General features: G+C 53.3%; 2 protein-coding genes and 1 long non-coding RNA gene across 3 annotated transcripts; 2 read left to right on the top strand and 1 right to left on the bottom strand.

Moving 5' to 3' along the window:
- Positions 1 to 17,884: 17,884 nt before the first annotated feature.
- On the top strand, positions 17,885 to 24,533 carry AMZ1 (archaelysin family metallopeptidase 1). The gene is made up of 7 exons (XM_031471324.2): positions 17,885 to 18,033; positions 18,430 to 18,870; positions 19,160 to 19,327; positions 20,711 to 20,839; positions 21,036 to 21,205; positions 21,610 to 21,786; positions 23,606 to 24,533. Exons 2-7 carry the CDS (start codon positions 18,567 to 18,569, stop codon positions 24,146 to 24,148), a joined length of 1,491 nt encoding a protein of 496 aa, XP_031327184.2. The 5' UTR covers positions 17,885 to 18,033; positions 18,430 to 18,566; the 3' UTR covers positions 24,149 to 24,533.
- A 6,923-nt stretch (positions 24,534 to 31,456) lies between these two features.
- On the bottom strand, positions 31,457 to 111,673 carry GNA12 (G protein subunit alpha 12). The gene is made up of 4 exons (XM_031471325.2): positions 111,347 to 111,673; positions 71,896 to 72,111; positions 38,665 to 38,715; positions 31,457 to 37,096 (listed from the first exon to the last, which is right to left on the bottom strand). The coding sequence occupies exons 1-4, from the start codon at positions 111,656 to 111,658 to the stop codon at positions 36,527 to 36,529; spliced, it is 1,149 nt and encodes a 382-aa protein (XP_031327185.2). The 5' UTR covers positions 111,659 to 111,673; the 3' UTR covers positions 31,457 to 36,526.
- On the top strand, positions 59,989 to 60,987 carry LOC135319251 (uncharacterized). Its single transcript, XR_010377736.1, has 3 exons — positions 59,989 to 60,001; positions 60,444 to 60,488; positions 60,896 to 60,987. It is a non-coding gene; the product is annotated as an uncharacterized LOC135319251 (long non-coding RNA).
- Positions 111,674 to 130,876: the final 19,203 nt, after the last annotated feature.

Raw genomic sequence — 130,876 nt, 5'->3', positions numbered from 1 at the left:
AGGGGAGTTGGGCTGCAGGCTGGCCCTCAAGGGACCAAACAGATGCTGCACCAGTGCCAGCCCTGCCGTTTCCAGGCCACGTCACCCTGCATGCCCCAGGGCCTTTTGGAACCTGTTTCCTCTTCTGTAAAGTGGAGATTTTACTGTTTGCCTCCCAGAAGTAAGAGTCTCCGTGTTCTAAAGCACCCGGTCAGCCAGAGAATCTCAAGAGAAACCCTAAAATATTTTGAAGTGAATGAAAATGAAACTACAGCTGATCAAAAGCCGTGCGTTGCAGCAGAAGCAGTGCTCAGGCAGACGCTTATAGCTGTGAGGGCAGGTATGAGGCAAGGAGGGACACCTGAAATCCGTCATCTGAGCTTCCGCCTTAGGAAACCGGACGAGAGGAAGTTAAGCCCAAAGCAAGCAAAGAGGAGAAATAATAAAAGAGCAGGCGTCAGAGAGCTGAGGGCGGAATCGGTGGAGGGACTCGCGTAAACAAAGCCTGGTTCTCTGAAGAGAACAGTGGGGCCAGCAAGCCTCTAGCCAGGCTCAGAGAGGAAGAGAAGACGGCGAGAGGCGGCGGCGCCGCGGGACCCCACGGTAAGTGGGAGGATGGCAGAGGACCACTGAGCAGCCCTGAGCCCGCGGCTTAGGCAGCTCATCTGCCAAACTGACGTGGGGGGAAGCAGGCGATCTGAGCAGACGGAATCAGTCATTAATAGCCTTTCAGAACAGCACTGGGCCCAGGGGGTTTCACTGGTGAACTCTATGAAACGTTTAAGGAAGAGCTTATACCAGTTCTGTACAGTCTTTCAGAAGACAGAAGCAGAGGGAATGCTCCCGACTCAGCCTGTGAGGACCAGGCAGCGCCAAGCACAAGTCTGTGAAACCGCCAGCGGCAGTAAGGGCAGGGGCGGTGGGTGCGTCCGGGCGGCCCTCTGGGCGCTTCAGGAGCGGGTCCTCCAGAGTACAGAGAACAGCTCACTCGTCCCTCCCGCCGGCGCCACGCATCATAGAGTTCATGGAAGAATCTCTAATACCAAAGCCAGACAGACACTCCAGGAGAACTAGGGACCAACATCTCTCATGATCAAACATGGAAAAGTCCTTAACAAACTTTAGCAAGTTGAATCCAACAATGTGTAAGAAGAACTACACACTAAGATCAAGGAGGGCTATCTCAGGTATGCGAGGCGGGTTCGGCATTTCAAAGTCTCAGTGCGGCGCGTCCCATCAGCAGGGTATCGGGGCCCACGTGATTGTATCGGTAGATGCAGGAAAGGCTTTTGGCAAAACCTGTCATCCCCAGTTTTCAGGTCTGGCCGAGAGGTGCAGGTCCCACAGCCCCTGGAAGACCCACGCCCTTTCCTGCGTCAGAGGAACCTGGACGGCAGGAGGGCACGCCAGCCGGAGTTTCAGGTGCTCCTTGTCCGCTGCGCCCTGGCTGTCAGTGATGGCTGCGGCGCCCCGCTTGGATGCCCTGCAGGATCCCTGTGCTCTCCGCCCCCCACAACTGCACACTTTGCTCAGCCGCCGCAGCCTTTGCCCGCGTGTGGAGCTGTGCCCTGGCGCAAGGGCGGCTGGAGCGGGCGCGGGAAAGAACCCAGAGCCCCAGGCGGTCTTCACCTCTTTCTCCGCCTTGTTTCAGGAGCGAGCAAGCATGTGCCCGCTCTTCACAAGTGGAGTCTGGGTTTCCTACAGCCCCGCCATCAGTCCCACTGGTTTGCCTACCAGCCAAGGTGTCGGACCCCAGGGCTGGGACGCCCAACGTATAGCTTGAACTGCTCACTCCCCAGCGAGGATCTCTGAGGCCGGGTAACCCCCTCCTCTTCTGTTTCCTCTCCTAGGGGCCCAGGTCCTGACCTGACGGCCCCTCCTCCCTTCCTGCCCGAGTCCGTGGCTCTTCGGCACCGCCGTGGTGGTGCAGGAGTCTCCCTGCCAGCCTCCAGTTCTCAGTGGGCGTTGCTCCTCACGCAGGTGTGTTTTGATGTGTTTGTGGCAGGAGGTGAGCTCTGCCTCCTACTCTGCCACCTCAGTCTTTTCCTGCAGGTTTCCAGTGTGAGGTGGGCTGGCTCTTCCATGATTCTCCCCGTGTGGGCAGGACTGGCCCTGACTTCTGCCCCCTTACCCCACGAGGTCACCGAACAGGTACTGGCACATGATCTCGGGACAGAAGGGCACTGACCGGTCAGAACGGTGCGCAGCTGTCCACAGCACGGTTGCCACGCAGATCTTCCCAGTGAAAGCAGGACACTATCTGGGCCAACCATCTCACCGCAAACAGTGGGAGATGCTGGGGGAAATACTTCAAACCTTCTGTGTAGGAACGCTAAGGTGCTGCCGAGAGATTGGGGCAAGTTGGATCATGCAGACACAAGCCCCTGCCAGGCTCTCAGCTCAGGGAGGGAGGGGTCCTGCCCATCATATGCCCCACTGGGCGGTAACACAGGTCCACAGTCCTCAGTGAAGAGGGGCTGAACACTCACACCAGTAATGTCCTAATATGTACAGTTACCCAGGAAGTAAAGTGTTTCCAAACAGGTGTCCAAGAGGGAAAAAAGCAAAGCTCTAATCCAGCCAGGTTCTGCGGCCATGCTCACCTGCTCCTGTATGTCACAGGTCTTGGGCAGGCCACCCAGCCTCTCCCACCCATAGGCTGGGACTCGTAAAGCCACCCTCTTGGTGCTGTGGGCTCCCAGAAGGCAGACGTGGTCATCTCTATTCCTAGGTTCCAGCACAGGGCTGGCACACAGCAGGTCTGTGTGCAGCCCACCTGCTCTGGCCCAGTCCTCAGCATCCTAGGGGAGCTCATAGGGCACCCTGCATGTGCTGATTGCTTGAGGTTTGGTGGCTGCTGGCCAGGGCCCTTGAAAGAGAGTGTATCTGTTAGCTACTGCTGTGTAACAATCTTAGGCCAGTAAGTTGAAACAACAGCATTTTATTATTTCTGAAGGGTCTGGGGGCCAACCAGGCAGGCCTGTGCTCTGCTCGCTCTCATGCATCTGTGATGGGTTGCCTAGCGGATAGCTGGCCCAGGGTAGGCTCTCATGTGTTCTCTCAACTTCCAGCAGACCAGCCCAGACTGGTTCTCATGCCACCGCAGGAGCCCACATGAAAGCAAGCAGAGGCATGTCATCACAGTGTCACTCTGTCACCTTTTCTTGGCCAAAGCAAGTCACAGGGCAGGCTCAGATTCAAGTATAAGAAATAGGCTTCCCCACCTGACAGCAGTTGTGGCAAAAGGCACGATGGTTCAGGGAGGGGTGGAGAATCAGGGTTGCTTTTGCAATTGACCCTCCACGGAGGAGGAGCCCGGCATCCTTGCTGTACATGGGCAGAAGGTGGCGGCTAGGCCGTGGTGCCCAGGGAGCCACTGACATGCCTGGGACGGGCTTTCAGCAGGATGATGGCACAGTTGTCCAGCCTCAGGACACAACCAGGAGTTCTTGTGAGCTGGGCCTACGCCTCAGGCAGCTTTGCAGCCAGCACATGAGGTTTGTTGAATGACTGAGTGACCTACATCCTACAGCATGTAGCCCAGAGGAAGCCCTGGAGCCGCCTCAGGGGCAAGCCAAGTGCAGGGTTGGGGAGTGTCTGTTTATGGGCACACCCACCCCTGCCTGCCTGGGAACCCGAGGACACAGAGGCCTTGGGTCTCGTCCCCTCTGTGGAGGCCGTCTTCCCTGCACTCAGCTGCTCCTGTCAGAGCCAAGATGTGTCGCCATGGAAACTGCTTGGCAAACACGCTGTCAGGCAGAGGCGGCAAACAGCAGCTCGGGCGCCTGTTGTAGTGAGGGTGGCGGGGACGGCGTGAGCAGGCACTCCCGGTTGCGTGCGTGTGACCGTGTAGGGCGTGGATGACTGGGGCAGTGTGTGAGGAGGGGCACGTGTGTGGTGTGCTGGGAGTGAGTGGAAGCATGCATGCGTGTGCATGTGTGTGCATGGAAGCAAGTGTGTCCGTGTGGGTGTGCTCGGAGAGCCACGCACGGCAGGGACGCCGGGTGTGTGCAGGGATGTGCGGGCCGCGCTGTGATGCCAGGCAGCGCGCCCACCTGGGCTGAGCGCTTGCTGTGGACCAGGCGAGGCACCAGGCGCTAACGGGAGCTAACCCCAGCCTGCAGCTACGGGCCGAGGACAGCCACCGGCCAGGTAGTTTTGTGTCGATGGAAGCGTGTGACGGGAGGGCTTCTGGGAAGAGGCAGCTGTGGGGCCTGAAACCCAAGTGTGGAGCGGGAGGTCCTCCCTGCGAAGGCACAGGGGAAGGATGCTTCACGTGGGGCCTGGCTGGCCGGCAGAGGCCAGGAGGTGAGGCTGGGCAGGAGAGGAGCAGGGCTGCAGCAGATCTGGAGGGCAGCCAAGGGGTGGCGGCCTGAGCTCTGGTGCCACCCCCATGAGGCTGGGGCTTCCTCTAATTTTGGAAACCTAGGTGGGGTTACAGGGTGCCAGGAGAGGAGGGGTGCCTTCTAGGCAGAGGGGCCCCAGAGGGACAAAGGGGGCAGTGTCTGGATCAAAGCGAGGGTGGCTGGCAGCTGGAGAGGGTGGGGTGTGGCGGGCAGGTGGCCAGGGCCTCGGGAGCTCCGGGGAAAGGCTAGGCTTCATCCTAAGAGCAAGAAGAGTCCTTGAAAGGCTTCTGTGGCCACGTGGCTTCATCTGGCTGTGGGTGTGTGGCTTGGACAGGGCCGTGGGAGGTCAGAGCCGTCACCAGGTGAGGTGGGTGGCCTGGCCTGGGGCTTGGGGCGTCTAGGGACAACTCGGAGGTAGAGCGGACGCAGCTCGGCCATTTCAGGCTGATGCTGGCTCCACCCGGACCCTCCCCCATTGCCTTCCTGGACCACCCCACCCTCACCCCTTCCTGTGCCTGCTTCAGAAGCTTCTGGACCATGGGTTCTGAGCCACAGAACTGGGGCTCCCTCAGGCCAGGCTCAGTGTGGCCAGGGGCCCCGTCTCCTCACAGGCCTTCCCAGGGCAGCCCACCACCTGGGGGGGCTCTGGTCCCCCTGGACCCTGGGCCTCCCTGGGTCTCCCCTGCAGGGCAGGAGGGGGAGGTCCTCTCTGGGGGTGAGGACGTCCCAAATCCCAGTGGTGTGGCCTCAGGTTGGCACTCCCGGCCAAATCACCACATCCTGATGTTTGAGACCCCTGTGTCACCAAACCGAGCTGGGCGACTTGTGCTGGGCAGGGTGCCTGGGGTCAGAAACCTCCCATGATGCCCTCGTCCTGCTGGTCCTGTCGGCCCTTGCAATCGCCCGGGTGAGGGCGGGATGGCCACATCCTACAGTTGAGGAAATGAAGGGGCCTGTGGGGAAGGCAGCTTGTCTGTCTGAATCACCGCTGTCAGAGCTGAGCAGGATGCAGGCTTGGCCCCAACCCCCCAACGCCAGCCTGCTCTGGGCCCCGGGGATGGAGGCACTGTTGTTGCTAGGACCAGATGCAGGGGCTGTGGGTGCCCGGAGCCCAGATGGGCGACGTCAGGTCCAAGGGGAATGTTGTCAGGCGCCCAGAGTCCAGACTGACCTTGCTGGGGACAGATGTCCCCGAGCAGCACGCATGTGGTCCAGGAGAGGTCTCTGAGGCCCCGCCCCGTCTCTCTGTTTCTGTTCAGGACACAGCATGTGGATCCCCTCTGGTCCCCTGACCACACAGACCACGACGAGAAGAGAATGAGGTGAGGGAGGGAGGCAGCGAGGGGGAGACCGGGAGCAAGGCGCCCAGGAGGCGGAGAAAGGCAGATGTGGGGGGTCAGTCCCCTGAAAGCTGAGGCCCCCACCCCACCCTCGGCTGAGCCTGTGGGAGCCTGGCGGGGGGGGGGGAGGGAGGGACCTGAACTGCTGTCAGGGGGGGCGGGGCCCTCGGGTGTGCGTCGGGGGCTACCTGAGCCGAGCCCACTCCTCAGCGCGCCGGCCTGGCTGCGCTCTGGACGAACACGGGTTTGCAGACCTGGCACCCAGAGTGAACCCTCATCAGAGGGCGGCCGAACCCTCAGAGGCTGGAGCCCCTGCCTGGCTCTGCCCCTGCCTGGCTCTGCCCCCAACACCCCCAGGAGGGCCCTCCTTGTGCGGGGGCGGGGCTGCAGGCCACGCCCACCTGCCCGCCCCTAATGCTAGGAGCTTGTTCTCCCCAGGCCTCAGAAATCTCCGCTGGCCCTGGACAGGGGGTGGGGGCTGGAGCTCCGGGGGGGGGGGTCCCTGGGCGCCCATCGTGGGCTGGCACAGGGTGGGCACTCAGGAAACGGTCTCTTTAGGATGGCTGCTGGGCAGCTCCCCAGGAGGCCTGGGGAAACCGAGGCAGGAGCAGGGAGCCCGTGGCCTGGAGGAGGCCTTGACTCCACATCCCTGCCCGATTTGAGCAGACCCCGAGTCCTCCCCACGTCCCTCCACCTGGGCCCTGGCTCAGCCCCCATCGCCTCCCACCTGACATCACCTGTGCCCCCTCCCGACCCCTCCCCCAAGCCACTACTCCCAGGTGACCTCGTGAAAGGCGTAGAAGCTGCTGCTTGGGCCGACAGGCTCCCCTGTCCTTGTCCAGGCCCTTGACCCCTGCCCCCAGGTGGCCCTTGCACTCTTCACTCCAGGCTCACCGACGACTTCCGTTCCCCAGAGGCCCCGCCCACCCTGGCGTCCAGGCCTTGGCTCACGCTGTCCCTTCTGGCAGGCAGGACCCCTGACACTGCCCAGAGACCCGGGCTCAGCTTCTCCTGCCCACCTCACGTGGCACGAGCTCTGCGAAGCCGTGCTCTCTGTCCCTGCCATGTCCTTGCCCTTGTCTGCTGCCAGCGGACAGAAGGGACACGCCTGTCCCCTCGCACAGCACCTGGCACACGGCGGGGCTCTGAGCTTCTGCTGGGCTTGTGGTTGCTGTGTCCAAGGACCCACTGAGTGCTGAGAACATTCTGGGTGTTCTGATCCTTAAAACAACTGTATGAAGCATTCTCTTATTTTCAGCGTGTGAGTTTCCGAGGCTGCTGTAACAAATGACCACAGACGTGGGGCTGGGGGGTGGGGGCTTAAAACAACAGAAATCTATTCTCTCACTGCTGGAGGCTGGAAGTCCAAAACGAAGGTGTTGTGAGGGCTGCCCTCCCTCCAGAGGCTCTGGGGAGAGCCCTCCTGCCCCTTCCAGCTCCAGGTGGCTCTGGTGTCCTTGGCTGGTGGCTGTGTCCTCCACCTCTGCCCCTGGTATCACCTGGCCTCCCTCGCTCTGTGTCTCTCCTCGTCTGTCTCTTAGGACACCGCCATTGGATTTAGAGCCCGTGTAAGCCAGGATGACCTCACCTTGAGGTTCCCACCTTAATTCCATCTGCAAAGGCCCTTACTCCAAATCAAGATCCCATTCTGACCGTCGGGGTGGGCACATGTTTTGGGGGCCTCTACTCAACCCTCTACGGGGACACTGAGGTACAGTGAGGTGAGGTACCTTCTCATCTGGCTGAAGGGATGGGGGACCCCACATCACTGCTCGTTTCTAGAACTGGCTCCAGTGAGATGGCTTCACGAGCGAGGTCTGGGGTCTGGGACGCAGGCGTCCTTGTGCAGGGGGTGGGCTGACCGGGGATGTGCTGCCTGAAGCCTTAGCTGGCCTGGGTTGGGAGTCAGCAGGCTGCCTCTCCTTTCTGGGGGACCCGGCACTGGGCAGCGCCCCACTAACCCGGAAGCCAAAAGGAGGAGATGTCAGCCCAGGCTTGACACGTAATTACTATCCCAGCCCCTGCCCCTTCCCAACCACAGCGGGGACGCGGCGGCTGGGGAGGTGGGGGTCCCACACCTCTCGTGTAGTAAGGGCACAGTTTCCGGACAGAACACTAAGCATTTCTCACATTCCAAGTTCTCTGTCCCCCGCAGTAATGAACCAGAAAATCCTGGCAGCTACATGTGTCAGAAGTGTAGCCTTGTGAGCGCGAATCGATCTGCAGGAATTTATCCCAAGGGGGGACGTCACACACCTGCGCAACAAAGATTTATGGAAACCAGATCATCACAGCGAGGTGTCTGTGTCTCAGACACACACTGCTTCACACAGTACATAGACAACGCAGCAGAGTGAGGAACTGGGGGAACCTGAGCTGTCCTAAGCCAGGTGGACCCCCCACGCAACGCAGCGCGGTGCCGCGGCAAGGCGAGGAGGCCGGGCAGGGTGCCACGCGGCGGAGCTGCCGGCGGGACAGGGTGCGTGGTGCGGATCCATGAAAATGCTCTATTTAAATGTGCAGAAAAGGGGTTTTTGAAGGATGTCTGACAAAAAGTTCAGAGAGGTTACCTCTTGACGGTTGGAATATGGGATTTTTTTTTTAGACTTTTAGAATTTTCCAAACCTTCTGCAGCAGGAGTCTGTTGCTGTAGCATTGTTTCTTAAGGCTCCAACTAGACTCCCTTGCAGTGCCGGGGACGGTGTGACACAGCTCTCAGCCATCCGTGGGGGCGTTTCTCCAGAATGAGGTGGGCAGGAGGGGCGGGCGGGCTGCCGGGAAGGCCTGGGAGGCTGGCAGTCCAGAACCGGGGCAACGTTTGGCTCAAAAGAAGCCCTTATCTTAGCGGTTCCAAAGAGAAAAGGGCCGCTGGAGGGAAGGCTCCCCGCTGAGGCTGGGGCGGGGGGACAACGCCGGTGCCTCCCTGCGCTGGGGGTCCTCTCCCGCCTGCGGGAGGCGGCCCCGGGCAGAGGGGCGCCGTCCCCGCTCGTGCTGCTGGCTATGGCGACTGGACAGGAGGCCGCTGCCCAGCCACCGTGACCTGGGGACAGGACGGATGGTGGCCTTCTCTCAAGGTGCGTGTCTTGAGAACTGAACCTCTGCCTCCCTCCCCCTGGCCAGCTCCCCGGCCCATCCCTGAGACAGGACCCTTGGGGGGATGCAGACCTCCCAGGAGCCGGGAAGATGGTTCCTCGCCTCCCAGAAACACAGGCGAAGCCTCTCCTGGGATGACTCTTCCTGACCTTGGGGATGGCACGGGGTGCCTGTCCGCCACCTCGCCTGTTCACTGAGCTTCCTCGGTCCTAACCCGAAGCCCCGTGGAGAGTCGGGACTCAGGATAGCAGCTGTGGAGTTGACGGCCTCCTGGGTCCCACAGACGGCAGGAGGAGACCAGGCCGAAATGCTCAGCTCGGCTTACGTGGGTGACGGGGCCCTGGGGCCCTGCCTGCCCCCTCTGCTCTGTCCTTCTCCCTGTGACGGTCGGCCCACCTGCACGTCTCGGGACTTGGGGGTGCTGTCAGGAAGGCCTCCTGACCCTGGGGCTGGCAGGGGGCCTGGAAGTGTGCCGGGAAGTGGGCACTGGGCCGTCTAGTCTCCCTTGCTTAGGGCAGCTCGAGGGGAGCAGCCCAACGAGGGGCAGCGTCCCAGCGCCACTCAGGAGGCCCCGACCCCAGAAGGGATGCTCTCACCCTCACCCTGCGGGAGGGCTGTGCCAGGGCTGTCCCTTGGGGTCCCTCCTCAGCTTCAAGCCACCCACTTCTACACCCCCCCACCTTCAGCATCCAGGCAGGGAGGGGCTCTGAGGGCTGAGATGGGGGGCCCCCTCTGCTGTGCTTGTGAAGGAGCCACCCCCAGCCCCCACAGCCCAGGCCCCAGCCCCTCCCCCAGCAAGCCCCCCAGAACGTCCCCTCTGCACTCCTGAGCTGTCTCCGTCCCCTCTTTCTCCCGACTCCCTGTGCATCCTGAAAAAGCAGTGGAGCCTCCGTTTCTTCCCCAGCCGGGGGCCCCGCAGCCCTCGCTGTGTGACTTGGCCCCTCTCTGTGGACGGCATTGTCCAAGGAGGACCACAGAGGCCTCCCGGATGCCTGTTCGATGGCCTCTTCCCCAGCCTGCCCCTCCCGGGGCACCCGCCCACTCCCCTCAGCGCTGCCCTGTGTCCCACAGTGCTTGTCCCTGCTCCCCCCGGACACGTGGCTGGAGAGACAAAGGCCAGGCCATAGAGGCCACTTAGGGCCCACCTCATGAGGACCCCAGTGTGCCAGCTTGTGCTCCAACCAGTGCCCCTCCTGCCCACCCCTCCCCCCAAGCTGTGACAAAGGAACCCTGATGGGTCCCAGGCTGCACCTCCGCCTCTGACTTCCCTCCCTTCAGCTGTCCTGCTCTGCGATCCTGCGCATTTGCTGAGGAGTAATGACCCCGTCTTACTAATCTGAGCATGGAGCTTGGCCCGAAACAAGCGTGGTGAAGCCCCGGACTCCAGACCTGGTGGGGGCTCCTTCCCGCCCACAGGAGCGGCGGGGGGCAGGTGCCAGGGTCCTGCTGCTGGGGGCCTAGGGCAGAGCACAGGGGGCACAGGGTGACTCATGGCTGGAACACTGCCTACTTCCCTTTGGGCGGGCAGCCTGGAGGCCTCCTGGGGCTCTCTTGGGTGGGTGGGGGGGTCCCCAGACCAACATGTCCAGGGCAGGTGTCCTGAGAACAGCTGAGGGCTGGTCAGATGGGGACCAACATGGACCCAAAACATGGGCTGCAGCTGCCCCTCCCCCACTCCCAGGGCGGCAGGGCTGCCTCAGGGCCATGTGCTTCCCTGAAGTTCACAGGTCCTGACAGCCTCCAGAGGTCCAGGGCAAGACAGGCGGCAGTGACGTGCCCGGGCAGGTCTGCGGCTGCGTGAAGTCAGGGCAATGAGGAGTCTGGGACCAGGTGACAGAATAAGTCTTGGGAGCCTTTGAGGCCTTGGCTTTTATCTAGGTGACCACTTGCAGGCTGTGTGACTGGCTCTCTGAGCCTCCGTTTCCCCATCTGTAAATTGGGTTGGCATAAGCATTACACGAGGTGACTGTGCAATCCAGCCCCAGCCCGTCTAGCACCTTGAGGGCCCTCCGCTGAGTGTCTCATGCAGCTGCTGGGGTGCACGTGGGTTTCAAATCACGCAGGGCCCCGTCTGACCAGCGCCCTGCAGGTGATGTTCCTGAAGTGCGGGCCCCCCACCCCCAGCTCTGTGGAGACCACAGGGGTCACTGGCATCTCCGTCTTACGAATGAGCTGACAGCTCAAAGATGGGAAATGATGTTTCTTGGTTTGGTAGCTTGAGTAGTGGATCCAGAGCACAGAGGTTTGACCACTGACCCAAGATGCTTTGTACCCCTCCCTGAGCTTGCTAGGAAGTCCTTGAAAATCCTTCTAGACTAGGACCATCCATAGTCAAGGCTCTCTGGGGGGGATGGCTCCGGGCCAGAGACTCCGGCAGCCCCCTCCACCTTGCCTTCTAGACCTTTCCCCTTCTGTGCCAAGGGCCTGGGGTCTGCGCTGATGAAAGGGGAGCCGTGTAGGGGGTGCAGCCTGTGGCCTGAGCTGCATTCTCTATCAGGAGTGAGGACAGCACAGGACGGGGGCCCTGCGCCCCTCTGGGACCCCACGCTGAGCTGCGGAAGAGAAGGAAGGAGGGAACCCTTAGCAGTGCCCACTGGCCTCGCTCAGTGGCCTGAGAAGCATGATTAACAGCACAGAAGCCTCCGAGCCTCCCAGGGCCCAGGCATCTTCCTTCTGTATCCTGGCAACTGACGAGGCGGAGGCTGTTCAGGAGGAGGATGCAATGCCTCTCCCCCTGCCACGTGGGAATGTCCCCTCGCTGTCCCGGAGCTGCGCAGTGAAATCCCCACCTGGAGGCGGGAGACACGGCAGGTGGGCCGTGGGCTGACGGCCCTGCAGCGTGGGGGTGCCATGTGGCAGGACCGTGGGGCCACGGCTGCCCTTCTCCGGGGGCGAGGGGACCCAGAGAAGGTGTGTGGTAGGAGCTGCATGGAGAAGGGCTGCCCTGCCTTCCACCCCCCAGGACAAAGACCACCCGGGCCACAGACAGCAGGACCGTCTCTGAGGAACCACGCTGTACACACTGCGAAGGGGCATGTGTCCCCGCCCTCACCAGCACTGGGGCTGCAGCGAACCTTCCGGGGGGGGGGGCGGGGTGATCAACCCTGGCTCTGCCATCTGGGTGGGCCTGTCACATCCCCTGCCTAGTCCTCAGTTTTTCACCTGTAAAATGGGGACAAAAAGATAGCTATCACACAGGCTTGAGATAACACGTGAGGCATTTAGCACATTGTTCCTGGCATATAAAAACTTCTAAAAAATTATAATTACATTTTAATGGGGAGACCTCCAAAATAAAGGGGAAGTTCCCAGAGGGTGATGACAGGGCGAGGCTGTGTGCTGCAGTTGTACCCCGTCCTTGCTGGGGTAACCCTGACGCCAGTGCCTTTACAGCGCATCCTGGGTTTATCCGTCTCACCTGGGGCCCCACTGGGCGGCTCGGGTTTGCTCGCCTCACCTGGGGCCCTACCTGGCCGCCGCTGGCTTACCGCGCTCCCCTGCTCGGCTTTAAGATCGCGGGCCCCACCCGACCCTCCCCAGGTGTTTGCGGGAGTGTCGGGGCGCCCCTCCCGCGCTCTACAGGAAGTCAGCAGAGGTCAGTGTCTGTAAGGCGCGTCTGAGGCCCGGGGACTCCGGCCAGCTCTCTGCCCACTGGCGGCCCGCGCGTGAGGCACCCAAGCGGCAGGAGGGGGTGTGGCGCCCACGGCCAGGCGGCCCCATCACACTTTCCACCGGGTCCCGCCTCGGTCCCTGCCCCTCGGTGCTGACGTCACGGTGGGACCTCCTGGGCGACTCTCGTGGCCCGCGCCGCGCCTGCCGGCTCCCGGGGGCGCCAGGCTGCGAGGTGGGCGCGCGGCGGAATTGGGGCGCGGGGCGCGGAGGACCCGGGGAGCGCGGCCCGCAGGACGGAGGACGCGCGGAGGCCCCGGGCGCGCGGCGCCGAAGACGCGGGGCGCAGTGAGGACCGGCGCTGCGAGGTAGAGGTGCGGCGGGGACGCGGGCGGCCACCGCGGGGGCGGGTGGTTCGGCGCCAGCACCCGCAGCCTAGCGGGACGCCGTGTCCATGCCCGGACGCCCTGGCCGCGCCGCAGTGCCGGGTCCGGCCGTGCAAGCCCCGAGGACGCCCTGGCGGCGGCGTGCGCGCTCCTGTGCGGGGTCTGTACTTGGAGGGCGCGCTGGGCAGGAGTTGGGGAGTCAGGGACCGGTGCGCCGAAGAGGGTTTGGTGCAGTACCGCGTTCCATGCTTGGCGCCAGGGTCGGGGCTTCCCAGCCCGGGCCTTGCAGAGGGGAGCCCGGGGGAGCGAAGGGGCTCTGTGACCCTTCCCGACCATCTGCTCCCCATGGGAGGGCGACCTGAGGGCTGTTTTCCATCCAGGCGAGGGGAGCAAACAGCCATGGGAGGGCCCAGGGCCAGGCAGGGAAAGAGGGCATTTCCTGGCTGGCCCAGGTGAGGTTCTCCCAGGGAGCCTGGGGGTGTGGGGACCAGCCAGGTATTGGTGGAGAAGGAGGCCTGTCGCTGTTTTATGTTGAGGAAAACAGGCAGCATCTCCAGCCCAGAAAAGCAGGGCGTGGAGTAGCACAGAGATGCCGACTTGAGAAGGAATGCTGCCGGGGTCGGGAGGGGAAGGATGGGTCACCGGGAAGGAAGCTGTGTGTGTGTAGGGGGCAGTCAGGGTTTGCAGGTGAGGGCAGCTGAGACAGGAAGCAGGGGTCTGTCCTGCTGTGGTCGAAGCCCTCATTTCCCCTCCTAGCAAATGGAAACCTCTGGGAAGTGTGAAACCCAGACCCCTCACATCTCCGCATGGGGCTGCTCGCATGGGGCTGCTCGGAAGGCAGACAGTCATGAATAGCTCGCTCACGCAGCTGCTGGGATGTTTTGCAAAGTGCATTCAGAATAACAAGAGTCAGAGCATGCTTTCTTGCTGAAGTCTGGGGCATCTGTCCAGTCGGATGGGGAAACAGGTGCCCGGGCTGAGGGGTTTGGGGCAGCCTGCCCTTTCTGCAGTACCAAGCACATGCCCTTCCCTGGCCTATGGGTAGGACAGCAGATAGGTGGGGGGGATGAGGGCACCCCAGGGAAAGGGACGGGGGGCTGGAAAATTTGGCCACAGCCCCAGCGTTAACAGCAGCAGGGCAGAGACATCCCACCGTTTGTTTATGCTGAGACCAGCTCTGCTTCTGGAAGCCCATTAGCACGTTAAGAGTTCCAGCTCCAGTGTGGGGCATGGCTTTGAAATTGGGCCTGGTTGCTGCCCATCGGTGTGAACACGGCCTCAGTTTCTCCATCTGAGACATGGGCACCTTAACAGCACCTGCAGCGTCACAAGATTGTGCATCTTGAATGAGACGACACAGGTGGGGCTGAGGCGCATGGCTGGTGTCCCGTGCATGGCACCTGCTGCCCCACAATCGTGTGCAGAGGAGTGGGAGGGACAGATCTGGAGCCCGGTTTTGGAGGTCTCCCTTCTGGAGCCTTCACAGTTGCCAAGACTGAAAGGTTGACAAGTGCAGGAAAGGGCTGGGACTTGCCTTGCTCTGGCTGTGGCTCCCTCCCACGGCACCTGCAGCCTGGGACTCAGTCTCGGTCTCTGCCCACGTCCAGCTGCTGTTCCTGTGTGAGCGGCGATCCTGTGCAGAAATGACCTTGCAGGGCGGGTCAGGCGGGAGTTTCTCTTAGTGGCCCAGGAAGAGAGTGTGGCCATCCGGGCATCTTGAAAGGAAATGCTCTCTGGGCAGACAGACATCTGCACCCCAGACGCAGAAAGAGCCAGGCCTGTGTGGACGGACAGGGACTCACGCACCCTGGGGCCCAATCTGGAGCCTGTCCTCCCACTGACCGCCAGCCTGTGTTGGTCCAGGGCTAATGGGGCCACTTCTGAGCTCTTTGGGCTTCTGCGTGGCTGGGGTGCTGGGGGATCTGCCTACAATGTAGCCACCGAGTGGGGTCTGTGTGATAAGGGGCAGTGGGCCCTGGCCAGAGAGAACCTTCGGGGGCAGGATAAGGTCCTGTAAACGAGGCCCAGAGTAAAACTAGACAGACTGATTGTTCCTGCCTTTGACTGTCTTCCTTCCCTCTCTGTCGGGAGTCAGGAGTCCCGTGTCTGAATCCTGGTAAGCTGTGCAATCCTGGGCAAGCGCCCTCCCCTTTCTGAGCCTCCATCGTCTCACCTATGAGACGTGTGACTGCTGATAGCCACGTTTCAGGAAGCTGCAGGTTTGGACGAGGTGTTGGGTCCAGGGGCGACCTTGGGGTTACGGGCAGAGGACCTGCAGGGGGGACGCCCTCAGATGTCGGCGTCTGTCCCATTTCTGCCTCTTTAGGAAGCTGTGACACAGACCCTCCGGGCATCCGGCGGCCTGAAGCGGCCCCAGAGAAGTGATTTATAGGCCATACTCAGTTACAGAAAGTAGTTCTGAGCCGGCTGTGACCCCAGGGAACGTCGGACCGGGGAGGCCTCCAGCTCGCTGCGGGGCGGCGTCTGTGAGCCAGGGTCTGGGGCAAGCCGGGGCACACACGCAGGGTCCCGTGACCCGCATCTAGAGACGAAAGTAGGCCTTGAGGTGCTGTGATGTCAGGTGCTCAAGGCGGGTCCCAGGCTCAGGGTCGACCTCGGATGGGAGCTGGTACCTGCTCCTCTCTGCTTGGTCCAGCCTCGCTCAGGGTGAGGAAGGCAGGCAGCACCGAGCCCTTCTGTCTGGGAGGAAACTGAGGCACCGTGGGATCGAAGGCCAGAGGGCCAAGTCCATACTGGCCTGCGGGGCGCTCACTCCTCAGGGGTTCCTGCGTGCCTCTCCGTGCCTGGCCCCTGGGTCCCGGGCGGCCAGGAGCCCACAGCCCACTACCCGCTCCCAAAGCTTGCTGGAGGGGTGCCTGGTCAGCCGGGGAGGAGGGGTTCCTAGAGCTTGGCCTGCAGTACCACTCAGCTCACACCGCCCTCCGCTCTTAGCTCAGGGGAGGCCAGAGCTCTGGGGACAGTCTCCAAGTCTGCGAGACGTGGCCCTGTCTCCTCCCCCCCACCCCGGTGTGTGTGTGTGCGCGCGTGCATACACGCATGTGCGCGCAGCAGGGCCTTGCACGTGCTCCTCCGCTGGGACTCTCCTTTCAGACCCCCTGCCTGGCTCCCTCTTTCCAGTCTGCTCAGGGAAGCCCTGTCTGGTCACCCTCTTGAAAATGGCAGTGCAGCCCTGGCCCTCCTGACCCCCACCCCTGCTCTGCCCTCCCCGCTTCCAGTAGCATTTAACACCTTCTAACACGCAGGACAGCATCTGTCTTCACCGCCTTACGTCTTACGTAGACTTGATGCGCCATGAGGCCAGGGACCTCTGTCCGTGTTGTCCGTGGGTGCTGGCCGCCCCACGGGTGAGTGGGCACTCAGTGACTATGGGGCGGACGAGGGAAGGAGGCCACGGGGGCTCCTGCCCTCAGACCCTGCCCGGCCCGTGACCTCCTGGTCATGCGTTCCCCCTGGCCTCCGGAGGAGTCGCCACTGTGGTCCTTCCTGATGCCAAGTGATTTGGTCTCAGGTGTCTGGTGTTTTCCCTACAGCCCAGGAGCCATTGTTTATCCCACTGCGAACTGTCCATGTTGCCCTAGAGTCTGGGACAGGGAGGGAGGTCTGGGCCGGGGTCCCGAGAAGGTGGGGACCCGCTGCCTCCAGTGACGGGGACCAGGGGGCTGGAACATCGGTGTGTTCCAATCCCGTCTCTGGTGCTTACGAGCTGTGTGGCTTTGGTTAAGTTAGTTTTAACCTTACTCTGCCTCAGTTTCACTCTCTGGAAAGTGGGAATGACTGTCCCCACTCCCCGGGGCATTAACGCGAGGAAGCCCCGCCTGGAACGTTGTGGGGGTGTTCAGCGCTCTTGCTGACCACTTACACATCAGACGGGCAATGGGCTTGCACGTTGGTGTGACCTTTCTGGAAGGCAGTTGGCCGTACAGATTGAGATTCCTTAAACGTCCACAGAAGTGTCTTCTGGGAATCTCTCCTGAGGAAACGGAGACACAGACCCGCGACAACGAGGCTCATTGGGTGTTTTTGGCCAGCCATTCAAATTAGCTTTTTTTTTTTTTTTTAAATAGAGGTGCTGGGGATTGAACCCAGGGTCTTGTGCATGCTAAGCATGTGCTCTAGCCCTGAGCTATACCCTCCCCGCCAAAATAGTATTTTTAATAGACTGTTCAAGGATTTGGGAAAACACTCGTAATACACTACGTCAAGGGGATATGAGATTGCACACACAATTGGATATTAAACTTGTGAAATATACTGGTGGAAAGAAATATGTAAAGCTCTCTATTGGTAGGGATCTCAGTAGGCATTCAGTCCTGGTTCCCCTCCGCTCAGCTAAGTCAGCACTTAACTGAAAAAATACACCTGTGTGTGTATGTGTGTGTGTTATATATACACACACATGCTATGTATGTAACATGTATGCATACATGTGTAAAACATCCCTGGAAAAATTAAGTATGTACTTTTCCAGAGGAAGATTTATAAATTATACGTACACCCAGTTTTCCTCTTTACATGAACACGTGCCCATATTTACATGTCTGTTCACGCACATGTGTACACATAGGTGCACACATGAGTACACACATGTGAATTTATTTTCTGGATGAACATTTTAAACTGGGGTTAGCTAAAGGCAGCACAGGCTCCTTTCTTCATTCTTCCCACAAAAACAAGGTTGTTCCTGTTTCCCAGCTCGGGCTGGGAGGCCTCGCGACTCCGTTTTCTGCAGAGACAGGGCGGGCGCGTCTGGCCTGATTCTGAATCGGGGCTGCGCGGAGCGCGGCGCCTCGTCCTGCTCTCCTGGTGCTTGTGCACCTTCTCTTCCCCGCCTTGTTCTCCCCCATCGCCCCTCCCCCGCCAGCCGTGCACCTTTGGATGAGACAAACCCCCAGCTGCCGGTCCCTTCCCAGGGCTTTTCAGGTGTGCGGTGGGAGGAGCGCTGTTTCTGATTAACACATGGACTTTGCTCCTGGTTTGGGAGGAAACCCACTCTGTCGCCGTCCCCCCAGCCCTCCACGTCTCCTCTCCCCGCCTGGTCTCTGCTGCAGTTGATGTGCTCTTTGTGGCTTTGCAGCTTCTCCCTATTTATAGTTCCTGTGGTTGGCGTGTGCCTGCCCCTCGCACGTGCCAGCAAGCTTCTGGGTCTGGCAACGCAGGGCCTGCCTTCTTCCCCTCGGCTGGCCTGGCCACATGGACGTGGGGACCGTGGCTCCCTCCACCGGCCCACGGGGCCCCTTCCGGGAAAGCTGGTGGCTGCAGGTGCTGAGGTGGCCCAGGCAGCAGGGTGCACTTGGTGGTCACAGAGGGGTCAGGGGCTGCTAGTGTCCTGGTGGAGGGGCCCCTCGGGTTTTGCAGGCGCTCAGCACAAGGGTGGGGTGGTCTCCCCCCCCCCAGGGCTCGGAGGAGTCAGGTGGGACGGTGGAGGTTGGGTGCTGTCCTCATGGGTTACCATGGAAACGTGCATCGCTGCTGCAGGCCGCAGGGGCGGGGACCCTTCCCCACACTCAGTGCTCGGAGGCCCGGGCCTGCGGGAGGAGGAGGGAGCGGCGGCCCTGCCCCGCTGGGTGGAAGTGCCGGGTCCTGGGGCACCGCCCCCGCGAAGCCCCTTCCCCAGGCAAAGGGAGGGGCTGAGGGCTCAGCCGCGTGTCCCCGCAGGTGCCCACGGGCCTGGAGGCCTCCGAGCCGCTCGCTGCTGAAAAGGCCCGACACAGCGGGGGCTCCGGACCAGCTCGCGGCCTGGCCGGGCGGCTCGCGGGCAGCAGCGGGGCCTCCGCCGGGTGGCCGGGCCCGTCATGCTGCAGTGCCGGCCGGCCGAGGAGTTCAGCTTCGGGCCCCGGGCCCTGAAGGATGCCCTGGTGTCCACCGACCCGGCGCTGCAGCAGCTCTACGCGTCCGCCTTCTCCCCGGCCGAGAGGCTCTTCCTGGCCGAGGCCTACAACCCCCGCAGGACGCTCTTCCGCACGCTGCTCATCCGCTCGGCCTTCGACTGGCTCCTCAGCTGCCCCGAGGCCCCCGAGGACTTCGAGGCCTTCCACGCCGCCCTGCCACCCCGGAAGCAGGGCCCGACGCAGAAGCACATTTACCTGCAGCCCATAGGTGCCCGCGGGCGTGGGCGTGGGCCCCGGGCAGCAGGTGGTGAGGAGCTGGGGGGTGGCGGCCCGGGGTTGGCAGGGAGCCCGGGGAGGGGGGGAGACAAGGGCCTGGATCCAGCACCGGGTGGGGGGTCTGTGCCCCGGCCGCAGGCAGGACATGATCTGAGGGGAGACACTCTGGCAGGTGTCACCCAGCTGGCCGGTGTGGCCGGGGGTTCCAGGGGTGCTGGGCACCATGGGCGGGGGTCCCGCTGGGGCTGATGGTGGGGCTGACGGTTCGGCTCTGCCCCCAGATCTGAGTGAGGGGCCGGTGGGCAGCGCCCTCCTGGACCACCTGCGGAGCTGCACCGAGGCCTTCTTCCTGGGCCTGCAGGTCAGGTGTCTGCCCTCGGTGGCAGCTGCGTCCATCCACTGCTTGTCGCGCCCCAGTCGGGACTCCGACAGGCTCCAACTGCACACAGGTGAGCGGGCGGGGCGTAGCTGAGGTGCAGGCCGCCACCGCTTGGCAGGAGGTCCTGTTTGGAGGCAGAAGGAGGGAGGGAGGAGCCCAGGAGAAGGAAGGAAGCCCTCTGCTTTTCTGAGGTGGGGGAACGTCTATTTCCCACCCTTTAAGAAAGGAAGATCAAGACGAGGGCGTCCAGAGTGTCCAGAGACTTGACCACACAGCCCCGCGTCCACTGGAAAACCCCAGGACATGCAGAGCAGGTGGCGCGGCCCTCTGAGGCCCTGAGGCCCTCCTCCAGCCTTCTGTCTTCACAAAGCACTTGATATGGGTCGAGAAGACCCCATCCCTGGCCCCCCCAGTGCCCAGGGGTCACTGGCAGCTGGAGGCTGAGGCTGGTTGAGAGGCAGAGATGAACTGGGGGCTGTCAGACCTGCTGGAGGCCTCGGCGAGGGCCCCGGGGAGGGGCTGCTGCCAGGTCTGGGGCGAGCGGGGTAATGCCCCCTCAGCTGGGGGAAGGCCTGGCTGTTGCCTTCCTTCAGCCTCCGCCCCCTCCTTCCTCCCTTCGAGGATCCCAGCGGGAGGCACGCTCCTCCTCCGTCCGCTCCCATGTCTGCTTCTTTCCCCTCACGGTCCATCCGGTTGTATTTTCATCCTCTGGTTCCCTAGTTCTCTCTCTAGCTACGCCTCACGCGCCATTAAACCCAGGGAGTCCCTAATTGCCGCCCTATTTTTCAGTACCACAGTTCCTTTTTCAAATTAGCAGTGTCACTTTTTTATCGTGCTCAATTCCCCACTAAAAACGAGTTCCGAATTTACATGTACAAATACAGCCGCCTTCCAGTCTGTGTCCGCAAGTTACTGCAGACATGGCGACATCCTAATGCCTGGTGCCTGAGACGTGACCGCCCCAGGGGACGGGGTTTACAGGTGTCAGCACACTGGCCGTCCCTTCGTCCACGTGAGGTGCCGTGTTCACGGGTCCCAGGCACTAGACGCGACATCTTCGGGGCCGTCCGTCTGCTGCCCAGGGCTGTAGGGGCTCTTGCCTTGAGCACCCACCGCACTAGCCCAGTGGCCTTTTTGGTGTTCCCACCTGGATGTCACTGGGTGTCCTGGACCCTGTCCAAACCAGCTCTCCTGACAGCTTTGGAAACAGACACCCTGAGCTGCCCCTTCCCCCGGGGCCTGGCCCGTAGCCCCAGCTTCACGTGCTGCAGCTTGGCCGCTCTGAGTTCAGGCTGTCGGACAGTTTCTCAGGGACATCACAAGCTTGCGTCCAACTTTGGGATGGGCTGGTCCCCAGCAGAGGAAGAGGGTGACGAGTTTGCCTGCCCTGAGCCCTGGGCTGGGAGATGGGGGCCTAGTCACCTCCTCACGGGCCCCCTGCCTGTCCCCACAGACGGCATCCTGTCTTTCCTGAAGAGCAGCAAGCCAGGGGACGCTCTGTGCGTGCTGGGCCTCACGCTGTCCGACCTGTACCCGCAGGAGGCCTGGACCTTCACCTTCGGCAAGTTCCTTCCCGGGCACGGTGAGTCAGAGCCCGGGGCTGGTGCACTCACATTCTAGCCCCCCGTGGGGGAGGGGCCCCCCGCCCAGGGCTGCCGTCATGGGGCCCTGCTGGCGGGGCTGGGCCTTTAGGACCCATGCATCCTGAAGGGTGGCTTTCCCCGTGGGCTCCCTGAGCTGAGGCCGCCCCTGGCACCCCTGTCTCCGCCTCTCCCCAGAAGTGGGCATCTGCAGCTTTGCCCGGTTCTTGGGGGAACTCCTGCAGCTGGAGCCCAGCGCCCCTGACCCGGACCCGGTGGACGTGGCAGCAGATGGCCCGGAGGTGCCCCTGCAGGACAGAGGCCGCACCATGTGCTTCAGCGCCCTGGGGATGGTCCAGTGCTGCAAGGTGGGTGTGGCAGAGCAGATGGGGGAAAGGACGAGGACGGGAGGGTGGGGGTTCTGGCAAGCTCTAGGAAGATGCTGGGATGTGGAGTCAGACAGGAGAACGTGAGTGGACAGCCCCTGGACACTCTGTGTCCAGGCCGTGATGCTGTCCAGTTCTCACAAGGATGAGGACGAGCCTTCACTTACAGAGTGTGGACACGAAGGCTCAGGGACACCAAAGCCCTCTGTCTGGGGTCACACACAGCCCTGAAGTAGCGGGGCTGGGACGTGAACCTCCATATGTCTGACGTTGGGACCACCACCCCAGAGCTGACCACAGTGGCCTGCCTCTCCCTGGAGCCCAGGGGGTCCTGGGGATCGGGGGTGGGGGCTCAAGGCTGCATGGTGAGGGACCGTCTCCCGCAGGCCACCTGCCATGGGCTCTGCCACCTCCTGGGCCTGGGGAGCTGCCGCTGGCTCCGCTGCCTCATGCAGGGGGCCCTCAGCCTGGACGAGGCGCTGAGGCGGCCCCTGGACCTCTGCCCCATCTGCCTGCGGAAGCTGCAGCATGTCCTGGGCTTCAAGCTCCTGGACAGGTATAAGGTGAGTCCCGCCCTGGGAGGGGCGGGGGGCTTGCAGCAGGTGGGGCGGATGCGCATCTGTGACCCGCGGGGAACGCAGGCCTGCGCTGTCAGCTCTGGGGGTCTCGTGGGCCTGGCTGCACCCTGGCCCAGGGCTGGTGGCTGTCACCACAGGCTGCTCGGGGGTGGCGGGGCGCACAGCTTTGATTCCCCAGGCACCCCCAATCCGAGCCGGTTTTCACCACGCACGGACGGGCGGGCCTGAGACCCTGTCCCCGCACTTCTGTCCTTACGCTGGGTCTTGCTCACGAGGGGGCCTCCCCCACGAGGGGGCCTCCCCGGCATCACCTCCTCTCTGCTCAGCCCAGGCCGCCCAGAGGAAGGGCAGGCCCCTCGGGGGGGAGGAGGAGGCAGAACCAGACTAAACAGGAGTCTGGAGGGGCCGGCAGGCGCTCCTGTCAGCCCTGCCCTCCGCAGGGCAAGCCCGCGGGGCGACGCTGCCCTCTGCTGCTGGCCCGAGGCACTGCGGGGCCCAGGCGGGCGAGGGGACCCCGGGGGAAGGGGTGCATCCTTTGGGAAAGCTTGTTTGAAAACTCAGAAACTTTGCAAACGTGGTTATTTTTTCTTTAAAACCCACCTTTGGATGAAAACACCAAGGTAAAGTTTTCCTTCAAATTAAGGCACAGGCCTATCAACATAATAGCTTTGGTTTAATTTTAAGACCCAGAGGTTTAAGCCGGAAGCTTTAAATGAACCCCATGGTGTTTGAAGTTCTGGGAAGCCGGCCTCCCCCTCCTGCAGTGGTCAGTGTCTGGAGACCACTGTGTCCAGGTGCCCACGGAGCGGGCGAGGCTCCGCGTTCCTAACAGGACCCCAGGTTGCTGCTGGTCGGGGACTCTGTGTCGAGGACCGTGGACTAGGGGCTGGGCACTTCCAGGTCACAGAGCTGCCTCCTGGCACAGCTCTCTCCCAGGCGTCTCCACGGTAAAGAGCAGGTCCAGGGGCGCCGAGGAGACCGCCTGCCTCGTGGGAGAGAGGTGCCGCCAAGCCGCAGTGGCCCGGCTGCAGACTGGCTGACAGTCCTCAAGAGGGTGTGACTGGTGTGTTCGTCAGCGGCGAGCGCCTGCCCCACCAAGTGCAGGGTCAGGGGACTTGGCCATAAGCAGCTCATTATCTTCACGGTGGGTTTAAGGTGAAGGGAGGCAGGGGGCCCTCAGCCTGGACGAGGCACTGCGGCGGCCCCTGGACCTCTGAAAATGTGGTCTGAAAAGGTCTGGGATTTCTTTTCTTCTTTGTTATGTCCTTTCTCGGGGTCCTGCCCGCCTGTCAGACAAGAACCCCCCGTCATCCCTCCCCGGACAACCCCCACCCTGGCCCGAACCCATGCCTCTCCCTGACTCCTAACCTGGTGGGGCCCCAGGGCCGCCCTGGGTCTGTACCAGTCGGGGGTGTGCTGGGAAATGCCGCTAAGGAAAAGCCTCGATGCAGAGTATCCGCTGCTGTCCACGGTGTGAAGACTCCACCATGGCCAATTCCGAGCCGTCCCTGGAGAGGGTCGGGAAGAGGTGGACAGTAGTGGACCCTGGGTGTGTCGGCTGCACGGGTGCGCCAGGAGCAGAGGCGCTGGTGGCGTGTTGGAAAAGCACCAGCCCCGTTTTTACTGGAGGGTTGTCCCATTGTGAGCTCTGCGTAAACGGACCCTGACTGTTGGCCAGGCTTGTGAAGCCCCTGGAAGTCTGCCGTCTTCAGAGGCACTAGTCTGAGGGCCCCTGGGGGGTGGGGCCCCCTTGGCCGGGGAAGTGGCCGCATAGGCTGGCTCAGCCCATGTCTCTCCCTCTCAGAGGCTGTACGTGTGGACTCAAGTGGCAGCGGGGACAAGGCCTGGCCTGGAGGCGGGGGAGCCGTCTGTGTCTGAGGACACCCCGCCCTGCAGCGCGGACTCGGGCCTGTGCTGTGAGAGCGACTCGGAGCCGGGCACCAGCCTGTCAGAGCCCCTCTCCCCGGATGCCTGGAGCCATGCCTTCCCTGCTGGCCCTGAGCTGGAGCCCGAGGATGGGCTGGGCTCCCTGGCAGCCACCGAGGGGCCGGTGGCGGCCCTGGCGGAGCACGGGCGGTGGCTGGCGGCCTGCGTCCAGGCCCTGGAGAGAGATGTGACAGAGGATGAGCTGGCACAGCTGGACAGGGCGGTGGATGGCCTGGCCCGCTGGGAGATGTTCACCGGGCGGCTCCCGGCCCCCAGGCAGGGCCTGCCCTGCAGCAGAGACAGTGCGGGGCTGCGCAGAGTCCTGGGGGACAAGTTCTCCTCCCTCAGGAGGAAGCTGAGTGCTCGCAAGCTGTCCCGGGCCGAGTCCTGCCCCCGGCGCTGGAAGGCCGAGGACAATTAGCACGGCCGGTGTGTCTTGTCCAGCGCCTGCCCGTCCCAGGACACCAGCTGCCCTGGCGCCGCGGGCCCACAGCCGCCAGGAAGGAGGTCTTGGGGGAAGCAGAGGGAGCACCGTGCCCCCCCACGCCCAGTCCCAACCCGTGGTGGTGGAGCCCAGCATGGGGTTCCCGGGCCCCGGGAGGGCCGTCCTCAGCCCCACCAGACCTCAGAGTGGGTGGCGGCGAAGACACTTGCTCCTCCTGTGGCCTGGGGGCCCTGGGCCTCGGGTCCCTCCAGCCGTTCACAGCAGGAGCTCGGAGGCAGCCCTGGGCAGGGCGGCACAGTGGAGGTGGGCGGCCTCATGCTGCCAACTCAGGTCCAAGGCCCACAGGCGGGGTCTCCAGTCAAGGGGGTTGTTTCTATGTAGCGCACCCCCCCCCCCCCCGAGAAAGGTTGCTTTCTGCAGCAGAACTGCATTCTGGCCTTGGAGGGCGTCTCCGTGGGCCTTGGGGACGGCCACCACCCACTGGAGGACGTGCCCAGGGCTCTGCACCAGGAAGGGAGGGTGTCACAGGGGCAGGTGGGAGGTGCTGTGAGCAGAGGCCCTTCTGCCTCCCCAGACAGCTGCCTGCTGTGACTGGCAGTGGGGAAAGCCAGCTGGGGTTCTGTCCCCGGGACCGCTGTCTGACACTGTCAGTCCGCACGCCCACGAGGGTGGCGTGGTCAGGGCTTTGTCCAGGACAGCTGTTGTCCGGCGGGGCCTTCGGGTCTAGCTCACTCAGTCGCCGGGAAGGCGTGAGAACGCCCACCACCCCTGCAGGATGGGCTCCCTTTAGTTTTGCCAAATTTTGCTTCTGGTTATTTGAAGCTCTTTTATGGACACACACATTTGACTGTTTTCCTGATGAACTGACCCTGTTTTCATGATCACACATGTTGGGGAGCGATGCTTCTGGTCCTGATGGCAGGATCCCAGCAGAGTGAGGAGTGGGCTCAGCTACGTTCCCATCTGGGAGGGGGTGAGGATGGGACAGGCCCTGCGGCTTGTGGGCAGCTTATGCAGTTTTGGGGGCCTTCTAAGAAAGACAACACAAAACACAAATACAGGATCAGGAGGGCACCCCCACCCCCAGCAAGAGTGCCTGAAGCCTCCCTGGAATCAGGCCAGGTGAGAATGTAGGTCCCAGTCCCAGAAAAGCGCAAAGGAACGAGGCCATTGTGCATGTGAAGGAGACCAGATGCAGCTCTGCCGCCCCCGCCCCCGCCCGCACGGCTGTGAAGGGGTGTCGCGGGGCCCCACCGCCAGCAGGACGGCGGCGGCCGGTGCCTGGGTGTCTGTTGCTGTGAGCACACCGCTCCCTCCTCGGTGGCTTAAAACCCCAACCGTCACTCTAGCTCGGGAGTCTGCGGTGCGGGCAGGCCTTGGGGGGCCGGAGCGGCCAGCGCTAGCGTGGTTCACTCACGGGGCTGCCGCGTGGCTCGGCTTCCTTCAAGCGTGGCGGCTGCCTGCTGACGGCCGATTTCCTAGAATCACGTGGAAAAGGCTAGAGGTTGAAGATCATCACTTCCACTCTATTAAGGCCGCCCTGTCACCTGTGCTCACACCCAGGGAGGGGCTGTAGACCCCACCTCCGGGCTGTGGCCAGGTTCCGAGGAGCGTGAGGTGGAAGACCTGCCCCCCACCGTGTGGACTGGCCGTCACACCGGCAACACCATCTGACCTACTCCATTTTCTGTGAAGAGTAGCTGCCTCAGTGATGGAAGACGACCCAGAGGGGACAGAGAGGGATCCATGCCAGGTCCTCAGCACCAGCTATCTGTGCCCATGGCCTTTGCCTCCCAACTGTCATAAGTGTCCCAAAACAGCATCCTGAAGTTGGGAGGGACAGACCGCTTCCTCCCTGGCCTCCACCAGCTGCAGATGGAGTACAATTTTCAAAGACAGCCGCTGGGAGGAATGCTTTGAAAATAAAACTTTCAGGAACAGAGATCAGATTCCTTCCTTTGCTAGAATAGGGGTCCAGGTTCTGTCCCTGCCGGGGGCGAGGAGCCGGTGGGACAGTCCCCTGGGAAGCTGCTACCGCAGAGGTGACAGTGAACACTGTCTCCAGGAGCAAAGGCATGTTCACCAGACAGGGTGCAGCTGGGCACCTTAACGGGGCTGAACTGCAATGTCTACAGAGAACCTTATCCCAGAAACAAGGGGCCCTGGTTTTTATTTTCGTAAATGCATGAAATTAACTTTTTTGCTTTCTCATCTCCTTATCTGTCGAAGGTCCCTGCAAGTCACAGGAGAGGTCTTAGAGCTTGCCCATGGACCCCTCGTGCCCTCACACTCGCGTGGGCCGGGGTGGAGGGGCTTGGATGGAGCTAAAAGTGCTTGGGGCTCATTACGGTACCTGTGTCGCCACATGTGAGGTGGGGCTGGGACATCTCCAGTGCCTCCGAGAGCAGCTTCAAGCCCACGTCGGAACTCCATCTTGGTGGAGCAGCAGTGCCCGCCGGCCCTCAGTTAAGAGATAGCACAGCCCTCCCCTGCCTCTCACCTCCCCCTGCTCCCCTCCCAAAGCCCAAACTCGCCATCAGGTGCGGGGGTGGGGGGGAACCACCCCGAAAGCCGCCCGCCCCGCCCTTCCTGCCGGCAGCTGAGCCCTGGTGGCGTGGGAAAGCGACTTCAGCCCCCGAGCCCCTCGACCGTCGCCCCATTTCCAGAGCATGGGCAGGGATGTGGTCCTGATAATACTGCCCCATGGGGCGCCTGACTGAGACCTTGCTGGGAGGAAAGCAATCTCCAAAAGGGCTTAAAAACACACACAATGGCTTAGCCACACAGCTCACAGTAAAGCTAGGAGTCAAAATTTAGAGCCCACCACGTTCAAAGGCACAGCTATAGCATTCCAGGGACACACACACACACACACGGAAGGGTCACTCATGGGCCCGACAGCAGGGCCGGGCTGCTAGACCCGTATCAGTTTGGAAAAAGGCAGGCAGATCGTCCCTGCAAATCAACTCCCCTTTGAAGGTGTCCTTCTAAGCACCAGAGAATTTCTTACGTCCTGCAAGGCAGGTGCCCTTATCCCATTTTAACCAAGGGCGCAGAGAGATTTGGTCACGTGCCCCGGGCTGCAAAGCGGGGGCTGCTGGTATTCAGACCAGGTTTGCCCTGACTCAGCCCTTCCGTGTTCTAGGTCCTTCTTGGGAAGGCACGCCAGGTGAGTCTGACCAGGAAGGGTCGGGAAGAAAACATGAGGGTGGGAGCCCTGCACCCCTGGCTCCTCCGCCCCAGCCCTCGGCCGGCTCTGCCCGGGGTGCTCAGATTGCCCGGAAGCTCTCTGGCGGCTCAAGACTCCGGAGGCCTGAGCAACGGCCTGGGTGGGTGGCCGGCGCGCTGGGGCAGAGACGCCAACTCAAGCAAAGCCTGGGGTTGCTCGGGCTTCGCTGACGTGTTTGTGTGACGAGGGTGCGTCCCCAGGAGCATTTTTACCCTGGTGAAGACCGGGAGGACCTGAGCTGGAGCCTGCCCACCGGGGAGCGGACGGGGGCTGCCTCCAGACTGGCTGTGCCCGCCTGGGCCCCGGACAGGCCGTGGGGGGCAGCTGGCGCTGTGGACCCCACAGCTGGCTGGCCTCGACCCCTGCCCACTCCCGGGGCTGGAATCTCTAGTGGGGCCAGGCTAGGCCTGATGGCTGTGCACAGAGGAGCCCGGTTCTAAGGAAACCCCAGGAAATAGCAAATTTATCACCCTTAGAATGTCAGGCTGTGAAAGCTCAACACAGAGAACCGGCCGGGAAGCGCCTGCTGCTTCGGGAGCTGCTGAAACCCGTGTGACTGACGGGCAGGAAGCGCTGAGCGCCTTGCCTTTTCCAGCACCTCTGTCAGGGAGAACCCAGAATGACCGTGGTCTATTTTTAAACTCAGCTTCTTGGGTAAAAAGGCAAATGAATGCAAGCTTATGTCACGGGGTTATTTTAAAAAGCAGTTTCCAAGAAATGTCCTGGCCACTGTGTTCAGGCGACCCCCCCCCCCACCTCAGTGAGGACCCAGGACTCGCTCATCAAAGCGGTGGCTGGACCCTGCCTCCTGGGCTGCTCAGGGATCCAACCTCGCACGGCCTCGCGATCGACCCAGGCTCTCAACTAACCAGAAGCAAAACCAGCTCCACGTGTGGCCAACGCCACACAAGCATTTCCACCAACTTTGCTGTCCCGAGCCTGGTGTCCGTCACCTGGCTTGAGACCCCCGCGGCCCCTCGGCTCTCCTGTCCGCTCCCTGACCCGACCTCCGCCCGGTGCCAGCTTCCCGGCTGCAGCGCGGCCGGAACACCACTCCGCGAGGCCGCGTGGCTTCCCTCCTGGTCCCCGGACATTCTCACCACGGTTACCGTGCTGTTCTTTCTGGCAGTGCGACCACCACGTTTCTGTTTAACGGGCTCTCGCTGGCTTGTGATCTGTGGGGACTGGTTGGAAAGCCGGCTCCTGCGCTGCTCCCTGCACCTGCGGGCTCGCACTCACCTGCTGCGGGGACGGCAGGACCAGCGGGGCAGGGGCCCCCTGGAAGCACTGATCTGCGGAAGCTGGTCATTCCCTTCTCTGTCCCTCTTTCAGCCTTTGGGCCACGAAAGGTGGATTTCAAATGAGGAGTAACTGACGTCTGTGCCCGACAGCCCTTCACCTTGGCGGGTGGGGAGGGGGCACAGGGCCGGCTCGCCTGTCAGTGGGGCTGCCTTCCCGCCCTCCAGGTTAAATTGGGGGACAGGGTTGCTGGCAAACGGGTTCCTGGAAGGAGAGCCCGTGGGGGCCCAGTGTGCAGAAAGGAGCCCTCCTGAGAGCAGCCACCTCACATTAAGGCAGGGAGGCGCGGGAGCACGTCCGCCTGTGCGAGAAGAAGGCGCAGGGTGGGGCTCACCTCCCCCTGAGACCACATCAAGCCATTTTCCACCCTTGCTCCTTGGGAAGGACCAGGGGCGTGTCCCTTGAACGTCCCTTTGGGGAGAGTCCCCTTCAGGGGATGGTGGGGACAGCGGTGTCCCCACCGCCGCCCCACCTCTGGCTCCCAGGGGTGGAGGCTGACGTGTGTGGGGACCCTCCTTCCTCCTCTGTCCTCGGGCCTGCCCGTCCCTCTCCTGCTTCTCATCAGCACCGCCCCTGGGTCCTGGGCTCCGAGCAGGAGTGAAGCCAGGTCCACGGGGCTGAGCCTCCTTCCCTGCCCGGGACCCGGGAGGCCCTCGGCCCCCGGTGCTGGGCCCAAAACAGGCCTCTCCCAGCAGCAACCACGTTGCCCTGATTTCGTGAGCATTGATCACAACTTGATTAAAGGACTTGATGGGCCCTGGCCCTGTCCAGAGCTGAGTGGAGGCGCGCCCACCTGCCGGCATCCTGACCCCGGGGTCATGGAGGGCTTCGACCTGCCGAGTGAATTGAGCGTAATCTGAATCTCCTGTGGGGCTTACGTGTTACATTTCCATTCTCAAAATTAACACGTTAACCAACGAATTGAGAGAGGAGCCTTGAGAGAAGAGGGTGACATTCTAGAAATCTAACTGAAAACAAGAGTCTACCACATGAGCGCAGTGAGTAACCCCTCCCCACTCAGGTGCCTGGCGCCTGTCGGAACGTGTCTGCAGGGCTGCTCTGTTCTCGGCGGCAGGGCCCCCTCTCAGGGACGGACCCTTGCTGACGTGGGCAGGCTGCAGGGTCTGTGTTCAGCCACCACACGTCCTCTAGGCTCCTCTTCTGTGCCAGTCACTTTCCCAAAGTTACGAAAACGTGCCACCACAACGGGCCACTTCCTAAGTGCTGCTCCGTGTCCACGCTCCCCAGGGCCACGGCTGAAGCTGCCGATGTGCTGCAACACGAAGGCCAGCTTTCTCTGCTTTTTTGGGAGGGGAGGGTCATTATTTCTATTTAAACTACTGTTACCCACAGCACTTTTTCTGCCGTGAGGCTGCAGCTTCGACTGCTTTCCTCTGTTTCATCCAGGTTGCGGCCTGCACTGGTGACGGTCGTCAAGCAGGCAGCCCCGAGGGTGGAGGGCATGAGGGGGACGGGCCCAGACCCTGACCGCCCACTCCCCTCGCTTGGTGCACGATGCCCCCGGGAGACCTCGCTTCTGGGACGGAAGCCGCCGGCCTGAGAGGGAGCTGTACCCGGGAAGCCCACGGTTGTGACACTGAACACGTGGTCCGTGGTCCAGGGTCCAGTTACGTGCTCCCCTGTTCACGAGCCCTCACTCACGGCTCTGCGGGGACAGCAGGGACGCAACACTCCAGGACAAATGTAATTTAAGGCCAATTTTAAGAGATTTATAAAAATCATACACACAAACCAGGTTGAACTAGCCTCCCCAGTTACACAACACACTTTTCACACCGCAAGACACATCTTTCAACCTGGGATGACGTGTCTGTGGACCGAGCTTGTCCCTCCTTCACCATCAGTGCCGTCACAAGCGGGCGTGGGGCTGCGGCGACATCCCAGGGAGGGGCCCGAGACCCAGCCCCTGGCTGTCTGTGAGTTTCCCTTCTGTGTGTAGAGACCCTGGAAGAGCTCAGAGCTATTTCTGCAGTGGACGCCACAGCTGATCACCGCTGCCCTGTCCCCTCTAGGGGTCCTCCCCACGCAACAGGGGCCACAGCACAGCGCTGACGAGGTGAGCTGGGGACGCGGCAGCGAGGAGGGGGCTGAGCACACGGTACTGAACTTCCCGACCGCACTTGTGTCGATGGGGACTGACGCGCTGGCTGATTTTAGCTGCTTCAAAGGGAGTGAAGGAAGACATTCGGAGTGTTTTGCAATTTGCAAGCCAGGTCAGAAGGAAATATGTGAAGGTTCTGGAGATGGACAGACTCTACGGAGATCTCAGATTTCCCTGTCAACGGGCCTGTGAGAGTTTAACAGTCACGGCGGTGGAGGGGACGGCCAACGCTCCCAGCTGCACATGAGCCTCCTGTGCACAGGCATGGATGGAGCGCTCCGGCCACCTGTCTGCAGGTGAGCGCACCTGGAAAACGTGCCCAGGCTCGTCCCAACAGTGCCAGAAAGCACCAGAACTGGGGCCCTGAGGGCCTGCTGACAGCCAGCTCCCCAGGAGTCCTGCGCTCAGCGGCCCCTCTGTCGGAATCCAGGTCGTCCTCAGCAGGTGGGATGCGCGGTCCACGCCGCCCCGACCACTGGGAATGGCCCGGCTCTGCTGGGAAGTGCGGTCATGGGGAGGCCTCCACCTTGACTGTGAACAGTGGGGTTTGTGTTCATGTGGGGGAAAAATCAGTTTTAAAAATACAAAATAAAGTGAATTCAGTGTAAACAAAAAGGGGGCCGAATCACAAGCCTGGAGCAACAGCCCTTTATTCACAGACAGACCGGACGACCTGGCCCCACGCAGCTCAGCACCGCCTGTCCTCCGCTGGCCCAGGAACCCCAAGGGCTGCTCTAGTGTTCCCCTGTGGTTTGTGTCACACACACACACGAGGCAACCACACACACTACCTCCGTGGCAGCTGGGAAGCGGAGAACCCATTCTCAGGTGGAGCTAGGTTCGCACTTCTTTCTGAAGTGAGCCTCAGAGCCGCGTTTACGGGAACAGATGCAAAGTCTTTGGGTCCTCTGTAACAAGAGCCTCGCCAGGACGTGCTGAGGTGTCTTGCTGGGTGCTGACAGGAGGACTGGAGGTCAGTGCGAGACCTAAGAGCGATTTTCGCCTGCTCCAGCTCTTCCCCAGCCCGGGCAGCCGGGGAGCGCCCGTTGCGCTGTGCGCGCCGTTTCTCTGGGCAGGAACCTCATGGCCCGTTTCTGAGTCCACCCCATCTTCTGCCCTTGCTAGACCCGGGCACCAACTCCAGGGACACCCGTCCTGCCAGGACACTGGAGACCTCACTCGGTTCTGAAACAACCCGCCCCTTCCTACTGTGACCCAGAAGGTGGTCTTTGAATAGGACATTCACACGCTGGGCAGAGCTCTGCTCCCAGGGGGCAGGTGAAGAGACGAGGCTGAGGCAGGGAGCCCTGGGGTCTCCAGGCTCCCGACCACCCTCAAGGCGGGCAGAGCCCCGCAGGGTGCCCGCCACTCCGAGCCCCGCCGGGGTGTAAGCACCACGTGCCCTCCAGCGAGACGAGGGCGCCGGGGGGCTCGGGGCAGTTAGCAACCTGCTGCGCCTTGCGGCAGGATTCCACCCGGAGGAACCACAGCCACCTGTTTTAGGTGCCACCCTCAAGACTGGAGAGCACCAGCCTCTACGTTCTAGAGGGTCGTGGAGAGAGAGGCCGAGCAGGGGAAGCGAGGCCCACGAGAGCAGGCAGGCCCCTCGGGACCTGAAGTCCTTCCCCAGAAGAAGGCAGGAGGCAGACACTGACAGTGGGACCACGGCCCACAGGCCCCCTCCGCCTGCAGTCAGCCCCAGGCTTCAGCCTTACCCTTCCCCGAACTCGGCGCAGACCAGCCATCAGAGCCGTCTTAACTGAGCCCAGCGAGCTCCCGCCCTCGGGGGGCCCGACACCACCCTCAGGGCCCAGCAGGTGCCCTACAGACGCTGTCAGTAAAAGCAGCCCGTTTGGGGGGCTCAGCTCCTGGCCCCCCGGTTGCAGGCCGAGCACCCCAGACGCGAGTCTGACACAGGAATCCCCCACACAAGGCCCGTCCACCTCTCCCGAGGGCTCCTGTGCAAAGCAGACAACTTCAAAAGAGCTTGTCATTTTCTTCAAACAAAGCTCCCTAAATTTCCCGGCTTCGCTTCCGATGTACCTGACAGAGAAACTGGTGCCAGAAGACCCGAACGGCCTGCCCAGCACGTTGTCAAAGGCTAGTGGGGCTCTCCACTCTTAAAACACAGCGGAAGCCCAGCGCCACTTCTTCCTGACGCAGGCCGCCGGTCACACTGAGGGGAGGCCTCGGCGGCCACGACGTTGTGGAACAGAATTCTCACCGTGCAAAGCACAGGATTCCACCAACCTGCAAGGAACCCTCTGGGATTCTCTGCTTCATGGCCCTGGGCCCTGGCCACACATGGCAAACATCCCCTGCCCATCGCGGGGAGCCAGGAATCCAGGCATGAGACGTCTCGCGTGGCCCAGGCCAGGGCCCGTGCAAAGCCCCTCACTCGGGTCATCCAACTAGGGCACCGGGGCCGAGTGTCCCAATTTTGTCCACATTTTACAAACGGAGAAATTGACACCCAAAGAGCTTGGCCCACAGCCACGTGCGCGATGAAGCGCACACTTTTTTGGGGGGGGGGTGATCCTGCCTTGCCCACCGTGGGCAGTTCAAGCCCCGCATGTGGACGCACACGACGTGCTACCCAGGCGACGGCCACTGGATGGCACAGGTGGTCCTTTTCTAGAACAGGACCCCGAGCACGGTGAGCTCTGCCCACAGGGGGCCGTTCGTGCAGGGAAGGCGCCCCCCAGGGTTGCAGGGAAAGGGCCCCGCCCCACACCTCCCTGGGGCTTCCTCTGGTCTCCTGCCTCTGGACGCGCCTGCATCCGTCACCGGGTCCCTCCTCCAGCTCCCCGGTCTCAGGGCATCACGCATGTGTTTACAGCTACCCGCTGCGTTCCTCGTTCTGGGTCCTCATCTGGAGGCTCCCGCCCAACACAGGGTTTGGGGCGGCTCTCCGGCGCGCCAGGCTTTGTTTCCCACATGGAGGGAAAGCTGTGACTAACAAATGGTGAGCCTTCAAGGACGATCAGGGTCAGAGCCCTCGCTCTGCTCTGGGCCCGGGGGCTGGAGGGTGAACTTAACGTTGGCTGTGGCTGCTGAGTGATGTTAAGCAAAGAGAAACTCAGGATGTATTTTAATAAACACCCAGAGGCTGGAAGTGGTCAGTTCATCAAACTGGCCCCTCCTGCTGATGCTGACCTGTTGTGCAAAGTGTAACTCATGAGCAGTTCGCCCAACCACTCCCATCCCGAAGGCGCCAGTGCTCAACGCAGGGCAGCGTCTGCTCCCAGGGAGCCTGAGTTAGTCTGTCAAGACAGTCTTGTTTCAAGATTATTTCTTGGAGTGAAAAATTACCTGACTCACTTTTCTTTTATCAAGGAAGTGAATAAATGAAATAAGGCGTCTAGGGGTCTCTAGTTACAGAGCCATGACTCAGTATCTCTGAAACAATTTCTCTACAAACAGAAGAGTTAGAAAAACACCTCAGCTAAGAAGCGTGCACGCGCCTCGCGTGTAAGCAGCGTGACAGCGAGGAGATGCCTAGTCTGAGGGAGTTTATTGTTGCTCTTTTGCAGTAACAGATGAGGCGCGACTGTGCCCCGCTTCTCTAGCATCTCAGCGAGAAAGACAACAGGCAAGGACAACAGAGGAGTTAAAACACAGGAGCCCCAGGCCTGGGGGGCAGGTGGCTGCGCTCTGCGCGCAGGACCGCCGTGGACGGGCCGAGCCGAGCCTTCAGACCGCGCTCTCCTCCTCCAGTGACGAGGAGTCAGGGCGAGGGGAGCGGGCGCCTTCAGGGCCTTCTGAGTCACCTGCTCAGCCCTGACAGGAGGAGAGCGGGTCAGCTCTGAGCTGGGCGGGGACCCGGGCCCGGGGTCCGCCCCGCTCGACCGTCATGGCCTCTCATGACATGCCCGCGTCCAGGTCTGAACGCGAACCAGCAAACGAGTCCGACCACATGAGGGACAAACAGCGCGCACCGCCGTGCTGCCCCAACCCGCCGGGAAGCCGCTCAAACGTCTCCACCGGCCACGCCGCCCGCAGGGCCGCCCCCTCCACCAGGGCCCCGGAGAGCGTTTCCAAGGCGGTGAGCAGCACGTGAGCCACCCAGAGCCCCGGCAGCGACACGGGCCGCCCACACCACCCTCCGCAGGACGGTGACGGGGCCTCGGACCTGCCTGGCAGAGCCATGGGAGCGTCCTTTCCCCTTCAACCGTGGTCGTCGGCCCTGGTCCCGGGCCGTGCCCTCCTCCAGGTTATCAAGGGCCACAGGAAGCAAGACAAAAACAGCAAGTCTCCTCCAGCCAAGGGGCCAGCGGAAGCCCCAGCCACCGTCAACAGGAAGCCTTGAGCACTGAAGGGAAAGAGGGCTTCACGTCGTCTCCTCATTGAAACGCTGATAACAAGGGTGACTCCGGAGCAGGCCTTCCTCCTCCCTCTCCTCTGGGTCACGTCTGCCAAGGTCACTGTGGGGCTGGTGGGGCGCAAGCGAGGACCGGGAACAGTGTGGCCCGAGGACGGGGCCTAGGGATGTTATTAGACCACAGCGACATCCGGGTACCACTGACAGAGGGCGCCTTTTCTCTTTCACATGCTGGGAAAAGCCCTAAAGGTGCCAGACAGGACAGACCTTTCAGCAGAGTCCCACACAGCGGCGACCAGGTCGGAATGCAATGTAGTTTTAGACACAGAGAGACACCTGGACAGTTGGCTGAGCGTAAGGCTGACCAGCTCATGTGCACATTCCCAGCCTTCGGCTATTCCACTAGAGAAGAGCCACGTCCGACGGCGCTGGCCTGTCGTGTGTGTGCGGTAACAGAAGCAAGAGACCTGGATCCGAATCTGGATTCGGGGCCGGCCGCGAGCGGCCCGGCTGTCAGAAGGCACTGGCGGAGGGGCAGTGCGGAGGACTCGGGTTTCCCCGGGGTCTGCGGGCCTGCCGAGAGGTCAGGTGTGTAGCAAGTCACCGGGTGGCTGGGACGTTAACGAGGGCTCTGCTGGCAATCCGGCCGGCTCCCAGGAGCCCCTGAGAGGACAAGAGGCAACCTGCTACATCCGGAGAGGGAAAAGCTCCCTGCAGCCTACTGCAGGTGTCGGGAGACGACTCCAGAGAAGAAGAGTCATCTGCAAGGCCAGCTGGTTTAAGTCTGCCGGGGTCGGGGCGGGTGGGCGAGGGGAGGGGACATTCACCGTCAGCATCATGTGTGTCGCAGGGCAATGTGACACACGGTGGGGGCATTAAGGCAAGTCCACACCTGCGAGTGCTCACTCACTTCCTGTACATCCGGGGTCGGGGCCTCTCGGGAAACTGGCACAGGAGGCTGAAAAGGCAGCTCGCCCCCTTGGGGGTGGCGCTGAGGCCCCGCGGCTGGGGGGGTGTGGGTGCGGGGGCTCTGAGCTCGGCATGAACTTCAGTGCCTACAACTGTCACCAGGCAACGCTCCTTACTGAGGACTAATGAGTTGGAGAAAAGCCATCTGCGAAGCCATGGGTTTTGTGTTTGTCATTAATGAGTGTGCGTGTGCGCACACACACGTGGTCCTCGGCTGAACTGTGTCAGAAAAGGAACAGTTTCTGTAAGAGGAAAGCGAGCTGTGTTACCAGGCATTCCGCATTAACACCAGCGTGGCCGCTTGGGCTTTCAGTAGTTGCACCAGCCCCCAGGCTTCAGTAGCTAACGTCGCAGCGGCACGGCCCCTGGCCGGCGGGCGGCGGGCACGTCCGGCCACGGCGGGGAGGGGCCCCCTCACTGCAGCATGATGTCCTTCAGGTTCTCCTGCAGGATGGTGTCCTTCACAGCGTGAAACACGAAGCGGATGTTCTCGGTGTCTATGGCGGTGGTGAAGTGGTGGAAGAGGGGCTTGCTGCGGTTCCGCCGCTTCCGGTCGAAACACTGGACCAAGTAGCGCTGCACGTCCTCCAGCCTGTGGGGGTCGCCCTTGAAGTCCGGGAAGTGCTTCTTGATGCTGACGGTCTTCACCTTCTCCACCAGCAGGTCCATCTTGTTGAGGAACAAGATGATGGAGACGTTGAAGAACAGCTTGTTGTTGACGATGGTCTCAAAGATGTTCATCGACTCCACCAGCCGGTTGGTGCGCCGGTCCTCCATGAGGACCTGGTCGTACTCACTGGAGGAGACCATGAACAGGATCGATGTGATCCCGTCAAAGCACTGGAACCACTTCTGGCGCTGAGACCGCTGGCCACCCACATCCACCATCTTGAAAGGGATTTTTTTAATGACAAAGTCATGCTCCACGATGCCCTTGGTGGCCTTCCTCGCCAGCAGGATGTCCTGCTTGCTAGGGCAGTAGTTCTGTAAAAACAGGGTAAGGGAGCAATTTAGGAGGAAGAACATGAGAAAATAAGAACGAAAAGATGGGGTGGAGCGGAAGAGAGTGAGACGGACTTCTGCAAAAAGTTGAACTCAATACCAACAGCAACTTTGACGTACAAAAATACAAACTTACCGTGAAACAGAAAGTGAAGGAACTAAGCGGCTCATTTCAAAGTGAATGGGGGCCCATCAGACTGAGGATGGAGGGTCAGACTCCTCCTGTCAGGCCCCAGCCTGAAGTCCCAGCCACTCCCTTCCCCACGGGGACCTACCATCCTTTCTCCCCCTGCACCAGAGCTACCCTCTATTTTCCTAACTTCCAGGCCACACGTCTTCCAAAACCTTACTGTGAACTGATTTAAGTTACGTTTTGCAATGCTGTTTAAATTTAGCCTGCAATATATTCAATATGTTATTCTTGGAGGACTCCTAGAGTCTTCAGCAACACACAGGCAACTGTGGTCCCTCAGGCCGCTTTGATCCTGCGCTACGCAATTCTGCAGTGATCACTGCACACCAGTGCTCATGCAGCATCCTCGCCAAAAATGCAACAGGGACGGGGCCTCTAGACCCAACTACCAATTCACAAGGCACACGGGGGAGAGAAACTTCCTCAAAAGCACTGCAGGGACGGAAGAGCCAAGTCCAGATGGAAGGAACCCCACAGGGGAAATGGTCCAGTCACTCCTGCATCAAATAGAGCGGAAGAAAGAAAAGAGGGAGGGAGAAACCCACAGACGGAAAGAAGCTTCAGTGACACGGGCCAGCTGTGACGGGTGGGCCTTACCAGGAGGGCGGCTCAAACTGCTAGAAAGGCGCAGCGTCCCCAGGGACATCACTGAGACAAGCGGGGAGACTGGCTGATAGTAAGGAGTAACTTCTAATTATTACCATTTTAAAACTGAAGTACAGTTGATGTACAGTGTGCCAGTTTCTGATGTACAGCAGCGATTCAGTTATACACGGATTTATTCTTTCTCATTACTGTGGATCTTCTAGGAGAAATCATGGTATCGTGGTTATGAGTTTTAGAGCCTTATCTGTCACGAGACACACTCTAAAACATCACTGATGAAACGATACGATGATGGGTTTGCCCCTGGGGGGTGGGGAGGAGGCTGGTGAAACAAGATGCGTCCTGAGCAGTAACTGTTGACCCTGGACTTTCATTAGACTACTTTTGTGTCTGTCTGAATTTTCCGTAACATTTTTATTCTGAAGGAGGCCTTCGTTTGCGGAAGAACTCCTGTCTCCTCTTGGGAGGCCTGGGCCAAGGCGCTCTCACAGAAACACTGCTTCACCTCCCGATTTAGCCGGGACTAAAGGTGCACATGCAAGAAGGCGGGAGCTTCCTCTGTCCGAGTGAGGAAGTCCTCCCAGCGCACATGCTTCCCTGCCGCTCTGACACGGGCTGAGTGGGAGGGAGACGCCGAAAGCCACTCAGGGTCGTCGGCACGACAGAGACAGCTGTCGCGGCTTCGTGGCTCTGGTCCCCGCACAAAGGTTTGCTGACCCTGGATCAGACTCGGGGGTGGGGTCTTACTCACCAGCTGGCCGATCCGGTCCAGGTTGTCCAGGAAGTACTTCACTGATTCACCCTGTCATGGAGGAAGAAGATTCACGACTCAGTATGGATTGAGGAACCCTGATCTGGTAACTGGAAGGACCTAACACGGTCAAATGAAGGCTGTCTTGCCTCAGTGTAAACAGGAAGGAAAGGAAAAAGACTGAGTGTACATGTATTTTTTTAAACTAAAAACACAATTTAAAAACATTTAAAAATGCAATTTCTATAACTCCGATCCCAAGGTTCACATTCAGACTGTGTGTCTCCAGGCGCCCCCGCGTGGTTGTGGTGATGGGCAGGGTGCCGCCCCTCTGACCAAGCTAACCCTGTCCTTCCCAGATGTGGACGTGGCCTGCTCCGGGCCATGCCGCCGGGGAGCCAGACCGGGAGGTGCAGGCCCTGCGAACAGCTGTGCTTCTGGCAGGGCTGGCCCAGAGCTCTCTAAACACTGTCCTTAAAAACGGTGTCGCTTTATGAGAAGAGGCAAGTTACCAAACACGTTCCAGTTTCTGGAAACAGGCCTGACCTTCCATTTTACGTCACACGTTGGTACGACCTGATTTACCGTCTACCACGAGGAGAATCTTTGGTCTGGACTTCTGCAGGGGAATGGCCAGTCTTCTTTCACCCCCGGACATTGTCTGGACAGAACGCTGATGCAAACCGAAACTGCCAATCCCTAGAAGTGCACCTTAAGAATCACGCACAGTCCATTCTCGGAGGAGCTGCACCCCTAGGGCAGCAGCACTCATGGGTCCAAGAAGTGTTTAGAGGGCCTGCAGATGTCGACTTGAACGGAGCGCACAGAGGACGGGAAAAGGGCGCAGGCGTGCGACAGCTCCCCTCAGAGGGTGGGGTGCTGCCCGTTAGCTCCACCCCACGTGCCCACGGACACCGCGTCCCGCAGAGCCCACTCGGAACCCGCTTGCTGGCAGGGACCAGCAAGGCTGGCGAGGCTCTCGGGAGGTGGGCGGCTGCACACTCATGGCGTGGCGGGGCGGGGCCACGCGCACAAGCAGCAGGCTGACGCTCTCGACTTTTAAAGAGGAAGAGCATCAGGAAGGCACCAGTTTACAGCGGGGGGGCTTGTGACGTCATAAAAAAGAAAACAAAGGATGAAGATGGACTGGAGCAGCCGCCCCCGGCTTCTCTTCCCCACGTGTCTCCAACAGGCCTGAAGGAAGAAACCGACGGGTGAATTTCCTTCAGTGACGGACCGGCCTTCCCATTCTCAACTGAAGGCTTGTGGGATGATTCAGATGAGAGCATTTGTTTAAGGAGGTGGAACACGCTTCCGCCCCATTTGAGCACAGATTATGAACCACAAGGACGATTTTCCTCCTTGGCGTTGCGGGCTGCTGGAGCCGGCACCCAGCTTCCACCACGCGGCCACCCTGGCCTCGGGCCTCTCCCCGCCCCCCAGCCTTCCACGTGGGGAAAGCCTCCATCTGAGTGGCCGTGCACCTTCCCCGAGGGCTGCGTGCGTGTTCCTGCTCTGTCTGCACATCCCACCTCCTCCCGCGGCCGGAGAGGAAACAGCCGGTGAGCGGAGAGTGGCTGCACACGGCGAACTTACGGATTTACGGCTGCCCCTTCCCGCAGACTCCTCTCTCTCCCCTCCCACTGCCCCTCGTGCAGGGCCTTTGGAGGCTCAGCACCGCACAGGACCAGGCTGGCAAGATCGGTGCACGAGGGGCTGGCTCTGGTCACACCTCTTCCTCTGCCAGCAGTGCGGTCCAGCCCACCACAGCTGGCTGAACTCCAGTACTTTCTGCCAGTGTCACAGGGCAGGTGTGTGCGTGGCAGGGAGCCCATCTGGGTCAAGAATCACTGGCGGAGGCCCCGCAGGGGACGGAGGAAGGACAAGGTAGTTGTGGGTTAGTCCAAGACGTAGAGGTGGAGGCCGGGAGGAATCACAGGCCTTCAAAAAGGCAACAATAAAGAATGATTCTCCCCTCCTTCCAATGGGGCTGCCTGGTTAACATAAAATAGAAGCACTAAAAACCTAATGAACGTCTGAAAAATGTCTCGCTGAGGCATTAGTCATTAGCTAGCTCAAAACAAGTGGAATGAGTCAGAATCTGGTTTCTTCAGGCTTTTTATGGAAAGCCCCTGTATTTTTATTAACTTACTCAAATAACACAAAGAAAAAAAGCCTTCAAAATGCAACAGCTCCCCAACTATCTCTGTTCACTGTATTAGAAATTAAAACTGAGCGAATTTAGAAATACAAAAATACATAAGCGTACACCTAGTTAGCCACCGGAGATGACACTGTCACACGTCATGTGGCCTCTGGAAAGCTCCCCGGTACACTCTTGGGAGAATGGGAGTGAAAAAGGCAAACAGTGTCTCAGCATTATTATGAAAACAGTTCTGAGCAGGCGGGGCCCCTGGAAGGGTCTCAGGGACGCGCACCCCACACTTTGAGGACTGCCCTCGAGGGCTCCAGCTCTGTGCACCAGAGTCCTGGGCAGTGTGGGGCCACAGCCAAGGCTGGAGGCGGCTGGGCCCGCCCGGAGCGCCCGTGCGCGAGCTGCAGCGCCGTCCGGAGTGAGCGCAGGGAGGGCGCAGGTAGGGCGCAGGTAGGGGCTGCCGCCACGTACACTGCACATCGCACGGCGGCGCATCTCAGGACGAGGCGGGGAGCGAGAGGCAAGTGGTGGTAAGACGTTTACACTATTCCCTGCTCACAGGAGGGTTACAAGCGGGCAGAGCCAAGCATAACACGACAGCCACAGGAGCTGAAGCACACACAGCGCTCCCTGCGCGCCGGGCACCGCTGCAAGCGACATGAACTCAGTGATGAGTCCCCATTTGACAGATGATAAAACCAAGATGGACTGTTTAAGTAACCTGGCCAGTGGGAAGTCATGTGGCTCCTCGGTCCCTTTAGGGACACACAGAGGGTGAAAACACAGACAAAAGGGAGGGGATAATGAGCCCAAACCAGAACGACACTGACGGTGGGGGCGGCGCGCGGGGGTACAAACTACCAGTGGCACTCTTACCCTGCGGGGCGGGTGCAGACACGCCTGGCTTACTAGGTTTTAAGCCGTGCATGTTCAGACCCTTGCTGGAGTCACACAGGGTGTGAGAAACAGTTACATATTTTACAATTTCTAAAAAGAGCAAGAGAGAGAAGCACAGGGAAGGGCATCACAGGACGACGCTGAGGCCGGGCCAGCCCCTCCACGCGGCTTCTCAGACCAGCAGGCGGACCTTATTAGACACGACCTTTCCACCACTTTTGTCAGTCTCACGACTGGGCCTCCTTTCTTGCCCCCACCTCCTGCCGCCAGAGGCTTTGTCATGACTATAAACACATAAAAATGACACAGACACTCAATTTTAAAAGTATTGAACGAAATAGGAAAACACCTGGTCCTTCAAGGCTGAGCAGCCACAGAAAGAAAGGCCTCTGTTAGCAGCATGTCAGTGGGGTTCGCGGCCGAGAGGGAAGAGCTCCGAGTGCCGAGGTGCGAGCATTTTCCGAGAGCCTGTCTCCGCCCTCCCCTTTCCTATCACCCATCTTTGCCTGGGGGAAGGAGGAGAAAACGCTGAGAGAGGACTAAAAAGACAGTAAATGATGAATTACTCAGGATTTCCCGGTAGGGGAGAGGTCACTTTCCCCCACGTTATTCAGGCTGACTTCTGCCTTCGGTCGAGTCCGGCATCCCATCCCCCAGGCGTCCCCCAGGCAACCCCGCATGCATCAGCACCCCAAGCGCAACCCCAGGGTGGAGCTCCGGGGTGGAGCGTGATGGCTGAGGAATCTAAGCAGTCGATCCCACTGGTCTTTCTCAGACACAACAGGAAGCATTTAAGAGCTAAAAATGCCTTCCCTCCCGAAGTCCATTCCGTGGTTTTCCTTACTTTCAGGCACGGTTTGCTCTGTTCTGACACCATCTCACAGGTGCCACGTGGGGCCCGCGAGGGTCCATCCAAGCACACGCACCCCACACCCCACGAGTCCCCCCAGAAACCTTTCAAAACCTGTCACTGCCCCTTTAAGTCTCCCCAACCCCCTGCCTCTAAATCCATCTTCACTTCCTTCTACAGGCAGCTTATCCACGGAGCTAAGTTTAGCTACCAAATGCTAATCTTCCCTCCAGGGACATCTGAGGTCTCTGCTGGCAGGCTGCCCCGGCAGCACGGCGCTCGCGTCCACGGTGGAATCACTGCAGAGCAGCTGGCATCCCTGGAAGCAAGGGCTCTCTCCTCACAACGGTTTTTTTTTTGGGGGGTGGGGGGTGGAGGGAGCATCTTCTGGCCGAAGTCTTCCTCACTCCAACTCATTCCCTCCACCCCAGTCCCGACAGGGTCCGCCTGGTTAGTCCTCACAGTCCATGTCTCGTCCTGGGACAGCTTGTAATTTCCGACCCAAAGCAGTAAAATTTAAACGGAGCCACAAACGCAACAGAGACGCAGCACAGACCTCAGAAAACCCAGCCAGCCTCCTGCCTCACCTGGCCCTCAGCCGTGGGGGTCCTCTGAGGTACACTGATGGGAGGGAAAGGCCGACCTGCACAAAACTCCACGGGAAGCTGAGGCCCCAGCTCGGGGGCTTCGCCGCGGGGACCACGGAGTGGGCCCTCAAATGGGGCGATGACTTGGCTGAGCCCAGACCTCCTGCCGCATGGTTGGAAGGACGGCTGAGCTGGTGACGGAATCTGAGACCTCACAGAAGGAAAGTAAAAGGAAAGGAGAAAACCGAGCCAACCTCTCGCTACCTGACGGTGTTCAGGCGACGGGAAGAGAAGGCGACACCCTCCCCAGGGCCCGGGGAGCGGACTGCGCCCCCAGCATGCGGCCAGCCCACCTACTTAGTTCCCGAGGATAGAAACAGACCCCACTTGACAGCGCATGTTTCCAAAACCAGCCTTTTGACCCTAAACTCAGAATTTCACCTGATTTACAACCTGGCAATTAATGCTTCTTCTCTCACATTGAGTTTGCTATTAAAAAAATTCATGAACAGCCGCCAGGACAGGCGCTGGTAAACACGAAGATCAGCACGGCTGTGACGAACGGGAGCACGCAGCGGCTGAAAGCGCTGCGTCCGCATCTGGGAGCGGCCGGTCTGACCAGCTCTTCCAACGGCCGCTGGAAACCCACCTCCCGGGCGGCCCCCGCGGCCCCCGCAGTCACGCCAGCGGAGCACCACAACCTGGGAGCTACGCAGCCTGCCCAGCTGCCCACGGGCCCAGCCCTCTGGGAGCCTGGGCGTCACCTGGCGGCCTCGCACATGCAGAAATGCCGGGCTCTGCCCTCCCCCAGTCCGCAGCCACCGTCCAGACCTCAGTCCCTCCGTGAAACATGCAAAGCAGTGGAGAAATCTGTGACAAGATATGCCAAAGAGCTGATTCAAATGCCCAACAGTGACTCTGAGGCTGGGGAGGTGAGCACAGGTCTCATTTCCAGGAGCAGCTGTAAGGGCCCCGCTTAGCGCCTGGCTGACACACGCTCAACACGCAGGGGATTTATGAATGACAACAGACGGGCAAGTGGCTGGACGGGCGCAAACCGCCACCCAGCTGGACAGCACGGCCGGCAACGGTTCTGGGGGCGGCCCTGCACCACGCACCTCATGCTGTCCTGTAATCCAGACAGTGTGGTTATTTCAGCCTCACAGGGGAAGAAACCGAAGCTTAGACGTTAACCTGCCTGAGGTCAGAGAGGCTGCTCAACCCCCAGGCCACGCTTCATGGCAGAGACCACAGGCCAGCCTCCAGGGTCAAGTGCGAGCGCACTTCTGAGGAACCGGGTTAGCCCAGGGGAACAAGGACGGGAATCCCTTTCCTACGAGAAGGCAGTGGCGGGACAGCACACGGGACAGTCGTCTCTGCTCCCGCCCTGCCAGGTGCGGGGCGGAGGAGGGTCAGGGTGCCTCCAGCTGGATGGTCCCTGGCCACATCCTCCCCCTCCCTCGGGGGACAGAAGGGAGAGAGAAGGGCTCAAAGCAGCCTTCTGTCTGCCAGGCCTTGAGTCATCGGCACTGCTCTCAGCTTGGCAGGCAAGGGCCAGCTCTGCTCTCGGGACCGGAGCTGCGGCTGGCCGGGAGGACAGGGGAGGAGGGGGGACGACCGGAGGCCGAAAGCAGGGCTGCCCCAGACACGCCTGTGGCCAGGCCGGGCTCCTCACAAAGGGCTCTTGTGTGGCGCTGACAGGTCTGCAGGCGGAGGGTCCGCGCTCCCGGCCGCAGGACCCCTGGCTCAGCCCTGTTCCTGTGCGGACACTCTGAGCCTGTGCTCCGGGGACGGCGCTGGCCCGGAAGTCCTCCTCCTCTCTCCGCCCACAGCCACTCCTCTCATTTTCTGCTGACAAGAAGCCAGCAGGACTTCCTAGGGACACCCCGCACCGAAAAGAAAAGCCAGCAAGACACACGGAGACGTGGAAAAGCCAGAGGTAACTGACAGGAGAAACTCACACCCCCTCAGCCCACGGCGGGGACCGCGGGAGGTTTGGACGGAATTACTCTGCGGCGGCCGAGAGCCAGCATGCACTCAGCACCTACATTTGTTTCGTCTGGCAGAGAAATCGCAGAGTCCAGCACAGGGAGCCCACGAAGGATTTCTTCCTTTGGCTTTGCCAACTGTCTGAGAAACGCCTGGTCTGAAAAGGCGACCCGGACTCCCCTGACCTCAGCCACAGAGCCGTCTGTTGAGTGGGACGCAGCTCTGCAGGCGTATACTGACTTGTTTTCAACTCCAAATGGCCCTATGATCTAAAGCTGGCTCAAGACAAAAAAGAATTATTCCGAGATCTACAAAACCTGGAGAGAACTGCCATGAAAACTATCGTGTTCCCCAGCGATGAGCACTGTAAAGAAGGTGCTGGAGCAGGCACCGCCTGGGAACTGTATTGTATGTACTACTGGGTCACGCCATGGTTCTTCAAAATTCAGCACTTCCACTAACTACTCTTACTTACCTTAAAAAAAAAACACATCAGTAAACCTCAGCCTTTAAGAAGGTTACATTACAAAACAAATCAGGCTGAGTAAGGTCATCTTTGTTACTTTAGGTTCTGGTTTGTCGTCCAAGGATCGAATTCAATGCAAGACCAGCCTGTCCAAATCACTTATAAAAGTCACGGGCAGTTCAAGAGAGAAGATCAGTCTTACGAAATTACTTTTGTGAAACTGACAATTTGGAGATCCCGCCTCTGTCAGTAACTAAACTTCCCGATCAAGTCCCGGTCTCTTTTCGCCACGGTGGGCTTCCTTCCTTGGAGAACCAGAGCCAGACGCAGAGAACTCCTGCCTTGGGCCTTGGGAGCGCAGTGCCACGTCCCAGAGGGAGCGCCCCTGCATGGTCGCGAACTTGTGCGAGTCCCGGTCTGGGCTACTTCTGGGGTTCCTCCTTAGAACAGCATGAGGGATTTGCTCAGGAGCAGAGCCAAATGAAACATAAGCCACCCACAGCCTGAGCAGCGGGAGCCCCTGGACAAAGGGGACATTTGAAGGGTGTCAATAAACTGCTTCTCAAAACAACATGTTTTCCACCTTCTCAAACGGGGAACTTTGCTTGATATTTCCGAAAGGAATTTTTTTAAGCTCAGTAAGTAAAAGAGGGAAGTGTAGGGTTATTTCACAAAATCTTCCTTCTTACAGCTCAGGGAAGACAAGATATTTTATCACAGTCGGCACCTAGACTGGGGGTGAAGCTCCTTGTTAAAGGCGAGCACTCGCTGGGGAGCTGCGGTGGAGGTGTGTCCAACCCACCCCAGCCCCGCAGACTGCAACGGCTGTGCTGGCGGTCAGCCCGGTGCAGCCGAGATGGGCAGTGACGACAGAACGGGGGGAGCATCCCTCTCCGTCCACCACTGCTGACTTCACGCGGCTCCGCCGACTTCACCTGGGAAGACAGACACCCCTTACTTTCACCAGAACAAGCTCACCTTCAAGAGATCCTGATTCTTACATAACGAAGGGTGAGGAGGAAAGACGGGGACAAATGTCGCTTATCGTGAAAATCACCTCAAAAGAACATTTCAGCCCTCTTGTAGGCACCACTAATGAACTGATGCTTCCTTTAAGAACACTATATAAGAATGCTCATGGCAGCATTATTCCTACAGCCAAAGCCTGGAAGACAAGCCGAATGACTGTCACACAGCTGGTGAACAGACAGAGGAAACGTTTGCCCATACAATGGAATGTGGCCCAGAGATAAAGGTGAATGAAACACCGATACATGCTACAGAGCGAAGCAGCCTTGGACGCATCATACTGAGTGAAAGAGGCCTGGCAGGGTTCCATTTACACGAAACACCCAGAAGAGCCCCCGAGACAGAAAGGGGACGGGGGTGCCGCTGGGAGCTGGGAGCTCGGGGGACCTTATGGGGACAGCAGCCATGTTCTAAAAACGGTTTACGGGGATGGCTGCACAACTTGGTAGATTTACGAAAAGTCACTGGATGGTACACTTTTAAAAAGTTGCATCAGAAGTTTCCAGAAAGTAGGTCATTTACTCGACAACGCTCCTGTTTTGCTGACACTGACAATTACTCATCTCCGTATAATAGCTCCTAAGTAGGTGAACATCGGTTCAGGTCTAAGAACTATTTCAAAGGCTCAAATTTTCAGGGCAGGTAAAGCTCCAATTACAAAGTCTGTGAGAGGGCCGTTTTCATCTTTATTAAACCACAGCTATTTAACAAAATAGCAGCAGGAAGTTAAACAGACTCCAAACGCCAATGAAAAGGAAACCCGGTTAACACCCGTAATGGACCCACAGGCTCCTGCATGCTCCCTCCAGGCCGGGGCCAGGGCGCCCCAAGCAAGAGGAACGCAGGTGTGGGGGACAACCCGGGCCTCTGGACAGCCTGAGGGTGGTCCCTCTCCCTGTGCTGATGCCTCTAAGAGCCGTGCCTCCTAGAACCCCCGAAAAAAGAAAGGCAGATGCGGATTTTTGTCCTGGTCTGCCGTCCAGTCTGGGGATGCCCGCCAATGGGACACCCCGGAGGGAGGCCTGGAAGGGAGCGGACCACCCTCTTCCCGGGGAGGCACAGTGCTGAACGGGGCCCCGACACACTCTCCCGGAGAAACCCGTTTGGCTGGGTTTTACCCATTTTGCTCAGGTTTATTTGTTGTTAAAATCTTCCTTCACGTAAGACTAAAAGCCTACCCTCTTCTAAAAATTTGAAGGAAAAAAATAAAAGCTCTCTTTACAATGTGTCCTTACGAAAAAAAAAGGAGAAAATCATCCCCCTTGTAACTTATTAAAACACCGTGGCACCCGATGGATGCGCATCAGGACATCTGAGGCTTACAACTTTGAGGCAAGGATTAAAAGAAAAATTCAGAGAAAAAATGATATGGAAAGCGAGAAGGGGGTGGGAAAGCAAGCGAATGACTCGTCAGCCTTCCTCCTGCAGCTTTCCTGTAAGTCTGAAACGCTGTTGAAACAAAAAGGTAAAGAAATAGAAAGTGAGGAGTGGAGCCATCCTGTGCCCGTAGCCGTGAGCACAAGAGCTCTCCGAGCAGGGCGGCGAACGGTGCTTCCGGGAGTCAGCCGATGACGGCCCACCCACCTCCTCAGCCCTCCTGCGTAGACGTGGGGGCATCAGCTGGTGCCCCTCCGCAGGAGGGCCGCTCCAGGGACGCAAGGACAGACCCAGTCGTGTCTGCCCCGGTCACCCACTGGACCGTCCCGCAGCGATGTCGCGGGAGAGACAGACCCAGTCGCGTCTGCTCCGGTCACTCACTGGACCGTCCTGCAGCGATGTTGCGGGAGAACAGGGCCAGAGCTCTGCCCTACAAGGGCGACTGCACGCATTTTCTCCAGGCCTCCCGAGGCTGCTGCACTGGTCTGGCCCTGTCTTCCTCCTGTTTATCACCCCCTGGTTCACCACTCACGCTCCTGGGAATGTGCTGGCCACACTATGGGTGAGGTTCTGCATGAAGTTTATCTGCTCAACTATTTGAATCCTCCAAACCATTCCAACAAGTAGCTTATTTGTTAACATCACGGGGAGCTCCCTTTTGCTTCATAATCCAGACTCCTCTCCACCGGCATCTGGACAGCAGGTTTTGTTCTGTTTCTGACATACGTGAATTATTTGCTCTCTCATAGTTTACGGGTCCACATTCACATTTTTATTTGACCTGATGCTAAAGAATTTCCTCTCACTCCAGTATCTTGCTAAAGTGATAACTTTTAAAAGTTCAAAAAAATTTACAAGACTTCAATTCTAACATTCTTACTTGAGGGCAAGAAACCAAAAACATTTGTAATCCAGGGCCTGTCGGCTGGTTTAACCACAGCCAAGGCCTGTCCTCTGAGCTGGGGTTGCATCTGAAATCATTTGAATCCTCTTTGTTTCTCGAACTGGAGGAGAACTGAACAAAGGGCCCTGGTGGCTTCAGCCAGTTGGGTACCAGTGCGGCACCTGGAGTTTCCTCTCTCGTTTCTCACAGCGTGTGTCAGTGAGCCCTGTGGGGAGGGCAGAGATTAATCACAGCTGGACTTGCTTGGCCCGATCCTCCAGAGAACAACATCCTCGGAGACTTGAGGGAGCGTTAATTATTTACAAGGCTTCTGTTCAGGATGATGCGCAGCGTGCTGAGGTCGGGCTATTACATTTTGCGTGGTGGAAAAGTAACAATCTGTGTCAGGAAGACAACGAAAAAGCTCCCTGAGAGGGGAGGGAAGCGCAGCCCCAGGAACGTGGATCCCAGGCGCCCCAGCCGACTCTCCAAACAAAATGTGACTCTGAAGCTTACAATTATTTCTATTAAAATTTAAGAAAAGTACCATCAATTTTGCCAGGGTGATGGTAAAAGTCAATGCAAGATTCTGCTAAATGAATAACCAGAGAGCTCACTTCTGAGTTTTGTGACCCAAGTACTCGAAGCTGAAGAAAATCAGCGAGGCCGAGGAGGAGGCCTGCACCCCGTCTCTGTTCACAGCCATGGATCTCGCGTGCGCTGTTGCACATTACCACATGCGTCTTTTTTAAGAATTGTAAAAAACACGTAACATAAAACTTACCATCTCGGCCATTTTTAAGTGTGCGGCTCATCAGTGTTACGTGTGTTCACGTTGCTGTGAAACAGATCTCCAGGGTACCTCCATCGTGAAAACCTGAAGCTCTGTACACACTGAACAGCAGCTCCCGTTCCTCTCCCCCAGCCCTGTGTTCTGCCTTCTGTTTCTGTGAGTCTAGTGTTTGTCTTTCCGTGACTGGCTCATTTCACTTACTGTCTTCAGGGGTCATCTGTGCTGCAGCAGGCGGCAGGGTCTCCTTCCTTTTTGAGGCTGAGCCGTAGTCCACTGCATGCACTGACCACATTTGGTTTATTCACTTACTGTCGATGGACACCAGGTTGCTTCCACCTCTGGGCCACTGTGAGCAATGCTGACATGAACAGGGGTCTGCAGATGTCTCTGAGACTCTACTTCCAATTCTTCTGTGCACACGTGCAGAAGCAGTATTGCTGGGTCATACTGTAGTTCTGATCTTTGGAGGAAACGCCATACTGTTTTCCACAGCACCATTTGACAGTTCCCACCAACGGCGCACGAGGTTCCAATTTCTCCACATTCTAACCAACACCTATCTTCTGTTTTTTCTTAATAGTAGGCACCCTCCAGCTGGGTGAGAGACACATCTCACTGTGGTTTTGCTTTACGTCTCTCTGATGATTACTGAGGTTGAGATCTTCTCATACGCTGTTGACCGTTTCTGTGTATCATCTTTGGAGAAATGTCTATTCAAATTCTTTGTTCATTTTAAAATAGGAGTTATTTGTTTTTTTGTTGTTGAGTTGTAAGAGTTTTTAAAAATATATTTTAGATTTCATCAGTTATATGATTTGCAAATATTTTCTCCCATTCCACAGGCTGCCTTTTCATTCTTTTGATTGTGTCCCTTTGAGGCACGAATGTTTCTAAGTTTCATGTAGCTCTATTTGTGTATTCTTGTTTTGGGTATGCTGGTGCTTTTAGGGTCATGTTCACGAAATCACTGCCAAGTCCAAAGTCATGAAGCTTCACCAATTTTTTTCTAAGAGTTTTATGGTTCTAGGTCTCAGGTTTAGTTCTTTGATCAATTTTGAGTTAACTTTTGTATGTATAATAAGAGTCTATATGTTAAAAATTCCGCTGAATATATGTACAAGAAGTTATTTGACTCTATCAACAGCCATCGAGGGTGTTTCCAGTGTTTTGTTATCGTGAAAAATGATGACACAAGTATCCTTTATATAAGCTTCTCACACATTTGACAACAATTATCTCCCAGTCTTTTTAGGAGTTAAAATAACCTCTTGGCTGGCTTACTTCAAATTTTATTTTTTACTTCTTCCCTTCTTCATTTTTATTACAATCCCTTACCTTGAAACCCCTTGGACTACACAAATGTATTTAAGAAATTTCAGATTTTTTTGGAAAGCATTGTGGTCCACGTGCTGCAAATCACAAAGCACTACCAGCTGGGCTGTAGGGCAGGCTCTCATACTAAGGTATGCTAGTATTTCTGCATAGCACTCATATATGTGGTGCGCACACACGAACATTTAAACCGAGGGGGAGGGGAGACTATAAACACCCAAAGGTGAGTGAGGTCAGGGTTTGCCACCAACCCAGTCCCGGTGCAGTCTAGTCAGGTTTGCTGCCAAGTAATAAGCCATCAGAGATGTTTCCACTTTCAGAGTTTATACACATAAACTTAGCAGCTAGGGAGTTACTAATTCAAACTAGTATCCTTCAGCTTCCTGGTCCTTTAATGAAACACAGGCGAGTACCTTCCTTCTTAGGTCCGGCCTTAGCAGGCAAAGGTTTTCCCAGCATTTCTCCAGTGCAGGGAACTCAGCGCAACATTAATTACACTAGAGAAATGTTCCCAACGAAAACTTCCTGGAGTTCTGAGATATGCCCTTAAAAATCACGGATACAAGATACAGCAAAAATAAGATTAGAAATGAAACCAAATGCTGACAGTCATTGTTTTTTGTTCTCTTCCAAAATTTCTACAGTTACGTACATTAAGAAAAATTCATTCGTCAAACTAGGTAACAGATGAATACATCCTGAAGGTAAAAATATTTTAAAAACACGGATAAAGGAGAGTTCATTACTCACCCCCACAACTGTTAACCGATACTATCAACATGCATATATACGTAGAAATTAATAGTTTTACAATTTGCTTGGTTTTACATAACTGGGATCAAATGCCACGTACTGCTCTGCGCCTTGGTTTGCACACTTACACGTCTCAGAGAGACACGACTCTTCATTCCTGCTACCAGCCTCCCCAAGTTCTCAGGTCTGGGCACCGTGATCGCCTCAGACAGGACCACTGGGGGGGGGGGGGGCGTTTACACAGCTGCAGTTCCCGCCGCCACCAGCACCACAGCGCCCGTCCTCACGCGTGCCGCTCCAGGGACGGGTGTAACTGTGTCTCCAAGACCAGAGAGAAGCAGCTGAGGTACAGAGTTCGGGAACCGTCAACATGCAAAGTGCACTGCACTCAGCTTCCCAGACAAACAAAACAACAGCATCCTATGTGCCTAAAGTTGCACAACTACAACCCAGCCTGCTGTGCAGGGTGGTTGCCCTGAACCGCCCCGTGGCGGGATGCTGTCTCACCACCTGTTGCTTCTCTCTCCTTCTCTTATCCTCCAGACTTCCCTAATAAAACCTCTCTGCCTTCCACGTTCGGAAGACGTGTGTTGTTCTATTCCATAAAAGGAAAAGAAAAAAAAAAGTCCACATTTGGGCTATTGTGAGCAATCCTGACATGAACATGGGTCTGCAAATATCCCTTTAAGACATTACATTTTTCTTTTTTTTTAAATTTTTTTATTGAGTAATAGTCATTTTACAATGTTGTGTCAAATTCCAGTGTAGAGCACAATTTTTCAGTTATACATGAACATATATATATTCATTGTCACATTTTTTTTCGCTATGAGCTACCACAAGATCTTGTATATATTTCCCTGTGCTATACAGTATAATCTTGTTTATCTATTCTGCATTTTAAAATCCCAGTCTGTCCCTTCCCACCCCCCACCCCCTTGGCAACCACAAGTTTGTATTCTATGTCTATGAGTCTGTTTCTGTTTTGTATTTATGTTTTGTTTGTTTTGTTTGTTTGTGTTTTTTTTTTAGATTCCACATATGAGCGATCTCATGTGGTATTTTTCTTTCTCTTTCTGGCTTACTTCACTTAGAATGACATTCTCCAGGAACATCCATGTAGCTGCAAATGGCGTTATGTTGGCGGTTTTTGTGGCTGAGTAGTATCCCATCATATAAATATACCACATCTTCTTTATTCAGTCATCTGTCGATGGACATTCAGGCTGTTTCCATGTCTTGACCATTGTAAATGGTGCTGCTATGAACACTGGGGTGCAGGTGTCATTTTGAAGTAAGGTTCCCTCTGGATACATGCCCAGGAGCAAGATTCCCGGGTCATATGGTAAGTCTATTCCTAGTCTTTTGAGGAATCTCTGTACTGTTTTCCATAGTGGCTTTCCTTGCTCCCCTCTCCCACTCTTAATGGTTTAGATGTCTTCTTTTACAACTCTGTGTTTATTCTTTTTGTAATTCGTGGCAGTTACCTCCTTTCCAGTTATGAGTTCCTCATTTCTGTAGCATCCTGCTTCTTTCCTATTTAGAGTAGACCTGTCAATATTCTTTTAGCCTGGGTTTAGTGTTGCTAAACTGTTTTAGTTTTTGCTTGTCTGTGAACATTACATTTTTCTAATGATCCAAAGTTTCAACTTCTGTACCACACTTCCCACTTGCAGGACAAATCCTGTGGCAGGTGTCTTGACGACTTCGGTCCAGGAGGAGAACTTTGAAGCAGCCTGCCTGGTAAACACATCTGGCAGACTCCCGTCACTGGCGTGTTTTACACAGCGGATGTACACTTGGAAGTTACTATGTACATCAGTCTTCAAGCAATCACACTTGAACGTTCTATTTAAGTCAAGAAGCAGAACAAAGTTGCTGTGAGGGGCCAGACAGTTATGAGGACCAATCCGGTTTAGGGAGGTGAGGCTGGTGGAGGGGTTATGCAGGGCCCCCCGACGACCCTGACCCTGTGGTGGAGGGCAGAAACCTCTGGAATGAGAGCCGTGACTAAGGAAGGTGGCTCTTTAAGAAAGGCAGTCTTTTCCCTCCCACCCCCCTCATCAAGTCACACTCCAGGTCTTGGAGAACTGAGTGTGTGTTAAAAAGAAATAAATAGAAGGACAGTGACACTTAACAAGCTGCCTTTCAATGATTTACTTTCATATGGCACCAGGAAAAGAACCCATTTAAAACCTGACCCAGTGGATCAAGAACATTCTTCTTTAGAAAGAGCTTTACTGAGGTATAACTGACACACAAGAAACTGTACATATTCAAAGTGTACAATTTGATAGCTTTTGACAGATGCATATTCCTGGGGGACCATCCCTACATTCAAGGTGAGGAACGTGCGTCCATCGCCCTTAAAGGTCTCTCTCCTGCACTCCTTTCCTGTCTCCAGGCAACCACCGTTCTGCTCCTGTCCCCTGGTGCCTGCAGGAACCGCTTCCAGGACCCGCCTTAAAGTCGGGTAACATCACCTTTCCAAATTTGTCCTTCTCCTTCAATGTTGTATCAGCTATTCTGGATCTCCGGCGTCTCCATATAGACCTTAGGATGAGCTTGTCAATATCCATGAAGTCACTTGCTGGGATTTTGAGTGGGTGACGCTGAACCTATCGGTCATTTTGGGGACAACTGGCATCTTGACGACATTAACTCTTCCTATCCATGATCGTGAAACACCTCCCCATTTAGTTCTTTGATTTCGTTCATCCGAGCTTTGTAGTTTTCCTCATATAGACCCGGTACATATTTTGTTATTAGATTTATAACCAAGTATTTCCTTTTGGGGGGGCTGCTAATGTACATGATACTCTGTCTTAAGCTTAAAATTCCACTTGTCCATTGTTGGTATATAGGAAAACACTGACTTCTGCATATTAATCTTGGATCTTGCAACCACGCTCTAACTGTTTATCAGTTCTGGGGGTTCTCTGTCAATTCTTTTGGATTTTCCACATAGAAGGTCATGTTGTCTGCAAACAATTTTATGTCCTCCTTCTCAAGCGGTGTATCTCTCACTGCCTTTTCTTGCCTCCTGCTTTAGCATGGATTTCCAACATGATGTGGAAAAGGAGTGGTGAGAGGGGACATCCTTGCCCTGTGCCTGACCTTAATGGAAAGGTTTCAAGTTTCTCATCACTGAGTATTATGTATTAGCTGAAGGGTTTTTGTAGATAGTCTTTATCAAGTTGAGAACATTCCCCACTAGTCCTAGTTTACCGAGAGGCTTTTATCCCATATGGGTGTTGAATTTTGTCAAATGTCTTTTCTGTGCCTGTTGATACAACCGCGTGATTTCTCTTTGTTAATCTGTTGCTGTGGCGGATCACATTGATTTCTGCATGTTGAACTAGCCTCACGTATCTAACACAAATCCCACTTGGAAATGGTGTATAATTCTTCTTATACTGTTTTGAATGTGATTTAACATGGTCGAAAATTTCTGCAGCATGTATGTTTATCAGAAATTTTGTTCTCTAGTTTTCTTTTCTGGGAATGAGTTAGGAAGTATTTCCTCTGCTTCTATCCTCTGGAAGAGATTGCAGAGAATTGGTATGACTTCTTTAAATATTTGATAGAATAAACCAGTGACCCCATCTGGGCCTGGTGCTTCTGGTCTGGGAAGGTTGTTAATTACTGATTAAATTTCTTTACTAGATAATGGCCTATTCAGCTCACCTATTTCTTCTTGTGTGAGTTTTGGCAGATGGTGACTCCAGAAGTTGGTTCACTTCATCTAGGTTACTTAATCTGTGGGAAGAGTTGTTCATAATATTCCTTTATCACCCTTTCAATGACCAGGGGGATCTGTAATGAGGTCTTCTCTTTCATCTGTGGTATTAGTAATTTACATGCTCTTTTTCCCTTAGATGGCCTGATTAGGGGATTATCAATTTTATTGATCTTTTCAAAAAAATCACCTTTTGGTTCTGCTAATTTTCTCTAATGATTTCCTGTTACCAATTTCAATGATTTCTTTTTTAAAAAAATTTATTTTTATTGAAGTATGGTCAGTTTACAATGTGGTGTCAGTTTCTGGTGTACAGCACAATGCTTTAGTCACATAGGAACATACATGTATTCATTTTCATATTCTTTTTCACCATAAGTGACTACAAGATATTGAATATAATTTGCTGTGCTATATAGTAAAAATCCGTTGTTTCGTTGATTTCTGTTAATTCTTTCCTTTAATTCTTTTCTTCGCTCACTTTGGACTTAATTTGCTCTTCTTTTTCTAGTTTCCTAAGGTGAAAATTTAAATCATTGATTGTAGATCTTTCTTCTTTTCTAATATATGCATTCAATGCTATAAATTTCCCTCTAAGCACTGCTTTTGCTGCACCCCGCACATTTTGATAAGTCATATTTTCTTTTTATTTAGTTAAAAATATTTAAACATTTCTTCTGAGATTTCTTCTTTGACCCACGCATTATTCAGAAGTGTATTGCTTAATCTTCAGTATTTTGGATTGATGAAGCTGGATTAACATCTGCCATATTTGTTACAATTTTCTACTTGTTACCTTCATTGTTCCTATTTTTTTCTTCCACTCTTTTTTTCGTCTTTTGTATACAATTGCTTAAAAATTGTCTTATTGTGTTAAAAAAAACATATAACATAAAATCTATCATCTTAACTATTTTTAAGTATATTGTTCAGTGGTGCTAAATATAATCATAATGTTGTGCAGCCATCACCCCATTCTCCATTGCTCTTTAAATCTTGTAAAACAGAAACTCTGTACCCATAAGACAGTAACTTCTCACTCTCCCCTGCTCCTAGCCCCTGGTAGCCACCATTTTACTTTCTGTCTCTATGATTTTGAATATTCTAAGTATTTTACATGAATGGAAACATATAAGATTTTCTTTTTTGTAGACTGGCTTATTTCACTTAGCATAATAACCTCAAGGTTCACCTCCTGTGTGAGAGGACTTCCTTTTCAAGGCTGAGTAATATTCCATTGTATGCATAGACCACATTTTGCTTATCCATTTACCTACTGATGGACACTTGAGTTGCTTTCACATTTTAGCTATTGTGAATAATGCTGCTATGAACATGGATGTACAAAATCTCTTCAAGACCGTTCCTTCAATTCTTTTGAGTGTACCCAGAAGTGGAATTGCTGGATCATATGGTAATCTTATTTTTAACTTTTTATGAGTTGACATAGTGTTTTCTATAGTGGCCGTACCATTTTATAATCCCACATCAGTGCACAAGGGTTCCAATTTCTCTACATCCTCCTTAATACTTCTTTTTGAAAAACTGTACCCATCCTAATGGGTGTGAAGTGGAATCTTACTGTAGTTTTGATTTGTATTTCTCTAGTAATTAATGATGTTGAGCGTCTTATGTTCACTGACCATCTGTATATCTTCTTTGGAGAACCGTCTGTTCCAGTCCTTTGCCCGTTTTGAGTCAGACGGTTTGTTTTGTTGTTGTTTGGGGACTTCTCTGTTTGGTCTGGGTATTAATTTCTTACCACATATATGATTTGCAAATGTTTTCTCCCATTCTGTAGGCTGCCTTTTCTTCTGTTGACAGTATCTTTTGATGCACAAAATCTTAAAATTTTCACGTAGACTCCAATTCATCTATTTTTAATTTTGTTGCCTGTGCCTTTGGTGTCATGTTTAAGAAGTGGCTGCCAAATCCCAAATCATGAAGTTTTGCCCCATATTTTCTTCTGACAGTTTTATGGTGTTAAGTCTTACATTTAGGTCTATAATCCATTTTGAGTTCATTTCTGTATATGGTTTTAGGCAAGAGTCCAACCTCATTCTTTTGCATGTGAATTTCCAGTTTTTTCCAGCATGTTTTGTTGAAAAGATTGTCCTTTCCTCACTGAATGCTCTTTGCACTCTTGTCAAAACCATCTGAATGTGTATGCAAGGGGTTATTTCTAGGTTCTCTATTGTATTCCATTGGTGGAAATGTCTGTCTTTATGCAAATACCACACTATTTTGATTACTATAGCTTTGCAGCAAATTTTGAAATCAGGAAGTTTTTGAATAGATAATACATGCACATAGTACAAAATTAAAAATGTTTTTTAAAAAAAGGGTGGGGTAAGTAGGACCTTGGAGAAGTCAGTCTGTTTCCTAGCTACGTAGCTACCCAGCCCTCCTCCACAGGCAACTACTGCAACTAATTTCTTGGGCTTTCAGGTTTTATTTTAATAGGCTTGATCGAGTTTTCTTGGTCCATTTTCTGGAGTTAGTACAGTGCTTTTTCTGTATTTTAAAAGCACATTTGGGGCTAAAAATCACCATATAGGTTGACTGGGATGAGACAGAGCCAGCTGGGGAGGCTGGGGTTTAAGAAGTTCTGGAAGATAAACAGCAGGTAAATAACAACAGAGAATAAGAAGAAAACATCTAAAAATAGAGCCTGGATTCCCACTCCCTGTCTGAGCCCAGAGCTCAGGAGGACCACTGCGCCCAGAGTCCCACGTGGAGCTGCAGCTGCAGCTCTCCGCCGGTTCCCTTAATGAATAAATGCAGCAGAAAGCAGAAGCCCTCGGTCTGGGTGCCTCTGGAAAACCCTGGATACTGAAGGCCTCGCGTCATAACAAACAGCCTGCTCTGAAGTGGGATGTACTCTTAGGAAAAGACATCAACCATTAAATCCTACCTGTAAATTAAAGGAGGCTTTCAAATCATGTCAGCAGTGGAAGGGACCTCAGAGGTCTGTCCACGGTTCTCAGCGCTGGCTGGGCATCGGAAATTCCTGAAGAGGTAGGTCCCCGCGCAGAGATGGCGGGGCCCCTACTCCAGACTGCTGAGCCAGTGTACCCAGGTAGAGGGCACAGACGGGCACTCTAAAAAGGGCTGCACAGCAGGCTGGACGGCCATGGGGATTTCTAGCGCACCACCACACGTGCAGGTGTAGTAACCGGGGCTGTCACGTGCCCGATTCAGCCGCCTTCCCTGGGTTTCTATTAGTGACGGCTCTTTTAAAGAAACTGAGGAATAATATTGTGACTTATCCTCAAATCACTTATGTGGCAACCTCAAAAATCTAAAATACAGCAGAGAGTAAGTAAACACACACACATACTCATAATCAAGAGATTACAAAACACAGACACTACTGTTCCACGCTGACATTCTCTCGACTGTGGTGAGGGTTTCATATTGTATATAAGTGTCCACACTTAGCACATCACACGTTTTAGATATGTGACGTTTATTGTGTCAATTACACCTCAAAGCTGAGCTGTTAGAATTTCTTTTAAAAAGAAAAAGAGTCTATATTTAAGGGACAGAGCAGCGTGTGATGTATTTTTAAAAAGTTCCATCAAAAGGGGTGTGATTAAAAAATTCTAGTTCTAAGATGCAGGAAATTCACTTAAAGACTCACTCTCGCCGCCGGCAACGCTGGTTAACACTGCATCGTCTGGGCGGCAGCTCCGTAACTTTCCTTCGCCCGCTGCCTACGCCCTCAGACCACTTCCATGGACGCTGCCTCGGGGGCGGCACACCCGTGAGATGGCTCTCCCAGCCCCCATCACCACCCCAACCCAACACCAGCCGCCAGTCTCTCCTGGCCAGAGCACAGGCCTTCAGTTCCACAGCTGGCACGGCACCAGCAAAGGGGAGGAAAGGCATCCTTGTGGACAACGGCTGGGTGGAGAAAGGTATCCTGGAAGAGAGGGTGAAGGATAAAATATCTGAAATATGGGAACCGTGAAAGAGAAAGTGAAAAGGAGAGACACAGAAAAAAAATAAAGGGAGCCGGTGATCCGCAAGCTGACAGCAGCCCGGACCAGACATCAGCACCCCACGCTCCCGCTGGAGGCAGAACCATGCACAAGAGGGGAGCCTGGGCGGCCCAGGCGGCCGCAGACGCCACCAGCATCCTTGGCTCAACAGAACAAGGAGACAGCTGTGTGTGTGAGACATCCAGGCTTGTCCCATGACACTGCTTGAGAAATACAAACTCCGAGAAAAGCTCTGGAGAACCTGTCAGCACGCCCCAGAGGATGCAGAGCGCCCAGCGCCACAGACCACAGCCAAACTGAGTTCCTTTTATGTCACACATCGCTCACGGGGTGAGCTCAAAGCCTCACTGAAACAAGCCCAACCAGAGCTGCTGCGTCCAGTGTCACGTGGCCGCGCCAGCGGAGCGTCTCGTTTCCACTGACGCTTTGGTCTTGAAGAACTTCACAGTGAAACACGGTCACAGAGAGACCACATGCCAAGTGGTGAGTGAAAACCTGCTTGTGTTTCAAGGAATAAAACCCACTTACTGACTAGAGAGTTCTGTCCCCAGTTTTGTGCACATTGTGCAAGACCTGAAATGGCAGATGGGGGAGCCGGACAGCAGGGTTCCCTGGCCTGCGGCCCGCAGGGCTGGGTGCACTTCAGAGCTGCCCCGCTGTTCCTGCCCTCACATCCTCGACTGCCAGCATCTGCTCCCGCAGGCACACTCAGGCCCTGGTCCCGGCCGTTCTCTCACTGAATTTTGATTTGCTCAAAATTCATGGGGCTGAGGTCTCTTAAAACACAAATTTTAATGCAATCCAATACTCTGGGTTCAAAACTCTTGGAGGGAAAGGTGGGAAATCCAACTGTAATATCCTAAATATGAAAATGATGACCCAGATCTGGCAAGGAGCTAAACACATAATAAAACTTGTCTTACAGAAATAAAGACACACAGAGGACTGGAGTGAGCTCAGGGAAAAAGAGGTTGGTTAATTAATTGCCTTTGGGAAAGGCAGGGAGGAACAGGGAGCAGGGAAACGGATGCTGCTATGAACTCAATGAGTGGCCCCCAGCCCCAAAGTCTTGTGTTGAAGCCCCAACCCCAGTGTGATGGTATTAGGAGGTGGGGCCTTTGGGCGGTAAGCGGGCTGAAATGAAGTCATGAGGCGGAGCCTGTGTGATGGGGCCGGGGTCCTTGTAAGAAGAGGAAAAGGGACCAGAGCTCTTGCTCCAAGGGCACAAAGGGGAGGCCACGTGAGCACGCGGAGAAGGCGGCCGTCTGCAGGCCAGGAACAGGGGCCTCCCCAAGGACCAAGTCTGCCGGCACCCAGACCTTGGGCTCCCAGCCTCCAGGACTGTGAGACGTTAACGTCTGTGGCGCTTTGTTACAGGAGCCTGGGCGGACTCAGGCAGATACCGTGGGGCAAGTACTGCTGCTGAGGACCTGCCCACTCAGATCTGAAAGGCTCATAAATAACAAGTCTGATTTACTTCTAAACCTGGAGCTTCAAAACGGAGAATGGGAGTAAAGGCTTCTGAGGCGTCCCTGGTGATCCTGGCACAGAAGCTTTCCAGCTCAGAAGACGAGGGACCCTTCCAGCCTCTGCCCTGCGTCTCGGGTGCTGAGCCGCATCCACGTCCACGTCCACGGGCAAGCCCGCGGAGAGGACGCTCACACACGCTAAGCCGAGGCACCTGAACCCGAACCTTCCCAAGACTCACCTGGGCGCACCTGCTCCAGTGCTAACACCGTCTGCTAGAAGGGTTTAGTGACGGGACTCAAAAAAGGAAAAGGTGTATTTACAATTAGAAAAAGAGAAAGGGCCTAACACATTAAGAAAAACCCCCAACCATTTCATTTGGCTTAAATGCGAAATTCTCAGAAAAGCTTTCTCAGGACGGCCAGAACAGGGCAATCCTCGCTTTTTCTAGATGCCTCCTTCACGACGGTTAACTGTTTCAGCGTCTGACTACTACGCAGGGGTTTTACCAACCATCAGAGCCCTCCCCTTCCCTGTGTCCTCTGAGAAGTCCACCTTTCAGCAGAAACCCACCCAAGCTAAGGTCTAGTTTCCTCCCCACGACGCCCTGCCGCTGACTGCCGCTTGCGTAGACTTCTGGACCTGCGGAGGAGGGGGGGCGGTGCCCTCTGCCGGCGCCAGGCCCTGGCGCTGGGGGAGGGGGTGGTGCTCCTGCGGCCCGTGACTGGCACGGGGCACAGGGGAAACCCTCCATCAGCGAACTGGATGAGCACACAAACGCGGCCCGCCGGGCGCGGGCTCTCAGGGCTGATCTAGAAGGACGGCACCCCTTTGCTGGCGGAGCCGAGGCTCCACAAACATGCAGCCAAAGCGGCGAGTGAGGCCGGGGTCCTCCCGCTCCTCCAGTGCACGCAGCGCTTGCCCCAAGTTGCCGGAATCCGCTAAAAGGAAGCGGGGAAGGAGGCTGATGCTACCACCCTCTGAAACTTCAGGTTAACCGTACATTATAGTTAACGAGAATCATTCAAACCCGAAGGCTTCTTTCAGACGCAATGTGCAAAATTTGTAAGTGTTTCCTGCAGGCATTAATTTTTACAATTCATTTATAAATGTTTTCATGGCTTTTTCCGATCATAAAAATAACACGTATTTCTACCACAATTAAAAATTTAAAATAGTTTTAAAAACACGTGTTTTTTTTTTTGCAATTTTAAACATCTGTAAAATAAAAAAGGGAGGTAACAACTGAGGTAGCTCAGTGGCTGCATTTCCTGCAGTTTTTATTCTCTGTGCATTTGTATGAACTTCCCCCTCTCTAAACAGAGGCAGGGCTCTCCCGCGTAAAGGAACTGCCCTCTCACCTGCTCTTCCCCCGGATGCTCTGCGCAGCGCACAGGCCGGGCTCCAGGCGGCCAACCGACCCCGCCGGAGGGCACTTCACAGACGACGCAGTCCACGCCGCTCGCAGGTAATCTCTGCATATTCATCCCTCACGTTCTTAGCATTTCTGTGAATCACGGCGCGCCGTGAGGGAAGTGCCTGCACGGGCCATGCACAGTGGCCCGATGGGACCGCAGCCCACCGGGGCCGGGGGGCCGGGGGGGCCAGGACCAGTGCTGCGCAGGCGTCCCCCTAAAGCGCCCTGACTCCTGGAAGTGACCACCGTGCCGACGCTGGAGATGCTGCTGCTTCGCTCGTCGTCTCCCCCTCGTTGTTTCGTCCCCCGGCAAAGATTCCTCAACAACGCGGCTGCACGTCTAAGGTGATCACGCTGAGCCCGTGACAAGAAAGTGCCCGCAGGCCCCGGGGACCCCTCCGTGTCTGCCTTCTTTAGTTCCACGTCACCACACCTGCCGAGGCGGCTGTCCTCTGCTCACCTTCACCGCAGCCTCAGGAATAAATACTATTTATTTACCCCTCCTCTGAGGAGGAGCACCTGGAGTGCCTCCAGTTACAAGTAACGCTGCTGCGGCCATTTACATTTATATTCCTAGGAGGGGGACAGCTGAGCCCCGGGACTACACTTCTTACACTCCAACGAACAATACCAGTCTGCTTCCTGAACTGGGTGCTCCCATCTGCACGCCCGCCAGCACCAGGATGTTTGAGAGTTCCTGTTCCTCCACATCCTTGCCAATTCTTGAAACTGCCAAATGTCCTAATTTTTGCAAATCTGGTGAGCGTGTAATACCATTTCCTCTTCTCAGAAATCCTGTTCAAGCCTTTAACGCATTTTTCTACGGAATTGCCTATTTCTTGTGGGTTGGGGGAAGTTCTTTAAATACCCTGGACACGTTTCCTTCGCAGGTTCCAGGCCTTGAGGCTGCTCTGTGCTCCCACGGCTGGGGGTGTCTCTGGATGAACAGAAGTTCCTACTTTGATGGTAGTTAAAGTATTAATCTTTTCCTTTTGCATTTGCACTTTTAATTACTTAAATTCTTCCTCACACCAGGTCCTGAAGATTCTTCCGCGTTACCTCCTGAAAGATATAGTTTTGCTTTTCCTATCCAGTTTGAAGTTGGGTGTGTGTACAGGGGTCCAATTTCATCCCTCTCCATGCGGTTCCACCAATTTAGCTATCTAATTCTGCACCAGTACCTCCACTGTATTGGTTATTAAGTTGTTTTTAAAAAATAAATCTCAGTATCTTTTTATTAGAGAAGGATTAGCAGACTGCTTTTGTAAAGGTCCAGATGCACAGTCTTCTTTAAATTAAAAAAAATTTTTTTAAACTAGGAGTCCAAACAGAAATAAGCCAAAAGAAAGCCTCCAGGCCGTAGTTTGCTGACCTCCATGAAAACAAGTCCATCCCACTTTATTCTTCTTCAAAAGTGATCTGACATCATCAGCCCTCAGAAGAATGCAAATCAAAACCACCGTGAGAAAAATAAGACAAATTGGAAGGACACTTCCGGATTGCGAAACTTACTACAAAGCTACAGTAATCAAAATAGTGTGTTACTGGCATAAGGAGTTAGACAGACCCATGGAACAGAACTGAGAATCCAGAAATAAACCGAGACATGTACGGCCAACTGACTTCCGTCAAGGGTGCCAAGACCACTCAGTGGGCAAGGAACAGACGCTCAACAGCTGGTCCTGGAGCAGTGACATCCATGTGCAAGAGAAGGAAGCTGGACCCCAACCTCACGCCATACACAACCATTAACTCCAAATGGATCCACAACCGAAATGTAACTGAACAACCTAAGTATAAGAAGGACACGTAGGGATAAATCCTCCTGATCTTGGATTTGGCAATGAGTTCTTAGATCCAACACCAAAAGCATGATCAACAAAGGGAAAAAACCAGGTAAATTTGTCTTCATTCTCTCATGTTCAAACCCTCCATCTGGAACCCCTTTCCTCTTGCTGGAAGTGTGGTCCTTACGATTCCTTCAGGGAGGATGTGCCGAGGATCAACCTTCTGTCTGGAAGTGTCCCTATTCTGCCCTCAGTTTTACAGAATTCTAGATCAGGAGGTAAGCTCTCTCGCAGACACCACCTGAAAGTACCACTGACGCCTTCTGGCTTCTGTCGCACCTTTGGGACTGTCACTCAGTGGGAGTTCACCTCTGCCTCTTCTGTAGCTACTTTGAAAGCGTCACTCGTCTTCAGTTTTCTGTGGCTTTGTTATGATTCGTCTAGCTACAGGTTTCTGTATCATGAATCTCACTGGGACTCACTGGGATTCTGGACTCTGATGGGCTCCGTCAGCCATCACCCATTCACACACTGCCTCCTGCTTAGCATGAGCCCTTCTCACCCTGTCCTCTGTCCCCTCACCCTGCCTTTCCTGTTTTCCCTACTTTTGTCCCTCTCTTCCACACTCCTGATCCTTTCTTCCAATGGTTCTTCTGGCTTATTAATACTCTGCTTTGTGGGATACAGACTACTAAGGTTTTAACTTTGGTCTTGTATTTTTCAGTTCTAGAAGTTCTAGTTCGTTCTTTCAAGATGTTACACCACCTTTGGTAAGTTTCCAGTTTTTCCTGAAGATATTTTATTTCTTTATACACATGTAAAGTTGTATGTGTATAAAGTATAGCTGTTTTAAAATCTGCGTCTGATACGTCTAAGACCTGGGGGCTGTGGGTCTGTTTCTGGTCCGTTCTTTGTTCTGATTCTAGGCTCTGTGCCTTGTTTCCTTGTGACTCTGTCCTTAGAAGCATCATTCGTGGGGAGTCTCCGAGGTTTAGGATTAAAGAGTCTTTACCGGGGAGGGTTGCATTCGCTACCTGGGCAGACTACTTTAACCTAAAGTCAGAGCGCTGAGGTTCTTGGGCTGCTCCTGCGAGTCTGGGCAGCAAGTCTCCGGGGGCCCAGCACACAGGCAGGTTTCCTTCCTTCCCTGGCCTGGCTCAGCCCTCAAGCAAAAACTCTTCTCCCCCCCTTTTGTGGGTTTACGTTTGGTTTGTCCTCACCCTCTGAGGTCTCTGCTTATTACAGAAGAGTCTCCTACAGATTCCTCAACATTGGCGATCTTAAATTTCTATAACTTCTACCTCTTTTCCAGACCCTCAGGTCCATGGTTTACATCACCAACTGTCTCAGGGAAAAACAGCTGCTAGGGTCTGCTTATCTCTCAGGGTTCAACTCCCTCTTGGGGCTTGGCCTGGTGATTCTTTATAATCTTGTCAGCGCTTACATGCTTTCATAAAGTTATTTTTAACATTTTATCTAGCATTTTAAATTATTTTCAGCAGAAGTCTCTAGATAATGAGTCCACTGTAATTAGAAGCCGGAAATCTTACCATCCCTGCTTTAGTATAAATTCCTTGGAAGCTGAATTACTGCCAGAGTCTACAGGACTTTGTGTTCTGACACAGACCGAGGGACTGTACCACCTCCACGCCGCCACCTGTGTGCGTGGCAGTGCCTGGTCCCGACGGCCCCAGTCGACCGCGGCATCGTCCTTACCACCGCTCCGACTGATGGCAGGTAACCTCATTACTGCTTTAATTTCCACTTCCATGGTTAATAGCAAGGTTGGGAATCCCATTTCTTCTTTCACTCAATCTTTTTACCAATCTCCAAGCTCGCTCGCAGGCTCCTAACACATAAAACACACCTCTGCACTGTGCTGCGATTTTCCCTCTAATCTGTCATTTGCTTTTAAACTTTCTTTCTGCTGACTGTTCCCACACAAAAGTTAAAAATGCTTACTTAGTCAAATCCATTATTCTCTTCCTTGGGGTCCCTGGCCCTGTTATCATCCAGGATGTCCCACAATCGGGTCTGCAACACATTGCACTTCCACCCTGGGCCATGTGTCACCAGCGTGCAGGCCCTCCAGAGGTGAAGCCTGGCAGCAGCATTTTTCACAAGGATCCATGTTAAAATGCGTAACGCTTCATTTTTTTTAAGGAGATTTTTTTTAATGTCTGTAAGTACATAATACTCTCTGTGATGAATGAAATGAAGGGGAAAGGCCAGCGCCACCAGCAGGGAACCTAGAAGTTTCTCACCAGCACACGGTCCAAGAACAGCGAATACCTCGCTTCCTGCTTCTGTGCCCTCGGGCAAGCCCCTCCACCCACCAGAAACCTCACAGTGCCACCCTCTCCAGAGCTGGGACCTGGACCCAGACACGACTCCAACAAGGGCCAAGGGCTGCTCCAAGTCCTTGCTTCCTGACCTTGGCTGGGCCATTCATCAGCTTTGTCACTTCCGGCCAATTTCTTCAACTCCCAGGCCTCAAATGGGCTCAATCTCAAATAGGATTTGGCAAGAGGATTTCTCAAGTCCCTCTGACTTGACAGGAAGTTTTAACAAGACTGTGATTGTCCCCTACGGGTCACACTAGCAAAGTCAAGGTAGTTTGAAAGGTTAAAAACCCACACATACACAGGACCAAACCAAAACTAAGGAAGTAATCTGGTAACTCCATGTTCTTGGAAAATTACCCATCACTTCTGACATCTCTGATGTCCGAGATACAGAACGGTGCCTTCTTCACGTGTGTGTGTCTAACTGCACATGCATGTACATACCTGTGCATGTCTGCACATCTGAGCACAGTGAGACAAAAAACTGTGGTACTTCCACGCCACAGAATATGACTCAGAAGCAGGAAGACATTCTGTTGACACAGCAGCCACTTGGATGTATCTCAAGGGCACTGTGACGATGACAAATGTCAACCTCAAAGGTCACATACTATACGATTCCATTTACACACTATTTCCCAAATAATGAGAGCTTGGAGATGGCAAGCGAACTAGGGGTGAGGCTGGGGGAGGAGGGAGGGCAGGGCAGCAGGAGGAGACTTCTATGGTGACAAGGCGACTCTGCGTCCTGATTGCAGGGCTGGTCGCGCAGATCACACGCGTGACAACATGACGAGAGCCGCGCGCGCACTGTGCCGACATCGAGCCTGCAGTCCTCACGGCAGACCAGTCACGTGAGATGCAACCTAACCACTGGGGGAAGCGGGGGGAAGGAGACGTGGGGGCCTCTCTGTGCTATCTTTGCAATTTCCTGTGAATCCATAATTATTTCAAAAGGGGGAAGAAAGGTGCTAGAAAAAATGAGCACATAGTGACAGACTAGTGAAAATCGAGAGAAACTTGTTCCCAACAGGAATAAGAATCGATAGCAACTCACGAAGGAATAAATATAAACGGCTAATCAATACACGAAAAGAGCTAGTAATCACGGGCGTCCTCACTTATCAGGCCGGTGAAAATTCCAGAAGGACAAGACTAGGACGGCCGCGGGCCTCACCCACCCTGGAGAAGGCATCCCTGGGGGAGGTGAATTGGCACTGTCTGCTACTCAGGCTTCACTAGTTCAACCTGAACCAAATGCTGAGACTTCAGAACTCAGCTCATCCCCGGCCAGCACAGAACAGGACTGATGCCACCTGGGGGTGGCATGGGGTCCCTGAGCTGCTGGAACTTTGCCGTCCTCAGGGCAAGGTCTTCCCTCTCAGCATTCCTGATGGTACGACAGGAGGAAATGAAGGGTGAATGATCTTCACAGGAAGGCTGGGCCCCACGTTCTCAAGCGTGGGTCCCGCGGAGAGCACGGACCTCTAGAACAAGGTGCTGGACACACCTGCACGGCTGCCACGGTGAGCGCGGGGTTTGGTCCCACGAGCCTCGCCAGACACACGGAGCAGCCTGGGGCCTCCCACAAAGAAGAGAAACGGACTCCACGCCTGAGTCCCGCATGTGAAAGACCAGTGAAACACGGGGCTCAGTGCCACCATCAGGCCTGGGCCCGAGGGGTCCTTCAGCGGCCGGGCAGCGAGACCAGACGACCTGCGGACTCCTCTCCAGCTCCCAGGTCCGCAGACCTGACGACGCCTCACTGCCCCCCCCCCAGCACCCTCATTTAAGCCACGTCATCTGTCAGCCAGATTATCGCAAAGGCCTCCAAAGGGGCCTCTCTGACCATCTATCCATACAGCTGTCAAAGCGATCCTATGAAAACATAAACCATATCTCTCCTCTGCCCACAGCCCAGGTCCTTCCAGGCCCCTCACACCTCCTCCACAAGCCCCTCTGCTCCGCAGACCCGTCCCCCTCACCCCTCTGCTCGCTCCGGGACCCAGCGCTCGCCCCCACCCCGGGGCCTTTGCACCTGTCACTCTTCTGGGCTGGAACACACTTCCCTCTTTCCTCCTCCCCCCAACACCTCCAGGGCTTGCTTTCCCATCTCCTTCAGAGCAGAGCGTTCACAAATGCTACTCAGGGAAGCTACATCAGGCAGGGCAGCGAGCCAACACAGAGAATGAAAAATACAGGCCGAGCGCCTCGGCCACGCTCTGGATGTCGCTTCCACCTGGTGGGGTACATGCTGACCCCTCAGGTACTCCACACTGGTTAGCAGGCAGGAATTGGGGAGAGGCCGGGGTGGACCTGTCCGGTCACTGTGAGGACAAGTCTCGGACCTCAGCCTGCCCCGTGGCCGCGACCTCAGCTCAGTCACCGCGACGGAAGGGAAACTGAAGGTGGGGAGAACCGGGACCCTGCCGTGGAGACTCCCCGACCCTGGGACCACACTGTGTCTCCTGCCAGGCACCTCCCCAGTCTCTGCCCAGTTCCCTGCTTCCTTTCCTCTGGTGCCCACAACACGCCTGCTCATGCACGCGCACACAGTAACACGACACACACGGGCTCGTGCACGCGCACACACTAACACGACACACGGGCTTGTGCATGCGTGCACACTAGCATGACACACTGTCCCCAAGCAGCTGGAAGTACCACCAAGCCCTGATAGCGCAGACTTGCTTCCTAGAAAGACAGGGTCCTGGGCGCAGGAACCGCCCCAAACAGCCTGTTCCCTGATATGTCACTTTGTTTCACATGGCGTCAAAAAGTCGCAGAAAGTTACTGTGGCTACAAGTCGCCTCATCTCCCATGCAGCCCAGCCCTCTAGCGCTTCAAGGCTCACTTACTAAGAAAGCTTGGGGGAAGAATTCTGAAACTCAATTAGAACAGTCCCAGCAAGAGCACAGGCACGTTCCCAAAGGAACTTTGACCCGTGGTGTCAAGCCTTCCTGGAAAGTGACTGGTTCATTCTTCTTTTTTTCTAAAAAGATGTAACCAACACACAGCACAAGCTGACAGTTGCTTCAGGAACGCAAAGAAGTCTGGGCACTATTTTATCCCAGAGCTTTACCAAAGCAGCATTCCAAGCCTGAGAACTTGTGAGCCATGCTTCTACAGCCCTTAAAAAGCACATCCACTGGGCGACGGGCGGGGGGAAGCCCACAGGCAGTGCGGACGTGGACCGTGCCTCTGTGGGGGATGCAAGTAACCCAGAGTAACTCCGAAGCCCCAGACATCACAAAAACTGGGCACAACACATGTGGATTTTATGTGGGAGCTAGGCAGGTAATGCCAGTGATTCTTTTTATAGTTGGCATGTTACTCACTTAACCACAGGGTAATTTTCCTCTTAAAACCTCACACTCGCTTGGTTCCAAGGCAGCAGCACCCCCCCCCCCACCCCCGTGGTGGGTGGCTCTCCTTCCTCTGCACCTGAAGCCCAGCCTCACAGCCGGCTTTGCCTAGCACTCCCTGGTAAGGCTACTAAGACTCAGCTCTTCTAAACACGTCAGGAGAAAATTCTCTGTAATACACAGAACCACCTGACGTCAAGAAACGCTGCACTATCAGCATGAACTCCCTCCTCGGAGCTGAGTTTCCAACTCCATCTTCCTAAGCCAAAAGGATTGAAGGCATTTTCAGGAGAGCACGATGCCCTGCTGCTTTGAAACAGAAACCGGAAGGGAGTAAAAAATGATTTATAAGCCAGTGAACCTTTCTGAGTACCCAAGAAGTGCGAAGGGAAAAAGCACGAGAGGAGAGAAGCGGCCATGCTCCCTGTCTGCGCAGAGTCCCCCAGCATCCGAACGAGCAAATGCTTGGCTCATAGTCGGACAAGAGGAGGCCAAGCGAGGACTCAGCAGAGGGACCCGACTGCCCCGGGAACTGCCTGGTCCTCTGGGGAAAGACACACCTGGCCTGGAGTAACAGTCAGTCGTGACATGGAGCTGACCGGCTGCCATTTCGAGAGCACGGTCGTGGAGAGCAAAAACTGGTTCCATGTATTCCGGGAGCTCGGCGCCTGTTGACTTTCCCCGCTCGCACGGCGTGTTGGAGGGCAGTCCGATGGTGAGGAAGACGATTAACCAGATAACAAGCAAAGGGTTGTGCAAAAAACCAGCAGTGGTAAGTTCTGAAGCATGAGGCCAAGTCTCAGACCCCCTGCCCGGCTCCAGGTCTCACGGTCTCCGAGCCGGGCCTCTACAGGGGCCCAGCATGGCCTCCGCCCCGCCCCGCCACGGTCTGTCTCACGCACAACTGACAGTGAATTCTGGAAACACTGCCGATCAGATCTGCTACTTTCTGCTTTGGATACCTTGACGGCGCCTCTGCTTACAGGTAATTCCGAGCTGCTCAGTGTGGCCCACGTGGCCACGGTGGCACTGTTGGGTGACCTGCCCCTCCACCCCTGCCACTTTGCAACCACAGGGCAGCCAGGTGGAGCTGAACCAGCACAGAGGAGAGGGCAGAGCCCAGAAAAGCACGGAGAGCCCCTGCCCCACCCTCCGTCCTCGGCACTCAGTTCTGGGCCCGTCCAGTCTGTTTATCACTTAAGGTGGGTGGACCCAGGATCTCCGTGACCTGCAGACCAAAGCACGCTGGCCGGCCTCCCCCGGGGCAGCAGCGCTGCTCGGCCACGTGAGGTCCTGCAGCTCCCTGCCGCCCCTGCGGTCCCGCACCCCGTCCGCAAGGCTCCCTCTGCCGCCTCCCCCAGCAGCACCCCGTTCACTGCTGCCTAATCCAGTTACAGGAGAAACCCGATACTTTTCTTTGTATACAGTTAACGTTGAAGGATACTCAGGAAAAAATAGGATGGATGCAAACAGGCTAAATGCACAAAATCTTCTGTTTATAGACCCAGATCCTCAGATGAAGGTGACTAGGCCTTTTGAAATTATCAAACCTTAAAATGAAAGGAAAGAATCCTACGGGAACAACTTGGAAGGGTTCAGATTAGCTGCAAGACAGAGATCTGAAAGCACTCGTGACTTGCCAGGCTGGGTCCACATGTTACAAGCTGGAAAATTGTTTTAAGGAGGCATTAACTTCCTACTATGAGCAAGACCTAGAAAATTCGAACTCCTTGAGTTACACCAATCTTAATATTTTGCAAATCTTTGATATTCTTTAAACAAAAACATTTATCTAGCCTGAGTGAATTCACCGTGTCCCTTCTTGAACCAGTTAGCGTAATTTGCCTCCGCCATGTGTTTTTGTTCTTATGTACCAGGATTTAGAGCCACTTCCAGCTTGCCTGCACTTTTTACGGAGTTTTAAAGGAAATGCTACCAAAGGTCAAAATCAGTCATGAAAACACAGCCATGCAGCCCACAGAGAGGGCCCACTCACCAGCTGGAACTCGCTCCTCCGGCTGAAGGCTTCCCTGATGCCAGAGTCCCTCCAGAGCGCGCTCAGGGCAGGGACATACAGCTGAAAGGTGGCCGGCTCCACGGGCAGCCCGGCTTTGTTCTCGAAGGCCATTAGGAACATTCCATGCTTCTCGTTCTCCGAATGCTGCCAAGGGATGCCCAGCTTGTCTCGGGCGTCGACAAGGACCCTCGAGCCCTAGGAGGTAAAGGAAATGAAGTGAACTGTCACCGCGCCCCAAAGCTTAAATCGCAAGACAGAGCCTCGATGGGGCGGACTGTCACAAAGCAGGGAACTCATGAGCTGTCAGATTTGCAGCCAGGACGTGTCTCAGTTTGTTCTGTCCCAGTACGAATGCCTCACTCCCAGAACGTGCCGTTCTGAGGCAGGTGGACACACATACCACATCACTCTCTGCCCTTTGCTGTCACTCATCTGAAAAGGTCCCCAAAGGGAGGCAACTGAACAAAGTCAGCAAAGCGACATCTGAAAATGAAGCACGAACCACGTCAATCAAAGAGACCGTGTTTAAAACGACGACAGCCCCAGAGCCAGCACCGCTGTCATCACCGTAGCCTGGCGGCTCCTCAAGACAGAAGGACACCCTGCTCGTCCCAACTCAACCGGTGGGAGAACAGACCAGGGCGGCCCACAGTCACCAGACGGGAGAGACAGAAAGGGGCCCGCCCCCTGAAACAGGAGCCTGGGGTCACACTCTAGATCTGTCTGTGGTGATGAGAAACCACGTTCCATTGTGTTGCTTATTTCCTTGCTATTAAAAATAAAGTTAGGATTTTCGGCCTTTTCCTTACCTCCCTGACGGGGTCAAGGTGATGGGGAAACAGCCCCAACTGAAACAGTATTTGGGGAAGTGTCCAGACTGGAAAATGCCGTCGTGGTGCTACCTGCTTCCCTGGGCAGGAAGCGGGTCTAGTCCACCATTCTTGGCTTAGTGCTTCAAAATCACAACACAGCGTCTTAAGGAAGTTTCCAAGTTGCTCCGAGGGACCCACTGGATACTCCCTGGCACCGTCAGGACCGGGTGAGCCAAGGGCAGAGGGGCCCCTCCCTCGCTGGGAAGGCCTTGGCCGGCTCAGAGTGGTCGGGGGGCCCTGTCCCCTAGCACAGACAGCACCAGGACATCACTGTCCACTTGGCACTTAAAAAAAAAGCTTTGTTGGAGTTTAAGTCACATAACACACAATCCCCCCACGGACAGTGCACAGCTCAGTGGTTTTTAGTTGGCAGTTCTCCTAAAAGTCCCACTTCCAGAACCTGGGGCAGAGCAGATGGGTCAGTCCTGCCTTCCGCATCTCTCTGCTGGAGCATCAGTTTGGTACCTTGAACTTCTGTTTCTGCCTTGAACCAAAAGCAATTAAATAGAGGAAGAATAGCCTATTCAATAAATGACGTTGGAGCAATTGGACACCCACAGGCAAAGAAAAAAAGAAAAAACCAAACTTTGACCTAAACCTCACACCTTTTACAACATTAATTCAAAATGTAAAACTACAGCATAGAAGAAAATCTTTAGGACCTACAGCTTGGTGGACAGGACTTGGACATGACACAAAACGCATGGTTCATAAAAGAAAAATGTCGATCACTTGGACTTCATCAAAATGAAAGCTTTTGCTCTGCAAAAGGTTCTTGAGAGGCTGAAAAGGCAAGTGAGGGACTGGTAGAAATTATGTGCCACCCACATATCTGACAAAGGACTCATGTTTAGAATATATAAAGAATACTCAAAATTCAACAGTTAAAAAAACAAACAATCCAGTTAGAAAGTGGGCAAGGACATTTACAGCCGCTTCAGCAGAGCGCTCAGCAGGCAGAGGGCGGATGAAAGACAGGATGTGCGAGTTCGCTGGCCATCAGGGCAAAGCCGACAACGGCTTTGCTAAGGCATCTCCACATCTACTGAAACAGCGAGAACGAAAAGCGCGACAGCACGGAACGGAGGTGAGGATGCAGAGGTGCGCGGTCTCTGACGCACTGCTGGTGGGGATGCCACGGGACAGCCGCTCTAGAAAACAGCTTTCTAGTTTCTTATCATGCAACCTATGAATCTCACTCCTGGGCATCTATCCCAGAGAAATGAAAACGTACATTCACACCCAAACCTGAGCAGGAATGTTCCCAGCAGCATTATTCACAACGGCCCCAGACTAGCAACAACCCAGATGTCCTTCAACAGAAACACTGAAGGTTACACTGTGGTACCTCTGTCCCACGGAAAACACGTCACCGATACAAAGGAATGAGTGACTAATGCAGACAACTCAGATGGATCTCGGGGAAATTATGCCATCTCAAAGGGTCACGTACTATGTGATTCTGTTTATGTATTCTTCAAATGACAAATCAGAGGAATGGAAAACAATTTAGTGGCTTCTAGGGATTAGGGCTGGTAGAGGAAGGAGCGTGGTGTGACTGCAGGGGCTTGGGGGAGGGAGACCTCTGTGGTGATGGGGCAACGCCGTCTTGAAAAGCAGCGGTGGTTACACAAAACCACCCAGGCGATAACATGCTGCAGAGTCACACGTACATTGTAGCGATGTCAATCTCCTGGTTTTGACATTGCACTCTAGTCATAAAAAATGTAACCACTGGGGGAAACTAGGAGATACCTCTCTGTGCTATCTCTGCAATTTCCTGGAACCTGTAATTATTTCAAAATAAAAAGTTAAAAAAAAAGATTAACTAGCAATTACTAGCAATGGAACATATGTGCCATTTACATGGTGTGGAAAGGGAAGGTTACTAGAGGCCAAAGGAAGAGACTGGCAGGAAGAGGTGAGGCTTGGAAAATCCTAACCCGAGATGGCCTCACACTGAGCTTTGAAGTGCTGGTTAATTTCAACAAGCGGCAACAGTGGCTCAGCAGCTCTCCCAGGGGACAGACTGACAGACAAGACGGACAAATCCTCACCTCTCCTTCCGCCGCGCCCCCACTGCCCCCTCAAGCCTGCATCCTCTGAAGACATCACCTCCTGCCCGAAAGGACAGCAGTGAAAATGGTGAAAACGTTCGAGACCCCAAGGAGACAAAGACGTTTCATATTCTCCACATTACACACAAGTACCTGAGCACAGAGACGGGAGAAGAGGTTTCTCGGGTGAGATTCTTGCCAAAGGGTCAGGACTTCAGCCCCCGCCCAGCGGTCAGGTAGCCAGCCCACCTACCATGGGTGACGGCCCTGCCCGCGCGACTCAGATGCAGCAAGTCCGGCCTGACACACGAGCTAGCTACCTTTTCAGGGCTCTGTTTACACATTAAAAAGGTTCCTTCCCGAAGAGCATCACCTCACCCGTGGGTTAAACTGAGCCTCTGCCCCTTGGGGGTTTCTGTTGGAGGCGAAGGCAGGGAACCAGACTGGCCTTAGAAGCCTGAGCAGTCGTTGACCAAGACGGCTTTCAATGCTGCACAGACCCGGCCTGCCCTAATTATTGGGGTGAACATAGGTTTGGCTTAAAAAAAAAACCCCAGTGCATCCAAAAGCAGCCTGTGTCCCCACTGCACACCGCCACCTAGGCAAGCTGGAGCCGGTCCAAATCCACTTCACCCAGACACGAAGAAAAGGCTCCTTATTTCTCTCTTTAGAAACCCAGGGCAATCGGCAGAGCTGCTGACGAACTCTGGGTTCTACCAGTTAGCTGTGATCCATCTTCTAGGTCTTATTCACTTCATTTGGAGGAAAAAGGCATCAAGAAAACAGACATCTCTCTTTTGCCCTTATTTTAAATTATTCTAGTCAAAAACTACTCTCTGCTAACTTTGTTCTGAGTCCCCCAGGCTGAGCTCTAGGGAAGTTTTCTACTCTGGGACGTCTGCTTAAAATCTGAGCCCACTTTTTCCTTCCTGTTTAGAAAGAGCCCAGGGTCTCTGGAAACGTTATGCTCACTACACTCTAGCGGAAATGACAGCTGTAGAAGGTCCCTGTCAGGCCAGAGAGCTGCTACATCTTAAAAGTGAGATGCTGATATGGCAGGAAAGCACAATAATGAAACCCCTTGCCCACGCTCCCCAATAAAGACCAACCTCCCAAACACAAAGACCAAGAGAGCCCCAAATCCACATACCCCCAAAGGAAAAGGGAAACCCACCAAGGCCAAAGCAATTTGCCAAGGTCTCGTCAACGGCTACTTAAAAGTGCTTATTTCACGATAACAGTGCTACCGAGGTATTAATTTTTAAAATAACTGGACATTTTATTCAGCTACTCAAATAAAAACAGTTGAAAGTCCAAAGCAGATTGATGACTTCACCTCAATACTATGTAACTCTTTAAACCATTCAAAGAACATATTTTGAAGACAACTTATAAATCCAGTAACTTAAACTTCTAGTCACAGAACAGGTTCCCTGTCTGCTGGGGGTGTAGATTTCGGGGGGTTTCGGTTTTACTGGACAAAGACCAAAAATTGCAAATCCTGTTATATCATTTCAAAATAGATTTTGTTACTTTAGCTCCTAATCAAACCAAATCTTTCTCGATTAGTCATTCCTTACTAAAATCTTCCCACAATAAATACTAAAGCTGAGAGAAAGAGAGAACGCAAGTAGGAAACTAGCTTCTCTCCAGAGCGAAAGTCACGCTGGGAAGGCGCCGGGGCCCTGTGCTCCCCCCGTCAGACAGCAGCGTAGGTACTCGGGAAGCTCCGTTTGGGTTTTTTTTAAACCCACTAGGCTGAGCTGTTTGCCTTTGGCCACCATCCAAATAAGAGAAATGCTGCCAGAAATGTAAACAGGATACGTTTCTCTAAGTTAATGAGTCCAGCCAGCAAAGGCAGAGGGCTCCCCCAGTTCCTCTCTGAGGCTGGGGCGGGGATACCTTCCAATTCAGAGGTCGGAAGAAAAGTCAGGAAGGGAAGCAGCAAACAGCAAACCGGCCATAAGGGCGCCATCATTTCTACGACACAAAGCTGGACAGCCTCCTGGTCCAGCGTCCTGCCCCCACCACACCCCTCCTCTTGGGGGCTCGTGGGGACAAACGCACTGTTCCAACCAGAACAGACCATGCCGCACCACGCCCCTTCTCCAGGAAAGCCACCTACAGAGCTCTTCCTGCAACTAGACTGAGCTGCCTGGCAGAGAGAAGTGCCAGGTGATGGGGAGAGGCCAGAGGGTGGTCCATGCGGCGCCTGCCGAGAGCTTCTGAGGCAAGCACAGGAGCGGAGCGGAGCATCCGAAGCGTAGGCCAGAGATAAATACCGTAGTCAGGGGCAGAAGGAAGGCTGCGGGACGGTCGGAAACGTCACCATCAGTGAGAAAAGTAGGCTAAAGCCAGACTGTGGCGAGCTAAGAGGTCTGGAATGTACTCTGTAGGAAGCAGGGAACAATCAAGGCTCTGGGAGGAGCAGGCCGAGGTCAGGGCTCGGCCGGCCTCCAGACTCGTAGGGAAAGAAGCGAGTGCAGGTGGGGGCGGGCGGCAGTCACGGGGACACGAGGCTCTCACGTGGGGAGAGGACACACGGGAAGAGGAGACCTAAAAGCAGACAGCCGGGGATGGCTCGGGAGGGGTGGGGTCTGGGTAAGCTTACGACAAATTAAATTTAACGGGACAATGGGAAGTCCAAGGCAAAATCTGCAGGAAATAGATGGAACTGTAAGAAAAACTCTGGGTTTAGGAAGTGCATGGAGAAGCAGACTAGAACCAATAGCTTTTTTCAGCTGCCTGGAAAAGGCTGGCTAGCCTGAAAGTTTAAAAAAGAAGAAAAAAGAAAAAGGAATTCCACAGCAGTTCAGAACTCCTGACGTGTCCTAAAGGGGAACGTGCAAATCCACGCGAAGTCTCAGAACTTGGCTTGCGAGACCACCTCCTGGAGCCACGTACCGACCGACCTGTCTCTCGTCCGCTCTTCCAGGCTCCAAGCGCTGGGAGCTCCTTTACTAAACATTTCACTGAATGTTATAAAGACAAACACTGGTCCGAGGGGGAAATGAAGCCTTCCTAGTAAGTACAGAAAACAGTAAAGAAATCTGAGAATAAGTAAATACTAAATATCATTCCAAGGGGGGGGGACCCCGTAAATATTGCAAACGCATAACACGGCTTGATGTGCCAGTTGAGTGCTTTCAAGATCCACATTGTGAAATAACTTAGTGAGAAATTTAAAAAATAAAAACACAACGGTAACCAGCTGAACCATGAACTGTAACGGTAAATGCTCACAGAACTCCTGCTCCGGTTAGAACAGGCAGTGGCGTGCGGAGGTACACATGCGGATGGGCGGGTGGGGGGTGCGTGAGAGAGAGAGCGCGCGTGCACGCACGTGCCCTGGGTGCTGGTGGTAAAACGTGTTCTGTTCTGTTGTTTGCACTGCGGGCTGTAGTCTGAGAGCTCTGGTCACAGGCAGGCCCTTTCTCGTGCCTCCACCACTTCAGATCTGACAGAACTGGGCTGAATGTCAAATCCAAACAGTAATGAGCCGCGTCTGGCTTAGAACCGCTAACGGAGCGGAGACGCTGTGCGAGGAGGTGTCAGAAAGCTGTGACACCGCTGTCCTTTGGGTAGCACCCCCAGGCTGCTGGTTTGGATGAAACACAGCCGTGGGTCGGCGTCGGCGTGGAGTGCCAGGTGAGGGCCGGGAACCGCAGCGCTGGCGCATCTTCCACCCTAAAGGCACTGACAGGGCAAGACAGCCTTTAGACCTGTCCAAAGAGCAGACGCGTGTAGTCTGTGGCGGCGGCCACAGCCCACGAAGCTCATGCTGGAGCCCAACTGCTGCCTCCCACCTGTGCGAGCTGGGGCTTGTGGCATGTCGTCGTGGTAAGTGGATGCTCAGGGTCGCAGGCGGGCTGCCTTTCGCAGTCTTTAAATTCTGACGCAGGTGAGCAGATGAAACAGCGTATAAAACCCGAGTCCTCCCGACAACCGAAAGGCTGTCCCAGAGACGCTGCAGGACGTGCCACCACTTATCACCGAGGACCTGCTGTGCGAACAGGTGTGTGACGTGCTCACTTCACTGCACAACAGCATGAGGTGCGCAGTACGGAGCCCATTTCACAGATGAGAAAACTGGAGCTCAGTCACCCAGCCGTAACTGCAATTCGGTAACCCTAAAGCTAGTGTTTTTTCACCTATAGTCTCTTCCTCTGTGGGTGTGTCTGGGGAGATAAGGGAGCAGAGAGGCAGGGGCTGCCTGCGTCCCACGCAGCTGACAGCAGGCACTGAGACAAGGACCATCTGAACTGACCCTCAACAGGCCCAGTGTTCCTGGTATTCTCTAGATTTTTTTTTTTAAAAGCAGTAATTAAATCTAGAAGTATGGGATTATGCTGCATGCCTGGCTAAATTACAGGAAATCAAGTAAATTCAGATTCTACTCTAATCCCCGAAGAGTAAAAACCCTTGACACACACATGATCCCGGCTGCTCCGCCCGGCAGCGCGGTCCCGGCCACCAGCAGCCACTGCACAGGGGAATGGGGCCAGTCTCAGCTGAGATGTGTTGTAGGTTCATACTGGGTTTTAGAGACTTACTATGAAAAGCAAACGCACTTTATCTCTTAATACTGATTACATGTTGAAACTATAACATTTTAGATGTTTTAGGTTATTAAAATACATTATTAAAATTAATTTTCTATTTCTTCTACCTTTCTTAATGTGGCTGATTTAAAGTACATACGTGGCTCCCACGACGTTTCTTTTGGACAGCACTACTTACAGGAACGTTGCTTAAAATGGAATTTGTTTCTTTCGGATTACAAAAATATTTTTAGTGTAGAAAATACAGGAAACATAGAAATGCATAAAAAAGATAATTAAATCCTCAAAAATATCACTATCTAGAAATAACCTGTTAACATCTTAGAATGTTACCTGAATCATTCCGTATATAAATTCGCTTTGTGTGTATAAACATTTTCTAAATTTTTCAAAACATTTCTAGCAATATACCACAAACATTTCCCCATGTCATTAAATACTTCAAAATTTCAAGGTCTGTAACTGCTGCACAGCAATCCAACATTAGGACGTGCTAGAATTCAACTGATCCCGTGTCGCTGAACATTGAATTGTTTCTAACGCATGCAAAGTGTGGACACGCCGCCAGGGCCTTCCCGGCGCAGGCAGAGCTCACTCCTCTCCTAGAGCCCTAGGAGCCAAATCACGGAGCTGCTGGGTCAAAGTGTAATGCACACATTTTGAGGAGTTTTACACATTTATATTTGGTAACTCTTCATTTTCCTTTAATAATTTCCCCCAAATTCTTTTTTTCAATTGGTCTGTTTGCTTTGCTAAAATTGTCCTCTAATAACATTTAACCAGTCACATCCTCAAACCATAGCTTCAAGAGAAATCACAATACTTAGTAACTGAGAATGAAGTGACTATAGTGTGTGTGTACTGACAACCCAGAGTTAGAAAAAAAATTGAAAATTAACAGACATTTGGTTTCTATATTTGAAATAAGCTTTGATATAAGTATTCATTTTTCCCTCTAAGTCCTATTAATAATAAACATTATCAATAAGCTAAATACATTAATAAAATAAATGAATGATAAATAAAATAACAGAGAAAATATTCAGAAAGTGACCATTAATAATAACAATGCTTGAGTCTCCCACGTGTTTAGAAGCCTCTCACTTCCAATGGGAGGGTGAGGATCGGTCAGCAGTCTAATAAAATAGCTTATGTCAAGACATTGGGGAAAATTTAAAACATTTAGCCTCAGTTCTTAGAAGTTTCCACATCAGGAGAGCCTTGAAGTTGATGGGAGAGTTACCAGCAATTTGTGTCTATAATCAGACACCCCTTGAAGTAATGAGGGTTTGAGGTAAGGTGTGCGAGGCGGGGAACAGCCAGTGTTCTCGCCCCTCCAGTCTGAAACCACCTGATGGAGAGTCTGCAGCTGGCTCTAAGACTGACTGGAGAACAGTTAAAAGAAGACAAAATTCCTATTGCAGAATTCAGTTACTCTGCCACTCAATAAAACTCAACGGTAACACGAACAGCACCAAAAACGCACTGGACGTGTCCAAGAGCTAAGTGTCAGCATTAGGTCGCCTGCACCGCAGCACTTGAAGCAAATCCAGTCTTCGGTGTTAAACGGAACTGGTGAGAACAGACGGGAGAGGGCGGCTCCTCAGCCCACAGGCCTCCGGCAGCCGAGCAGCCTGCGGGGAGGGGGCAGCGAACGCCACCCTCCCCCGCTGCGGGCCGGCCGCAAAGGCCGGGCGCTACCTTCAAACTGCCTGGAACTTGACCGCTTCCTGCCACTCCCACGGCTGCGGCTTTGGTCCAGCCACCGTCACCTCTCACCTGGATTACTGCACGTCTTCTAACTGGTCTCCTGCTGTCTGCATTTGTCCCCATCGGTCTGCTCTCAGAGTAAGTCAGGTCACAGCACTCTGCCCAAACCCTACCAGGGCCCCCATCTTTCAGAGGAAAGGCCCAGGCCCTTACAGAAGTCCAGAAGGCCTGGCCTGGCCCTGTTACCTCTCTGACCCCATTTCCTCCTCCTCCTCTCCCTTGCCTGCTCCACGCCAGTCACACGGCCGCCTGCTTCTGCCTCGGGGCCTTGGCACTTCTGGCTCTCGATGCCTGAAACCCTTGTGCCCTAGATCTCCACACGACTCACTCCTGTCTCCTGTGGGTCTCTCCTCAGTGTCAGCTTAGCAAGGCCATCCCTGGCCATCTTGTCCACTACCTTCTCCCACCCCATGCCAACCCCTCCCATCCTTTCCTGGCTTTCTGTCTCTCCCCAGCACTTACTGCTAACGTGGCCAACAGTTCACCCATTTATCTCGTTCATCACATTTCTCCTCTCACTGGAACAGGAGGCCCCTGAGGGCAGGCTCCTTCCTCTGTCCTGCTCACGCCCACACTCCCAGGGCCCACACACAGATGACCCACACTTGTCAACAGATAAACGCACAGATCTCAGGTCCTCGTCTGCTGAATAGGCACTGACCGCCCTGTCTACCTCCCAGCCTGCAGCGAGGAGTATCTGAAGCAACAGACACTGTCCACTAACAATCAGATTGGCCTTGTACCGAAACTGGTCAGACAGTACCCCGGCCATCACCGGTCATTTCAATTTACTTCTCACTGGAAATCTCACCACCTGAGGAGTCATTGTTGAGGTTAATAAATTAACACTGGCCCATACTTTACTTGGAGGCAATTTAGTTATATAATGGGTCTGGAAATCTTCTTTTAAAACTATCTTCTTTTCATATGTCAAAGATAAAAGAAAAGCCTGTTTACAGGAAGAGTTCAACCAAAGAGACAGCTTAATTTACTGTAGCAAGGAAATTAAATCTGCACAGTAACAGTTCAAACAGAAGCAATTTTCACACGTATCTATATTACCTCTTTTATAAGCACACGGATGCTTTTATGACTAGTAAGACACAAACAATTCTTCGAAAGCACACTGAGTTTGGAGCAGCTCTCCGGTGTGAGGCCTTGTCCTAAGCAAGGATACTGTAAATGCAGCCACCTTCTCGTGGGGAGAAGCTGTGAATCAGAAAGGGGTCAACCCCAGAAGGAGAAGAGATCTCGTGTGAAATACCTAGGTTAAATTTTTAGGGGTCACTGAAATGGGTAAAAAAAAGAAACCATGTCTTTTCCTTTAGGAGGAACTTAGTCCAGGATCCGAATAATAATAATAATTGTAAGAATAAGAAGAAAAAGCTGGCCAGCAAAGGACAGATCCTAGCAGATCTGTAGGAAGGCCAGATCTTAAGTTAAAAATGGGGATGTGGGGCCCCAGGGAAGATCTAATTCGCAGGGACACCAAGGCAGCAGCTCAGCCTTTGCAGGAGCAGGAGCAGGAGCAGGCGCAGGCGCAGAGTCGGGAGAAAGGGCCTCCTGTGTGGCCCAGTGAGGGGACTCCATCTCCCACAGCAAAGGGAGGGTAGAGTCAGAAAGAGAACGCAGACTCACGGAAGCCCAAGCCCGAAGGTCCGGGACTCAGGGCGTGGAGGCTCCCGGGGCCGGGTGGCACCGATAGAAGGGAAGGGAAGGCTCAGCTCCCCCCCTCCGGGGGGCTGGCTCCCACCTGCCACCACCTGGCTCCTCCTCGGGCGGTGCCGTCGCTCACCCGGCCCCGCAGCCCCCAGCTGCCTGCCTGGGGGAGAACCGCACCAAGTGACGTGGAAGGCAAGCTGGGACTCCACGCAGGGCACACTGGCTGCTTCTGATTCCTCAGAAGAGCTGTATGTAGTGACCACTGCTGTCACTGCTACCAAATTTTTGTTTGCTATACACACTTCCTATAAAATCACTTGAGAAGAGGCCTCCAACTACAGTCGGTGGATGCGAAAGGGCTCGGACGCAGCAGGTTATAAAGCAGCAGACTGTGAAGGAGGGTTCTTTCCACTGACCGGCTCCCGCCGAGCCACGCCCGGCCCGATCTTGCCCGGCCAGCCTTCGTGAGGGGACGCGGAGCCGTGTCGGTCTCGAGGGCCGACAGCGCCCGCCGGCTGTGCGCCACGACCCAGGTGCTCCTGTCAACTGACTCTGCCAACCATTAAAGACAGTCCGGCCACCACACCGACACCAGGGTCCTCTCCTTAAGAAGCACCTTCCTTCAAGAGCCAGGTGAAGGCCCATTTTTGCTTCCACATAAAACTAAAGGAAATCTGGCACTTAACACGTAAAGCGCTAGTTATTCAGGGTGTGTGTGTGGGGGGGCCTCCGGAAAGTTGCCCCGTAACACAATGCTACAGCTTCATGAGGAGTCGAAAAGGCTTGCACATGCTCAACAGAGCCCGCCTTTCAGAGGGGCCTTCGTTAGAAACCTGCGAACTGAGTTGAACCCTTTGTTACTAATTCCACGAAAAAACTATTTTCAGTTTCCAATTAAGGAGGAATACTTCTTTAAGGACCCACATCTGCTTTTCCTCAAAATTATGATAAATCACTCAGACAGTGTTTTTCTTAGCTAACTTTCCCTTTGTTTTAAAGCTGCTAAGACACCAACATAGAGTCTTCAGACCTTGGTCATTTGCTAAAACCAGGTGACTTCATGCTCCTGGTCAGGCTTACCCAGTTTCTACAACTTTTCCGAGGCCACATGAGCACAGACATTTATCACGAACCTCAAAGTCCGTCTAGATAATGGGGGTGGGGGGTGGTCAGAAAAACACAAACAAAAAATCCCACAAAACCTCTACCTTTAACCAATGATAAAGTTGGCAAACAAAGTAGTCACTCAACATTTTTAAATGGGTTTAAAGATAAAAACATATCAAATCAAAAGAACTTAGTACCCTTCCAGTGTAACTGTTTCACCCCCAGTAATAAGAGGCAGCGGTTTGTTTCCTAGCTCTAAGGTGACACAAAGCTCTAAGGTGACACATACTTACCCGCTTTGATGAAACCACACCTCTTGCTCAGAAGGATGATGGTTTTTATTTCTTTAAAAATTACTTGAACAGTAGATGAAGCCACAACCACAGTACACATTTCTTCGGTTATAAAGGGGTACCTGGCGCCAAGTCTCCCATCTATTGGGTCCTGCTGCCACGTGTCCCCTCCACAGAAGCAGCAGCAGGACAGTGTGCTGGGGGCTTCCAGACACCGGGAGACTGATGCCGGCGAGGCACGCCTGTAACAGCCCGGCCACACCTGCCGCATCTGAGAGGACAAGTGCCAGCTGTCCCCAGGGGGCGGGGCAAACAGGTGTCAAAGGACATCAGATGGAACCGGAGCTGGACGAGTGCTGTGCGGTGTGAGGTGGGACTGGAAAACTGAGCGACACTGGGATGGGTTAGCCGGTTTTGAGACCTGTGGCCCTGGCTGTCCCTGCCTGTCTGCAGAGGCTGCTGGGTGGTCACACAGGGATGGAGATGAGTGAGGAGCCGTGTCTACACCGGGCGGGCCAAGGCGGGGCTGCGCGGGGTCGGTGAGTGCTCAGAACAGCACCCTCATGGCTCCCCGCAGCTGTCCCGACTCGTGCGGGTCAGCACTTGTCACTCGGAAACCCCATAACCTGAATTAAAGACAATTCATGACCCAGAATGAGGGCTCCTCTCACCTTCGTCCAGGTTCACAAACGAGGGCAGAGGCACAAACAGAAACCGTCAGGGCATTTCCTTTGCAAACATGAAGTCTTTGCTATTGGAGAGTCACCTTCTCAGGGAGGCCTCGCCTGACCATCCTATTTAAAACTGCAACCCCCAGTACAGAATTCCTTCTTTCCTTTTCCTGTGTCTTTCCCGGCCCAGAATCTCACAGAACCTCAGAGCTGGAGGCCCTGGAAACGGCGCTGGGTCAGCTCCCCAGGCAGGTGTGAGGTCCTCACAGGTGGGAGCCTCCCAGCTGCACACGGTCACCAGGCTTGTGTGGCACACTTGCGGAGCGGATTCCCGGACTTCCCCCACAGACCCCAACGCACCCTTCCTGTGTTTCCCAAAGCACCCCCACCCCCGGCTGAGATGGCTCCTGTGCACCCCCGGGAGGCCACACGCTCTCCAAGCACAATGCCCATGACACAATGAGCTTTTATTTCCAGCGCCCATAGCAGGCCCCCCGCACCTGATGAGGAACCCGTTTCCCTCCCTTGGCAGCCCCTTCGGCCCAGCTCAGTGGGTGCAGAGACGCCAGGTGCCCGCACTGCGGCGGGTGCCGCGCACGCAGCCGAGACGGGCAGCTGGGCCCGGCCCTCGTGGAGAGCGCCTGCTCCCAGCGGAGAACTGCAGTGCGCAGGTCAACAGGAAGGCAAGCGAAAAACCCGCAACCCAGCCCCAGGCTCCGAGCTCCAAAGGCAATCGATACTCAGCCGAAAGCAGCATGAAGGAGGCGGCTGTACCCAGGGCGGTCAGGGAAGGCCACAGAGGTGCCACGTAAGCTGACCCTGAGGACAGGCAGGAGCCGGCCACACGGTAAGCGGCAGAACGAGACTTCCCAGTGGAAGGGAAGCAAAGGCCCTGGGGCTAGCGTTTCTGACAAAACACATCAGAGAGGCTGGTGCTTGGTGAGCGAGGGCAGAGGGGTGTTAAGTCAGTCGTAAGCCACGTGTGGGGGCGACAAAGGCCGCTTTGGCTCCATGTGGGTCATCTGGATTTTTCCTTGACTACAGTTTGAAAATGTATGAAATATAATTCAGAAACAGGAGAAATTTAATGTCAAAGTGTCACTTTATCCAGCAGTCTGAAAGCTGGCCCAGGTGGACTCAGAAACGGCCTGCTGGGAAGCACATCTCTCTGGGTTCTGAGTCTGTTCACGGCAAAGGCAAGGCTCTTTCACAAGCAGCCAAGACGACGACAAGACGGAGGAGCCCGCTCACACGGGCAGACGAACCAGGCAGACAGCCTGCAGGTCACTGCTCGTACCTGCAGGCAGACTCAAAGCTCCAGCGTTCACCTTTATTCTGAGGTCACCCGAGGCCCCACATTCTTCTGAGATGAACTCTGGTGAGCAGCCAGCACACCATGACAGCAAGAGATGAATGGAAGCTTCTCCCCAGGCACGCCTCCCTAGTCCAGAGCCACCCAGGGTGGAGGGGACGCCACCCGCCTGCGGCGCAGCCACGGGGAGGGGCAGGGACTCCGGCCTCCTTCCTGATCTTGCCTGGCTTGTGAGCCAAGAACGGTTCTCAGACAGAAATACCCACACTTGATTCCATGGTAAGAACACAAACTGTGCACCCTAGTTGAGTGAAGTGTTCCTCCCCACAGAAGAGTTCCTTTCTTTCCCGCAGTATACCCGTGTTATAAAAAACTATACCCCAACAAGGACCTACTGTATAGCACAGGGAACTAGATTCAGTTTCTTGCAATAAAATATAAATAATGAAAAAGAATCTGAAAAGAAGAAAAATACGTAGACGTATAACTGAATCACTTCGCTGTACACCTTCAACGAACACTGTAAATCAATTCACTTCAATAAAAAATTCAAAAAATAAATAAAATGCTTGAAACAGTAAAAAAAAAAATTACACTCAATTGTCATTATTACAGTAGCCTGAAATTATCATTAAAAAATCGGTGGATGTTTGTTTTCTTTCTTGTTACACGGTACCTATACAATGTCCTTGACATCGACCCCGGCCCTCCAAAGCCTAGAATACTTACTCCAGGGCCAACTCCTCCGGCGCTGGCTTCTCCCCGCCAAGGCAGTTTATCTGATGTCCTACAGAGACAGGCTGGGAAATAAAACCCTCTGATCACTCCGACTTTACTTCAGAGAAGGGACTCCTCCTTCCAACAGCGGAAACCCAGGCTCCCTGCGGCTGGGCGCCGCCCAGGCAGTGCGACCACGTGCACGAGCCGGCCAACCAGCACGGGGCTCAGAGTCAACACCGTGGTGTGAGAGGCCGGTCCTCAGTCTCCACTGGCGGGCAGGCAGAAATCAGACCCACGTGTTTTCAGTTACACAGAATAATGAACAGAGAATTGCTGCTCATGAAACCCCCAAACTGTATGAATGACTCTATATAAGGAAACAAGTGTTGCAACTCCTGACCGACTCCCTGGGTGGCCCCAAGCGAAACAAATCATCCTGAACACCTTCCCCGGGGATAACGGCAACTCCTCCAAGCCATCCTCTTTCCTGAGTCCAGGCTCCACCTGCCCCTCCACGCTGGCAAGGGCGCTAGCAGCACACAGCGGCAGGTGAGCCATCTGTCCTCCCTCTTGAGTCTCCCAGCCCAGGGCTGGCTGCCAGGAAACACAGGGTTAGGCTGTCTTCCCGCTCAGTAGAATCCTGACCTCTGTGTTCTTAAAGCATGAAAAATATTTTGTTTACAAGATCATCAAAATTAAAATCTGATTTTCCAGTTCTTTCAGACTTTCTTCCTCTTATTCATTCACACATCCCATCAATATCGGAATGCCTACTGGGTGCCGGTGCTGTTCCAGGCCTGCAGGACATGAGGCCGGGCCCGGCACACGCGCCCGGGGCTCACACTCCAGGAGGCGACAGCTGGAACTCCATGAAAATGGAATAAACACCAAGATGCAGATCGACACTGAAATTTCTTAATCTAGATAAACAAGATTAGAATGTATTTCCTCAGCTTTCCTATTCTGTTTTTGTAGCTTTTCGCTTAGATTACAAATTCTGAAGCTGCTACTGGAAGCCACTCTTCCTTTGAGATGTTCTCTGTGGGTTTTCGTGTTTCACCCCTCAGATTTCACTGGGACAATATTCTCAGAATTCAAAGATGATCTACCTGCACAAACCAGCACCTGGAGAGCGCCCAGTAACCAAGAGTGGCAATCCTGAGTTATGGGGGCCCCAGCTCTGGTACACTCCTACCTCCTGAGCCTAAGATACATCTTGCGGGAACCCTTTCTCGAGCCCCGGTTAAGATCAAAGGCAGTGACTTGCAAAGGAGTGGAACAGAATGAACATTCTCAACCCTCCCAAGCTCCAGGTGGTCTGCTAAAACCACTCCTAAAGGCGCTGACTTAAAAGATGCTGCCTGGGTTTATCCTCGGGGTTCCCAACATCCATTTCTGGACCTCGTGTTTACTTGAATTCAATCCAGTTTAAGAGGTTAGAAACTGTCTTTCAGGAACCCGGCCCTTACCCATCACTGCTATGGCCCTGAGAAAAGTAACTGATTCCTAGTGACTATTCATACATTCTTTGTAACAACAACAACAACAACAACAACAACAACAACAACAACAACAACAACGCGGGGCTTTGTCGGAGAGGCCTCGCCCGCTGGTCCTGGTCCGCACGGTCCGGGTCGGCCCCAGGTGCTGATGGGCCTCCTCCCCACCCTGTTCAGTGCAGTTAAACCCGAGGGACCTGACTCCGTAACTCCGCAGGGACAGGACAGAACTGCTGATGTAAAAGGCTGTTCATCTAGTTGCAATACTGACAGCAGTGAGGGCAAAGCACATCCTGAGATTACAACTTCTACGAACTCAGGTTGAGAACTTTCTGATGGTCCGGGGAGAGTATCTGGGGAGGCAGCAGGAACAGAAAATGCGAGGAAGATGACATAAGAACCCGAAAGATCAGACGTTCCTGGTCTTTCAGTCGTGCTAATAATAAACCTCTGCAGATGTAGCAGGAAAAAAAATGTTTTGGAAGACGCCCAGCCACTGCTCAGAAGAGTCAGAACAACCCCTGAATAAGCACTCGGGGGCACTCTGCCCCAAGATGGAGCCGAGAGAAAGTCAAAATGAAATCCTGGACGTCAAGGCGTCTTGCCTTCTCGCGGGCTAGACACACCATTAGCGAAAAAGACCAAGGGAAGAGGCATCTTGTAGACATGGTCGAGTACAAACTACACGTCAGGATCTCTAAAACGCAAGGCAAGTGACGGCTCCCGCTGGAGCGACGGACACGCAGCAAACTACACAGAGAAACACGGAGAAGCTAAGTTTCACTTTCACAGAGCTAGGAAGTGCTTACGTAAAGGCCGAAATGAAAATAAGTCCCTTGAAGCAGGGTAAGCACTTGGCACACTCTGGTGAGACCGTGACTGACCCCCCGTTACTTTCTTACACTCAAAAACTGGGCCTCACAAAAACTCACACCTTTTCCAGCTAAACATACCACCATGTTTCCACGTCTCAAAAATAGTACTTTCGACATCGGCATCCTCAAGGCATTTCCAGACCCTGACCGCTCCTAACACCCTGGTCTCCCTTGAGCGACGCAGCCAGTGACCCTCGGGTGTCCAGGCAGACTGTGTCCCTCAAGCCCTCACGTGGAGCCCAAGGCACGTGGAGCGAGAGCCTGAGCCCCTCCGATGGCCAGCAAGCCCCCAGGCCCTGCACCCCTTCTCCGTCCCTTGCCGGCCTGCGGGGCTCCCGCCGCTCCGTCCGTGGGAAGTGCTCTGCCCGCGCAGCCTGCTCCTCTGCTCCGACGTGGCCTCTGACACAGGTCCCTCCGCCCCGCCCCGGCCCCGCCTGGCTGGCTCTTTGTCTTTGCCCACTAGCGCTTCTCAGCCTGACGTCCGAGAGCAGTTATCCCGTCTGTTTCCCACCGAGGCCGCAAGCTCGACCAGGATGGGGACTCGTTTCATTCTGACTGAGGCATCCTAAGGCCCGCGCACACAGGAGGCGCTCAGCAAACCTTAGCTGACCCGGCCGTGCGGGGCCCATCCCACGCTGGGACCCACCAAGCACCCCCGTGTGTGCAGCTAGATCGGTCCAGGTCGCTGACCCCGTGAATCACACTTCGATGCACATCTTCCCTACTCCGAGTGTCGTCCAAGCGACACAAACTCCCCCGGGAGCGTGTCAGAAACGCTGACTCCCGGGCCCCATCTCTGGCCTCCTGAGCTGGCATCCGCCTTCTCACAAGGCCGCCAGGTGGTTCCACGCACACGGAAGGGCCTGCGCCTGGGCTGGGGTGAAGCGAGGAAGCCCAGCACCACCGAGGGAGGCTCCTCTCTCGGGTCACCAAGAGCCACACTGGCCCCCAAGAGGGCGCGTCGCAGCCACCAGCCTATCCCGGCCCTGGGCACACAGCCCTGGTGACCATCTTCAGTCATCGAATCGCCCTCCAGAGACAGAGGCAACACTAATTCACATCCTAGGCCAACTCGGCTTCCTGAAAAGAAACTCACCACGGGGCACACTCAGGGGGCCAGATGCCCTGGTCTGGACTCCCCCCACCCCCACCCCCCGGCCGACCAGAGGCCGAGCATGAAGCCAGCACCGTCGGCCCGCAGGACAGAGGGCGGAGGAGGGCCGGGAGGGCCCACAGGGCTCGCTGGCACCGCGTCCCACCACCGCACATGAGGAAGCGTCTCCCTTCGTCCAAGCTGACTGTGCTCATTTCATGTGATAATATCAAGAAGCCAAGGGGCGCGGAAAGCCCAGGAGGAACTCGGGCACCGGAGAGAAGGTGGCTGCCTTAGCAGGGATGGGAGGGCGTGTGCGCCGTGGTCCCTCCCGGCTTGGAAGTTATTTGACCTGCAGGCAGACTAAGGACCACCGTCACTTCTGAAGCAGGGTAGCGGCCTCAGGAAGGACGTCCGAGAGCTTATGCCGGGGTCACACGCAGGACAGAAATGTGAGAGGCGGGCACCAGGCAGCTGAAAAGAACGAGGCTCCGACATGTTTCTATTCCAACTTCAGACTCCCAACATCTTCTTAGTAAGAATAAATTCACTGGATATTTCCAATCCTCTGGCAACTGAGTGGCGAAAGTGGTCATTAGCCCCCGAATACTTATGGTGACCATTATAAAAATATGATGAATCCTCACATAGGTCTGATTAAATAGGAAGAAGTGAAAGTCAAGAAGTCAAAAGGAGGAGCTTAATCCAAAGCAGATCAGGAAAATAAATATATGGAAAGACCCTCGATGCCATGGGGACATGCAAACCCAAACCATAATGGTTATTTAAAAAAAAAGACAATGGCAAGCGTAAGCGAGCATGTGGAGAAACCGGAGCCCTCATGCTGGCAGGAGCACAAAATGGTGCAGTCACTCTGCAAAAGTTTGCTCCTCAAAATGTAAACACAGACTTACCACATGTTGCAGCCATGTCACTGTTAAGTGTATCCCCCAGAGAAACAAAAACATGCTCACACGAAGCATATGCCCACACATAAATGTTCACAGCATTCATAAGAGCCCCAGAGTGGAAACGACCCCAATGTCCACCAACTGATGGATAAGCAACATGTGGTACACCCAGACAATGGAGTACTATTCAGCCGTGAAAAGGAGGAAGTACTGACATATGCTAAATGTCAATGGATCCAGTAAACATTATGCTTAAAAGAATGAAAAGACAAGCTACAGACTGGGAGAAAATAACCACAAAACACACTTCTGATAAAGGGCCAGTACCCAAAATTTACAAAGAGCTCTCACAATGCAACCAGAAAACAAACAATCCAAACAAACAATGGGCAAAAGGGCCGAACCTCACCAAACACACAGAAGTGACAAATAAACATACGAAAAATGTTCAGCACTGTGTGTCATCACAGAAATGCAAGCTGAAACGAGACACCACTACCACTGCCCGCTGGAACGGCTAAACCCCAACACTGACGTCAATGCTGGTGCGGATGTGAAGCAACAGGAACTCCCATTTATTGCTGGTGGGAAGGTAAAATGATACAGCCAGGCTGGAAGACAGTTTGGTGGTTTCTTATAAAAATAAACATGCTCTGCCCACATGATCCAGCAGTCACACTCCTTGGTATTTACCCATAGGAGATGAACACTTCTGTACATCTACACAGAAGGCTGCACACAGCCCTTCACAGCAGGTTTATTCACCATTGCTAACACTTGGAAGCAGCCAAGATGTCCTTTAATGGGTAAATGGATAAACAAACCAGACAAAACAGCGGAGACATCTAGACAGAGGTCTGCGATTCAGCAAGAAAAAGAAGCGAGCTATCTGGCCATGAAAAGATACAAGGAGGCTGAAATGCACACTGCTAAGTGACAGAAGCCAGTCTGAACAGACTACACGGCATTCTGGAAAAAGGCAAACCTACGGAGACAGTAATACACCAGCGGTAGCCACGGGTTGCGGGGAGGGAAGGATGGGGGGTGAACGGGTGGAACTCAGGATTTTTAGGGTAGTGAAACTACCCTGTATGACACAGTGGCGGTGGATACATCTGCCAAAACCCCAAGAACTAGGTAACGCAGAGGAACTCTTAACACAGCTGACAGACTTCACTCAATGGCAATGCATCAGCACTGGCTCTTCAATACCAGCGAGGTAACTAACCTGAGATGGGACTCCGAGGGAAACTTTTAGGAGGGGTATGTGGGAACTCTATTTTCTGCTCAGTTTTTCTGTAAACCTGAAACCGTTCCAAAAAAATAAAGCTATTAATAAAAAAAAGTTAAGTGAGAGAGGCCAGACACTAGAGGCTACACATAAGATTCAATTTATACGAAATAGCCAGAATAGGTAAATTCAGAGAGAAAGAAAACAGATTAGTGGTTGCTGGGGTCGGGTAATAGGGAGTGACTGCTGAACGAGTCTGGGTTTCCTTCTGGGGTGATGGAAATGTTCTGGAACTAGACAGAGGTGATGGTTACACAACACAGTGAATGTACTAAATGCCACTGGATTCTTCACTTCGAAGTGGTTTATTTTATGTTATGTGAATGTTATCTTGATTATGAAAAAAGCAGGATGAAAATACAAAGGTCATATTAAAGCAACTTTAGCTGGTCAGGTGACATGTTTGGTGTCCCACGGAAATTCAAACACCGTCGGCCCGATTTCAAGCGCCTGGACCGACTGTGAGAATAACCATAGCGTGACTCCGCCTCGGGCCACCCTGGGGGCCACTGCACCGGCGGCCGGAGGACGGGGCGTCTGCACCGGGCGGCCGGCAGAGCAGGAGAGAAGCGGGCTTGGGATACAGAGTCAGCAGGACTCACCAACGTGCGGATGCAGGGAACAGTGGTTTGGAAGGTGAGCAGGTTTTCAGCCGGAACCACCAGGCGGCGGGGCCACTTACTAAAACGGCAGAGGAGAGTGGGCCAAGGGGGTCAGGAGTTTGGTTTTGTGTGTCAAGTTCCAGATGCCCACGGGACAGAGGCGGGGACATCGAGGAGGCAGTGGTACAGACGAGTCTAGAGGTCAGAGGAATACACAGGGCGACGGGTATAAACTGGGAAGTTACTGGTAGATGGATGAGTAAGAGAGGACTAAGGACATCGATTTTTTTTACCGTATGTTGTAGATACTGCTTCCCACTCAACTTCAAGCGCTTTTTTTGCCAAACAGAATTTTTAAAGTTGTTATGGAGTCAAAAAACCCAGCCCCTGACCTCTTCGTCATTTCTGTCTTTGGTGTCATAATTTCAAAGGCTGTCCGCTCCCTGGGATCATAAAAGTCCTCATCCATAATCTAGGCTAGTCTTCTCATGATTCACTTCTTAACATTTTCATTTTTAAGCACGTGGAATTTGTTACTGCATTAGAAAGGGGTCCAGCTCTTTTTTCCTGAATGCTGGGCCATCCTCATAGTGCCATGGACTCTGTCATCCATCTTTGTCCTCTGTTTGGAGATGAAGCCCCCACTCCGTGATAGTCTGAAGCGCCAGGTACACGTGGGTCTGTCTCCCTGACCAGCGGCCTCGGCCCCGGCCAGCACAGCCCTGCCTGCATCACAGCAGCCTCATGACAGGTCAGCACTCCTCGTGGTAACTGCCCCAACAGCGTTGTCTCCCCAGAATTTTGTGAGTTACTGTCACGCATGTCCTCATCACACAAACCTTAGAGTGACTATCGAGTTTCAAGGAAAGTGAACAGGGATTTGATGGCGGTGTGTTCAATCCATAAACTGGCGTTTTTACAACACCAAGAATTCCCACCCACAAAAAGAAACCAATTTCTTCCTGGTCTTTTCAAGTTCTTCAGCAAAGTTTCACGGCTTTCACTGTATAGGTTTTACTCACTTATTGCTCATTCCTACGTATTTGATCCTCTTTGTTGGCCTCATGGATGGGATATTTTTCTATGACAGGAAAGCACACACACACACATTTATTCTGCATTCAGCCACTCCCGTGACCATTTTTAATGCCAGTGACTTTGGGTGATATTTTGGATTTACTACTTACCATGTTAATTCTGTTCCTTCCTTCCTAGCAGACACACCTCATTTCTTTTTCCTTTTATTTCACTGACTAGAATCTCCAGAACATCACTGAATTATGGGACTAGCGGTTGGCACTCTCAGCGCGTCCCAGTCTGAAATAAGGTCTCTGAGCAGCGGATGACTTTCCCGTGGTCCCCCAAACACCCCAGACACTCTGGCTCCCAGGGATGTGCGACTGCGTCTGTAACTGAGCACCAAACGCTTCCTCTCTGGTCATGTCATTCACACACACTAGGTCAGAGGACAGGGTCAGTGTCAAGCCTGTGGAGGGGAGGACACCACAGTCGAGGAGACAGCCGCCCGGAGCACGAACTGCAGGAGACAACTGCTCACGTGGATTTACTACATCCCTCGTTGCCGCACCAGCGCTGGAGGACGTGCTTCAGAAGCTCAACTCAAGGTTTCGGTCTTTTCACCAACTTCAAAAACACCCACATTTAAAACATTCTCCTTATCCCCAGCACTTTATTTTTAAGAATGCTATTATTAAAAAATTTGTGAAGGACCAGAAAGGGGCATTTCACTTTGTCACAAGAGTTTGAACCGGAACTCGATGGAGGAAAGAGAGCTCAGGCAGCCTCGCGGCTCTCTTCTTGCAGTCACCGAGAATTAAGGAACAAGTTCCCACTTAAAATGCTGACAAGGCCGTGGTCTCCTCAGCAAATATTTACACGTTCTGAAAATATTCAAGATTACAAAAATTCTACAGCAAGATTCAAACCACAAATTAAGTTAAAAAAACACCTACGATTCAAAATGAAAACGTCCTGGCAACTGCAGCAGAGCACGCGAGGAGAAAAGGCCTTACAGCCACCACTGGGCCACTCGCACCGTGCTCCGACAGACGCGCACGGCAAGTCACTGACACTGCCACCAGCGCAGTCTCTGCACCGTGCTCACTGTAGAAAGTGTCCTTAAACAATGAACGAGTTCACAATTATTTCACAGAAATACGTACTTGCTGTTTTGTTACGCTTCTGATGTATTTTTACAGTATGGTTACGTATGTTTTTACAACAGGACCATAACGCATGAACTGTTTTAGAGTGTGTGTGAGAGTGTGTGTGTGAGTGCATGGGTGTGAAAGTCTGTTTCCCTCTGAGTTTTGCACCGTATCCTACAGGAGGGTCCGCTGTGGTGATGCCCACCGGTAACAACGACTACTCTATGCTGATGTCATAATACAGTAAAAACTAAGCTACTGCTGCAAACAGTATCACCATGTGAGCAATACTTCCATTTCTTAAAAAGGTGAGCCCAAGTGAACCACCACGGTTCCCAGTCGCCCACCTCCAGCAGGCACAAGTGCGTGTCACACAGGGCGGACCACCTCAGTTTTCTCATCAGCAACGCAGCCCCCGCCGGGCCTTTCTCCAGTTACTGTAAAGCTGCCACAGTGTACAAACCAGGCAATTCTGTGAAAGAGGGATTGACAACTGCGAAGCCACACACACACGGAAGCAGTCACTGGGGTTACATGGTGCCAAGGAGGAGCAGAGAAAGGACAGCGTCCTCACCAGACCTGGCCGGTGCCTGCCCCAAGGTCTCTTCCCCCGCGCTGTGCGGGCACTCAGTTAAACACCAGGGGAGAGAAGCCAGTCGCACTGCTCCTGCTGTCAGGGACCTCAGGTTACCGAGTGGCTGAAGAAACAAACTTCATTCTGTGCAAACAGGTCCTTCTCTAGTGGACAGACCCACAACTGAAAGGCCCGTTCGCTGCAGCAGAGAACAGAGGGCGCAGAGCGGTGACACGGCGATGGGCTGAAAGCACCCAGTCTGCCTGCAGTCCCTGCCCCGGACAGCGTGTAACCAGAGAGGAGGGGAGGGCAAGGTGCCTTAGGAGCAGCCAGACACCTGGGCTGACTTCCCTCCGCGGGCACGGGGAAGAGGACAGCAGGGCCTCCTCGGACACTGGGTCTGGGGGGAAGTTCACACGCAGCTCCGTTGTCTGTCCAGCTCCTTCGTCTACAGCTACTGGGAGGTCACGGTGTCAGACGGCGCACGCCTCCCAGGTCGTGATTAAGTTCCTGTGCAGGTCCTTCCCATTTCTGCCCTATTTATGAGATCTGTAAAGGTGCTGCCTGAGTTTTCAGCGCCTCTCACTAACCTGCAATTTCCCCTTTCATCTCACTGCACTGTTTCCTCATACCCTTGACCTCTGGTTTTATATCATCCAGACGCTCACTGTTCTTATACAGCACAAAGCACTTTGGGGCGACCCACTTCTGATTTGATTTCCCTCTTTTCCCAGACTTGGTTTTGCACCTTTTTGCCTACTCTCCCCCACTCCCTGCTTCTTGAAGACTGTTCTCAAGAGCGGCCCTGCTATTTCTTGTCAACTTTCTCTTGCTCACCTCTCTGCCAACCTAGTCTTCCCATTTTACTCTGACTGCAGGTCAATTTCTCTGATACCATTTCCACCTTCGTGACGTCCCAGATCAGAGCTGGAGGGTGATGACTGGATGTTGCTGTCAATCCACGTCTGGGGGAACAGAGGAGAAAGTCGAGAACCTACAGGTTCTCTTCTCAAGTCCTCCTTGCCGCCCTCCACCTCCAGCTCCAGAGACAGCACACGCTCTGCACTTTCGTGGTCCCCCTGCTTTGAGTGCATCCCCCAACTCTTCCTGGGCTTCTATTCCAGAGCCCGGGGTCTGCTTCCCTCCAAACTGGAAGGGATCAGCGAGGATGCTCGGGACTATGCCGCCTCCCCGTCCTTCCTCAATATTGCTTTCAGAAAGGGGGAGGAGCTGAGATTAAGAGACACACTAACGGCCCTGGAATCTTCTCTTTTTGTCCCTGGCTGCGGTGGTTTTGAAATGTTAGTTTGGACCATACAAAACCGCTATGTGTAAGTCAAAAAGGGTCAAATATCAGAATTTCGTACAGTTCAACCCACATGTGAAATAACACCCTTTTTCCTTCCTTGATCACTTCTGGTGAATTTCTATATTCATATGTGAGATTATTTTTAAACACACGCACCCGTTTGTGCATGGAGCCATCCCACTGGGCAGTGAGAGAAGACGCTGCGGTCCTGCCCACCGTAACATGTTTCCCTGGATGGAGCTTCCAAAAGCGCAGATCAGGCAGCCCTCTGCCTGACACTCTTCAATCTGCTTCCCGCTGCCACGCGAGAACCACTTGGCCTAGAAGGCCCTGCCAGGTATGGTCCGGGGCCTCCCACCCCACTATCATTTCCCCAGAGCTTTTCCCAGCCCTTCCAGCTTTTTCCTAGCCTTACTGCCTCAGGGCACCTGCTCCCCTTTCCTCTGCGGGAATTCCCTCCTTGCAGCTCACCGCAGAGCTGTGCCTTTTCGGCCTTCAGGGCGCTGGATGCTCAGGACACCGGCCCACGGGGCACACGAGGCCCCACTGAGAGATGCATGGCCGTGAGGACCCAGTTCGGGGCTGGTGGGAGCTCCGCCCACAGGGGTGAGCAATACCCTGTCTTGTTCTTTGTTCTAACACAGCACCCGGCTAATCTGGTGAATAAATGAATCAACTCAGAAAGCTGCCAAGCGGAAGGAGGGGCTGTATCTTGTGCTGCTCTGCAGAACGCCGTGTCGAATGGGTCCGAGTGTGCCAGTCGCCCGTAACGACTCCATGTCAAGGGAGCATCTTCTGGGAGGCGAGTTCCACACACACGAGATGCTGTGTGGGAGGTTAGGCACCGCCAACCCCACAGGCCTGTCCAACTCTGGTAGTTCACACAAGCCCGTCAGCACAGCCAGCTTCCAGGTTCTGTGAGAGCACGGAAGGCGACGGAGACCTTCATCCCTAAACTAACGGTCACTCCGCGGTTCACACTCATCACACGGGAAGACCCACGTGTGCTTCGGACGTCAACAGGGGAGCCTAGCCCAGCAGGTTCACACTTGGTGAGTCTCCAGCTTTCTTCTTCCGCTCCTAGGTCTAGAACCAACTCGGAGATCAAAGCAGGAGTCGGAGAGATAGGTGGAGATCAAAATACTGGCTCTCTTCCTAATAAAAGCCAGATGGGAGAGTTCGGTTTTGGATTCGCAGCCAAGTAGGCGCGCTCACTGGCACAGCCGGACAAGCCCCAGCAGGGCCAGGCCTGCGGTCTCTGGCCGAGGCCAGCCGCACGCTCGAGGTGGGCAGGGTGGCCCGGGGCCGAGGGACGGCGACAGGCAGGAGTGACCGCAGCTGGAAGATGAAAGTCCCTCCCGTCAGAGTGAAAGCCCTGAGGAGGGTCCGGAGAGGCAACAGAGAAGGTGCTTTCCGCACAGAAACAGAAACAAAAGCGCCCGCGCGGGGGAGAGGGAGCCCCTCCCAGACAGAGGCGGTCCTGCCGCTCCGGCACCCGGCACAGAAACCCACGCCCAGGTGTCTGCTGACTTCCCGGATGATTACTTTCAACGAGACATGTGCTGTGACTAGTGTGCTCTGGTAGCCCTGCACATCTGTTTAAAAACACAACCATGCTGCTTCATAGCTGTACCAACCATGGACTGATTAGAAGGTAAACAACCAGGCTTCTCTTTCTCAGTTCTCATCAGCCAGTCTCTCCGGCAGGCTCCCCCCGTGTTCCGTGCCACTCCACACTTCTAACAGAGCTTTCCACCTTCATCTACCTACTCAAGTCACCAGAATCCTAGGGGAAAACATTTCCTTTCTCCATCCCAAACCTAAAATTGTGGGAGTTTGTTTCCTTGAGAAAAACACTTTCAGCGGCCACAAAAAGTAACAATAGTCTTGGGTCATCTCGTGTGCCAACAGCTGTAGACGGAGGGCTGAGGCTCAGTGGAAAACACAGATTAAAACTCCCGCCACTAGGTGTTATGAAAGTTGCAAAACAAACCTCCACAGCAGCTGCTCCCTTTTACCTATAATGAAAACCAGCAGTAAGGTGAGGCTTGAAAGAGTGACGTCCTTTCCTTCCTTGGTAAACGTCAAGCCTTGTGCTCAGAACACTGTGCCTCTACAGAGACGCGTGAAATCTTACCCAGGAAACGAATGCAGTCGGCAACACAGGGTGTGCCATCCGTGACCGCAGACCTTGCGACAAGCTTCTGGGCGGGCTCATCGCCGATGTGGCCCCAGGACACTGACGGCTGCGCTGGTCCGGATGAATCTCATCATACACCCTGTAGACGTCGTGGTGGCCTCCTTCAGCTGGACGAGGGCTCCCCTGTCCTTCCGGTGACTTAGCCAGCGGTGCCCCCTCCCTGGCCTTCCCTGCCCTGTGTCCCTCCCATCCCCACAGAAGCCAGCTGGGCAGAGAAGCACCATGAGAGGAGCACTCACCACCACGCACGCAGCCCAGCACAAAGGGCATGGCTGGAATGGATACAACAAGGACCCTCCAACTGACTGCCCCAGACAGGCCCTCGAGGGCTCGGCACAGCCCACACCACGCAGTCCCCAGAACACTCCTCCGAGGTCACAACCGTGTTAACAGCACAGGACACGAGCTCTCTGAGTCTGAGCACCCCCTTGGTGAGACTCTGCTCAATGCAGTTTACGTGGTCATCCGACTCCCCAGGACCTGGGTGTGCTGGCCACACCAGTGAATGCTCACGAGGCCAGCCTTCGCTGCTGGGTCTGACGTAACAGGGCCATCTGACAAAGCTGGCGCCGCGGCCTCTAGGCTAGACAGCAAAACAGATGCCCGAGTGTGGAGAACGGTGCCGTCTACTTGGCCTGTGCTTCCTTAAGGAAGCAGGAGCTGGGGACATTTTCTTCCCCCTGGCATCACGAAGGTGGTGCTGCTCTCCAGCCACCACCGATTCACCTGCAAACACCCCCAGGAGTAACAACTGTTCCTTTACCATCCCTAGGTCGCTGTGTCTCCAAAGTACAAGTTCCCAACAACTCAGTTCACCAAACCAACGCAGAAGCGACGGCTTCTGTAACCATACGCTAACTCAGGCTGCAAACTGCGTTTTCCATTCCATAAGCCAACGTGCCCGGACCTCTGTCCTAATGGGAAGCACACAAGTATCTTAATTCACAAAAGAATCATTCAAAAAGACGAACCTATCATGTGGTAGGCAACGATTCTTCATATTTTGCTCACTTTGAAAGGTCAAGGCACAGAAACGGAGGAGCTGCTTCGTCCGCCCACTTGACAGAAGATGCAAAGAGGACTCCTGCTTTTGTTCAGCTATAAACTACACTGTGACAGCATGAAGTGAGCCAGCCTGTCTTGAAGGGAGGGCACTGTCCTTCAGTAAGCATCAGGTCCATTAGCTTCCATGGTTTGATGATCACCCTATAATTACATCTCTAGATAAGCCTTCAGTTTAAATCTTCGGTTCCATTTAAAACCGATAAGATCCATGTCCCCACCTCAACTACGTAGTAACAGAATATAATTATGAGCTGCCAACAGAACACCATGCAGCCTCGAGCACAGCCGTATTCCTAGTCTCACATGACACATGACTGCTCCCTGAGAAAAGGTGTGGCTAAAATAATCAACATGCTAGCCTGGAAGCTGGAGGGACCAACTGTCCATGGACCTTGAGTCCCCAGCCACGGCCAGAGGGCTGTCTCTATATTTTTGTAACCGATCGGAAAAGATGTTGTTTTTGTTTTGTTGCCATTTCTAAAGGACCAACCATGTGTGTCCACATAAAAGTCAGCTTGCTTACTTAAATGCAACTTGCCCACAAAGCAGTAAAAACCCAACTGTTCTTCCAGACCCCAGAAGCACATCCACGCCTCTGCCCTCGTGCAAACCCGCTGCAGTCAAGCCCAAGTGATGCCTCTGAATCCAAGAAACAAAGACCCTGCAGGCCGGCAGTTTCAAAGTGCCCACAAACACAAACAGCAGCGGAGGCTGCTTCAAACACCCAGGCATGTTAGCAAAAGGTAAGTGTGACATAATAAACAATTCTACGGGACAGAAACAATAAAAGAGTCACAAAAACTTAATGTCATCATGGTATTCTAGAGCAAAAGTTTACACACTGCAGTCCACAGAGCACGTGTACATTTGGCGTGCCCGGGGAACTCCTTGAAACTATCTGTGCGTACACACGTTTCCTAGGAAGAAGGTCCACGGTGCTCAGCTAAAGGGAACCGGGACCACAGGTCTCAGCAAGCCCCTCCATTATGACCAGTGCTTTGCACTAGGAAGCTCTGTCCAGCTCCTACACTCACGCTTTAACGCGTCTACTAATTAGAGCTCCGCCAGCCGATGGACAGACAGACGGCACCGAGCGGCCTCGGCTGTGTGCTCCTCTCTGCCTGCTGCCGTCCGCCAGCGCCTTCCGGGCCGGCTCAAAGCACCCCCCCTTGGCAGGCTTCTCCAGAACCCCCCGCCAGAGTTCACCTTCCCTGTTAGCCGCCGGGCCACCGCCCTCCCTCCACGGCGGCGCTGCCCTGGTCCATGCTGATGACTCTGCACTGCAGCTACTAGAGCCGGCCTGAGGGTCCGAAGGGGAGGGACAGGGCAGGACTTGGCACTAAATATCCCCTTCCCCACCGGCATGGAGCACAAAGCCTTGGGTACACGGCCAGAAAAACTTGCTGAACTGAACTCTTGTTTCAGGGCCAACGAAAGACCGCTAACTCTAATAACCCAATTCTTCACGAGGGTTTAAATCCCAGCACACACGCACACAAGGAAGGCCCACTTCCGCGTGGTTTGATGGCGTGGTCACGTGCACGGTTCCCAGACACGCGACCGAGGACCTTCCCACAGCTAATGCTTATCTCCCTCAAACCGGATGTGAAATGCAGTGATTAAATATGGCTCGTGAAATTGCAGGAAGCACTGTGAGGTAAAGCCACACTGGTCTGAAGCCTTCCACGCAAATTCCGAGATGCTCGCTGTCACCAGAGGCAGTATTACACGATTTCCAAAACACCAAAGTACATGACCTTTAAGGACAGCCCGCTCGGGAAGTGACAGACTGTCATCTTCAAGATTATAAAAGTAAGAAGGAAGATTAGGAAGTCTTACTGGTAGTATTTACAGGAAGTCAGAGCAACTAGTAGACTCACATTACCCATGGAAGGGGGTAGGGTGAGGCAATGGAGTTAAAGAAACAGTATGCTGGAATTCAGGCACAACCGTGCTGACGAAGGAACGGCCTGAGCCCCGAACCTGTAATCGAAAGTCCAGGATGACATTTGCAAATCTCAACCTCCCAAATTCAACCCAATAAAAATAGGTAAGAATCAAATTTCTTCTGTACAGCACAGGGAACTATATTCAACATCTTGTAATAGCCTTTCATGAAAAAGAATATGAAAATGAATATATATATATATATATATATATATATATATATATATATATATATATGCAGGACTGGGATATTGTGCTGTATACCAGAAATTGACACATTATAACTGACTATACTTCAATTGAAAAAAAAAAAAAAAAAAAGACCAGGATGATGGACACTTCAGTTCTGCCAAGACAGAGGCACTCCATCCCTCCCAGGCCCTCCCCCTAAACAACAACATGCTTAGGAAAGGGGGTGGAGGGAAGGTGGCAGGCTGCCTGCGGCCCTGGGACCGAGGACAAGGCGGTGAGTCCCCGGGTGTCCTTACTGCCACTACCTGTCCAGGACAGGGTGCTACAGGAGCCCCCAAGCCGAGAAAGCCCAAAGGCAGATGGAAAGAGCTCCAAGTGTTCCCCTGGCCAAAGGACCAGAAAAGGGTGGTCTTACAACCAGAAACATTTGTGGCAACATCCTACTCCAGCCGAATACCACAGATGGCCACGTACATCTCCTCTGAGGTTTCAGGGAGTTGAAAGGGAAGCTAATTTACCCCACCCCCACCCCCACCCCGCTCCTCAGAGCCAGGCATGCTCCAGGTGGCCCTACCAGGTAGTGCAGTGGGGCCAAGCAGGGATCTTATGTCCTATCCTCGGCCCAGACACACAGGGGGGCTCTGACTCCCCAACCAGGCAGTGTAGGTGGGGAGCTGAGCCTCCACCCCCGCTCGGTCCCAGCTGGCATGAGGTGGTGGTGGGAGGCTGGGCTGACTGTCATTGCTCCCCCAACCCCTCTCCCTGGTGTCAGCCAGGCCTAGAGAGAGCTGGTGCCAGAACCCCACCAACAAGGCACCTGAGTCTCAGGGACCTAGCAGTCAGGAACAGAGTGAACTACCTACCACCAGAGTCCCAGGAGGAAGGGAGGGAAAAAAGAGGACTGAAAAAGCATTTAAAGAAATAAAGGCTGAAAACATCCTGGCTCTGGGAAAAGACAGAAATGTATGGATTCAAGAAGCTGAGCAAACCCCAAATATAATAAGCTGGGAGAAACCTATGTCCAGACAAATCATACTTTAACTTCCAGAAAACAAAGACAAAGGGAAAATCTTAAAATCAGCCAGAGTGACACGACACGCTTACTTACAGAGGAAGAGCCATCTGAACAAGCTGATGTTTCATCTGAAACCAGGGAGGCCAGAAGAATGGCGCATGCTTTCCAAGTACTGAAAGAAGTGCCATCTATGAATCCTATCACTGGTGAAGGCTTCCTTCAAGATTAAAGGTGAAATAGAGACATTCTTGGACAAAGAAAGCTGACAGAATTTGTGGCAGGCAAACCCATGCTAAAAATGGCCGAAAGAAATTCTCAAACAGAAAAGAGAGGGTAACAGGAGAAAGCTTAGAACTTTGGGAAGGGAAGAGCCCAGAATAGGTAAAAACAGGGGTAAATACAACAAACTCTCCCATTTCACACAAGTTTCTTAAATCACATTCGATGACTGAAGTACAATCATCTGATGTGGTACTCAGGGTATAAAAAACACTTAAGACGTTGACATTTTAAAAGTGGGGAAGGTGGGTAAAAGGATCTAAAGGGAAGTAAAGTTCCCACACTTCACTTAAAGTTATAAAACACAGAGTCCAGTAGCCTGGGATGAGCTGCACATGTACATTGTAAGCCTAGAGCAACCACCAAAAGAATGACACAAAGCTGACGGATACACTCAAAAATCATTCAATAAAGATGGAATCCTCAGACATGGTTAAAGAACCCACAAGAATGAGGAACAGGAGAAACAAAAACCAAAAAATAAAATAATCAAAGGGGAGACTTATGCCCTAACACATTAATAATTACCTTACCTTAGATGTAAATTGTCTAAAAATACACATTAACAGATTGGCAGAGTAGATAAGAAAACATGATGTAACAATATACTGTCTATAATAAACTCACTTCAAAACAACGTGAGTAGGTTAAAAGGATGGAAAACATATACCATGAAAGTATTTATTTAAAAAAAAAGGAGTGGCGAGGTTAAAACAACTGGTAAAGTAGACTCAGAGCAAAGAACAGTACTAGAGACCAAAAGCGACATTGCATAATGACAGGAAGATCAGTCCAGCAGAGGACGTAACAATCCCAGATGTTTACACACCACCCAAGAGTCTCAAAATACACGAACCAAAAGCCCACGGAACTACAGGAAAATGGACAATTATAGCTGGAGACTTCAGCACGTCACTCTCAGCAATGGACACTGGGGCTGACAGATACACAGTACTGTACATAAAACAGATAAACAACAAGGACCGTACAGCACAGGGAACGGTACTCAATTTCTTGTAATGAGCTGTAATGGAAAGTAAACTGAAAATACATACGTATGTGTGTAAAGGTGTAACAGTCACTGTGCTAAACACCTGAAACTAACATTGTAAACTGACTACACTTCAATAAAAAAGTAAGAATTTAAAAAAAAAAAGGTCTATGAGGAAGGAGAGGTGAGCTACAACCCCGGGTGAGAGTCATGCCATTCTGTATGTATGGGGAAGTCAGGATGAGAAGGAACTACAGTGTAGTACGTTACTTATAGCTACCTAAGGTATTCTGATACTAAAAGTATAACATTTTCATTGTGACGAAAGGAGAATATTGGAGTACACCAGAGGCTATACAGTGTAGTGTTGATGAGCATAGCTTTGCGGGCTGGCAGACCTGGATTTAAATTTTTGCTCTACCACATATTAGCTCTATGGCCTGGCAAGTCATGTTTCTTTTATGAGCTTCTGTTATTCTCAATGAAATGGATAACAGTCCCTAATAAGTGGTTTGTTGTGTAGATTAGATAAAATGCATGTAAAATACTTAGCATGGTGTCTGGTATCTAATAACTACACAATAAATGGGAATTCTTAACATTACGTCCTAGACTGAGCTTGGGATAAAGAAAGAAAGGGCTTCCATGACTTTGCAGACAGAACTCTGCCTAAGGAAGAAAGTATCCTATGAGACAGGTCTGACTTGAGAAAAGGGAAAACAACGGAAGCGGGGAAAGGCCAGATGACACAGTCAGAGAGAAGGCTCAACCAACTTACCAAAAAGGAAAGACAGAATGAAGCTTGGCTGTAAGGCTCTTCTGTAAGATTTAAAAGGCCTGGGTAGGATGGTAGCGCTTAGCCAGAAGGTAAAGTCCTGTGATGTCTGCTCTAGGCATCTGTGTTGTAATGTAATCAAATTACTTAAAGTATACGTACAAAAGTACCCAAAGCAAACAGAAGAAGGGAAATAACAAGTGTAAGTACTGAAATCAATGAGATTAAGAACTGAAAAAAGAATAGAGAAAATCAATAGAGCCAAAAGAAGGTTCTTTGGGAAAAAATCAATAAAATTGATAGTTCTCTAAGAAGACAAAGAAAAAAGTATACATTAAAAAAAGGAAAATCAGCAAGGATACAGAAGAACTCAACACCACCACCAACCAACTGATCTAATCAACATATGCAGAAACCGCCAGCACAGTACACGTTTTTTTCAGGTGCCCATGGAATATTCACCAATGCAGGCCCACAGAACATATGCCAAGATAGACCACAGTCTGGGCCATGAAACAAATCTCAAAAAATTTAAAAGAACCGAAACCATACAAAGTATGTTCTCTGACCATAACGGAGTCATAGAAATCAACAGCAGAAAGATAACAGGAAAACTCCCTGAACTCTCAGAAGCTGCCGCACACTTCTGAACAACCTGCGGGCCAAGGAAGCCGTCTCAAAGGAAGGAAAATGCACATGAAGCCGAATAAAAATCAAAATATAACATGCCAAAATACATAGATCCAGCTAAAGCTCTGTTGAGGGGGAAATTTATAGCACTTAAAACGCTTATGTTATAAAAGAGGAAAGGTCTCAAGTAAATAATCTAAGTCTCTACTTCAAGAAACTAGAAAAAAATAGCAAAATAAAACCAAAGCAAGTAGAAGAAGAAGAAAAAAGAAATAAATGAAACTGAAAACAGGAAAACCATAAAGAAAAATCAATGACATAAAAAGTCGGTTCTTTAGGAAAAAAAAAATAATAAAACTGCTAAACCTCTAGAAGACTGACAAAGACAAAAAGAGAAGACACAGATCACCAACATCAGGAAAGAGACATAAAATATGACTACTCCCACCTCTCTTAATTCTGGAAGTTCTAGCCACTGAAGTAACGCAAAAGAAAGAAATAAAGGCATACCTATTGGGAAAGAAGAAATAAAACTCTCCCTATTTGCAGATAACATGATGATTTATATGGGAAATGCCGAAGAATTTTTAAGAAGGCTCTTAGAACCATTCAGTGTATTCATTAAGGTAACAGGACACATGACTGAGACACAAAAAGCAACTAAATTGCTATATACTAACAATGAGCATGTGGAAGTTGAAAATAAAAGCACAGTAACACTTACAACTGCCCTAAAGAAAATGAAATACTTTAAATATAAACTTAACAAAACAGGTACAGGATCTGTATGTTGATAAACGCAAAACGCTGATGAAGGAAATCAAACACAGCCTAAATAAAGGAGGATATACCATGTTCATGAACTGGAAGGCTCAACAGAGTAGAGATGTCAGTTCTCCCCAAACTGATTTATAGCTTAATGCGAATGCTATCAAACTCCCAGCAAGGCTTTTTTTTAATGGACATAGAAAAGCTTATTCTAAAATTTATATGGAAAGGCACAGGCCCTAGAATAGCTAAAACCATCTCGAAAAAGAAAAATGAAATGGGAGAAATCACTCTGATGTTTAGATTCCTATATAACTACATGGTATAGCTAATCAACGCAGTATGATACTGGCAGAAGAGGAGACACAGATCAGGGGAACAGGATGGAAAACCCAGAAACAGACCCACACAAATATGCCCACTTGATTTCCGACAAAGCAAGTCAATGGAAGAGGGATAGTCTTTTCAACAGACAGTCCCAGAACAACTGGACATGCATACCAAAAACAAAACAAACAACAGCAACAAAACCCCAACCAAAAACCAAAAAAACCTCGATCTAAATGTCACACCTCATATAGAAATTAACTCAAAATGGATCAGGACCTTAAAAGTACAATGTACAACTACAAAATTTGAGGGAAAAAATAGGAGAAAAATCCTTGGGATCTAAAGTTAGGTAAAGAGTTCTTAGACTTGACACCAAAAGCAGGACCCACAAAGGAAAAAAACTGATAAACTGGACTTGATGAAAATTAAAAACTTCTGCTCTGTGAAAGACCTTGTTTAAAAGGATAAGAAGACAAGCTACAGACTGGCAGAAAACATTTGCAGACCACATCACCTGACAAAGGAGTGGTGTTCAGAATATACAAAGAACTCTCAAAACTCAACAATAAAGAAACAAGGAACCTAATTACAAAGTGGGTAAAAAGTATGAACAGAGGATATATAGATGGCAAATGAGCACAGGAAAGACGTTCGACACCATTAGCCATTAGGGAAATGCAGATTAAAATGGGAATGACACAGCACTTACACACCTATCAGAATGGCTGAGATCAGAAATAGCGGGAACACCAAATGCTGGCGAGGATGCAGAGAAACTGATCACTCCTCTACACACGGCTGGCGGGAATGTGAACTAGAACCACCACTGCAGAGACGGCTCAGCAGCTTATGAAACTAAACATGCAACCACCACACAGCTGAGCAACTGCACTCTTGGGCAGCTGTCCCAGGTACGTGGAAATTTATGTACTTACAAAAACACGTATACGAATGTTCATGGAAGATTTATTCATAACAGGCAGAAACTGGAAACAACCCAAATGCCCTTCAACAGGCGGATGGCTAAGTGGTGCTTGGTGGTAAATCCCTACCACGGATGCTACTCAGCACTCGAGGCGGGAGCTACTGATTGCGGGTACACACAGCTCGGGTGTACTCTAGGGAACTATGCTGAGTGATAAAAGCCAGCTCCAAAGGGTCACATCTTGCAAGATTCCATTTATATAATATTATTGAAATGAGAAAATTATAGAATTGGAGAACAGATCAGTCATTGCCAGGTCAGGGAGAGGGCGAAGGGTGGGAGTGGCTGTAACAGGCAACAGGAGGAATCTCATTGTGATGGGAAAGCTCTGTACCTTCCTTTCTCGATGCCAGTGTCTTTGCTGTGATACTGTACTAGTTTTACAAGATCTTGCTGTTTGGGGGAACTGGTTAAAGGGGACATGGGAGTTCTCTACTAATAATTTCTTACAAGTGCGTGGGACTCCACAATCATCTCAAAATTAAAAGTTTAGTTAAAAAAAAAGACCAGGTTTGGTTCCCAGCTCTGCCACCTACTAATTAGGCTACTGATCCTATGCAGATTTCAAACTCTCTATCTTCAGTTTCCCCAGTGATTAATGGCACAATACCATCTGAAGTGCCAAGAAAATAAAGGCCATATATGAAAAGGCCTGGAACACAGAGAGTGCTTTAAAAATAGCCTGTTAACACAAAATCTATTTGTAGACACAAATATTATTCTGAACAGTTACCATTCAAATGTCTGCTACTAGAGCCACTACAATTTATTTATTGCACTTTTTGCAAAGTGAATCTGCCCAAATAAAAATGGGGGGAGGGTGAAAGATGAACTGCGAACTACTTATTGAAATGGTCACAACACATCAAGTGAGTTTGATACAGAATTACTACAAGAAGTACGAAAGGTGACAAGGAAAATAGGATACTGGTCAACAAAATCTGGTTTCTTGATAAGGAAGTTAGAAAAAATTCATGTTTATAGGCATTGGGAAAAGCGAAGACTGAGTTTTCTAAAATGCATCTAATACACTGATTTAGATTTAAGAGTCTATGTTTGTAAGTATTTTCTCTGCTTCCTGGGTAGAAAGAAACCGGGACTCAGTCAGCCAAATCTTTATGCTCTTGTAACCGCCTGGTTCAGAGGTCCAGAAAAGCCACAAAAATAAAATCTCTCTGTGACGAAGAGAGACAATCCCATGCATTTTACCCCAGAAGGTGAGGGGAATTTTAAACACACAGCTGATCCCCTGAATCATACTGGGCACCTCGCCTTTAAAGTTTATGAAGCCCTGGGCCAGAGCTCTGACTCACAGAGAGGCTTTTGAAAGAGGTGAAAAGGAAAGGGGGTGTTTTATCATTCAAATTATTCTCTTCCTGTCATGATCCTAAAAGAGCCATTTCCATTAAAACGGAATGTTTTACTAACAAATACATCAAGTGAGAACACTGGTGGGAGATGTCTGAAGCAGGCCTGGAAGACGGCAGGCCTGGAGGCCAGGGGTGCAGCATCCAGGTCCCAGACAGGAGCCACTTCATGTCCAAGGCCCTGAGCTTCCGCATGGGTGAAGGGAAAGAAACGTGCCAATCAATGGGTGGGTTCTATGGCCTTTTGCTAAATTTAGAGTCCCTCGTGCACTGTAACATGTCGTCTCCAGGGAGTTTCTGCTATGACCAGCTTCCCTCTACCTCTGATTCGAGACAACTTTCCTCATACCTGCAATTTGGTTTCCCCAAAATGGGCTGAGGAAAGGGGAGAGGTAAGAAGGTGTAAGGGGAAAAAAAAGGAGACGACCCTATCTGGGTACAGGAGAGACTCGACTTTCCCCTTGTCATCAGTTTTCTCCAGAATTCCTTTCTTTGAGGCCCTTTAGCCGGTACTAAATTGCACCAGTTTTCTCACTCGATGTATCTGTTAGTAAAACATTTCGTTTTTATGGAAATTGCTCTTTTAGGATCATGACAGGAAGAGAAGCCAAACTAGAAGCCAAACGTTGTCAACACCACACGTCTTTTTCACAAATTGCAAACGTTAAAAACGGGGCAAGGGACAGAAGGAGCACCTGGAAATTAAACACCACCTAAGAGATGTAGTAAAAAAAAAAATTGCAATGCAAGGATTTAATTTGTATCCTAATGCAAAAACTTATGGGACAACGCAGGAAATCCGAACACTGGATGCTTATTTGACCATATTAAGTAATTACTAACGTTTAGGTTTGATAAGGGCACTGTGGTTGTGCTTTTTTAAATGACGCTGTTATCTTTAAGCTATGTAAACAAACATTTTTCTAATGAATCTGTGCAATGTCTGGCATTTGCTTCACAGTCACGGGAGCAGGGGTATAGGTGAAACAAGACTGGCACTGAATCAGCCCCTGCTGAAGCTGTGGGGTGGGGCGTGGGTACTTACTGTTCGTGCTGTTTTCTCTACTCTGTATATGTTTCAAATTTTCCTAACAAACAGTTTAAAAGGAGAGACTTGCGGCCGGTTTCCTCTCCTGTTTACACCGCTCTTCTGAACTCACTGGGAGGGCAGGCCAAGGATGGCACCCTGACCCCAGGAGGCTGGCAGTCCCCCACCGGGAGTCTACGAGGGGCCCTCCCCACTACTAAAACCCCCGCCCCTCAAAGGCCCCAGAAAATGTCCAGCTCTCCCGCCCCCATCGCCCTCAAGTCCCCGAGAAGGGCAGGGGCGAAGGCCATCAGGCCGACGGGGAGACGGGGTACGCATCCTTGGCCGGCTCCCCCAAAGCCGGGGGCACCTGGCCGCTGGGAGCTGCAGCCAGACCAGGGCCGGACAAAGGCGTGGGCCGGGGTGCCGGCCGGGCGCGGAGGCCCGCGGGGCCGCACACCTGTGCGCACCTGGGCGCAGGTGTGCGGGCGGGGACGCGGGGACAGCGCACCTTGAGGATGTTGTCGAAGATGGTGTCGCGGAACTCGAGCAGCGCCTTCTGGTCGAACTCGCGGCCGTGGATGATGCGCATCTGCTTGAGGAAGGTGGACTTGCCGCTCTCGCCCGCGCCCAGCAGCAGGATCTTGACGAGGCGCCGCACGGCGCGCCGCTCGCGGGCCAGCCCCGCGTCGATGTCCCGGCTGCGCCGCCGCGCCTCGCGCTCCGCGTCGCGGGCCCCGCCGCCGCCCGCCCTGCGCTCGCGGGCCCCGCCGGCCTCGGCCGGCAGCAGGCAGCGGCTGAGCGTCCGCACCACGCCGGACATGGCCGCTCAGGCCATGGACCCCGCGGCGGGCGAGGCGGCAGCCGGCCGCTCCCTCAGGCCGCGTCCGCCGCCGCCGCCGCTCCGAGGCCCGCTCTCGCCCGCCGCTCTGCCCGGCGGAGAGGCGGGGCAGCACGGCCTGAGGCCCGAGGATTGGGCCGGCTGCCGTCCGTCGGGAGGGTCGCGCCTTCCGATTGGGCCAGGCCACGCCGAGAGGCGGGCATTCCTCCGGACCTGGGGGCGGGGCCGGCGCCTAAAGAGGCGGGATCTTTGGGGTGGGGGCGCTTCTCATTGGGCGCCTGGGCTGAGGTTCTTTCTTTCAGAATGAAAGGGAGGCGGGGTCGCCGGAGAGGCGGAGCGGCCGTCCGCCATGACCAATTATAATTGCTCTGGGATCATGTCAATCACGACGAACGGGATTGGGATTGGGGGTGTCGCGAAACGGGGCGGGACCAGAAGTGCCAGGTGTACAGAAAGAGTCTCTCTGGGTTCCCAGATTGGGCCAAACTTTAAGACACCGGGACTCGCGAAGTGGACTCGACGTTGCCCGAAAGCTGGGAAATATCGATGAGAGGTCCAGCTGCTTGTCTTATGTTGAGAGAGAAAGCTGTTTCTTCCAGAAACACTGGAGGGGGATGGGCCGTACATTTCAAACACTTGCACCATTTGAGAGTGGCTTGGGCCTCTGGGCGGCTTTTTCTCGCAGCTGGCTGATCATCAAAATCACCAGGAGTCTCGTGTAGCGCAGTGACTGGGCGTGGGGTCTGAAGCTGGGAGTGGGATTCTGAGATGAACTCGCCTATCGACACTTTACTAGTTACATAACCTTCTAGGTAGCTCCCCCTACACGCACCCACTTGTGTTTAGCTTGAATTTCCTCCTCTGTGAAATAGAGGCAATAATATCAACTGCTGCAGATGGTTGTGAAGATACAAGCCGAGGACGTGAACTTGTATAACACTTAGCACAGTGCCTAGGACCCACATCAGTTCTTGCTAAGTATTAGCCCATCTTACTATTGACTCTTATCTGTCCCAGCCGTATGGTGAGTCAGAACCTCCAGGAAGGAGCCAAGGTGTCTCTTATTCTCCAGGTGATTGGTCAGCTTTGGGAACAATGGTCTGTTAAAAGATAAACTAACGCATATTTTAAAACGTAAGAGTTCACTTGAGCAAAAATCATCAATTCCCCTTGGGGCAGCGGCAACCCAGTTGGGAGCACTCTGGAGGGGAACCAAGGAAAGATAAAGATACAAAGTGCAGAGCAAAGAAGGGAAATGATTTGACTGGCTACAGCTTGAAGGCTAGTTAGCTGTTTGAGACCGGGACTGTCTCTAGCTTATGGTATCCAACTTGGGGATTTGACGAGGTCTCTGGGCATACCTTTCACATCTGTCAAGAGGCCAAGGTGCTTGAAATCAAGGAGCTTATCTGCGTTGTCCTTTGGTTTCGTAACCTTGAGGCATTCACAGGCTTAAATTTTGGCTTGCTCATGTAGGCTGTCAGGACATTAAGGCTACCTGCTTCTTTAATTAAACAGGTCCTAGTGATCATTCTGTCCAAACCCTCCTTCTCACCATGTGGATAAAATAAAGACCAGCTTACAAATAACTGACATGAGGTCCCACACAAGGGCTGACAAGAGACCACCCTGCCTCTAACTAGAGAGAGGTATGCACCGTAGAAAAAAGAATGAATACATGTGATGTCGTTCAGTTTTTATACATAATTTTTGCATAATCTAGAAAACACCAGGCACCGGGGACTTCTGGAGAAGAATCTGAAGATGAAAAAGATAAAGCCTTTGCATCAAGTTGTGTATACATTTTAGTGAGGGAGCCAGACCGCTCGAATTGCCAGGCGAAGTGCAGACTAAAGGAATCTCTAGTCTCTGCTGTAGAATCATGGTATTCAAGGAGCTGACCCAGAAGTCCCTAGGGACATTGAAAGCCCCTGGTGTGTGGTATTTGTCAGTTACTGAGGCGTGAGTTGGTACCACATGTGAGTCAATACATTATATAGTACTTCCTTATCCTTCAAAACTTTGACAAATAAAGTCTTGCTTCTTTATGAAAATGGCCTTCTGCCGAGAACCAAACACTGGTATATGATAGAAGTGAAGAGGAAGTGGAGAGGCCTAAGAAAGCAATGTTTCTTAAACACACACAAAAAGGAATTTTGAACAAATAAAGAGGGGAATGTGGAATTCAGCAGAGGACTGGAGCTACCCCCTCGTTCAGTCAAAAGAAACTAAGAAAAGTGGCTGAACAAAACATTTCCAGCAAGTGCTGCAGACATTTATGAATAACTGTATCTTTATAGACAGCAATGCTTGGTTTCTGCAATCATCACATGGTATCCAGTTTGGGGGTGTGACTAGGTCTCTGGACATCTTTTTAGCATTGGCCAAAGGGCTAAGGTGCTTGAAGTCAACAAGCTTAAATGTGTACTCTAATAAGCTCAGTGATTTGTATGGCGTGTTATAGTTTTTTAAAGTGCTTCCGCATACAGGATCTCTTTGACCTCTTCCGCACAGCTGGGATAATTGAAGGTACAGATTATTGTAATAGAAGAATCGGATCCGAGGAAGCTAATGTCACTTGTTGGAGGGAAGTATGGTAAGTTAACTGCAGAACCTGAACTGGCAATCTGACCCAGTATGTTCTTCATGCAGGGTATGGGGTGAGTGAAAGCATGAGAACTTTAAAGCCTGCCTGCATCCCCTATTAGCTGTGTGACCTTGAATGAGTCACTTAACCTCTCTGAGGCCTCATTTCTTTATCTGTAAAATCAGGATAAAAATAAGGCTGAGATGCGTTAAATGAGTTAACACTTATAAGCCCCTAGCACATCGTGGGCATTCAGTGAATTTTAACATTATTATTATCATCATCCTGGAGATTTGGGAATCAGGTACTGCAAGTTTAGGATGATAACAGCATGAAGACCCATAAGGACACATACGTTGTATGATATTAAAAATCAAAAGCTGGTAATAGGTTGGGTTATACAAATTAAAGCACTGCGATAGGAATGCAATAACATGCAGTTCCTAAACAGAATAAACAAGACCAAAATTTGTAAGCAGATGGCCACTATGTGTTTAAAAATTGGCATAAGGGGTGGGAGGGGTGGCCTGAATGTTCCTCCCAAATTATGTTCAACTCCACCTCCTAAGCTAAAGGGCAGCCAGAAGGGAGGGTTCAACGGCAGGGCCTGGAACACACACATGGAGTAGAGAGCTCTTCTAGAATCTCTAGAAGAGGGAATGCCACCCACTCTTCCACCCTCCAGCTGGGCGGCAGTGAGGGGATTAAACTCAGAAGCCTAGGGTAAGGCCCAGGACTCTGGGGTTCCCAGAAGGAATAGGGCCCCCTTGGGTCCCCTGTATGTAGTCTCCTGTGAGGTCCTTGTAGGGCTTCTCTGGCCTGGGGCAGTTGTATGGGTGAGGGGGTTGGAAGATGCTCCCGAACACATTGCGACTACTGAGACCTGGGAACTTCCTCTCAGTGCTCATCAGGGTAGCAACAGATTGCCTGCTATCTCATCCTTCATCACCACAGAGGAGATCCTAAAAGCTTTCCCTGAAGGCCAAAGAGCTCTGATTAAGAAAAAGAACATTTAAATAGGCCTAAGGAGACCAGGTGCCAGAGAGAACATAAAACAGAACATTTTCAAAACGGATGAAAATTTACATCATCATCACTACCATCATCACCATCATCATCTGCACCATCATCACCACCATCATCTTCATCATCATCACCACCACCATCATCATCAATACTATCATCACCATCATCATCACCATCATATCATCATCACCATCATCATCACCATCATCATCATTGTCATCATCACCATCACCATCATCACATCATCATCATCATCATTATCACCATCATCACTGTCATTATCACCAACAACACCATCATCATCACTTCCACCATCATCACCACCCCACCTTGTTCATGGCATGAAAAGACACTGTACAACAACAAGCAATGATTTTTTTCCATAGAAAACAGAATGGTAACTCTGATAAGGGGTGAAAACAAAATAAGAGAACTGGAAGATAAAATGACAGAAATATCTCAAAACCCAGAGGAAAAGTGTAGAGAGGTGGAAATCATGAGAGGAAGGATTGGAGAGTTACATGTGAATGATAAGAGTTCCGGAAGGCAGAGGGGAAGAGATGGAGAGAAATAATAAAGAGACTTCCTTTTCTAACAATGTGGCAGACCAAATACTCAGACCAAGCCTCCTACAGCAACAATAAAAATGCTGTATAAACTATTAAGACTTTATTTGAAGAGTCACTGAGCTGCGTAAGGAAGGCTCACAGGCCAAAATCAAAGTGGAAGCAGAAATTCAGAGCTAAACTGATCAGTGGTGGTCTCCAGCTGCCCTGAGGACATCTGCTGAACCCTTGTTAACCTGACTTTCTATATTCCTGGCTGCAGGTGAAGGACAGGAGACAAAACATAAAGATCATTGGAAGTAGCGAGTCTGTTGGGAGACAACTGCATAACCCCAAGACCACAAAGGACTATACATTCAGTGAAAGGGTGAACTGGTAAAATCGACAGTAGGGATATTAATCATTTATCAACAAACTAAATTTCAAGGAGAGTAAGTTTACATGAAAAAAAAAATCACTACACACAAGAAAATAAGGCATCAGGAGTGAAAGTCAGCCCAAACTACATTTGGCAGAATTGCATTCACAGGGGTTTGAGATATTGGAATTAGCAAGCACAGATCATTGGATAAATACATTTAATATATCCAAAGAAGTAAAAGTGGATATTGAAAGCATAAATAAGCTATTAGAGAACATAAGAAAATGTCTGAGCAGATGTGAAAAAGAACCAAATAATACATCTAAAAATAAAAATGTAATCACTGAAATAGGTGCGTAATAGATAAGTTATAGATTAAGACACAGTTGAAAAGAATAAACTGGAATATAGATCTGAAAAAATGACCTTCAATCCAACACAGACAAAGATATGGAGGATAAGAGAGAGACAGGAAAGACAGAGGAAGAATATCAAATATATGTCTCATCGGAGTCCCAGAGGGGATAGAGAGAATGAGGAAGGGGCAATATTAGAAGTGATAATGACTGAGAATTTTAATTGACAAATGACGTGAAATGCTTAGCTAGATAAATAAAAAGAATTCCAGACCTGGATGTACCATCATGAAATTCAAGGATGTCAGAGACAAAGAGAAGGTCTTAAAAGTAGCCAGAGAGAAAACAGTAGGAGCCGCTATTTATATGATAGTTACCAGGTGTCAGGTGCTGTTCTAAGCACATTGCATGTACCAACTCACGTAGTCTTCAAGGAACCATGTAAACAGTGAGTTGGTATCTTATTGACAAATGTGGAAGCTGGATGGGAAATAATACCTTAAAAACAAGGGGAAAAAAATAACCATTAACCTAGAATTGTAAACCCAGTAAAAATATCTTTCAAGAAAATGGAGAAAATGAGGTCATTTCAAACAAATAAAAACAAAACAAAACAAAGCAAAAAAAGAAGATTGTTTTATACTAACGATGTGTGTTACGGGCCAAATTGTGTCTCCTTCCCAAAATGCACGCGTTGAAACCCTAACCCCCAGGACCTCAGAAGGTGAGTGTATTTGGAGATGGGGTTTTTAAAGAGGTGGTTGGGTCACAGTGAGGTCATTAGGGTGGACCCTGATCTACTATGGCTGATGTCCTCACAGGAGGAGGGGAGACAATCATTTACAAGGCAAAGAGAGAGGCTGCAGAAGAAAGCAACCCTGCCAATACCTTAGTTTCAGACTTCCAGCCTCCAGCACTGTGAGAAAATAAACCTCTATTGTTAAGCCACCCGGTCTGTGGTGCTGTTATGGCAGCCCTGACGATCTACCGTGATGTGCGTCAGGAAGAAGGAAAACAGAGTCTCAGAAGGAAGGTCTGCTGTACAAAAGGGAATGGTGGACATTTTGTGAACATATAGGTAATTCTCATCACTGACTGTATTAAACAATGACAATAATTTTAACTTGCAGAGCTAAGAAAAAATAGAACTACAATACTGGACACTAGAGGCGTATATGTAGGGAGGGGGCAATCATAATTAAAGTGTTCCAAGGTCTTTGAATTGTTTGAGAGGAGAATAAATATTTTGATTAATGTTAAACTTTGTCAAGTTAAATATTCATGTTAAAAATTTTAGGGTAAACACAACAAGAAGAGAAATGTAGTGTATAAATTCCACGCTAGAAGAGGGGGAAATGGAATGGGGAAACAAAAATCAATCAATACAAAGGAATGTGGAAAATGAAGAGAAAAGAAACATGAGAATAAAAATAGGGCAATAGAAAAAAAAGATAGGGCAAAATAAGAAAGTGGAAATAAATCCAAATATATGACTCATCAAAATAAGTGGACATAGACTGAAATAGTTAAAAGACAACACTGTCAGACTGGATAACATAAAAACAAGGTAAAGCACGCCTAACAACCCAGAAAAGGTCAAAGTAAAAGAATGGAGAAAGATTAACTAGGCAAATACCAACCAAAAGAAGCCTGGCTTATCTATATACATAGGAGACAAAATAGATTTTAAGTCTGAAAGCACTACTAGTAGTAAAGAGAGTCACTTGTATAATAAAAGCTTTAACTCACTAGTAAGACATAATGATTCTAAACTTGTATGCACCTAATAACATAGCCTCAAATATGTAAGGGAAAAAAATCTCAAGGACAAACTGAGGAACCCACCATCATTGCTGGTGTGGGGGTCTGGGTTAAGTCTATCTCGTCTACTGTTTAGTAGTTGAAGCTGTTGGAAAATGCAGCCGTCATAGTCTGTCACATTAGTGGCCCGCAATGAACCACTTCCCTAGTTCTTCTTCCACTTGAATCCGGATTGGACCTGGGGCTTGCTTTGACAAATAGAAATGTGGCAGAGGTGACATTTCACTAGTTCAGGTTCCAGTTCTTGGAGTCCTGGCTGCCATTGAAGAAGTCTAACCACCCTGCTGGAGAGACCGTGGGAAAAGGTAAAGGCCATGAGACTACTTGGAAACAGAAAGAGCCCCAGCCACCCCAGCCTCCCAGCTAAGCCAAGCCCTCAGTCCATCTGCAGTTGAATACAGCCACTGAAAGGGTGAGCAGAGCTGCCCTGCTGAGCCCCGCCCAGGCTGCAGAAGCACAACCACATAAAATGTGTTAACCCTCTAAGTTTTGGAGTGGTTGCCATGTACCATCAGATCACGGAAGCAACAATTAACAAGTTTGACATATGTACACCCAATTATTAGAGAATATTCTGCTCAAATACAAGGAACATTTTCAAAACCTGACCACATAGTAGGCCATAAAGCAAGTCTCAACACATGAAGGATGTGTGTCATACAGACAGCATTCTCTGATCATGTTGCAATGCAGTTTGATATCGTTAACATAAATACACCTTCTGAAAACTCCAAAGTTGTAGAAATCAAAAATATACCTTCTAAATAAACTCAGCCCAGCATGTTCAACTTGTTTGTTACTGCATCATATTAAAAAAAGATTCTGGGGTTGTCTGTTACTTCCTCAAAAAGAAATATACCCTTACTGATAGGACTGCCACGCGGCAATGTAGTCTAACAGTTAAGAGCGTAGGCTGTTGGGCCCAGGTGTCTGCATTTGAATCTTGCCTCTATCCTGTTCTAGCTGTGTGACCTTGAGGAAATTACTTAATCTCACAATGCCTCACTTTTCCTCATCTGTAAAGTGGGAATTATAATGATACTACAATAGTACAAGGTTGAAATCACTGATGCTCAAGTAATACCTGTAAAGTCCTAAGAAGAATGCCTGGCACAACGTAAGGTCTCACTAAAGGTTAATTATTATTACTATTATTATCTTCATATTATTCACAATAAAATGGACACTAAGCAATGTAAATTCTTTTGTCCAAAATCATACAGTGAGGAAATGGCGAAACCAGAATCTGACTGCTAGTCTTTCCTGACCTGCCCCTACCTGTGCTCCGTTAGCAGCATCACGCATCTCCCACAGCACAGTCCCTTCACGTGCCTAAGAGGAGGTCACTGTTGCTTCCTCCTCCTGCCTCCCCAACCCATCCACTCTGAAGCTTGGCAACCCTGGCTCACATTCCAGAAAAGATCGCTCTGGCCTCAGGTCCTTGGTATTCTTTTCCCCCAGAAAACTGCCCCACCCTCAAGTCTCCCCCAGACTTTCACCCTTTAGAGCTGAACTCAAACAACATTTTCTCAGAAGGCCTTTCCTGACCCCAAACTTCCCCACTACACCCACCAAGCTGGGCCCACTTCCCATTGTCTTTTCTCCTAGTGTCCCAGACTTTTCATTCCTAGCAGTTATCACACTTAAGATTATTTGTACAATTGTATGTTGAATGTTTGTCTCCCCACCTATGTCCATGAGGCAGGGTCTGTGTGTATCTGTGCAGGGCTGGAGGCCCTGTGCTTTGCATGTGGTAGAAACTCAAATCACTGCTTGTTGGGTAAATGAGTGGAAGGAAGGAAGGACGGAAGAAAAGACGGAAGGATAGATGGAAGGAAGGAAGGAAGGAAGGAAGGAAAGATGGAAAGATAGATGGATAGGGGAGTGGATGGATGCATGGATGGGTGTGTGGATGGGTGGATGGATGAACGAGTGGGTGGATGGGTGGACGGATGAACGAGTGGGTGGATGGGTGGACGGATGGATGCGTGGATGGCAGGCAGGCACAGTGTCCAGGGGTCTTGAGAGCATCACAGAAGGCCCTCTCTTAAGGGTAGGCCTTGTCACTTGTCTGGGAAGCAGGCGGGGGGACTCTCCGGGATGCTGCCAGCCATGGTTTGGAATAGAGAGTTAATTGTCTTGCTGGACAATTGTCTCACCCCAAGCCAGCATGTTTCGAAGGGAGAGTTGGTCGGGGGACCCAGGCCTCATATGCTGAGGCACTTCCCTATTTGGACCTGGGATCGACTTGCTTGTCCTCCAAGCCCCCGAAGAAGCACATTTATGGGAACAGTCAGCGATTTTAGGAACCAGGCCAGCAGGCTAGACAGCGGGGTGACTCTATCCCAGCGCTGATCCAGTTCAGACATCACAGGGTGGTGCCTATTTCCCCCTTGGTAGCAGCCCGTGGAGCTTTTTATAACATCACTGTGAGGGCAGGCTAGGGTGCAGGGATGCCCCTGGGGGCTGCTAGAAACAGCAAGCCGGTTGATGAGGGATGCATGAATACAAGGTGAGGCAGAGGGACCCAATTTCTTTAGACTCGGTTTAGCTTCACAAAAATTCCTCTAAACCCAAGGTTCTTCTCTGACTTTCACTTCAAGTCCATCAGAGTTGTATGGGAAACCTTTTTCACATCGCCTCCCTCCAGGATCCAGGCTGACCCAGCAGACTTCATTTGGAACATGGCTGCTCACTGAGCAGAGGGGAAGAAGGAGATGTGAAGGGCTTTGCACCAACAGTTAAAGGCACAACCTGCAAGTGACAAGCCAGTTCTGCACACGGCTTTCTGGTGGCAACTGGTGATGGTTAGTTTTATGTGTCAATTTGGCCGGACCATCGTACGCAGTGAGTTAATCAAGCACCAATCCAGATGTCGCTGTGAAGGTGCTCTGCTGGTGTGGCGACATTCACAGTCAGTCGACTTCAAGGACATCACCCTCGATGCTGTGGGTGAAAGGCCATCCATTGAAAGGCCTTCAGAGCAAAAACCGAGGTTTCCCAGAGAAGAAATTCTGCCTCAAAACCTTAGCATCTGATCCTGCCCTTTTCCAGCCTGCTGGAATGTCGGACTTGCTAGCCCCGCCATTGTGTGAGCCAATATGATGTCTAGTTATTATATAATCATTGTATATACAATATACATTGTAGACAACATTATATGTATATAACCTCCTATTGGCTCTACTTCTCTGGAGAACCTCCAAACAAATACAGAACGAGTCGTGTTCACTCCAATAAGGGGCCGGACCCCGTGAAGCCGGCCAGAATCCGTGGCTGGTGTTAGTGCTGCCGTGGGGTTATCGCATCGGTCAGAGATAATGGATGGGAATCACCCAGGAGTGCAGCCCGGGCACCCCGGGCCTCTGCTGCTCAGCGGCTGTGCTGATTCTCAGATGAGACTCATCTCTCTGTGCCTCACTTCCTATCCTGTACAACAGAGATGAGATAGTTGAACCTGAATGTTCAGCACACAACCCAGTAACGCCAGGAACTCGGCGCAGAGCCCGGCTCACAGGAAGGGGCAAATCCTCGCGCTGACTCTGCTCCTCTGACAGTTGCGGGACTGTCCTCAATCCACTGCAGCTGCCTGGAAATCCTGCCTCACCGCCTGCAGGTTCCTGCGCCCTAGGGGACCTGTAGCACTGCCCAGCCACCTCTCTCCCCTGGAAAGGGCACGAGCCGCGTCCAGTGGGGGCTGACCCTCTCCTGACTCTCTTCTTCTGGGGCATCCAGGCCAGGACCCTCACGGGAGCACGTCTGGGGCAGGGGACTTCCTGGCGGAGGGCGGGACGCACCCTCCGCGAGGCTGGGGCAGCCTGCTCCGGCCCCGCCTGGGATACAGGCTTAGGCTGATGAGCGCTCTGGCCTCCGCTGGGAGCGCACAGGAAGTGGCTCACTTTTTCCCCTCTGGTGGTTCACCCTCAGCCCTGCTCTTTCCCTTCTCTGCTTTCTGTCCCTTTGCTCAGGCTCCGGCAGGTGCTGTCATTTCCCAGGGACTTTTGGGCAATAAAAAGGCCAGTTTGGTTGAATTGAAAACATCCATCTCAAATCCAAGTTCACACTCATCCTGCCCCTCCTGCAGAGCCCTGCGCTCTTAGAGCTGAAAGCAGGAGCAGGTAGGGGTGGGGTGGGACCCAAGTCTCTTACTTAGCTCCCTCCCACATCCCCCCACCCCGTAGCCCTGGCCTTTTGGCTGCTGACGCATCCTCTGGGTCCTCTGCAGCCTCCCGTGTATGTGGCCAGGGGTTGTGGGGGAGGGCACGGCACCTCTTCAGCCCTGAGAAGACTTCTCACCCCTTTTGCTGCTGGCTGGGGGTGGGTACCTGCTACCCCTCTGCCTGCAGCTTGGAGCCCCAGACCACAGACTGGGGGCAGCAGGACAAGGCCCACTCCACAAGACAAGACACAGCAAGACACAACAGACAACTGCTTGTCTGGGCTCCGGCCCCAGTAACAGGATCAGCACCCACTGCAGCCCATGTGCACCCAGCGTGCTTCCCGTGTGCCAGGGCACGTGCTGGCCGCTTTACTCGACTTAAAGCATTAATGTTCGCCGTCAGGAGGTGCCTGCTATTCTAAGTCCCACTTTTCACTGGCAAGGAAATAGGCTCTGATGGGTGCCCAAGGAGACAAAATTGGGAAGAGGCAGTCAGGGCTGGACATGAGGTCTCCCCAGCTCCAAGTCCAGTGCTCACTGTCACTCTGCTCTCTTACCTTCTGGAAGAGTCCACACAAGGTGCATGAATAATGTGGTGGTGGTGGTGGAGGGGTGGGGAGAGGGCCGAGTCTGCCCATGGAATATCAGGGTAGGCTTCATGGAGGAGGTGACCCTTGAGTTTAGCTGAAAAGGGCAAGTGGGATTTGTCAGGAGGATGAGGTGGGAAGGGCCCTGCAGCTAGAGGGAACAGCATGTGCAAAGGCCCTGAAGTCCTGGGCAGCACCACCGATCGGGACTTGCAGGGAGCTCCATGAGGCTGGGGCTCAGCCCATGTCAACGGGAGTGTTGGGAGATTTGGGAAGCTGAGATGAGGGTCACTGAAGGCCCCGAGAAAGATTCTGGACTCTATTCTCAAACCTCGTGAATTCTCATAGCACTTAGCACAGCGTGAAATGATCTTGCTGGTGTATGCTTGTTCTCTGCCTGTCCCATGCTGGTATAAGCCCTGGGAAGCCAGGCACATGGCCATTTTGTTCATCTCTCTATCCCAAATGCTGGCACTCAGGGGGCACTCAATGTGTGTATAGGGGATGAGCAAATGAACGAACTCCACTCGCCTGGGAGGTGTGGTCCCTGCAGCTGTACCTGGTTGCCTCTGCAGGATGTCCTCAGGCAGGTGCTAAGCTCAGTGGATGGTCCTGCCTTTGCCCACAGAGGGTGGGGTCCGGGATGGGGGTGTCCCCAACATCCTGGCGAACATGACTTGACGTTCCCACTTGCAACCACCAGGTGTCGCTCACACCACACCAGGAAACCCGGCCAGGGGCTCCTGAATTGCGGGTGCAGAGGGCTGGGGAAATCTCATCTGTGAGCCACAAATGAGTTCTCCAGGCTGCCATTTGTCCTCATTAGCGCCTGGAGTCCGTCCTCCAGAACCAGACAGGTGTGACCAGCATCCTGAGCTGGGAGCCCCCTCCCCCCAGCTGTGGGCAGTTGTCAGTGAGGAAGCAGGGTGGCCTGGGGGAGGAGGCCGCAGGGGCCAGAGCTGGGCGGCCAGCGACCGACCCTCAGATCCGTTCATCCAGCGGCCCTGCCACTGCCGGCCACTCCTGCCACCCCGCCTTGGCTTTGGCGGTCCAGCAAAGGCTGCTTGTGCCAGCTGGATCATCAGCTCCCCCAGCACTCCCCCCCACCCCACCGCCCAGGCTGCCCACCTCAGGACGCTCAGCAGCCCCAGAGGACGAGGTCAGCCTTTGCAGGGTCTTAGCTCAGCGCTGGTGCTTCCAGCCCCAGGGGTCCGGCAACTCCTGCCTCAGCCACACAGCTGAGACCTGGAAGCTTCCCGGCCGCCGTGGGAAGGAAGTGGTCACGTGGGCGGTGGGGATGTGTTTCCCCCTCCAGGGACTCAGGTGAAGCAAAACCAGGGCTGTGTGTGTGTTTCTGTAACTCAGCCTAACGGCTGCCAAGCCCCTGTCCGACCGCTGGCGGTAATGTCATCTGGGGAGTTCCAGGGAATTGTGGTCATTTGCACTGAGACGGTTGGGAGGGTCCCTTCGCCCTTCCTTCGGCCTGGAGTGGCCAGCTGTGCTTAGGGGGTTACAGGGACTTATGGTACCCGGGAGGCGCCCAGTCGTTCGTTGCCCCCCTCCCCCGATGCTGGCGTCCCCTGAAGGGACACTGTCACCTCTGACCCCCCCTGCTCTAGTCCCACTCACTGTCCGGTACGAACTTCCGGGCCCTTGTCCTCCCCACCCTCTGCCAGCTCCCCCGTTAGCACGTGCACCCCCACTTACCAGCTCCCTGGGTTCTGTCCATCCCCAGCCTCTGAGGGCCTCCTGCTGCCTGGGGTGGGGGCTGGCTGCGGAGCCCTTCTCAGAGCCCTGGGCATGCCCAGCGCCCTTGCTTTCCCCAGGGCCTCTCCTCTTCCCCCGCGGGAGGGAGCGCCGCCTCATTCGGGAGCGGGGAGAACCCGGATGTCCTCGGGGCTTACTGTCTTCCCAAGGCTGTCTACGATTCTTTTGGCGAAGTGTCGTCAGTGACGGTGTGCCAGTTTCTGGTGTGCAGCACCTCAGCCATACATGTACCTGCCTATATTCCTTTCCATGTTCTTTGTCATTATCAGTTACTACAAGATATTGAATATAGTTCCCTGCAGAAACCTGTTTATCCATTTTATACATGGTAGCATCTGCCAATCTCGAACTCCCAGTGTATCCCTTCCCACCCGCTTTTCCCCCGGGAACCGTAAGTTTATTTCCTATGTCTTTGAGTCTGTTTCTGTTTTGTAAATAAGTGCATTTGTGTCTTTTTTTTCCAGATTCCACGTATCAGTGATATCACGTGGTATTTTTCTTTATCCTGCCAAGACTTTCTAGAACCATGTATATATATATTTTTAACATAATGTCAAGATTTTGCATTCTGAGTTCTCTGCCCTAAGGGGATGGCTACCCACCCAATAGGGAGGGTGGGGGGAAGTGTGTGTGTGTGTGTGTGTGTGTGTGTGTGTGTGTTTCACATGGGTTATCACTCCAAGGACTTCCACCTGGTCTCTCTGAACCCCTTGTGTTCCACGTGACAGGTGCACGGCCTTGTTCCTAAGATCTGGGCACTGTAAACGCCCAGACCCCACCGTGGGCTGGGCCAGCACGTGAGCCCGGCTGGGCTTCAATTCAGCTCTTAGACTAGAGCTGGTGACCCTAGAAGGAGGACCAGGCCACAGACATGAGCCGTGTAGGTGACCTAAATTGCCTCGTAGACTCATTAAAGAAAAGTACAGAAACAGGGGGCACGGATTTTAAAAATATATTTCACTCGACCCACTAAGTGCAAAACATCATCACTTCTGCGTGGAATCAGTTATACAATTTACTGGCGACGTCGTGTAATTCCTCCCTTTTGTGTGGAGTCTCTGAAATCGGCACGTTTCACGTGTACGACACGTCTTAACTCGGGTGCCACATGGCAACTGAGAAATATTTGCCTTGTTTTTAGATTTCACAAAACTGACAGTTGGCAAAGGAGGGTAGCCTCTGCGAGTTGACTAAACCTAAGTTTCCCAAGAATTGAATCCAATCTCAGTTTTTAAATTGAAATGAAGTAAAATGGAAATGTGGTTCCTCAGTCTCACAGGCGCACGCCCTGGCGGCCGCTGTGCTGGGCGGAGCAGCCCCGGAACGCTCTCGCCTCCTCCCGATGCGCTTTCCCCTCTGCCTCACCTGGCTGGCCCCCTCCTGGCCCATCAGCTCCTCTGAATGCCCAGGATGGCACCCGGCTGGCTCCTCCAGACGCCCCAGGCCCGGCCTCCAGTGGTCACTGGCACAGCTTTGTTTGAAAATAAATGACTTTGAGGTGCACAGAGATGCACCCTTGGGATTGGGCCTCGGTCTTAAAATCAGACTGTGCCCAAACACGTATCGGACAAAGAACTTGTATCCAGAATATGTAAAGTGCTCTCAACACGAATAAGAAAAGAAATAACCTCGTAAAAAATGGGCAGAAGATTTGAACGCTTTGCTCAACACGTTATTTGGATGGCGCATCGGGATGCGAAAAGGCGTTCAACGTCACCAGCCAGTGGTGAAAGGCAAGCGGAGGCCACGTGGGAGACACACCTGCTGGAACGGTCACCACGAAACAACCCGGATGGCGCCAGGAACGCGGAGGCTGCAGCCGCGCGGGTTGCTAGTGGGGACACACAGCGGCGCGGGGCTCAGGAAAGCAGTTTGGTGGCTTCGCATAAAGTTATTCCAGGGACCCCATTCTTAGAGATTTACCCAAGAGAGAAGGGTACTTACGCTCACATAGAAACCTGTACGGGAATGTTTGTGGCAGCGTAATTCTTAATAAGAGCCAGACCGTAGAGACCGCCCAGTGGGTGAGCGTCCATCCTGTGGGACAAAGTTCAGCACAAAGCAAACGAGCAGCGACGGGGCCAGAATCAAGGGGCGACACACCATGCAATTCCATCTATCTGACGATCTGGAAAAGGCAAAGTGACAGGGACGGAGAACAGGTCAGTGGTTGCTGGGGCTGGGGTGGGGGTGGACTCTGCACGTCAAGGAGGGTCTGTGGGCGACGTGATTGTTCTGTGTGCTGATTGTGATTATACAACCGTACCTGTTTATACGTGGGGCTGTACGCCCCCAAGAGTGAATCTCACTGTTGATAAATTACATCACAGTTAAAAATAAAAAACATAGATGCAAGCCACTAACATGTCCCTCAGGAGGTGAATGGATAAATAAACTGTGGTCCATCGAGATAATGGAATATTACTCAGCGCTAAAAAGGAAGGCGCTGTCCAGCCATGAGGAGACACGGAGGAGCCTTACGTGCACACTAACAAGTGAAAGGAGCCCGTCTGCAAGGGCTGCATGCTGTGTGAGTCCAACTCCATGACCTGCGAAAGCAAAGCTGTGGAGACGGTGACAGGGCTGTGGGCTGTCAGAAGCCGTGTGCCTGGCCCAGTCGCAGTTGACAACATCTTACAAGTCTTGGGCATTTGCCGTGTGTGAAGTGCTTCATGCACATCGACTGAACTTCTGCAGACTGTCGCAAGGCCGGTATCGTTATCGCCCTCATTTCCCAGGTGAAGAAGGGGAGGCACGGGGTGTGGGAGACCAGCCCAGGCTCACTCGTCTTAGTAGTAGTGGCGTCCCAGGTCCTGGGGCGGGGGCTCCATGCCCCTGCCCTCGGATGCCGAGGGTAGTTCTTGAGCATGTGTGAAACTCAGCCCCAGATGCTGAGGGTTCAGGGACAATTCAGAAAGGTGCAGTCTTGCCCTCACGGAGCTTGCAGTCCATCGAGGGGCACAGATTTGGGGGAACTCGTCACAGGTGTAACTGTTTGGTTACAGGTGTCAGTGTCAGAGGCTGTGAGGACAGGTAGGGGACCCCTGTGGACCACGAGGCAGGCCTGATGCCTGTGAAAGGGGGTGGGGGAGGAGGGGGGCTGGGGAGGAAGAGCCTCAGATGCAATCAGCTGTGACGACGTCTCGACCAGGCCAGCAGGGAGCTCTGAGCAGTCCCGGGTGGGACAGGAGGGGTCCCCTCCGTGCCCCAGGTGCTGCTGCAGGCGGTCACCTCGCTGCACTGTCTTGGCAGGTGTCTCTGGGAGGCAGAGCAGAGTGGTGCCCAGCCAGGGCCACCACAGCACCACAGCGTCCCTGTCACAGGGAGAGGGACAGGTTCCCGCATCAGGGTCCTGACCCAGGCCAGGGGTCAGGAAGGCTTCTTCAGGGAAGTGACCAGCAGCCGAGATATTAACCAGGGAAAAGAGCGGTCAGAGGTCAGGACCAGAACCTCCCCAAGGGACTGGACCAAGGACGGCAACTTGGGAGCAAACTGAGGGCGGAACCGTGGTAGGAGGTGGGGCTGTGGAGGTGGCCGGGGCCAGTCTTGTGGAGCCTGGGGGCCATGTTTAGGGTCCTGGTGCCGGCCACTGACTTGCTTCCATTCCCACGGCCGGTCCAGCTCAGACCCAACCTCCCCCGCTGGCTGGGCGCAGGCCTTGGCTCCAGCCCCACGAGGCAGCCTTGAGGATGCTGCCGAGCACCGACACCGACACCGAGCCCTCCGCTGGGTGTGGCCGGGCTGACGCCCTGGGGTGAGGCTTAACGACCTTGTCTTCGGTGCGGGGTTTGGAGAAGGTCCAGGCGGGAGCGGGGCAGGCTGGAGCCGGCACTCCTTTGAACGCCACCCGCCGTGCAGCAGTCAGCGTCCCCCCGGAGAGCTCAGGGCGCATGCGGCACCTCAGGCCCCACCCCAGACCCCAGGCAGGATTCTGGACGCGGGCCCAGGGATCAGCAGTTTTCCAGCTTTGCCGGTGGTTGTTACGCGACTCGAGCTTGAGAAACAGCACAGGTCTGGGGCCGCCTGCATCTCACAGCTGTGGGGACTGAGTCCGGAGGCTCGGTCTTGGGCCCCCACCTGGAGGGTAGCTGGGTGGGGCCGGAAAGCACATCGGGCCTCGAGGCTGTGCAGAATGTATCCATCTGGGGGACCCACGTTGTGGCTTGTCAAAAACCACCTGGCTGGTTGTCATCATGAAATAGAGCTCAGAGGCTCATTCTTCTGGAAAAGAAATCCATCCATCTGTCCACAGTCAGGGCAGGGTGTTCAGGCAATGCCAGGCCAGATGCAGTTTGGAATGCCGTGGTGATGGCATGCTTTGGTCAAGACCATCCTGCCCTGTGTACAATCTTGGAAACAAGCTAAATAGTTGCCATGAAAGTTACCCGCACTTCCAGCCCTGCTCCTGCTGTCCCGGGAAGGTGCCCTTGCGTCCCCTCCTCTTCCGTCTGCCAGGCTCCTACTCACCCTTTAACACCCAGCCCAAATGTCCCCTCCCTCTCCCTTGAGCCCGCTGACTTCCTTGCGCCACCCCCAGGCATCTGCAACAGGTGGCCTGTGGTTTGTCTCTGAGCTGACTGTCCTCCACCTCCACCACCTCCCCCTCCGCCTCCTTCTTTTGCTGTTGTCACAAATTACCACAAACCAGGGGACTTTAAACAACAGAAATGTGTTCTCTCACAGTTCTGCGGGCCACAAGTCTGAATCGAGGTGTCTGCAGGGCCGCACTCTCTCTGAGGGGGCCAGGGTAGGATCCTTCCTGCCTCCTCCAGGTCCTGGTGGCCCCGGCGATCCTCTGTGTTCCTTGGCTAGTGGGCGCATCACTCCGGTCTCTGCATCCACCTTCACATGTGGCCGCCTTCCCTGCGAGTGGATGTGTCTCCGTGTCTTTACCTGGCATTCTCCTCTGTGCGCCCCCAAGCCCCTCCGTTGGGTTGGAGCCCTCCCCACCCCAGCAGGGCCGCATATTAACTCGTTACATCTGCAAACGCCCTCTTTCCAAATAAGCTCATGTGCCCGGGTTCTAAGGGTTAGGATGCCCGCCTATCTTCCTGGGGGGACGTAAGTCAACCCACAGCACAGAGGTGCTACAGCTGGGCGCTGCTGGGGCTCAGTCCTCCTGGCCCTCCTTCAGGAGCCTGTGTGGAAGGTGCCTCAGAGCCATCCCCCCAGCGGTGAGGGGACGGGGTGGCCCCCCCCCACCGCCCAGCAGAGCCAGCTCAGCCCCGCCTGGGGGCTCGGTGGACTTCTCTCAGTTTCGCATTCATCAGCCTGTGGTGCTAGCTGGACCTTGGCCACGGGGAGGAGTACTTACAGCACAGACATTGGGGAACCTTACGAATCAGGGTCTTTACTTTTTCCTTCCATTTACCAGCTCATCACTCTGCTCCTGCCCCTCCTTGGCTGGGGGGGCAGCGGTCGCTGTGGGCAAGCTAACTCCGGCCCCTGGCCTGCCCTCGAGTTGGCTGTGCATGCTCCCGGCAGAGCACTGGAGGGGCTGGGTGCAAAGTGCCCACAGGGGGATCTCTGGGCGGGGCCGTGGGGCCAGGTTGGGGGACACCTGGCCTCCCAGGGGAACAGCCAGCCCGGGCCTCCCTCCCCGAGGCCTGATTTGCCCACAGGTGTGAGCACCCCGCTGCTGCTCACAGAGCCCAAGCCATGCTGGCAGGTGTGGCCAAAGGGCAGAGGGCATTATTAGAAAAGAGAGACCATGTGATTGACAGCAGCGGCGGCCAGGGCAGCGGGGCTTGTGGGCAGCAGGAAGATGGAAGTGTGCTGGCAGGATGCTAACAGCATGAGGGATCGGCATTTCATTGAGACAGTGCGCTGGAGTCCACGCTGGCTGGGATGGAATAGCCTGCCCCTGCACGCAGAAAGGCAGAAATAAATCAGGCTTTACTGCACACACGGTGGCAGGGAGTTAATTAGGGATGGGAAAAATACATTTCAACTCACAAAGAAGCCCAGCAA

This window comes from Camelus dromedarius, chromosome 24, assembly GCF_036321535.1.
Source record: "Camelus dromedarius isolate mCamDro1 chromosome 24, mCamDro1.pat, whole genome shotgun sequence".
In the NCBI taxonomy this organism is placed as follows: Eukaryota; Metazoa; Chordata; class Mammalia; order Artiodactyla; family Camelidae; genus Camelus; species Camelus dromedarius.
This window is presented reverse-complemented; position numbering and strand designations above follow the sequence as displayed.

Excerpts from the sequence above, each read along its gene's own strand:
- GNA12 (XM_031471325.2), bottom strand. The coding sequence starts at position 111,658 with ATGTCCGGCGTGGTGCGGACGCTCAGCCGCTGCCTGCTGCCGGCCGAG. Across the intron at positions 72,112-111,346 it reads TCTTCGACAACATCCTCAAG|GGCTCGAGGGTCCTTGTCGA; the intron begins GTGCGCTGTCCC and ends TTTACCTCCTAG. Across the intron at positions 38,716-71,895 it reads GGAGGAGCGAGTTCCAGCTG|GGTGAATCAGTGAAGTACTT; the intron begins GTGAGTGGGCCC and ends CCTCCATGACAG.
- AMZ1 (XM_031471324.2), top strand. The coding sequence starts at position 18,567 with ATGCTGCAGTGCCGGCCGGCCGAGGAGTTCAGCTTCGGGCCCCGGGCC. Across the intron at positions 18,871-19,159 it reads CATTTACCTGCAGCCCATAG|ATCTGAGTGAGGGGCCGGTG; the intron begins GTGCCCGCGGGC and ends CTCTGCCCCCAG. Across the intron at positions 19,328-20,710 it reads CAGGCTCCAACTGCACACAG|ACGGCATCCTGTCTTTCCTG; the intron begins GTGAGCGGGCGG and ends CTGTCCCCACAG.